The sequence below is a fragment of the Corylus avellana genome, chromosome ca6 (assembly GCF_901000735.1).
Source record: "Corylus avellana chromosome ca6, CavTom2PMs-1.0".
Taxonomy (NCBI): Eukaryota; Viridiplantae; Streptophyta; class Magnoliopsida; order Fagales; family Betulaceae; genus Corylus; species Corylus avellana.
This window is the reverse complement of record NC_081546.1, coordinates 1,971,726-2,089,898: the sequence shown is the minus strand read 5'-3', so window position 1 is coordinate 2,089,898 and position 118,173 is coordinate 1,971,726. Positions and strand designations below refer to the sequence as shown.

Sequence of the window (118,173 nt, the reverse complement as noted above, 5' to 3'; positions counted from 1 at the left end):
TGTCATATTTGAATGATTAGAGTAATCACAAACATCCAAACCTCCAATTTTTCCTCAAAACAATACATAATTACAGAGCACAATCCAATGCCAAAAAAGGTCTTCCTCAAACCAAACAAAGTAAAAAACACTCAAATTTTCTCAGTATTGACAACCCCAGAAAAAATGCAATTCCATCAAACCAGGCGCTACCAATCTACCAGAATCCCTTTTTTAGATGTGCAATTTTGATGTAATTCCCTTTCTGAGAAGGGCTATTGAAATTGGGCTCCTGAGTCTTGTGTATGAGAATCCAACATCTTAAGGGACAATATTATGCATGCCTCTGCTAATGTGTTTTAGCCGTCTTAAACAAGTTGGAATCTTTTGACGCCTGTGGAATTTTTTTAAACCTTTCTGATGCTTGCTGTAATTCTCCTTGAAGGCAAGAGGGAAACAATGATCAGATTGACTTGGGTAAACGTTAGCTTGGCTCTGAGGGAAACAACCAGATTCTCCAAACGTTGACATCTGACAAGCTGAAAAAATCCCATATACCAGAAAAAAAAAGAAAAAAAAAAAGACTAAGCAAAACCCATTCAGAAAATCCTTCTACCAACAAAACCCAGAGCAAGAAACCAAAAACTTTGAGCAATGATCAGATCGACAACAGTCTCCTTTTCTCCCTTTGGTAATTGCAGTAGAGACCCTGAAATTGTAAAGATAAAAGACCATCAAGATATAATAACAAGAACCAGCAGTCAAATTCTCTTTTTCTTGTTCTTCAACTTGAAAAATCAATTTGAAGGCAAGAAGTCACCAACTGGAAATCTAACTGAGAAATCAATTGTTCTCCAACAACGGGAGAAGGCACCACCGAAGCCAAACCACCGTTGATGTTGCCGGAGAGATTCGAGAGCTGGGGTGTGTTCGCCGGGGTTGAGGAAAGAAGTCGTGAGTTGACAAAAGATTAATTTTTTTATTTTTTTATTTTTAGATTTAAATTTTAAAATTAAATTAATAAAAAAAAATTAATATTTTAATAAGGTGAAATGGTGCGTTTTGAATTTGACTAACGGCTGTTAAAAATTTTTGACGGCATGGATTTTATTGTCATTTCCATTAACCCAGGGAGTAAATTTTCGAAAAAAAAAACCCAGGGAGTTTTTAAAAAAGGCGCGTTTACCTAAGGATTTTATATACAATTTCCCTTTCAAATAATTCGAAAATGGTCAATATTTTTAAACTAATGATGGCCTTCAAAATATTTGTTAAAAAAAAAAAAGAAAAATCAAGTTGGGGGAGGTGAAGGTGTATGAAAAACCAATTAAAGTACTAAATCAATATACCAATTAAAGTGTATATATATATATATATATATATATATTAAAAACGAACTCCTCAATATTAATGTATTTAGTTACCTACCAAGTAAACATTTACTAAGCAGGAGAAGGATAACCCTAGCCGTCTCTTTTCTCTCTAGCCACGAGAGAGAAAAGCGAAACCCTTCAGCCACATAGGGGAGGAGGGTTGGCCGTTTGGCCGCCTCCTTCCTCCCCTCGTCCTCCTCGCCCCGGTGCTAGTTATTTACCTGATGCCCTAGCCCCGGTGCCTCCTCTCTTCTCTTTCCTTGCCGCTCCTTTCCCACTCTGTTTTTCTCCGTTTTTGCCCCTTCCCAGCCACTTTTCTTCCCCCGCCTTCATTTTCTGCAACGGGTTCCTTAGCCTTGTTTTGGCTCTTTGTGGGTTCGGATTTTGTCTATGGTCGCTGCCAACTTGTGTCACCGCTTCGCTGCCCGCTATTAGGGTTTTCTTTCATGCGTCCCCACCGCGTTGAGCTCCCACGCCCCTTATGCGGCGGTTTTCGGCCTGCACGGGTCCAGCTCCCTTTCGGCTACCGTCTTCCCACTTTGTGCTCATTTTCCTTGTTTTTTTCCCTGTTTTGGGGGTTCTTTGTCTTTTTTCCTTTTCTTTTTTTTTTCTTGTTTGTGGTTGTTTTTAGGTCCTGCTTTGCCGGTCTTCTCTGCGCCTGTTCGCCACCCACCGTCCACTGTTGGGCCTTTTGACGAGTCCCCGCCGCAATAAGCTTCCAACGCCCCTTCGGTTTTCGATTCTCGGCGTGTGCGTGATCGGAGTGTAATGTTTATTTTATTGTTTTATTTCCCTGTTCTGTTGCTTCTTTAAGATGTATTTGTGTTTTGATGTGTGTTTTTTCCCTGTATTGTTTAATTTCTCTGTGTTCGGATTGTAATAAGGCTCTTTCCTCTCTCACTCGATCTATGTTGCCTTCGGGTTAATTAGTTTTGGTCCAAACCTTTGAGTTGTGGATGTAATCATTATCTTGGCCTTCGGGTCGAGGAGGAAGAGTTTCGGAATGAGAGTCTTTCCGCTCTTAAGGTCGAGGAATAATTGCTATCCATGCATTTGGTTGAGTCTGTCTGTCACAGATCTAGTATTAAATCTGATTTTATTCATGGGTTAGCAGATTGGTCTCGAATCTTGTACTAAACCTAGTAATCTTGTAGCTTTATGCTATGGTTGCTTCAGAGCTTTGCTCTGTGATGTAAGAGTTTTATGCTCGTGGTATTATTGAATGAAATACTATGTTTTTCTTTAAAAAAAAAAAAAAAAAGAGAGAGTAAACATTTACTATATATGAGCGTTTTGGTTTTTAATGTCATTGGAAATTGGTGAGGATTCAAATAGAATGTGAAGAGTTATATGGAACTGAATCCATCACATAATGAGTCCAATAATTTGTTTTTACCCAACCGACATGTGAATTGTGGAGTTCAAAGAACTCACATCCCGCTAAATAAAATAGCATTTTTGCTATTTTGTTGAGCCAAATACCAAAAAGTATATTTTATTGAGCTCAACAAAGGGGCCATCAAAAGTGACATCATCCCTCACGTCATCGTAAGATGACGTGAGGGTGATGTCACTTTTGAAACTTGTTAAGCATGTAAACCTCATTTTCGGCCTATCAACCAACCAACCCGAAAACTAAAAATAATTGTATAACACCACATTGAATTCCTTCTTAAGCCATGTAAAAAAACACTTGGCATGAGGCAATACCCATTATAGGATTAGGCGTTTTTTGGGGTGTAGGGAATATTTGCAATAGGAAAATCTCTAATAAATGCATAATACGTGATAAACGGTTATGATAAAATCTATTTTAAAGACCAACATACATCGGGAAAAAGTGAATTTTCGTCCCATTCCTTCGTGTGCAACATTTGTTTTTCCTAAGATTATAGTCTTTAATATCATAATTATCTTCGGTTAGCTCACTTTGACACACTATTTTACTAAGTTTCTGTCTTCTTACCAATCGTTACTTCAACACGTACACAATCAGCTGTTCTACCATAACTCATTAGAAGCTTGGCAAAGCATATGAGGGGTAAGGACCGAGGACGAGGCAAACATGCAGCACAAATCAAAAGACATTGGCCTAATAACGTTATAAGCGGTGACCAGTAAAAATGTTATATATTGTCTAATTACAATGTTCTTAGCCCCCATAAATATTATTGTGTAATTAAATATTGCACAAGAGAGCCACTGGAGAGTGGAGAGCCACTGTATTTTTTTTTTTTTTTTTGTTAAAATCTTTATTTTTATCTTCTATTTTTTTTTTTCAAAATAAAAACATTAACAAACTACTTCAAATTGAAAACACAAAAATAATTTTCACATTTATATAACATCAGAACAATTTTTTTTTTAAAAAAAAAACACACAGATTTTTTAAATTATTAATAAAAAGAAATAGATTTCATTTTCCTAGCTAGGCACACCGCTATTTTTTTTTTATTATATAAATGTTAATATTAATTGCATTAGATACAAGCCTAACATCTAAAATAAATTTTATATTATTGTAGTGTATGTGTTAGTACCTATTAAGTTTGTCCTTTCTAAAAACAAAAATTAGCCAATAAAAACAAAATAGCCTAAATAGCGTTAGATCTTAGATTGTAAAAGTAAATCTAACACCAAATTTTTGATTTAAAACTGATGATTTTTTTTTTTATAAATAAACTTAACAATATTGTTGATAACTTCCTTGGATCATATGTTGTTCTATTGCAAATAAATACTTTAAAACAAATTTTTGATTGCTTTTGTTGTCACTTTCCTCGTATATATATATATATATATATATATATATATATACAAGTATACTATTACGAATTGAGTATGGGCGATTAGTATATATCCTTATTAATTTTTATAGTATATACATTGTCAATATATATATGTAACAATCTTCCGATATATTATATTATAATTTTTTTTCAAAATATTTACGAAGTAATTGGTACTGGCAGTAGAGAGTGCACTGTAAAATAGTATATATTAATATTTAGAACATGAGTCCCCAAAGGAAATTCAATCAACTGTGGACTACGCTTCATGAAATGAAGGTCACTAGTTCAAATCCCCTTTATTGTGTGGATGTACATGTCAGAAAAAATAGAACATGAAATACTGGACAACATATTATACTTTTATCTAAGATCCTTTTATTTTTTTCCCTCACTCTTTACCAAATAATTTTATTTAAAAAAAAAAAAAAAAAAAAAAACTGATAATTAACAATTCCCTTCCCAAAGTTCTAATTAAGAGCATTTACATTGAGCTCAACAAATTTTATGTGTTCAAAGAAATAAATGTTAAACTTGCAACACCAAATTATTTTTTATGGGTAGAAGCTGAATTTCATACTAATAAAAAATAAAAAACCGTAAAAAGTAAAGAGTAGTCGTGCCATCTTTAGCAGAGGAAAGGGATGGCCACGCAGCCGCCTCCTCCTTTGTTTGAGGTGGCCACATATGACACAACCACCTATTTCTATTTTATTAAGTAATAAATTAGACCTTGAATCTTTAAAAAAAAAAAAAATGATAATAAGTACATGTTTTATTAAAACATTGTTACAAAAAGGTAAGGAAAGTTCTCTAAAAAGTGTGTTGTATTTTATTTTTTGAAATCTATTTTATGGTTTTGGTTTCAAAAAATGAATCGTTTGTTAATTAAATTGATAATTCATATTTTTGTTTAATCATTTCATCAACTTCGAACTATCATATCAATTTTTATAAAAACTTGTAGTAAAAACTATAATAATTTAACAAACAATCTTATTTATGTCAAATAGGACATCACTAATCAAATTTGAGATAGAACCTGACAAAAAACTGAAATATCTTAAGCTCAAATAATTTCATTGTAAATTATTAAAGTTTAAAGGAACATTGAAAAATAATTAGTAGTTTCCTCAATTATTTGGGGTATGGTTAAGAGAATCTGCTTGAATTTTCGTGTTTTTTTGTTAATTTTGGTAAAGAGAATCTCCTCTGAATTTTCCTTTTCAGTAAGAGAATCTCTCCTCGTGTCCTTACCAAAGGTAAAGCCAATTATTTACCTTCCACCCTGTTGTCCTAAGAGAATCTCGTTTGATACTTTAACGGCGTCAACCTATTTCCTAAAATTACCCGAGTGTGACAACCATCACCCAATCAGGCGTATCAGAACCGTCCATATTACCATTTCACTCTCTATCTACGTTTCAAAAGTCTCTCACGCTTTGATTCCTATTTTGCAAAGAAAATTAATTAAATAAAAAATAAAATAAAAAAGAGATTCTTCTCCATCTTCCTCTTACGTTGGACGCTTATATATACGAATAACGCAACCCCCCAAAGCGCTCATACTTACTTTGAGCCCTCCAGTATTGGAACCCCCATTTTTCTTTCTCTCTCTCTCGACGAAGCTCTCTTCCTTCAATGGCGCTTCGGAAAACGCTTGCGAAGCGTCTATTTGACGGTGGCAGAGTTACATCACCGTCGGTGACTCTAGAGCACTCGCCGATCTCCTCCCCTTCGCTCCAACCACTGGTTCCTCCAAACGCATCAAAAACGAACTTCCACCGCGAGTACATCACCTCGCCGGACTCGGCCGAGAAGGGATTTTTCCGGCGGTTCCTTCACCGGAGAGCCCTCAACCATTCGGCTCCGAGGCTCCCGGAGTTCCTGTCCCTGCCGGTCGGGGACAAGCTCCGGGAGAAGCTCAGGTCCATCAACATTACCGGCGATCATCTCAGGCTCGACGGGCTGAGCCCTCCGGGGAAAAAGCCGGACCCCTCCGCCAATTCGGTTTACGGAATGACGGTCAACGACGCGAGGAAGATCCTGAGGCTCGCTCAGATGGAGAAGCTAAGAGCGAAGCTGAGGGAGATCCCGAAGACCTCGATTTCGTACTCCGAGTTCGTACGGATCTGTGCCGAGGGTTCTGAAAATGAGGATCAGGGTGTCGAGTTCGCCAAAATGTTAGACGAGTCCGGAAACGTCATCGTTTTGGGGAACGTGGTGTTTCTTCGGCCTGAGCAGGTACTGAAGTTTTCTCGTTTTCCGGCCATTTCGCTCCAAATTTTATAACATATAATATATTAATAATATATTAAAGGTCTAAACTACCCTTGACCTTTTCCGAAACGACAATTTTGTCCGGAAAACCCATGGAACAGTGGAGAGATACGTATCCGCAGAATCCAATCCCAGTATCTCTCCTCATCCTCCGTTACGAGAAAGGTAATTTCACGCGCCTTCTGAGGCTCTCGTAATACCCGCTTTATGCTTGGATGTGGTTGAAGGGCTCGAGTCGCTTGACAGGGCCACCTTCATTCTTGCGTTTGATCGGTGTTCCACGCTCCATAGGGCGCGTGATAGTCTGTCCAGGCCTACACACATGCAACGTATAAAAGGCTTTTCCTCGTCTTTTTAAACCTTATACACCAAAATTTCAAAATTAGTAAAAAGCTTTGGCTTGTTTCTTTTCTGTCCCTCAAAGATCATATGTCCAATTGGATTTTGATTAGGGCCTTTTCAATACCGGGGTCCGCGATTAGGACAAAGTTTTTTACTAAATTAGGTTGATTTTGGACAATTAATATAACAATATCAATTTTAAAAGGTTGAATCGGAATAATTTTTTAAGATATGCATAATCCATTGTTATTGTTAGTGACATCTGATTAAGCCCATTAAGCATCTTTATACATGAATATGTGCAGGCAATTAGGGACTGATTTTAAGATGTTTGATGATTATAGGTGGCGAAGTCAATGGAGACACTAATTTCTCAATCGATAGCGAATCCGAACGACCCGAGAATAAAAGAGCTGGAGCAAATGGAGATCCGAAAGGCCGAAATCGACCAAAAAGCCCGGGCCTTGGTCCGTGGCGAGCTGTACTGTGGGCTGGGATTTGTGATGGTCCAAATGCTGGGCTTCATGAGGCTCACCTTCTGGGAGCTGAGCTGGGACGTGATGGAGCCCATATGCTTCTTCGTCACCTCGGTCCACTTCGCTCTCGGCTACGGCTTCTTCCTCAGGACCTCCACGGAGCCATCTTTTGAAGGCTACTTCCAGCGCCGATTCAGGGTCAAACAAAAAAAGCTCATGGATTTCCATAACTTCGACATCGATAGGTACAACGAGCTCCGGAAAGCCTGCTATCCAAGCTCCTCTCCCTTTCCAAACCCACAACATTTCTCGTCCTTCAACCACGAAGCAGGGGCGTTTGCTGGTGCGGTCATGCATCGTTGAAAAGAAACAGGAAATTTTCAAGCAATAATAAAAATACCCAAAAGGAAATGATTTCTCTTAAAGGGTCGGTTTAATTAAGTAGTAGAATTAGAGTTTCGCCTGAGTGAAGGTTTTTGAGCAACATCGATATCTTATATATTGTAAATATTTTAGGAGTTTCATAGGCTGCACGAGTGGCCAGGAAGTTTCTTGTCAGTCTTGTCTTGTGCCGTGTGGTGGTCTCAGACCCAAAAACATCGCCTCGAATTAGGCTTTGTCTGCCCCCTGTCCTTGTAAAGAAATATACATCATCAAAGAAAACAACAGCTTTTATTATGTTATTTTCACAGAGTAAAACTCCCTCTCATCAACCTTATTAGGGCCGGGCAAATTCACTGTTTACCAACTTTTAACCGCCTATCAGCCGATAGCCGACTGACTTTTACCAACACCGTTTAACCAATGGGCAGTAGGTGAAGCAAATTTTTTTATTTTAACAAATTCGGTTCGATAGACGAAATAAAATTTGTTAACCAAATAGACTTTGCCGACTGCCTACCGATCAACTTCATCGATAATTTCTAATTTTTTCACATACCGACATTACTGACCAACTTTACTGAATTGACTTTATCGACCGCGGTTTGGTGTTGGAAACAAAATTTGGCAAAATAAGTCGGTGAAATTTCCGACTTTACCAACATTTGAGCGAAACAATTTTTCTACCAACACCGACCGACACCCAGCCCTAAATCGTATGAATTGACTGCAATTTGAAATCCCGATTCCTTTGAAGTTTCACTCAAAAGGAATCACTTGATGGGCTTAAAAGCCTTATTGTAAATGAGACAAAATTGAGGTGAAAAAGTTGATAATGTGGTGAATGGTTATTAAACAAAATGAAGATAATTTATGGGAGAAAAAGATCGTGGCAGACACATTATAGCTGGACTTTTGACTGTAATAGCAATGTATCCTCACAAATGTCATCCAACCATTTACTCTTTCTTTTCTTTGATTCGGCCTGCATTTGCATTTTCTTATGGCTTGCTTCCGTACAATCCACATCAACTGGCATGTAAAGTTCTTCTAAGAAAAGAAAAGACTCAAATCAAAGGAGATTTTAAACTGCGCTGCATCTTTGGGAGCAAGAATTTGTAACGACTTAAAAAAAATATTTATTATATCACTATTACTCTACACTGATTAGTTAAGTTATTATTGGCATGGAGTTCCATATAAATTCACGGAGCTAGAGTTTGGGATGGGTAGGGCCCAAGGGCCACAAAATTTAGTGGGAAGGGGCCAATAGCCCAAAAAAAAAAAAAAAAAAAAACCTTATAAGAGTTTTTGTTTTTACCTTATAAATGTTTTTTTCCTTGTGTTAGGGGCATGGCCTACACTGGCCACCCTCCAGTTCCGTCCCTACCTATAATTATTTATAAAGCTCAATCTCACGTAGCAATGAATGAATGTATGACATAATACTCATGAGCATTTTTATAATCCATCCGCTCAATATGAATAATTAATCTTATTAATACGAGACTACCTTTTAAAATGTCACAAATTTAGCATGAAAACACCGATCTCTATTGTAAATTATGTACCATAAGAGGAAAGTAGCACAAAATTGCCGTCTAAAAAAAAAAAAAACCTTCTTCTGAGGGGAGCCAACGTCTCTTTATAGTATTGAAAAGACAAAAAGTGTTCCTCTTTTTTTCTTATCGGTATTCACTTCCGAAAAATTAATGAATTACATAATTAAGATCCACTTGCTAGCTAGACACATGTAATTGTATTTGTTCCCTTCATTTTCCAATTTCTTCTTGGTGGGACCGACGTCAAAAGAGAAGAATTAACTTAAACATCAAAAAACATCACCACATGTTAAACCAATAAGATAAATTCAAACATATTACAAATTTCCGGTTGTCCGCTGATTATATAAAAACTTCTACCAGTAATATTGCCAATGGCTTTTTGGCCTCAAGAACATCATCAATTTTATTCTAGAAAGTCAAAAACAACGAATATAACGTTAGGTAAACTGCATTGCATGATGAACCTAAGTGGTTTTTCTCGTAAGACCCCTCTACGGGTGAGGTTAGGGCTGCGCTTCTCGCTATTAAACATGTGGTCATCAAAGGGCTCAACAATATTATAGTAGATGGTGATTCTCTTCTTATTTTCACTCCCTTCCTTAATAAGAACCTTCAAGCCGAATGGAAGTTGACATCATTCATATTCAAAGTCTGACTCCTTTTAAAGCATATTCTTGTTTGAACGTTTCAAAAATGAAAGTATGCTCATAGATTCTGTGTCTCTCATTATTGTAGTGTTAGCCTCAAGAATAGCATCAATTTGACTCCAAGAAGTTAAAAATAGTGGTAAATAAGGCGGCCGTGGATGCATAAAAATTTCTAGCAACAATGTCAATGACGTTTGCATTAATTAATAATTGCACCATTTTTGTTCATATTTTACCAAAAGGGTCAGCAAATTAACTTAGCCTTCTTATTTTCCGGCACATAATTAACCATTGGATGTGAAAGTTTAGATGATTGGTTTTTTGCTCAAATGCTTCATTATTTTATTTTATTTTTTGGTTAGTTTTTTTTTTTTTTTTTAATAATAATTAAAAAAAAAAAGTAATTGTGGCCCTTTTGTTAGACCATGACGGTGGCCCTTTTGCAGGCACCACTGTCATATTTGCTGGTGAGATCCGAGAAAGGCACAAGTGTGAGGCGATATATTCTTAGTAATTTTATTATTGGATTACTAGCAATTTGAGTAGTAAATATGAAGAAAGTTTATATGAAAACTATCTACTCGAGTAGGTCTTGATCAGCCTACCCTGATGCTCCGAAAGATGAGCTCCACAAGTGTGAGGCGATATATCCCATAAAGTGGGCTAATAATTACTAGAATGATGAATCTCAATATCTAAATACATGTCAATTTAATAAATTAAATTAAAAATAAAATTTCTTTCAAAAACTAGTTGGAAAGAAAATTTTAATTTATTATTCCTCTCCTCAAAAGGCCTCATATATGGCCCCATTATATTATTAAAATCCCCTCACCTCTCATATATGAGTTATTTGTGGAAGATTACTATCGGCATCATTTGATTTTCCCACTTCATATATGTGTTATTTCATTGGCTTTCCCCTGTATATTCAATTTGTGAAAAACTACTTTTTACAAGAATTGAAAAAGCAATACCAAATTTAAAAACCCTACAATATTCAACACCAAAATCACTCTTAAAAGGTACCGTGAGAAATGAAATTATTATAGTTCGATTTTTTAAATTATGCCTTTTTTTTTTTATTGGGTCGAGTGTCTTGTCCTTTTTAACAAGTTAGATGGATTATTATAGATTTGACTTGGTCCGATTTTAATTGAAATTGAAACGGTTAAAATTGACAGACTTATGTCCTATTGTAGGACACATGTCCCAATTGAACCCAAAGCAACCCATTATTTAGGCATGAACCAAATTGAGAAGGTTGGGTCCAGGGCCTTCGGACCCGGTCCTTGACCAATAAACCTGGAGCCCGGAGGCCCATCAAACCGGTTAGTTATCAGGCAATAACAATTGCCTCTAGATGGCCCAAAATAAATTAGGCCCAAGTAAGCAATCAATGGGTCATTTTATCTACTTGGCCTGTCCTGCTAATCCAAAGGCCCATAGTGGTTAGCCAATCATAAATTGGGTCTGAGTAACTGAGTAAGCAACCAATGGGTCGTTTGATCTACTTGGCCTGTCCTGCTAATCCATAGGCCCATAGTGGTTAGCCAATCATAAATTGGGTCTGAGTAACTGAGTAAGCAACCAATGGCTCATTTCATCTACATGCTCTAAAGACAATTCTCAGTTTAGTAAACTAGATTAAAATATTTTTATTTTTATTTTTTAAATCAAGTTTGAAGAAAAACTTGCTCAAATTCAGATTGATGAGTTAACAAATTGAAGCCCAAAGCTATGCTAATTTAAGGTCTAGCGGCTAGGACACCTTGTGATATCGATTAACCTAAGAGGAATAGTGACAGGACAAAGTTTTCTCAAATACAATATATTAGACTGTCATCTATTTTTAGAATATATGATTCTCACGTTTATTTTTAATACAATTTACAAAGCATATGAGAATCACTTGCTCAAAGGATAAATGTCAGTTCAATAAACTGAATTTGAAGAAATTCCTTCAACTCAATTTAATACGGATCAAGCCTAATTTTTAAGACTAAAAATACATATTTATTTTACTTAATAAAAGAAATTAAAAACCAAGGCCTCCCTTAGTCTATACATGGTTCCGTCCGCTCCCGTCTTCATGTAAGAAGTAAGCCCAAGGGCATTTGTTAATGGGCCTAGAAATAGCCCAGTTGAAGACTCTTATCCGGACTTGATTTGAGTGATTTCTTTTTGGTTTTGTTCCATTAACTACAAACAATGTTTTTTTTTTTTTTTTTTTTAAGAGGAACCAACACAAACAGCAAGAACAAACAGAAACAAAACTAACAGGGGGATGGATCTTTTCCACTACAAATGGGAAAAGATGGGGAATGAGGCAAGTGAATGGAAATGCAGCCGGAATGAACTCTAGTCGCGGCCCAATAAGCCACATGGTGGGCGCAGAAATTTGCACTTCTGGGAACTTTAAGCCAATCCCCCTTAATATCATTTAATTCAAAACTTTTCATCCCCAGAAAGAAGAGAAATATCATTTAATTACAAAATATCCGCAAATTGCTTCAAGCAGGAAATCTATTTGTAATTTCTCAACAACAACAGCTTTCATAAAGTAATTTTTTTTTTTTTACCGCTTATGCTAGTTTTGAAAGTATAAAGTTCGAATTTTGAATTTTGAATTGAAATTAATCACTTGCACAAATGATTTGTGAAGCTCTGAATCACTTTTCCACTTTGCTTATTTTGGAAGGAAAAATATAATACTTCTCTCTCTCTCTCTCCCCCAGAGAAAAAGATGTTTCATCTCTATTGCCCAAATAATTTATTTATTTTTGGTTTTTATGATAGTAGGCCATATCACTTGAGTGAAAGAAAATCATGAAGGTTTGGCACCCACTTCACCTTACATGCCCAAATTTATATCCGCAACAAATTGTGACCCACCCAAGTCTTTATACTTGCTGTTGAGCAACATCGGAGCTAATATTCTCTCCAAAAAAAAAGCAGCCACCGGGGGCCCATAGGCATGGTTCAAGGATAGACTTTTCCTAAGACCACGATGGAAGAAATTTTAATTCATATTTATTATTTAATTTGTAATTTTTATATACATATTTAATAAGTATCAATTTAATGAATCGAAAGAAAACTTATTCTCCATTAAAATAGAAATATGTGTGTTTTTTTTTTTTTTTTTTTTAAGGGAATCCATATCAGTCTTATGACTCTTATTCATAGAAATCATGAGCATAAAACTCTTACAAGTAACCATAGCCAAAGCTACGAGGTTACAATCGTCACATATGACGTATTACATTCCAGACCCAAAACCAATTCACTAATCCATGACTAATTCACATATGACATATTACGAGGTTACAATCGTCACATATGACGTATTACATTCCAGACCCAAAACCAATTCACTAACCCATGACTAATTTACATATTAAAAAACAGATCTGTGCCAAACAAACTCAAACTAATGTATAGGTAGTGTTTATTCCTCAGAACTAAGAGTAGACAAACCTCCAACTAAAACTCTTTCTCCTCAACCCGAAAGTCGGGATAATGTTCACATCCATAATCCAAAGATCTAGATCACAGCAAATAAGGCAGAGAGCATCACGCATGCAGATCGAGAGGGGACAGAGCCTTATTACGAGCAGAAAAATTGAAATAAAAGCGTACAGGAAAATAAAGAGACTAAAACAGAAATACAAACAGAATAGGAAAAATCGGACAAACAACAAATGAAAACCAACATAACAGAGGAAAAACCGGAGAATCACACTAAGCGAGAAACGGTAGCCGGAAGGAAGCCGATCGCATGCTAGCCGGAAACCGACGCGGAAGGTGGGGTTGGAGCTCATTGCGGGGGGACACGAGGAAAGACCTGACAGTGGACGGTGGGCGGCAGAGAGAGTGCAAAGGAGATCGGCGTCACACACAAAACAAACTGGGGGGGAGTTTGAGTGAATCCCCCAAGAGCATCACCCATAAAGTGTGACAAACAGGCATATCCACAAATATGTGTTTTATTTATGGGTAGTCTTTGTCCAAAAAGAATCACTAAGTTTACCTCAAAACTGAGTTTAAGAAATTTTCTTTAATACAGTCTATAAAATTGTCATGTGTCCATAATTATATGAAAAACATGTGTTTCTTTTAATAAAAATTTTCTCTAACTGTGTTAATGCTATATATAGAAAAAAAAAAAAAAATTATGTTTCAATAAACACACACGCGACAGTTTTATAGACTGAATTAGTGGACAATATGTTAAAGGCTTCTTTTTTTTTTTTTTTTCTTCGCAATATTAGATTTTACACCCAATTAAATAGAGATATTTAGCAAATTAGACAACAAATGTGAGAAAGTCTTTGTGGAGCCCCACTTATTTAAACAGGTTTCAAACAACCTGCTCACTGGTCAAGAAAAACTCACATTGATTATTTGAATTGCTAACGATTCAAACGTCAAATTGTTGACAATCGAGATCCCACCCAACCACTTCTCAACAACCAACACATTGATAGTCCAACCGGCTGTCCAACAAATTTGCCATTTGTTTATGAGAATGTATTGATTCGCAACTTTTGGTGGGAGTTATCAAACTAATCACTAAATAATCTTCGCATCTGCTTCATTATGAGGTGTGATGATTAAGTGGGATCCATCCATAATCCAAAATCATTTTCTTCTCCAACGTGTGAGTTAGAAGACCATTTGATTATCCTTTTCTTCGTGAATTTGATCACCAAACAAAACTTCTAAGTTATGAATTTGGTTGACGTTTATAATTATATGCTTAGATTGGTTTATTAGGTGGGGGATCCCTCATGAGTAGTTAATAACAGTCTTAATCCTTGACTTTTGCCTTCCAAAGCTACCGGTTTTTAAAACATATCATTATTGCAGAATCTCACTAGCTCGGCTCCAACAGGATAAAGATTTCAATCACTATCTTCTTCTTTTTTTTTTTTTTTTTTTTTTTTTTTTTTAATAACCCTTGGTATAAAATGAACACTAATACAAGGATTATTATTTTTTTAAAATTAAATTTATAAAATTAAGGGAAAAATGTAAAATTAGTCATTGTGGTTTACTTGATTTACAATTAACTCCATGTGGTATCAAAATGAACTCAAACGTCCCTGAGGTATGCCAAAAATATAATTTAGTCTCTACAATAAAATTCCGTCCACTAATTTAACAAATTCATTTAGTATGACATTGACTTAAATATGACAAATATCAATATTGGCTCTATGTTTTACGCTATTAAAATATGTTAAGTGAACGAAATTTGACTGTAGGGACTAAATTATTTTTTTGGCATACCTCAGGGACTATTGAGTTCATTTTGATACCACAAAGAGTTGATTGCAAATCAGGTAAACCACAAAAACTGAATTTACATTTTTTCCTAAAATTAATATATGTTCTTAGAGTCGGAAAAATGTATTTGAGAATCACTTGCTATAAGAACAAATGTCGCATGTTATGTAATTTTATTAAAATAAGTGTGCTTTAAAGACATATTTCAGTTTAATATATTACGTTGGAAAAAATTTCTATCAACCTAAATTGGGAAAAAAAAAATTGTAACTTTTTCTTAGTTTACGCATTATGCGTTGTATGTATGTAGCTGATTTGAATCTCCTTTATTTTTTGGGGGGAAAATACATTTTACCCCCTGAACTATCCACCCATTTGCACTTTAACCTCTAATGTTTAAAAAGTGATACTTGACCCCCCCCCAAACTTCCAAATTGTTGCAATTCAACCATTCTGACTTTTTTTTTTCCTCAAAATGCCCCCATCTCGTCTCCAAGAGGTAGCTCAATCGATTAAGACCACGCTTAATGAAGTAGAAATCACTAGTTCAACTCACCCTTTCCCTCTAGTGCGGATGTCAAAAAAAAAAAAAAAAAAGCCCCCATCCCATGTTAAAAAAAAAAAATTAAAAAATTAAGGGGTGGCTAGCCACCCCAGACCGGCCACCCCTTAATTTTTTTTTATTTTTTTATAACTTGGGATTGGGCCATTTTTTGGGAGGGGGGGGGAGGTCAAAATGGTCGAATTGCAACAATTTGAAAGTTTTGGGGGTCAAGTGTCACTTTTTAAACATTTGAGGTCAAAGTGCAAATGGGTAGATAGTTCAGGGGGATAAAATGTATTTTTCCGGTTTTTTTTTTTCTTATGATTCTTTCAAATTTTGAAGTAGGAGTATTTAATATTGTATTTTTTGTCAAAATAAAAATATTTACAAAATATTGTTTTTTTTTTTTTCTCAAAAAAAGAAAAGAAAGAAATATATAACCTTAACTAATCCGCACCATCCAAACAATGCATCTCAAAATAGTTGGAGATATAAGCAAAATAACATTATTTGAGCCATCAAAATCATGTGATTCGACTCAAATGAAAAGTGGTATACGGAAGCAATAATTAACAAAAGAATGCTATGTCAACAGTCAAAAATATTGCTTCTATATCCCCCCTCCCTGATGTGATGGGATCCGCATCAAAAAGAGGGAGATATGAAAATATACAAATTTACTTCTTCTTTTAACATTTGTCTAATAAATAATAATCAAGCAATGACACCATCACACGTTTAATAATAATTGCAGTATAAGAGGGATACAATGTAATAGTTATAAACATTTATACTAAGATAATGTTTTGATACGAGGGAATATAGTTATTTTATAATTTGGTCGCGCCATGCCACCATTACTATGGAATATTTATTTCCTTAAAATGAGAAATAGTTATCTTTATTCAGTAGTTCTAGAAATTATTTTCTTAAAATATTATTTGTATTGAGATCTTTGTTTTTTTTTATTATATTTTCTTTTATTAATGCAATCTCAATTAAAAAATAAAAGAGATTGCTTCAATTCGACTTATTAAACTGGGTCGAAAGCGAACTTGAGTTGGTTCTTATACTCAAAAGTTAAGAGTAGAGGCCAGCATAAGAAAACAAATCCAAAATCCTAAGAAATTTCTTGATAATGACCTTAAAGCATATTAATGTAAGCATGAGTGACTTCCCCTAAACATTTGATTGTGGCCATTCTCTCCTGTGGCCAAACAAGCCCTACCAAAATAAAGCTTCATGTACATTCAGAATAGACCAAACCCAAAGAGGCAATACTTTGTAAAATTTCATTCCAATAATATCTCTAACTTTTCTCATCAATCACCCCACCATTTGCTTCCAAGTTTACATTAGCTTGGCGTGCTGGTGCATCACATAGCTTCATCTTCATGCAATATTCATCACTTCACGGCAGCATCTATGCATAGTTCACAGCAAGAACATTCAATTATTCCCCCTTCATTTGGTCTCTAGCCCTATAAAATGATATATTTAATTATTTACTTAATAATATATAATGGTGATTTATCCAGTGAGGGTGTCTCTCATATATTCTTTTATAGATTTGTAGCTTTTTAAGGAATTTTGTATGTTCGAATCTGAACAAACATCTCCATGAAAACTATCACCATTTCTAATATTGCTTCCGGGAATAATTCAACTCCTTTTACTTTTAGATGGCAATTTAAAACTGCCAACGATGACATATGAGATTTAGAATTGGACAAGCCACGATGTGGACATGTGGTCCACCATACCCCTTGCTGCTGGAATCGGGTTTGGATCCCTAAAATTAGGATCTTTCATTTTTTTTTTTTTTTTTTTTAAAAAGAAGGAAATTGGTTGGACTAAGAGAGAGTGTGTACTGACTCAAGAAAAAAAGTGTTAAAACGACTAATCGAGTTGTTTTAAAATCATTTGTAAAGCCCAGTCTCCTGTAATAAGGAATAATATGGAACTTAATACTTATAAATATCTTTATAATTCATCTTCTCAATATAGAATCAGAAGGGTTACACCGTGACTATAGGGTCTATCTATCTCTCTTTAGAGAGTATGTGTTAGAATATACGGAAAATATATTATATATTTTTCATATATTCTAATATAAATAAAAGCTAGCTCAAGAGGTGATGCATTCCCTCACACTTATAAACTGACCACCAGCCCCTTCCACAACCGATGTGGGAGACACCTATGTCCACTACGCAGAATACCCCTAAGAGCTACATTGTGCTCATTATTATTTTTATTTTTTTTTTATTTTTTTGTCTACAATACAAAGATCTCTATTTATAGGGTAATGTCTAAATACAAGTATAGTAATTAAATCCGCTTGATTTAATTACAATCCCAATATTTGATTACAATTAGCCCATAAATAGGGAATATTTGATATCAACATAATTATACAATATACGAAAAATAATATATTTTTCGTATATTCTAACACTATGAATCTTAAAAAAGTAACGTTAAAAATTACATTTTTATCTCATAAGCTTCTTATTATTTTAATAATACTAATGTGACAGTTCTGACCAACATTTAAATCTCTACTTTAAAAAAAAAAAAAAAAAAATTGAAATTATCCCATCTATAATTATAAAATAAAAATATAATTTATAATATTACTCAGTTTTAAAAAAGTTGGACCAACCTAATTATTCCTGGTTAGCTTGTATTAGGCAAACAAATGGTTAAAATTACCAAAAATGATGTCAAGCAAGTAGAAGAAGAAGTAAGAAAGCAGTATACGTGATGAGTACAATTTCTAATTATGGTGTTGAAGGGTCCAACTTCTGACGCTTTTTTCGCATGGCATGCAACTTTTCCCCTCCACCATCTTTCAATTATAATTAAGAATGCATTGAAATATTTCTTTCACCGAACTTTCCATTCTATGACCCTCACCTTTTTCTACTCCACAATAAACAAAGTGGAGCCAGCGTGCGCAGGTGCATGGTCAAATTGATGTCCGAGCCACTGATTTGATCAACGGCTCACCTAATTTCTCCAACCAAAAAATATATATAATAAGTAGTACATAAGCTTTGCCATATAATGTCATTCCTCGTCACTCTTCTAACGTTTGGTGCCTGCTTGAATTTCTTATTAGCCACTTAATTAGAAAAATGAAATCTAACGCGAGAAAAAGTTCTAGTTTGAGTTTGAGCTCGTGTTTGTACTCAGCTCGTTTAATTCTTATTTGCATTATTTTCCATGACATTCTATCCCCCATGCAATTTTATTATTTTCTTTAGGGATATTAGGAGAATGAGGACATTGAGGAGTGACCCCAATCCCATGTCCTTTTCTTGAATGCAACCATGCCTAGAAAAAAGTTCAAACATGCCATGATTTGCTGACCACGCTGTGACTGCTTAACTAACATGTCTTATTCAGTGACCCTTGCTAAATTCTTCTTTTTTTTTTCTAAAAAAAAAAAAAGCTTCAAATTGACTCCATGCAGGGGAAAATATCAAACATGTAAGGGATGTTATGTTCTTTCTTTCCTGTTCTTAACTTCACTTGATCGGACTACACATGAAATCCAATCAATTCATGCCATGTTATAAATATCTTTTGCTTTTTGTACATAATGGGAGTCAAGTCAAGCTCTCCTTTGCCTTAAACCCTCCTTTTATGTTAGATTAAAGTTTTGAGACTTTATGAGGTGAGGTGACTCATTTGACACCGGCAATGACTTAATATTGATTGTACAACAAAGATTACGAGTACCCCATGTATGTATTTTTTTAATGCAAAACATAGTAAGGTTATGAGGAAATTTTGTTTAACAAAATAGTTGGAACATTATAGTTTTTACAGCAATCTATTTACAAGCTCACGTGCCAATTCACATTTTATAGAAATGAGTATCACATAGCCAATTCACATTTTAGTGGTTGATGCGGTACTACCTTATTAGTCTGTAAACGTTTTAAGTTTAATGTGAATTGCCACTTGGTAATCTACATTTTAGTAAGTGCCATGTGAATTGTCACATCAATTTATAAATGACTTATAACAACTACAACACTATTGAACTACACCACCATTGTTAGTACAATTACTTACAATAGAATTGTTGGTTGATTGTGTTGGCTATCTTGTCCATTTGTGAGTCCATCAGTGTCTCGGTAGCTGTTGATCTACTAAGTTGGTGTGAGTATTAGGCGACTCTCCGCACTTATAATGAAACCTGGACCCAAATCCAAAATGGCCCCCAACCATTTTTTTTTTATGGTAAAACATCCATATTGTTATGTTAATCACTATTATAAAATAATGCATGAAGCTTTTATTTAATAAAGTAGATGAGCTGTATTCTTATCGGCATCGGTAACGACGGTAAGCAAGCACATTTGGAGACAGTGTTAAGCCTTAAACAATGGGAAAGAACATATACTGAAGATTACTTACAAAAAAAAAAAAAAAAAAAAAAAAAAAAAAGAGGATTTAGGTTAAGTAGGATACCCAACCTAACCACCCATCTCAATTTTTATTGTCCAAAAAATACATATTTCGTTCATATTATTTTCCTAAATTTCAATTTTATTTGAAAACAATAAATAATAATTCTTTTGAAAACAAGTCCATTTTTGAGTTTCACGACTTTCTTTTGAAAAAAAGAAAGTCGTGGAACTCAAATATTTCGTACACCTAAATCTTGCGTCTTAAGTTGCCTAAAGCAAGTAAACCCTAGGACTTTTTCCTTAAACGAATGATTAATGTTAATTTTTATACCTATTTTATATTTGTAATTTTAAATAGATGACATAAAAAATAACTTAAAATATAATACATCGATCAATACAAAGTAAAAATAATTGGTCCGTATGTCACAACTTATTCCGATTTTGAAAGTTCGTATTGTACGGAACCGCATGGGGGCAATGGGTATTTAACTATTTATTATTCATTTTGGTCAATAATTTTTTTTTAAAAAAGTTTGAGGATAAGGATTTTCTTTTATAATTTATTACATTTTAAAATAATTTTATTGGGGTCAAAATATTTTAGTTGAGCAAACCAATAATGTCAAGATCAGCTAACGCCGTTCACGAGGATGGTGGGCCAGCAGCTTTAAAAGTTGATCAGAACACCCAAGTTGATAATGTTCGAATTCATCTCCGTCCAGACCGAACATCTCTGGCAATTTCAGGCCTTAAAAAAAAAAGCCCTACGAAGTTACTAACTGCTAATTACTGTTTTGACCGCCCGCTTCAAAAATGAGAGCGTGATAAAGGCATTATACTCTTTTGGGAGTTATAATGATCTAATTATTTATTGAGCTATTGTCAGGGTATTATGGTGACTAAAATTTAATCTTATAAACTATTAAAAAAATATTATATTTTTTTTTCTTGTTACCCAAAACATATATATTTTTTTTGTTAATTGTTGATAAATTGCTGAATAGATTTTAATCAGATTATTTATAATGTTGTAGTGTAAATCATCTAAGTTATTTAACCAATTTATATCACTAAAAAAAAAAAAACAAAAACCAATTTTTTAAAAATACCCACTAGTTGGCTGTAATTAATGATTTTGTTTTATGTATTTACTATTCTCACATGGCATGGATTACAATAACTTCAAATTATTTTTTTGCTGTAAAATACATTTATAGCTTGATATTTAGACCTACAATATCCAATATACTGAGAATCTTACTGTTATTATGTTATAATGATTGAGGCGTGCCACCTCAATTAAATGGGTAACAAAGTTTTGAAGAAAAATTATTCTAATCTAATTTTTTAAATTGATATTTATTATTAGAGCATTTAATTTTTACATTATTTTTAATAAAAGCATGCGAAATACATGCTCTAAAAATACAATTCAATTTAAAGATTATGATTTTTTTTTTAAAAAAACACGTTTTGAAATGGCTAAACAAAAGACAAAACCAAATAAACTGAGACAAGATTAGTAAACAACGTTCAGGGTTTGTTCCGTAATTCCAAGCAACATGGAGGCCATTTACGTCACCGTCCTGATATTTTATCATTTTATGTTCACCAATAACTTTTTTAGTAATTTTTAATTGGAAACCAAATAAAAGATTAAAAAAATTACAGTCGCTACCCACCCCCACCCAATCTAGTTGATTTGTATCACCTCCTCTCTTTCCTAATTTCTTCTTGTGTATATTCACTCTCTCTTTCTCTCAGAATTCACTCAAAGATTTTTCATTTTCCGAGACACTCCCGAGGCGCAGAGAGCTCCCGATTTGGAGCAGCTTCGCCGATATCGGCACTTAACGGCTCGCTCTCTCTCACTCACTTTACTCCCTCACTCACTGTGGGTATCATTTCGGTTTGGTGCTTGCAAATCGGCATCTCGCCGATTCGGACACAGCACAAAGGTGGGTATATTTGTTTGGTCTATTCGCAAAGAGCATTTGAAATGCAGGCGCGCCAGCGATTTTTCGGGGTTTTAAGGCCGATCGGAAAATCGCCGGCGATTTGATGGAAAAATCGGCACTGTTTGAGTTGGAGTTTTCGGTGGTGTTAGTTCATGGAGGTAATGGTTCGGTGTACTCCATGTCCAGTGCTCAGATTTCGTGGTAAGCGTCGCCTTGCCGTCGTTTTGTTCGAGGTAAAGCTCTGCTGTTTTTTTTTTCCCCCCCACCCCGTCTTAAGTAGTGCCGTGAGAAATGGGGGATGTAAGGTATAGTTTTTTTTGCAAATTTGTCTACGCTGTTTTTGGTAGCTGAGAAAGTGTTGGAAAAGAGGAGAAAAAGTTGGGGGGTTCGGAAGTGACACTATTACCTTCAGCTGGCTGTGAGTTATCTGAGCTTTGTTTTTTGTTTTCTCGAGTACCAAACGGGGGCTTAGGTTGTATAGGCAAGTGCTTTTATTTTGGAAAGGAACTGTGTTCGTAATTTTATAGTTTAATTACTTCTTAAGTCTAGATGGTTTAATACTTTCCTTTTCTGGATTTTTTTTTCTTGTTGGATTTGAATGGAAACTTCCATTGGTGCTTGAGGAGGCAAATTTGTGAGAGATTTCGCTCCGTTTGATCTCGTTTGCGTTTTAGTTTAACTTCATATTGAAGATTTAGCTGACGTAGTGTTTGTCTTCGCCAATGTTAGTACTCAGATTTGCGAGGGTTGAAGGTGTTTTTCTGTATTATCCCACTAGAAAAGGAAAAAATTGGCTTATTGGGTTCAGGAATTTCTTTCCTTTTGTTTGGTAGTTGCTACTGTGTGTTTGGTTTTCTTAGATCTGTTTCTCTTTCTTATTAAAAAGAAAGTCAATTTATATTTGCAATGTTTATTTTTTTTATTCTTCATATTTAAGCGTCAAATTCGGGCCTCTTGATTGTGTTTATGTGTATGAATTGTATTTGTGTCCAATACTCAGATGAAAATTTTGCTCAATTTTATTTTCTGTGGTTACTTGCTTTCTGCTCAGATTATATTGATATTGTCATGGTTGGAAGCTATTAGTGGAAAATCCCAAGAGCATCAACTGCAATGGCAAGGCCCAGAGCGGGACAGTGAGAACAACATTGTTTCCCACTCTTGCATCCATGACCAGATAATTGAACAAAGGAGGCGACCTGGTCGCAAGGTGTACTCTGTTACTCCACAATTTTATAAGGAGTCTGATATCTCTAAACCCCTTCATCGAAAAGGAAGGGCATTGCTTGGAGTTTCCAAATTGTCAGAGCTGCAAAAGGATGCGAAGCAACCTATTAGGATATATCTAAATTATGATGCTGTTGGTCATTCGCCTGACAGAGATTGTCGACGTGTTGGAGACATTGTGAAGGTGAGTGTTGACCTTAGATTAGTATGCTGTATGCGTGGTTCATGCCTGTAAGCCTTATGTTGATTTCCTTTCTCTGTTTATGCTTCATCCTCTGCATCTTTAAACAGCTTGGTGAACCTCCTGTGAGCTCTCTTCCTGGCTCTCTGTCTTGCAATCCTCATGGCAATCCTCCAATTTTGGGTGACTGCTGGTATAACTGCACCGTGGATGATATCTCTGGGGAGGACAAAAGGTCTCGCCTTCACAAGGTTTGAGTTTGTTCTTTGTATATTCTCGTCTTATATTGTCTTTTATAAATTCTTATGAAGATTGGATCATTCTTCTGTTTTGCTTTTTTGTAATGCTTCATGTCCCTTATCTACTCCTGTATAACCATGAGCATTGTTATTTAAATTTCCCTTTCAGAGAGTTCTCATTAAGCAACTAATCCTTTGAAACCAATTTAATGTAGGCTTTGGGTCAGACAGCAGACTGGTTCAGGAGAGCCCTGTCTGTTGAGCCTGTGAAAGGGAACTTGCGCTTAAGTGGATATTCTGCATGTGGACAAGATGGAGGGGTACAGCTTCCACGTGAATATGTCGAAGGTATCTTCACTGTAAAAGAGTGCCTTTTTTGGAGCTTATTGCATTCTGGTTCTTCTGGTACCTCTTGTTTAGTGGAAATAATCAACACTGACCATTCAACTATTTTCCCCAGATGGTGTTGCTGATGCTGACTTGGTTCTTTTGGTGACAACAAGGCCTACCACCGGCAACACTCTTGCATGGGCAGTGGCATGTGAACGTGATCAATGGGGCCGTGCAATTGCTGGTAAATTATTCATGGAGCATCTTTTGGTCTCTAGAATTATCTTACCCTTGCAAGCGATAGAAATCTGAAATCAAAACGAATGGTACTTTTCTTTTGTAGGACACGTGAATGTTGCTCCTCGCCATTTGACTGCTGAAGCAGAGACTTTACTTTCAGCTACTCTGATACATGAGGTCAGTTGGTTGTTATATATATATATATATATATTGAAATCAGAGAAGTGCTGGAAGTAGTTTTTTGTACTAATCAGCAAGTTTTTATCTTTTCCAGGTTATGCATGTTCTTGGTTTTGATCCCCATGCCTTTGCTCATTTTAGGGATGAGAGGAAAAGACGGCGTAGTCAGGTAAACAATACTCCATATTTTTTAGAGTCTACTTGAAGACAATGACCAAAATATTATGGGGCATATGGATGGGGATAATCTTTTATGATTCCTAGAAATCTTAAAAGAGTATCTTGTTTGGTTGCACTTAAGTGGAGATAATCCATATACCCAAGGGAATGTGGGTTACCTCTTAACCCCTTTTTGTCAGTTATGTGGATTCCCTTCTATAAAGGTGGTAATCCACATTCCCTTGGCCCACATTTCATACGTGTCTATAAGACAAGAATGGCCATATCCCATATGTTTTTATTAAAAAGGAGCTAAGCTTTTCCCGTGCGCGCGCTAAGCCACAACCCTCAATCCTTTAAAAACTCTCACCATCTCCATTGTATAAATGGTTAAGCAAGAAGAGTTAGACTATGTGGTAGTTTTTGGTGTGTTTGGGAAAGAGTTTTGAGAGGCGAAATGAGGAAGGAATTGATTGATGTGATATAGAGGTAAAGAAGTTTTGAATTTTTTTTAAGAGAAAAGTGAAGAAAGTTGTTTGGTAATGTGAAGAAAGGGGTTTGACTTTTTTTTAGAAGGGAGGGGAAATGGTTACCAAACATAGGCTTTATTATGTTTTTATTTTATTTTTAAAATGATACTTTTTGGGTGTGATTGTGACCATTTGTAAATTTTGTATACAAAAGTGATGAACTATTTTATTCCACAAAAAACGAAAATGAATGTAAAATATGTATATAATAGTGAGGAACTATTTTATTCGACGAAAAATGGAAATGAACAGGTTTTAATTGGTTATAGATGAAAACTAAAGAAAGTAAATAAAATAGTATAGATAGTTTTTATATTAGAAAATGAAAGAAGAATCGCAGTTTATATATTGTTTTTCTTCCTTATTATTTTTTGTTTAATTTTTAAATAATCTTGTATTAAACAACCTTATGCACTCGAAGAGAGAAACATAAGGATATTTTGGGAAGAATTAATAATTCCTATAGGATGCCTAGGTGTAAACCAAACATGAGAATCTTATATTCTAGCGAATCCTATTAGATTCTTAATCATTCCTAAATGTGAGAATAGTTCCATTCCTGGGAATGTAGATTTCGGGGGGAATGTTAGATTTTGCGAACCTAACACCATGTTAATTTATGTTGGTTTTGATCTACATATTTCAAATGGTAAATTGCAGCTTTAAACTCAGCTTTAAAGATATATACGATGAAGTTCAACAGAAAATTCTGGATTAGTTTTTCATAATGACAAAAACGCTTATGGCCTGCTTTCTTATCAAATATAAGTTTCTGGAACTCTACATAAATGTACATTTAGAAACAACAAGGTGCTTGGAATTTGGAAGCCTCAAGCTTTGTTTATATGCTTGCCTGAAATTGAGTGCAATGAAACCTCTTTTAGTTTGTACTTCCATTTGCTTATAAAATGTTCCTTGTTTATATCTCTTGCTCTCAATGTGAGAAAAAATAGTTAATATTTTATTGCTCTATATGTATGGGAGGTTAGTAGGCACTCCTTTTGGAATGTAATGGTTATCTGTCATCTCTATTCACAGGTTACAGACCAAGTTATGGATGAAAAGCTTGGGCGGATAGTGACACATGTGGTGCTTCCGCGTGTTGTCATGCACTCGCGATACCATTATGGGGTGATTGCCAATTTTTTTCTTGACGGAATAAATTGATTTGTTGCTTATAAGTCTGTATAATTTATAAATGTTTCTCCGGCAGGCATTCTCTGAGAATTTTACTGGATTAGAGCTAGAAGATGGAGGAGGGCGTGGCACATCAGGTTTCTAGTTTAAATTCTCTTCTTATGAGTTTTGTGCCAGAATCTTGCAAAAGTGAATCTCTTGTTACATGTTGGTATAGAAGTTTTCTAAAGCCTCTTTGCCATAAAAAATAATGATATTTATGGAGGCCGACATTTCGTTGGATGATTTATGGTTAATGTTTGAAACTATAAAAATTTAGTGAAATAATTAGAATGCTAGCATCTCTTCCTTTCCGAGACATACTGCATTTGATGCCGTTAAATTTGCCTTAGCCTTAGCATCTCTTCCTTGCTTGCAGGATCGCATTGGGAAAAAAGGCTCCTGATGAATGAGATCATGACGGGGTCAGTGGATACAAGATCAGTAGTTTCAAAAATGACACTTGCTTTACTAGAAGATAGTGGATGGTACCAGGCTAATTATAGTATGGCAGACCGTCTTGACTGGGGTCGCAACCAAGGAACTGAATTTGTGACCTCCCCGTGCAATCTCTGGAAGGGGGCATACCATTGCAACACAACCCAGTTGTCAGGCTGTACGTATAACAGGGAAGCAGAGGGTTACTGCCCAATTGTAAATTATAGTGGGGACCTCCCTCCGTGGGCTCGCTATTTTCCACAGGCTAACAAAGGTTTGTTCATATTTGTCATTTACCTTCATCTCTAATGATAGTTGATGCTCATTAACCACTCACTGGGCTTTGATTTAAACATGCAGTAAGCAACTAGACCAGCCTGAGAGAGAAAAAGAGAAAGAAAAAGGCATTTTGCATGATAATTTGATGATATAACCTTTAAAGACTGAAAATGACTAGCACTATAAAATGAATGTCAAATAAAAGTAACTAGGTTGCTCTGGAAGTGGAAAAAAAAATCCTTCTCAATCTAGTATACTTGCAACAAAAATTATTGTTGTTTTAGTGGAAGCTGTTTCTAAATAAAACCATTATAATTCTCTCTGTTGATTTGTTCCATGTCAATCTACCCTTTCCCTGTACTAACCAGTAAAGTTGTAATAGCCACTAAAAGATTGACTTGGTTGGATGGACGTCATTTTTGATTGCCTCTTGCCTGCATTGAAATCCTTTTTTGGTATCATTGAAAATATTTCTTTTCGAAATATGTGCTGATTAATGAGGATGTTACCATTTTATATGGAGTTTGGTGTTCAAATTATTTCATTTGGTTCATATGGAGTTCCATCAATTTATTTTATTGCTGATTGCAGGTGGGCAGTCATCATTGGCTGATTATTGCACGTACTTTGTAGCTTATTCTGATGGATCATGTACAGACACCAACAGTGCACGGGCACCAGACAGAATGTTGGGTGAAGTGCGAGGGAGTAGCTCTAGGTCAGATTTGTGATTGGAACTTTCTCAAGTAGTTGTATGGCATGGCTGATGTACTATGGGATGTAGTTAAAAGCCTTAAGTTTCAATATCTCATAATATTTCTCTTTCTGCAATGTAGGTGTATGGCCTCATCACTAGTACGGACAGGGTTTGTACGTGGTTCTATGACCCAGGGAAATGGTTGTTATCAGCACAGGTGCATTAATAACTCTCTAGAGGTATGATTTGGAGCTTCAATATCTGTATTTCCATTCATGAAATACTCTTAGTTGATTAGGTCTAAATGACTAGAAAGTGGAGCAGGAGAAAGTGCACCTAATTCTGGAAAACCTTGAGAGAGAATTTCTATCATGCACTGTTTTGTTTTACTATGAAAGAAACAGTAAGCCCTATGGTCCATTCTGTATGTCAAATGAAATATAAAAAGAACTTTCGTTTGACACTAACTAGATCTTACAATGTTTAACATTAAAAAAAAATGTTAAAAGTAACAAACAAGAACAAGTAGCCTGATGGTGGTTGCCTTGCTAAAAAAGCTCAGATTGCATGCTGTATAGCATCCTTATGTAAAGGTTTGGCGCATGTTACCCATTCCGAGAATATGTTTAATCAAGTTATCAACCCAAGTAACCTTGAACAGGTCCATGCTGGTGCACTGTGTATCCAAGTCTAAGCAGGTGGATTTGTCATTGATCTACTCTCTTGCTTGCAGCAATATGCTGAATGGTGGCAGATTGCTCTGAAATCACCTACCTACTGTTTGAGAGCACAGGCTTCCCCTCCCCACAACTTTGCTTGTTATTTACAACAATAACTTGGGCAAAGGATCTTATTTTTTTTTTGTTTTTTAATTATTATTTTAAGTTTATCCCCTCTTTTTGCTGTAATATTAGTCCCAAAGTAACTCTTATTAATTTGCTTTTCAGGTTGCTGTTGATGGGATGTGGAAAGCATGTCCTGAAAGTGGTGGACCAATTCAGTTCCCTGGCTTCAATGGTAATTATGCTGTTCTATCTACTGATTGTTTATGTTATAAAATTTATTTTTTTACCACATTTTTTTGAATAAATTATGATGTTTGTCTGTAGGTGAATTGATGTGCCCAGCATACTATGAGCTCTGTAGCACAGGCCCACTTCTTGGATCTGGGCACTGTCCCAATTCTTGTAATTTCAATGGAGACTGTGTTGATGGAAGGTGCCATTGCTTTCTAGGGTTTCATGGTCACGACTGTAGTAAACGTGAGCTTTTTTCCCCTCTTTTCCTACTTTGTAGTCAGTGTACAGAATATAAGTTTGCTTCTGAAATTTAACACTTTTGACTCATCTTTGATTTGGCATAAGTTCTAAATTGATATTTTTTGTAGGCTCATGCCCCACCGATTGTAATGGACATGGAAAATGCCTCTCTAACGGCATTTGTGAATGTGAAAATGGGTTCGCTGGTGTTGACTGCTCCACTGGTAAAGGAATATCCTTTATTTACTTCATCTTTTCATTTGTTCTATGTTTTTTTTGACTGATTATTTGTTTAATTATGGTGAAACTACATACTACCTACTTTTTGGTGGCTTTCTTGTTCTTAATGTTTAAGTTACTCTTTCTCAAACAGATGTTGTGTGTTAATGGGGGAAGGAAATACAGAGGGCAATGCTGTACATATTAAGGACTTGTCTAGAAAAAGCATATTTGGATAATTTTGCAGATAAAAATTAGACCCACTATATCCCACTGATTTTGAAACTGCTCTTGTGCCACATTAGCCAGTATGTGTAATGCACAGATCTTTTGAGAGGATGACTTTTAAAGAATGTTTAGCTTATTAGTGATGGGTCCCTTCTCGAAGTTCAATTCAATCTAAAGCTTTTAGATTTGCGTCTAAACTTTATCCTGACAGCTATACTATAGGTATAGGCATAGACACATAGTCAACTCACGTGCAATTGGTGCAATTTTCATTTGGATAAACACATGCCAGGTGAAGGGTTTAGATCAGCCTTCCAGGAACATTTTTCACAATATACATGAGGGAGTCCTTGTTTGATCCTTGCATGCACGTGATGATTTTATTGCAGTTCATTTTGTAATATGTTAAAATTGTTCTTTTGCATAATATGCAGCCATTTGCGACGAACAGTGCAGCCTTCATGGAGGGGTCTGTGATAATGGAGTGTGTGAATTCCGTTGTTCAGACTATGCAGGCTACACATGCCAGAACAGCTCCATGCTCTCCTCTAGTCTTTTAGTTTGCAAAAATGTGCTGGAAAGTGATATATCTGGGCAACACTGTGCACCCAGTGAACCAAGCATACTGCAGCAACTGGAAGAAGTAGTTGTCTTGCCCAACTACCACCGTTTGTTCCCAGGTGGTGCAAGGAAGTTATTTAATTTCTTCGGCAGCAGCTACTGTGATGCAGCAGCTAAGCGCCTGGCATGCTGGGTAAGTTGCCTGTCCCTTCATACAATTGTTTCCACGAAGCATGGTATATCGGGGCCTCCTCCCATTTCCCCCTCTCACCAGCAACTTTACTATTTATTATTGGATTTTTGTTATAATGGAGATTTTGCATGGTATGGAAGATCTTTATAGCAATATAAAAAGAGCTTTCACTCAACAAAACAACCCATAAAATAAACCAGAGAAGAGCCTATTCTTACAAATATATGAATTTAGTTGTCAGGAGTAGGCTCAAGATCCTCTGTAGTTGGTGTCTTGCAGATCCTCCCACTCACACCTTCAACGTGGTCCCCATAAAAAATTTAAAAAACCCCTGAATTATATTTCTTTTTATGAAATAGACTCTAAAATTTATTTATTACCCACAAAAAATGTGCTTTTTAGTTTTGCCTCCTAACCTAAAATTTTAGTTTCGCCCCTGCCTATATGCTTATTTAGCCCACTGATCACAATCCATATGCTCTGTAGATGCTACTGTAATGCAGGATGCATAGCATATATTCAGAATTACTTCTTGAAAAAATTATTGGCTTGTTTTGGACATTTCATTAGTTTGTAGCTTGATAAATGATTTGATGGTTTCATATGATATATTTCTATTCCCCATATGACGGTATTACTTGCCTATTGAAACTTGATATGGCGTCCGATATATTAGTTTTTTACGCTGTTTGAATGCAATAATTGGTCTCTGTATCTACCTGACTAAAACATATTGGCACCAGATCTCGATCCAGAAGTGCGATAAGGACTGGGACAACAGGCTTCGGGTATGCCATTCAGCATGCCAGTCATATAATTTAGCATGTGGAGCTTCACTTGACTGCTCAGATCAAACCCTCTTCAGTGGTGAGGAGGAAGGTGAGGGGCCGTGTACGGGCTCTGGTGAAATGAAACTGTCTTTGCTTGATCGTATGCTGAGTATTTTCTATTTAAGTAATAGTTCCTGGAAAGGAATGTCTGTAAAAAGTAGGCAGCTTTAGGGTTTTTTTTTTTTCCTGAGGGGGGTGGGGGTTGTTTAATCTTTTTATTTTGTTTTTTTGTTTTTCCAATATGGGCTTGTAATTTTCTAGGGTTTATTGTAGGAAAAATGGCATGTAATGCGCTGGCTTTAGATGTAGGTTTCATTCTGCTTGGCCCAAAAATATTTAGAAAAAGTTGGGTGGGTAGGTTACTGAGTTTGGGCTTTCGAAGCTGAAAGCCACTTGTAGAGAAATTGGGGGGGAAAAAAATGCAAAAAGAAAAAGACGGCTTTGTTGAATGAACAGAGCTTTGGCCGAAGGCCTTGAAAGTAAAGAAAAAGCTTCATTTATCTTTTTTTCTGATTCATATACTCTGCTTTAGCTTCAACTTTTTTCAGCATTTCTCCATTGATAACGATTGAATGGTGGGCATTTGTGAACACAATGGGATAGAATCAAGGCTTAGAAACTGGAGCCAGAAGAATAAGATTCAATGTTCATATTTTGAGTATTCTTTGGCATATCTAAAATCGTACAATATGCGAAATCCTGGCCCGTGTAAGATCCGAAGCAACTACTGACCAAAAAAAAAAAGATCCGAAGCAACTTGTCTTGATTAGATTTCTGTGCAAAAGGGAAGGAAAAGCTGGATTAAAGATGATTCCAAAATTATTTAAATCGCAAAGCAACGTCAATCGGCAAATGTGGGAAACAAAATAAAAATAATTCAGGGATAACAATTTCCACCATCAATATTTATTTATTTATTTGACCAAAATAAATGTGATGGGCATTATATGTATGGCCATGCATGATGCAGTTTAAAGCAGCATTGTTGGGAAAGCAATTGGACCAAAATTGATAGCATGAGGGTGAATGGAAGAATTTATGGTAATGCATCCATATTATCCATATTATGTTTGTACTCACTACCTGCAATTTGTGTTGCTTCTTGAGTCTATGGGTGCATTATGTTTTGTGAAGGTTAAGCATTACAGTGAGATCTTCAGATGTTTAGAGATGGATTAGAGATGTTTAATCTGATGTAACCAAATGAGCAGGGGCATAATGAGACACTTATAGGGGTTTTGCTATGCTAATCCTTACAAGTTACAATATTTGGTATAGTGCTCCCAATTTTTGTATAGGTGTGCTTAGTGGTCAGAGTATATTTGTTAGAATAAACATAATTGAAAATAGATAAAGAGATGCATTGATAGGTCATGCCCACTGTGTGCGAGTGAGAGATGTAAAAATATATGATGTCTGTCAATGGGTAGCCTAGGAGGCGTACAACCTCCCAAATGAGTAATGTTCATAACATTAAAAACAAACTAGAAGGCATTTTAATGTTTGGATGTTTAAAAGGCTGGGGCACTACAAAAAATGTAAGATACGAGACTTCTTTATTATTTATATATATATATATATCATTTTCTTGAGTGTGGTGAAGCATTTAGACTGTGTGTATTGTCGATATCACTCAAGTAGCGTGCTCCACCACTCAGAGAATAACAAGTTGAAGGCTTAAGAGCTCAAGCATGTAGAACAACTTCATCAAATCTTGTTTTTGGTGCATGAGAAGTATTGTATTATTTTCCTATGTGTATTATTCTTCTAGCAATATTTTTTAATGATTGCTACCCGTTGGGCAAAATGTGATCACGTAATTGGACCCGGAACAAGTATGTATGCTCGAAGCATCATCATAGGCATAACTATACGCATTCGGACACGCATTCTTGAACACCCTCGAGTAATGCGTGGGGGTGCAAGTTTCCGGCATCGAATGATTTCCAGTGCAGCAAAACTCAGGTGTGTTGAATGCCGTGCATGCACTTTTACACGCGACCACCGAGCCCGAGTTCGAGTCTGTGACCTGTAACTCCTTTGGGCAATCACCATTCAGGTCTGCCGTGCAGCCTGCATACTGGCAGTCACCGGTTCCGCCAATAGGTACTATGAGCATTCCAACGTTGTATCCATCCACCAGGCTCACATCATAGAAGTCTATGCCGTCCCTGGGGTCGGTGGAAAGTGTAAACTCGGCTAGCGTGGCTGGTGGCTCACCGCTAAGGGCACACCTGAGCGAGCCCCTACAGTCACCAGTGATGCACCTGCCATTGCCTGAGGAGCTGAAGTTGCACCTAGTTCTTGCCCATAACCGCCCTGACCATCCGGGTTGAACTGTGAGCTGGACCGACTGCCCCGATGCCAAGGAGAACCCGCCGCCCCCAAGGTTCAGCCCATTTTGAGAGAAAATACCAGGCCAAACAGTATAGATGCATTGATTGTTAATGGTAAACACGGCTGCTGAAGCTATGGAGCCTGCAATTTGAACTAAAAGTCAAATTATTTATAAAATAAAAAAATAAATAAAAAATACCCAAGTGATTAGCTAAAATTAAGAGTGTTTTGTAGACATTGGAATGGATTTTACCTAACGAAAGCAAGAGAAGAAGGGGAAAAAGCTTCGAGCTTATCGCCATTGGTGCTTATGAGGAAGAAGAAAAGAAGTTCAGAGTGGTTGGTGTACGTTATTATGGGAAGAGCTTCGTATTTATAGTTGGGTGAATGCTGCATTTTCTTCCATTACCAAATTTGGGCCTTTCTTTTGGTGAGCATTCTTTTTGCTGGGAGTATTTCTTGTTCCAATGTGGGAACCGTCCAGGACTGTTTGTGACGTAAACCAACAGCAGCCCGCCACGTACTGGTGCAAACCAAATTAATTTTTAGAAAAAAAAAAAAATACAAAATCAATTATTGTAGTTTACCTAATTTATAATTAACTCTTCGTGGTATCAAAATAAACTCAAAGGTCCCTAAGGTATGCTAAAAAAATAATTTAGTCACTCCAGTCAAATTATGTCTACTAATTTAACCGATTCCGTTAGTGGAACACTTACTTAAATAGGATATGTGTCACAATTTTATTGGCTCTAACGTTTCACGCTATCAGAATCTTTTAAACCAGTAGACGGAATTTGGTTGTAGGGACTAAATTATTCAAGGATTTCTAAGTTCATTTTGATACTCCAAAGGGCTAATTGCAAACCAAGTAAACTATATGGACTAATTTTACATTTTTTCCTAATTTTATGATCAAGGTACCTAACACTAATAGAATAGGACAAAATTTTATTTTAAACTCGATTAGAAGAATTTTCTCCAATCGGGTTTAACATATGTTCAAAACACATGTGATTTTCCCTTATATTTTCAGTTCTCACTTGCATTTTTAAAATAACATGTGATTCACATATACATGTAAAAATGTGACATGCATACATCAGATAACGTTAGATCCAATAAAATAATTCCGTACATCTATTGTTAATAATTTTCAATAGAAAGTGTAACAAATAGAAATAAGATAACATTAGACTAGGCGGATCAATCCTTTAGGTTGGGGGCCAGAAGAATAAGATTCAATGTTCATATTTTGAAAGTATGTTTTGGAATAATATCTGAAGCAACTCATCTTAATCTTCAATCTGATCGAGTAGGGTTTGGGTTCGAATTCAAAGCCCTTCTAAAGCAATTTATCTGAAGCAACTCTTCTTCACATGCGTACTCAAATTCCTCATCAAACAAGTGAAGTTTAGTTTAACATGAAAAATATTTAATTCAAATAAGAGTTAAATTGTAGAGTTATGGTTCGAATTCAACACCTTTGCTATAATATTATTTTAAATCTCCATTTAAATTAATTTTTTACCATGAATTCTTCCAATAATTTTGTTCGAGATGATTGATTTTGGTGGCAATTCAAGACACAAAATTGCTTAAAAACATTGGATATCATCGATTATGGGTGATATTTTGGCAGTCAATTGTAAATGGCAAAAATGAACATGCATGATGCAACCCATCCAAATCTTGGTTAACTTTTTTGTTGTTAGGTAAATGTGGTTTAACCCAACTACCACATTAGGTTATGGCACACGCCAAGCAGCTCAAAGTTTTGCGTTTCATATATATATATATATTCACCTAATCAACCAACCTCATACCATATAAGAATCTTTACAATCAGGGACAGAATTATTATAAATCGTGCGATTAAAAATAATAATTTTAAAATTTGAAAACATGATATTTAAAAATGTAATTAAGTATTTAATAAATTTGATATTTAAAATTACAGTTTAACCTTTAAAATCGTACACACATTTAGTCTATAAAATCATGGTGCCAAATATTCTCTAAACTTTGAATCAAAGCAAGAGCAATAACCATACTAAGGCAAAGAATAGCATCATTTTGTTTTATATAACTACCTAAAATCAACAATAACCTAAAACCCACACATACTTGTCCCCATCATTAAATCATAAACGAAGAAACACTTGGAAAGTCATCTCCCCCAATTAATATTTTTTAATGATCACGATCCGTCGGGCAAAAAGTGATCAAGTAATTTGACCCAGAACAAGTACATGTGCTCGAAGCATCATCGTAGGCATAACTATACGCTGTCGGACACGCATTCTTGAATAACGTTGAATACTGCGTGGGGGAGCAAGTTTGCGGCGTCGAATGATCTCCGGTGCAGCAAAACTCGGCTGTGTTGAACGCCGCGCACGCACTCTTGCACGCGACCACAGAGTGCGAGTTTGAGTCCGTGACACTCAACTCCTTCGGGCAGTCATCGTTTAGGTCCGCCACGCAGCCAGCATACTGGCAGTCACCTATTCCGCCGATAGCTTTTACACCCATTCCGACGTTGTACCCGTCCACCAGGCTCACGTCATAGAAGTCCTTGTCGGTGGAGCCGGAAGCAAGTGTGAACTCTGCTAGCGTTACTGGCGTCTCGCCACCGCCAACGCAATTGAGCGAGCCACCGCAGTTGCCGGTGAGGCACGTGCCATTGCCAGAAGGGTCAAAGTTGCACCCAGTTCTGGCCCATAACCGCCCTGACCATCCGGGTTGGGCTTGGAGCCGGATTGACTGCCCCGATTGCAAAGAGAACCCACCACCCCCTAGGTTCGGTCCGTTTCCCGAGAGAATACCAGGCCAAACTGTGTAGGTGCATTGATTGTTGATGGTAAACACGGTTGTTGAAGCTATAGAGCCTGCAATATGAAATAAACGTTTCATAAATATAAAAAATATTTAAAAAAAAAAAAAAAACGAATTGATTAGCTAAAAGTTAAAGCTTTTGCAGAATTTTACCTAATGAGAACAAGAGAAGAAGGGGAAAGAGCTTGAAGCTTATCGCCATTGGTGTTTATGAGGAAGAAGATAAGGAGTTGAGACTGCTCAGGTCGTGTACGTTTTTATGGGAAGAGCTTTCGTATTCATAGTTGGGCGACTTGGGTCTCCCTTGCATTTTCTTCCATTACCAAGTTTGGGCATTTCTTTTGCGTGACCATTCTTTTGAATTTTGATGGAAATGTTCCAATGTGGGAACCGACAGGGACTATTTTGACGTAAACCAACAGCAGCTCGACACGTATTGGCATAAACCAAATCTCAAGGTATTACTAGCCGGACAAACTTTTATTCCAAATCTCACATGAATTTTCCAACTCAATAAAAAAGAAAACTAGAGTTTTTAATCTTATATTAGAATTTTCGAACTTTTTTTTCCTCCTAAATGCACCCGAATACTTCTCACAAATCCAAATAAGGTATAAAAAAATATCCTAGCCAGATTAATCTTTGTAGCATATCATTGGTTTAGAACTCAAAAGCAATTCTTAAAATATCCTAGGCAGACATGAGATCGATAACTTAAAGACTTAACCAAATAACCCAACGTGTATGCGTGCGTCTTGTTAAAATCATACGAAGTTTACCGGAACGTGCGTCAAGTCACATGACAAACGGCTATTTCCATGGAGGACAACATCAGAAGAAGAGTCGTCAAAACCACAACATGGCAAACATCAGCTCAACCTCCCACTTGTCACAGGTAGTAGGGGTAGTTAAAGCCCACATGCTTCTTCCCCCTACTCTCTAAAAACTTGGGCATGCTACTTTACTTTACTATTTTTTCTTTCTAAAGAAAATAATCCAATTCATCACTTATTTGTGTTTATCTAATAAATTTTATTGCTTAATTTTTTATTATTAAGATACCATCACATAAATAATAAATTTATAAAAAAATTTAGAGTAAAAATTACATTACAATGTCCCCACTACATAATGCCAATTTTCTTCGTTTGTTTTGTCATCATATTGGTGTGTGTGGTGTATGATGTTGTCGGCTATAAGATCAATAGGCTTACTGCAACCAACCCAACAATAATTGGTGTAGACATATGTATTTATATTACCTTCCTTGTCACGAGAAAAGAAAGAATGGGAAATAGCCAAAATCTTCTTTCATTGTCGTGAAGTAAAAAATTGAAGGAAAAAGTAAAAACAGTCATGATATCGCAGCTTATTACCTAACCAGTTGAAAATGAATTTTGTCAAGTAAGAAGAAAAAGAAACCATTTTATGTAGCACACGCAAAGAAACATGGCTGGGTTCTCATAATCCCAACCAAATGGTTTTTTATCTAACCATGCCCCATGGCCATGGTCGACTAATTCACCCAGGTGATTTTCATGACAACCAACCTACATCCTCTCTGTTTCTTCTTCTTTCTATTTTTTTTTGACATGATCAAGTGGGGTCTATACATATACCAGAAAACCTTAGCCACACCTTCGACTAAGGTCGATGAGATTAGACGTATTAGAAAAAAAAAAAAAAAAAAAAAAAAAGTTGATGAGATTGAGATTCTATGCAAGTCTTAAGAATTGTATGGACCTGCAATTCTTTCAATAGAGGTGGCAGATCACCTGCTCAAGGTGAAAGGCGGCTAAGGGTTGTCCACCACCCCTAAATGCTTGTTTTGGCAGCGGTTCAGCCACCTCTAGCACATTAAGCCTCAACATCTCTTGCTTTTTTCCCCTCTCCTTCATGCATTATCTCTAATACTACCACTATGCAATATCTCTTTCCTCGAAATACAAATTTAAGGAAGGTTGAGATTTGTTTCTGTCCGGAGATCTGTACCTGAGAGTAGATTATGTTAAGCAGCAGTAAAGTAAAACACAAACAGAGCTGTCCTCCTATGGAGTGGGGATTGCAATGTAAATTCAATGGGCTCCGTTTATCCTAAACGTTACACATTTGTTGCCAAAAATTGCACTACATTGTAACCTGCTTCAGATACTTTACTTTTTTTCAATTATGTCCCGAGATACCCTTCTACCTACTACACACAGTTTTTTTTTTGGGTACAAAATAAACTTGTTAAACATATTATATGATCAACTAGAATCCACATTCTCCAACTCTGTAACTCAGCACCTGCTTGTCAGGTTGCAAGTTCACACAACAATTTGCCAAATCTTAGAAGGATATATGATGCAAATACTAGTTGGCCCAATATCATTTCAAGTTTTCAAACAACATTTACTACTCAACAACATGTGGTGGTGGGATTCAGGCCTACACTAGTTGACATAGTGCACTCTTTTGGAAGTTGTCTGGCATAAACAAACCCAAGCTTAAACTCTATCTAAAAGGCAGCTGTAACTGCTTGAATTTATAAATTTATGCCACAAACTTTGACCATAAGCACTAGTAAATACATAGCAGAACCCGAGAGTAACAGAAAACTTACCTGAATTTCCAGATAAAGCCCTAAGCACCGTTTCATGCCCTCAGCTACTTGGCATAACATGATGGCATTCTTGATAGAAGGAATTGGCATTTTTATTGAATAATAATAATTTTGGTGGCAAATTGCATTTTAGAAAAGTCGAGGCAGCAAATGCTTTCTTTCAACGTGCTTTTTACCCAAACCAATGTAGATTCTAAAACAAATGTCAGCAGGAGAATTGAACACTCATCAATCAGGACAAATAAGAGCTGAAGCTTTAGATTTATCTTTCAGAAAGTACTATTCACTTTTGTGATTCTTGCAATAAAAAATTGCTTTAACAAAGCCTAAAACTGGCCAAGGTTGAAATTTAAAATGAGTAGCAGAAGCAAGATATACACATGCTAAACCTACATATATTTTGAACCAAATGGATGAAAAAAAGGTAAGATAAGCTAATATGGCAGTCAAACACATTACAACCATAAAATTTACCGAGCATTTCAATGTAGAAAGTTCTCCTTCTGTTCCTTGGTTAGGGAAATGGCCCTGGGCCACAAAACATGAGAGCAACCGGTCCTTAAGCTGGAAGGCATCCATTAACCAAGCAGCAGCCTCGCTCTCAGATGTTGGAATCTCATCAACAGGGATACGCCGTACATGAATATGAACTTCTGAAGGATCCACACCAAACACATTGTCGAAAAAGGAAGGGCATTGATGCTTGTATGCGATGCTCACATCATAAACTGCAGTTTATAAACAATATGAAGGTTTCAAAAACGCTATATGAGAAGACACTGCTAAACAAGAACTGCTCCTGTCATGAGAATTATGTCATAAACAAAGAGCTATTGGAAGACATGTTTTGACCAGTCAGGAAAAAATTTTCAAATGAAGTTAACCACCCGCAGTTTCAATTATCAAGATGTTTTCCACAGATTCAACTGCGAGCATTCCTTTGTGAGTTACAAAACACTGTTTCCAATGGTAATGCGAAAGGAATCAGGAACCACAATTATTACATAAAACAGACGAGGACTGGATAGCACCACCACTAGGCAAAGAGTTGGCATCACCAAAGGTGCATCTTACTCTGTAAGTACACACCAATTTTCATATCTACCATAGAAATGCAATTAATCTACAAGAAGTGCCAATGCAAATGCCTTGAAAGCAAAGAAATTACACAGAATGGAAGACAGGAGTATAATTTTGTGAAAAAAACCTGCATCCAAGGATCCCCGTAGAGCTTCCAAGCAAAAAGAAAAGCCCTTAGTTTTTGGGAGTAGGACGTTAGCCAGTATAGGAAGTCCAGCTTCAGCTGCAAATTTCTGACTTTTCTTGCATTTCTCTTCACTTTATAAGAAAGCAAACAAAAGGTTAATGTCTAAATGGAGTAAACATAAGTGTTGCAAGTATAATTTCACACAACAAGATTTAGACAGTAATTAAAGAAAGACAGATAGGCCGTACAAAAGGACCCCATGCATTACTTAACATACATATAAGATCTGTAATTGCCAGTCAATATAAGAAACTTAAGATCCATAAGATAAAAAATTATCTATATTGAAATCAAAATTATATTGTTCTTTTTCTATAAGATAAGATGCATGCAAATGGGATTTAATAGAATATTAAAGGTGATAAAGAAGTAGTACGTAAAATCAGTTCCTTCAGGAAAAACAGCGAGCCATAATGGATCCTGAGGATTTGTAAATGTTGAAAGCATATGGTGCAAAATAGGTTCATCGATTTCCCACTTCCTTTCCACGGCAATGAACTCCAAAATGTGAAATCCCCAACCTAAGAGAGGCAGTTTCATCAAGCTGCTCTTAAGTATATATTTGATGTAGCCCAGACAACCCTTCCGCAATGCAAGATTCCACAAGTACATCCAGTCAACCTCAGTTCTGTGATTGGAAATAAGCAAAACACGCTCCTTTGCTGGAACCATATCTCCAGCAAAAACCACTTTGGTCCCATTTATTTTTTCAAATAGAAATGGCCACAGAGCCAGCCATAGGCCAAAGAGGAAGCATGACACTTTCCTACTGTAATGTGTGCTGACAAGCCGTAACAAGCCAGCAGCCGTGGGTGCAAAATACACTACAAACATGAAGGCGGTGGAAAGAAACACCACTAGACATATGAGACCCCTTAAAACCCTAAGAGGAGTCAAAGGGCGATGCTTTAATTTATTCTTATGAGATCTGAGCGGCCTGCAAACCTCCATATTGTCAGTAACTGTTCAAAAACCTCCCTCCTAAAGACAGCTGCAATAATGGCCCCAAGGTTACTTGAGATGCTCCTAAAATTTGAGGCAAAAGAAATAAAAGAGCATATTAGGGAGAAAAAAGAAGAAGGAGAAGAAACATGTCCATCTCCAAACAAAAACAGTTCATATCATTGCTTGAAAAAGAGAGGGTGGGGAGGAAGCAGCATGTTATAGCATTTATGACTAAATGGCAAAAAATTGAATGCATAAACCATTTCTGAGAGAACGTCTCAAGTCATTAGCAGAACTAATAAACAAACTTATTATTACGGGCCAAGTGGTGGTATAATCTTCACAAGAAACCATGTAGCTCATCCCCACCAAACTTTGAATTGACGATAGTTTGATGTTTGTAATAAATGTCTACAACTGCTAAAGGAATATTCAGTTGGTCTAGATGGTCAACTAAACTAAGCAGGTCCGGTCAAATACTAATTAAATTATCAAAGCTTAAAGACAAAATCACTTTTCTTACGTTAATGCTTTGACAGAAATGCAGACAACAAGTATCAGTTCCCTTGGCAGCAAACAGATCCACTATGTGGTAACCTAAAAATCTGGGCAATGAAAAAATCTGGGCAATGAACCCATCTGTGCAATTGAATAAAACCATATCAGAAATCTTCAGTCATTGCCATTACAACATCGAATTTTAGTTTCAACCAAAGGCAACACCCAGAAGTAGGGAGGAAATTACTTAGAAAATTTGAATTTCCATCTTGAGAAGCTGCAATATCTTCGTCTTTTCAACAACTCCAACCCCCCTAAGAGCTAAAATAAAGGTGTTCCACTCACAACTCATCCATTATAATTCACTTATATTACCAATTCGCAAGTCAAAAAAATAAAAATTGAGCACAAAAGCTGTTCATGAGATAACATCAGTTCGTTGAGCACTTCATACTACACTTTTTCACAGCCTCATTGGCTATGGTTTAAACTTTATCAATATCAAGCCCACAAACATCAGAAAGCTTCCCAATATAAGACAAAAAAACAAAAACAAAAGGTATTGGAATCTAATAGAGCTTAAAAAGATCTGCTAAACCATAAAATGATATGAACCCTAATTCCCAAATTAACGACCCTTAAAAGGAACTCCAATTGAGAGTCAGTGATGATAGGAAGTCAGAGAACAATTTTATACACAAACCATCTGAATATTCATACTTGTTTTCAAAAGAATTTTGATAAATTCAAATTGAGCTCTCGTACCTGGACTCTGATCTGAGTGAGACACAGAGAGAGCTTTTCTTTCTTTCTTTTTTTTTTTTTTTTTGGCTTCCAGAATAAGTTTCTAGAAGACCAAACCTTCCATACATATATGAGACATTTATATGCCAATAGAACAGGGAAATGCGAATCTCCTAAGATTAGGATTCTAGGGGAGGTCGGTACCGCACAGGGTCACCCGCACTGAGGTGACGTACGTGATTGGCTGTGACAGGATAACAACGTCAAACTGAAAACGACATTTCGGTTTACTTGGTTTGCTTGGAACTTGGGAGAAGTAAAAAGTGGACGTTCTCCCTCCGACAAGCGACAAAGCCCTGTCTAGGCTGACGAAGCAATACTTTATTTGCCATCTCATGCTTCTAGAGAGGCCATCAATCATCAATGGACCTAATTGGCCCAAAACCTAACCAAATGTACCCAATACAAAGAACCAATTTTATAAGTCTTTGGCCCACTATTATTGTTTTTTTATCAATATTTTTAAGTGCAGATTACGGATTATAATAACGACCAAATAACAAATTAAGCCCTTTTTTTTTTTGTTTTTGGTGACCACTAATCCTTCGTTTGTTTGAAAATAGAGGCCGTGCAAGTTTGACAATTCAACATAAATTGAAATTATAGGAGCCTATAATTTTCCTTCCCGACACGAAATTGGCGGAAAACCATAGCCGCCGAAATTCATGTGGACGAATGCGTGTCGGTCCAATGTTTTACCTTGAAGGTATTGCAATAGGTGGAGGGCGGGCTCATATTGAATTCCATTGATGGACTTTTCCTGTCAATTGGAAGCTGCGTGGAAATAGGGCACGGACCATTTTTGTAGACCAAATAAAGTTCCTTTACAACATAGAAATGTTACGCAAAGTTCAAAATTATAATATATGATCCTTTTACAATTTCTTTTTTTAAAAAAAAAAAATTGAAAAGAGGGGGTTGTTAAAAAACAAATCAATAAAACCAAGCAACAAACTAGTCGTATCAGGTGTCCTTTTCTTTAGTGTTCACAGTGCCCGAATGCGTTGAAGAAGCGTCGTCGTCAGCAGCCATGCTCTTTCTCGAATGCATTTTCGTGACGTAGAACTTCAAGACTAACAACAAAATCGCTCCATTCAGCACGGAATTGAAGCCCCAGGCCCCAATGCCGTTGCACCCACCTTTGAACAAGTGCAACAAAAGCACCATAAAATGGCAAACCAAGTTGCAGACAAGCAACACAACCTGGCAGTTCACCACAAAAGGAAAGCGCGCTCTGGGCAACCCCATTTCCGTCCAGAAGCGGTACCCATAAACCACGGAGTAGAGGACAGTGGTGAGAAGTATTGCCAGGACCTGGAAAGACTGGGAGAACTCGAGCCAGAGAAATGACATGATGATGAGAATGGACTGGTTGAAGAGCGTGAAAATCGTGAGCTTTCTGCGGCGGAGGACGGTGAAGAACGTGCGGAGAAGGGGGAGGAAGCGCGAGAGGTAGAAGGCGTAGGACCAGAAGAAGACGCGCCCGGAGGGGCGCGTGCCGAGGGGGAAGCAGAGGAGCCACTGGAGGGGCGTGGTGATCTTGGTGCGGCCCCAAAGCCAGCGCGTGTCGCGGATCTCGGCGGCGGCGGAGAGGAGTGTACCGACGAAGATTACCGCGGAGATCAACGCCACGGAGAGGCTGTGCGCGGCCGGGATGGGGCCGAGCGGGACAGGGCGGCGGCGCCGGAAGAGCGTAAGGAGGAGGTGGAGCGTGGTGGCGGCAGCGATGTAGGCCGGGATGGCTGTGAAGAGGAAGGACCACGTGGAGCCCCATAACTGGGTGGGGTTCCAGCGGAAGTTAACGATTGATGGGTGCTCTGACAGCCAGAATGTGAGGATCTTTAACAAGCGTTGTCCCATTTTCGGTGGCGAGAAAAATGATAGTCTCTTTGGATTTTCTTCCGATGGGATCTTAAACGAATGGGGTTTAGCAATGGAGATATATAGTCAGATAAATATTGGAAGGTTTGACAGGTTGAATGGGTTCTAGAAATGGAGGTGGCGACGAAAATGAGACCTGGGAGCTCGACTGATACGAAGGGCACGTTGGGGGTCAGCGGGTTATGAAGGGGAGAACAATCTTCGAAAATGATTTGTGGATCAACGCAATCCATAAATACCATGGAGAGATTCAGGTAACCAAGTTCCCTTCTAGAAACGGGGGTGCACTACGTTCTCTTCTAGAATGATTTACTCTATGGTTTAAAGTAAGTTTATAAATTTAATGGTTCACATTTTATATATATATATATATATAGTACCATATTATTTAAAAATTAAATGATATAAATAACTCGTTTGGTAGCACTTTTAAGAGTTAAAAAAATAAAAATAAAAACCTTTTAATTATAATATGACATAAAAGTAAAAGCTGTTTTAACTGTAACTGTATTTAAAAGTATACTTTTGTGGATTGAGTTATTTGGTATTTATTTTTTTTAAAAAAAAAACAAAAAAAATTGCCTTAAAAAGTGTTATCAAATAAGCCTAAAATCTAAATAGTAAAAATTGTAAAATAATCTTCTCAATTTCACTTTGAAACCGGAAAAATGGGATTTGGTTAAGGTAAAAAGACAGGCGACTACATACCCACTTCAGCATGTATGTACACAATATAATCGATCAAACGAGTTTAAAGGAAAAAAGGAAAAAAGAAAAAAAGAAAAGAAAATGGCTTAGCAAAACATATCCGTGATAAAAATAAGGTATGTTTGTTTTTATATTTTTACTAAACGATAATTTAAAATGTATTTAATTTGTCAATGTTTTATTAAATTATTATCCGCCATTTGTCAACTTCTTGATGGCCAACACCAAAACTAGTAGTCTAGTATAGGTAGATAGGTGTAAAGTGATCTCTAAGAAACAGTTCAATCGGCCAGTAATTATGTCTCATAAAGCAAAAGTTAGTAGTTCGAATATTATTTTTCTTTTTCCTTCCCTTACGCGGCCATGGAAAAAAAAAATGATAGGTGTAATATGAGACATTGCAATACCTGTATAGGCTCCTGAAAGGCTGCTGGCCTGTGCTGCTTCACTCCATTGCAAACAGTCAGCCCTAACCCTTTGCTTAGAAATGATATGCCCCAAGTAGTCTACCTCATAGCACCCAAATTTACACTTGGAAGCCTTGGCATAGAATTGGTGTTGGCTTAGGATTTCCAATGAAATTACTAGAAATAATTTTTACAATTTATAAAACTATAAGATTTGAGAGGAGGGGCATAGTTTCTTGGAGGATAAGGATTTAATTGATGTTTTTAAGTTTGAAAACTCAAGAAAAAAAAAATTAGGCACATGAGTCATAATCAGAATAATACTAAGGTATTAAGAAAGTAATAAACTTGAACATTTGGTGTTATACAATTGTTTAAATCAGTTTTAATTGTTGGGGTTACGTGGAAGATTAAATAATAACCCTTTAGAGCATTAAATGAGTGTGTAAATGATCAAATCTTTTGAAGACTCTAGGGAATTAAGTTAGGATCACAAGTGTAATAAAATGTTTTAGGAATAAAGGAAAGTGAGGCTAAGTGCAGAGGGTTGGGTCTAAACTTGGGCTTGTTTGAGAATGGACTTAGTAGGTGAGTTTTGTTTTGAAAATGATTGATATAATTGAAAAAAAATTTGTTTTATAGTTAATTTTTTATTTAAATAATAATAAAAATTATTAATTTGATATAAAAAGTCATATGTTGGAAAGTTGAAATAAAGGGAGACTTTGGAAAGTCTTTGCCAAACCTACAGAAAATTGCTACATAAGAATGAAAGGGAGAATAACATATTAATGGGATTGGTTGATCCAGTCAAGATATTGATGCCGGATAGGGCCCTCCTAATTAAGAAAATGGTGTCACACAATTGTAGGTTTTTAGAATCGAGAAGAGGATTTAGAACGAAATGAATGAGTCGAATGACACAATCCGGCAAAGTATAAAAACGATTTAAGCAACTGCGGTAAGCAAGTTATCATTGTGTTAGTATTTTTATAGATGTTGACCTTGAGCAATTTTATTTACAATGTTATAAAAAGTTTTCAAAGAAAAGCTAGGGTCACCATTTAGGCATTATGATGTGCGTGAAAATATTTTATGCATGAAATGTGTGACGTGAACTGCTTTATGAATGTTGTTTTCAAACAATACATTATATGTTTTGATGATAATATTATGTTATGTACGGATTTCATCTTACGTATAAAAGAAAGAAAATAAAAGGGCATAAGCATTATTTTATTTATTTATTAATTTATTTATAAATATATGTATAGAGGCTAATAGGAAATTTTGATACCAAAGAAAGTAAGCTAAATGAATCACCGGTATATGTGTGTAAACTAAATATTTATGAAATTATCAAAAGATATATGATAGGAGATCAACTGAGCCACATTTAAGACTCAATTTTTGTGGATATATGTTTTAATTTTTGTCTCTTTTTTGAAATTTTAATTTTGAATTTAACACAACTCTTATGTGATTTTGTGCCACGTAAATAAAAGCTTGGTCTTAAATAGAGCTCAGTTAAATTTCTATCATATCTCTTTATCAAAATGGACACGTTTATGTGAAAATGTAGCCCCATAGTGGATTTATTGCCCATCGAAGCCTTAAGCAAAGAGGACAACTATAGAGAAGTGTTGAGTAGGTTAATCTTGTTGAAAGGGACTGATCACAATAAGCATAACCTTGACAATAGGGGTTAATTAGAGCGATAAGATGGAAAAAAAGAAAGGAAAAATGGAAAGAAATAAGATGGGTGATAAAAATTTTTAAAATAAAACCATATAAGCCACTCAATTTTTATGTTTATAGTAAAGGGTATTATTTTATAGAAAATGATTGCTATGTGAAGATATAAGTTTATGGACTATTTTTTATTTTTTTTGTGATTATTTATGGACTAATTTGAGTTATAAAATAAGTTTACTAAAAAGCACTATTATTTTCCTAAGCATGATATAAAATCTAGTTGGTTCCTAGTCCCTCCCTAGGGCGGTGATGCGCGTGGGTGCACGTGGGAAACCGCGCGCGGTGATATATCATATAGTCAAATGAGAGGGAATTAGGTAAGGTCAAATGTTGTGCGCGAGTGTGAATGCAAACAAACACTTTAACACCACACACCGTTAATCTAGAACCTGGACCCGAATCGTTCCTCGACGCACCGTTTCAAAGGCCTAAAAGGCTCTAATCGTTTCAACACTTCAACGATTTTATATTACATACAAAAATTCATGTTTAAAGATTAAACTATAATTTTTAAATCTAAACCATAATTTTATTTAGGGGTGTGTTATAACTGTCTAATAATTGTCAACTGCTTAAAAAATATTTGTTAGTGGTTTTAAGGGTAGGAGTAGACAGTTAATAACCGTTAACCACCTATCCTTATATATAATAATATATATTTAATATACTATTTTGGTGTTTTTTGGATTGATTTTAGATTTGTAATGTTTTGAATTTGTATTTACTAATGTTGGTGTTTATTTGGATTTAGCTTTCTACAAATTGGATTTGAAATATTGGTATTTTAAGCCAATCACCCCTCACATATATTGTGCATACTGCTATTTAATTTCATACTGCAATTTTCTTTCAGACTTTTATCATCTTCTTATATTTCTCAGCTAGAACACATCACATATTCCGAGTTGATCATTTCACCAAAGTAAAGAAAAACATGATAAAACAAATGAAAGAAGGCCAGGCCATAGTGCATGTTGTATATATATTTATATATTATACACAACCTCCAAATCTTAGCAAGCGTGTATGCTTTTATATATATATTATGCACAACGGTGTTATTTAAATAAAAATTTAAAATTATTTAAAATAACTCCCAAAAAAATGCATAAAGATAGTCCAAAATCCTATCAAAAGTTCATATATAAATAGCGGTTATCAATTGGCAGTTATTAGTTTTAATAACCGCTAATCGCCGATTATAAAATAATTAATGTAATTCTAGGATGCTTACTTGTGTCATATTAAGAATGATGTGGCAATTAAAATTATCATTGAGTTTTTAATTGATTATTATTAAATTTTAATTTAAGAATAATTTTAATACCCATATCATTTTTAGTAAGACACAAATATGCCACAATTGCTCATATAGCTTTAATTTTAGCAAATGTTTATATGCGTTTTAAAAAAAAAAGTTACCGTACATTTCAAAACTGTTACACCAAACCTAAACGCAAGCCAGTAATTCGCCGAGGCACAATCGACCAGTGAACGATCGCCAGGTAAGCAATGCCAAAAAACTTCACAGACTCGCCCGTGGAGATTCCAAAGCAATCAGTACGCGCTAAACATGGGACAACCCACGTCACGTAAATGCCATTCCAAACTGAGATTAAACGCATTTCCTAGCAATTTCCAGAGGCTCTCTCTCTCTCTCTCTCTCTCTCTCTCTCGTCTCGGCCCCCTTTTGACTTGGGATCGATCGGTTCGTTGATCGGTCGGGCTGTCTTCTCAAGGTAAGTAATCTCTCGACCTTGTTAATCCGTGAGATTCTTTGAGGTTCTTTATTTGCAATGGTTCAATTTGACTGATTGTTGAACGACGTGTTTATTGATATATACGATTGTGGTATTACCAGATCTGTGTGGTGTTGGAATTTGAATGAGTTGAGGATTTGGATCACGAATTTTTTTGCTAAATCTGCATTAGAAATAAAGAAATTTCCTCATTATTAAGCATCTTCAACGAGATGTTTCGGTTTTGGGCACTTTTCAGGAACCCTTATGGAAAATTTCCTTAATCTTGACAATTTCAAATCATATTCCATGTTTTTTTTTTTTTTTCATTAATCTGAATTATTATTTTTCCCATGTTGTTGTTGTAGATTTAATTATAGGTCCGAAATCAAATATTCTGATGCTAAAAGATTGTTATGGTGGTTTTAATTAGGGTATAATGTGGTTCATATAGGGATTTTAGATATTGGAGATAGACATGGCTAGTGGGTTTGGGGAATCAACAAGCAGGCCAGCCCAAAACCCTTCTTTCTCAAGCAATAATAGTGGTAATACTAATAACAATGATGCCGGTAACTTCGAATGCAATATTTGCTTTGACTTAGCTCAAGATCCTATTGTGACCTTATGCGGCCATCTTTACTGCTGGCCTTGCCTGTACAAATGGCTGAACATGCACTCGCAGTCCCGGGAATGCCCGGTTTGCAAGGCCCTTGTTGAGGAGGAGAAGTTGGTCCCCTTATATGGCAGGGGAAAGACATCGACTGACCCAAGATCAAAGTCTATTCCAGGCGTTAACATTCCGAATCGTCCGTCAGGGCAGAGACCGGAGACAGCTCCTCCACCGGACCCCAATCATTTTCCCCATCATGGGTTCGGATTCATGGGAGGGTTGGGTGGATTGGGAGGGTTTGCACCGACTGCGAGTGCAAGGTTTGGGAATTTCACATTCTCTGCAGCTTTTGGTGGTCTCATCCCATCTCTATTTAACCTTCAATTACATGGGTTCCCTGATGCTTCGATTTATGGTTCGACTGGTTTCCCCTATGGGTATTCTAATTCATTTCATGGTGCCCATGTGCGTGGATACCCTCACCGCCATCATCCAGGTCGAGGGCAACAGGATAATCATCTGAAGAGGCTGCTTTTGTTTATTGTGTTTTGTGTTCTTCTTGCCCTTCTTTGGGGCTAGTTCAGATCTGTTATCAGAAGTTAAACTGCTTACAGATGTTGAGGGGTCAAACTCATGCATTTGTAATCTGTTAGTGCCTTTTGGGTTTACTTTTTTATGGCGAAGGAAATTGTCCATATTATGCTTTGTCTGTACTTTTCTTAGTTCCTTTATCAGAATGTAGAGTTTGACTTAAATGTTTGTACTGTCCTCTCTATTTCACACATACACACACAAAAACACGCCCACGAATGGAGTATGGTGGTGTAGCATTTTTTCGTTTAGTCGCTCTTTGGGTAATTTTGCTTTTGTCCCCAAAACAGCGTGTTGACAATGATGATTATATTGTTTTTATTTTGTTATTATGACGTTCCCTTTGTCAATGACTTGTCTTTTTTCGAGTGGTTGGGTGGAGGTTGCTTAGTTGTATACAATATGCATGTGACAATTTTATTATGCAAGTGCTAATTTATTCTCATGAAAACATTAGTGAACGTAAAACTCAAGTGCTTTCTAGGAGTGTAGAGCCATTGCAAGACAGAGTTATGGTTTTCTGCGCTTGCAAGCTCGCATCTGCTTTAATAATATCTTTGCTTTGAAATGGGAATTCTTCTTTTCAGAATTCTATGAGAGGACTTGCTGTCCCGTGGATATTATAGATCTACTATTGATGTTTTTTGTAATTTTATTTTCTCCTGCTTGGAACTTTGAATATTCATATAAAGATTCTAGTTGTACAATTTGTATAAAATCGTCGCTAGCATATTTTCAAGGGAAATCAACACTAGATTCATGAGGTTGGCTCAAGTGGTTGACTTAAAAATTTATATTTTCCGTTTTGAAAATATGGTCCTTAACATGTGTTAATTGAATCAAATAGATCTTTTATGCATTTTTCTTTCTGATTTGAGTTATGTTACCATGCCTTGATTTGATTACTTCGAGCTTTTTGATTTTTTTTTTTTTGTCATAAGTAATACTTGAGCTTTATTTGATGATCAGCAGTGAATCTAGTAACTGTTGAATGCATACTGTCTTCAATATGTCTGCATAATTAATCGAGTATTGAATTGATGACCCTCTGAGTGTTTGAAGGTAATCAATTCAATGCTCCAATGAGAAATTATTGGCAATCACTGGAGCTTGAAGGTAACAGAAAAGAGAACAATGGTTTACCTAGTCTAATACTCCAGCCAAACCAGTGGGGAAGCCATTTGTAGTTGTCGGAGAGCACTGGTGTTTTGAGGGGATGTCCTCGAGAAGCTTGTTGGGTTGGTAGGTATCCTTATCGTTTGTGTATGTTTTTGAGTGCGTTTGAACAAAATTGCGAAAATTGTTCCACAAATTGGAGGTTGAAATGAAATAATTTTATTAAATGTTTAATTGCGTTTTTTAAAGATTGAATTTTCATTAACTATGTTTTGAAATCGTTAAACCGATGTAATACAAATTTCTCTTCAGCTAGATCTGTTTTTGGGTGTAAAGGAAAAAGATTCTTACTGCAGATATCTATAAACACAGCACGCTCTCTTTCCAAGGTGAGAGAAAGTGTGAAACATTTTTGTGGGAGGACTTGAATTTTTCAAATGTGATGAAATTGCTGGACTTGTTTGTTAAACTCCACGTCACTGTTCATTATCTCACTATACTATTCACTTCATTTTTTCTAAAAAAAAAATTCTTACTTTTATATCAAATCATTTGTTTTTTATATCACATCATTTACTTTTTATTATTATTCAAATAAAAAAAATCACTAAAAAATAAAATTTTTTACTTTTCAATACCACTTTTTTATTTTCTCATACCAATTATTATTATTATTATTATTATTATTTTATTCTTTTTATCTATAAACAGTGTCATGGGGTTTAACAAATACCCCGTTTTGTTATGGTTTTTTACAAGAAAAATCACAAAAGCAGGAAAAAAAAAATACCAAACATATTCTTAAGAATTATATTCTAAAAACTATTATTTATTTGAAGTAGCTTTTATATTTAGTATAAGAAAATAAGACTATTAAAAGAATCATGTTTGTTCTCTTTAAATAAAGGACATAGCAAAGTGAGTTGTAGATTTGTAGGGTACATAGCAAAAATTAAAATATTGGGAGAAAAATAGCAAATTAGGTGGTATATTGAGAAGATAAGTGTAATTTTTTCGCAAAATATATTTTCAAAATTATTGATCATAAAAGATGGGGATCCGCAACTAGTAGCAATTTGAACAATTATTGTGAGAGACCCATGTAAGACCCAGCTACCTGTTCTATATTAACTCTCTCACAATAGCTAAGATATTTATCTGAAAACACAACCAAGTAGACTCTTTTTTTTCTCTTTTCTTTTTGCTTTTTTTTTTTTTCTGAATTAATAGTAAAGAAGAATCTTGAATGAAGCCATGGATATTTATGGAATCTGGAATTAACATGGAATTCCGAAACAAAGGGTTTCATAGTGCAGGCCCCAGTTGGTATACATATATGGTCCTAAACTAAGATTCTAAGTTGAGTTGGGCCTTTGGATTGAGACTCCTGAATCATGTGATCCACCACTCTTTCGGTTCTATTCCCAAAAACTCTGCTTTCCAGCACATGGATTGCTTCTCCCTCTGCATCAATGCGAATGTGATTCATGCAGACTCACCTCACCTCTCTGCATCTTGAATTTATATTTTTGTTCTCCTTGTGCAATAGTGCCAAAATTATTTTTGGCTAGTTTCTTAAACTTTTTGCCTTTTGCTTTCTGTTAACCAACTACTTAAAATACCAGAATAATTTTATCTTTATGTCACATCATAAACAAAAATAAATAAATAAATAAATAATAGACATCCTTCAAAGCACATTAACAAGCACCATTCAAGATTTTTCGTCGTAGAAAATCTTTTGACCATAAATTACCTTTAAGAAAAAGTGAGATTTCAATCGTGTATAATATGGCAGTTTATGCGAGAGCCTGTCACGGCTCTACCTGCTTAATTTGTCTATCATATGTTGTAAAATTTCCGTTCTACAAAATAAGAGGTTCTAGGCCTCAAAGTCCCAAGATTGGCAAGGTATCATAAGCATATAAAGTTTTTTTGTTTTTTTTTGTTTTTTTAGAGTAATGCTAGACATTCTTCTATGTTTTTCTTGTATTCTCTTAAAATTAAAGTAACTTCTAAAATTATCATTGAATTAAAATCTAATAATAATTTATAACAAATTTATTTTTGTTAACATGGGCAAACATTTCGCATTTCTCATTAATAAGAGAAATTTTGCAACTGGTTAAGTATAACTAAACCATGGAACCGGATCCTCTCCAGTCCAAAATGGATTGGAGAGCATCCAGTTCACGGTTAGAATTTATTCTTAAAAATTGTAGAGCCACAAATAAAGTACGTGTCACATCAAGGACAAATAATAATAAAATATTATTTAACATTTAAAAAAATAAATGATGGCTAACCATCCGTCTTTACTATAAGGAATGGTCGGACCACCCCGTTAGACTCCAGACCGGCGGCCGATCTCTTTAATTAAGGATTCCAGTGTCTAACATCTTTTCAAACAGTAATGTAGCATTTTTCATTTAATTCGATTATTTATATTCTTAAATTTAATTTAGTGTCAGTGTCACAAATATATTAAAGATTCGCAAAATACAAAAAACAAAAATAATTAATGCATTGAAGATTCATAATCTGGACTTTCCGCTTTTGGCGGGGCATGATTTGATGTTCATTTAATGGTTTAGTTTTAGATTTTGCGCTTATTGCATTGCTTCTTGGATTTACCAAGTTTTTCGTTGTTCCCGGCTTCAAACTTTTGTTTTTTTATAAAAAAACAATTATTGAAAAAAAGAGATATACATATAACCAATCAGTCTCTTTGCATTTGGAATGGTCAATGACTAGCCTATTGTAGAGTTACAATTACACCTTTAAAGTAATAAGATTAAATAAACAAAAGTAGTAAAACAAAAAAAGAACAGTCTCCCCTAAAGGAGTGGTTAACCACCTCTATGCCGTAAATAAATCAGTCTTTGACAATTCGCTCAGTTTAACTCGACTCGATATTGTATAAACTAGCTCGTTACTATAGAAACTTGCTCGATTAGTAAATGATACATACTTGACTTATTTGAGAAAATTCAATAGGAAATCACAAGCTCAACTCATTTAGAGCTCAACAAATTCATTTGCTTGTTCATATATATTTCTATATATATATATATATATATATATAGAAATTAGTTATATAAATTTAAATATGTATATTAGTAATTAAGTAATATATGTAATATAAATTACTTAATATTTATATTTATACTATATATAAACATCTGGAGGATGTTTTAAAATTAGGGCTTGAACTCTGTCTGGATTATACATTAAAGAATTTAATAGCTTAGTTTGAGCTCAAGTTGAGCCTGGCTCGACTCAAATAGCATTCTCAACAAACTTGAACTTTAGCTCAAGCTCACCCGAACTTTAAACAAACCGAGCTTGAACACATATTTCATAACTCGGCTCGAACTTAAGCTTGACTTAAATAAGCATCTTCGTAAATGAGCTAGTCTTAAAATTTTAAAGCTCGACTAAGTTCGACCCGATTACAGCTCTAACCACCCTTTATTGGTGGGAGGCGGCCGACTGCTCTTAATATGGTGATGTGAGTCTCCCTACACCACACCATTTAAATTTTTAAATTTGTAGGCAAAATTGTAAGTTTGCAAGGGGTCAATTTATTAGCTAACACAATGTGTCAATCGATAATTGATTGTCCGGCGGATTTAAGTACGCGTTAACTATTTTTGTCCAATAATAGAAAGAAAAAGCCATTTTAGATGGATAGCTTCTTGTAAAGATTGTTATGATATTTTTGATATTTAAGGATTAGTTTGATACAACTGCAAGTTATAGGGACTAAATAAGTAATTTTTTAATATATATAAATATATATCAAGAAGTCAAATTGTCATTTGTGGACATGAATGTTGTCGACATGAATGAACCCTAGGGTCCAGTTCGCTGAAATTAATTTCACCTTTGAGACATTAAATGCAATTCACTCCAAAAGCATCGATATCTTGATCGAGTTAAGCAAACCTATCACGTAAAGCATTAAAGATCACAAATAATCTACAATTTACATTAAAGTCATAAATATTTATCATATCGCAGATAAAAGACTTGAGGTTTTTTTTTTTTTTTGAAAACAGGCGAGCGTAACTTTTATCAATTAATCATCTTAACCACAGCGCTCAACAGCCTTCCATTTTTGCATGCAGCTGTTTTTAGCATTACTTTTTTCGAATTAAAAAAAAAAAAAAAAACCCCAAACGAAGTAAACAAACATATATACATACTATTTTTGTTGTGGGTTTGAGTCCAGCTAGATGATCGGAAACTTGATGGAAAGTGTAAGAAGGTGGCTAGCTGATGACTCGCAGTCCAAGGGTCTTGTCATATATTGTGATTGACTGATTGTATTCTATATTGTTAGGCTCCATGGACTTTGAAGATCGATGACCAACTATACAAACCAGGAGGACTGGTGTTATAAAAGTCTTGAATGTGAAACACAATTTAAAAAATTCCCAATTGAATAAAGAGGTTTTGACCCCATGTATGTCCTTTTATTGTACTGATGAGTGATGAGCACCGACGTATATTGTACGCACGCTGAAATTGCATCTATCATGAGCTATATATACCCAAACACTCCCCATGTGCAGCTCACATAGGCTGACTTCCATGGCCCTCATGTCTTGTGTCTTTACCCGCCTGATCATGACCCACGCACGTTTTTGATGGGGATCAGATGTCGTCGGTGACCATGGAAGCTGTCAAGTACACCTTATTAACATCATGATGGTGATTGTATATATATGACGGGCCAATACCCTTTTATCTTAAATCACTAGTTTCTATTTTAACTCTTCAATTTATTATTAAAAAACAATATAATATTGTATTAATAAATAATTAAATTTATACTTCATCTCCTACATTTCTTAGCCAGCTACTCCTTTTACTTCTCCTGCGGGAATATGGTATGCTTGCCATGAAAGCACTGCTATGGTAAAGCTAGAGCAGGTTCTTCCTCGAGGGAGTTTTCAGTCTTAAATGGCACGTTACATTGATGGGGAGGGAATGAGATCACGTGGAATATCATGTGCAATACTTTTAATTTTTGCTGCATGGTTATTTTAAAATAACCCCATTAATTTTGTCACGTCATTATCTTTTTAGCAGCCATCGTCTCTCTCTCACCAGTCTGGTCACCGCCGCTGCTGATCTCCTGACTCCTATTACCACGGTTAGGGGTGGCCGGTCACTTTTTTAATTGTTTTGATTATTAAAAAGAAATAATTATATATTTGTCCAAGTGACATGATATAATTAATATAGACCATAATATAATATAAACTGTCCAGATTAAAAGTATTGCGTATCGCAATGTTCTAATATTGCACGCGATTTCAATCAATCCTTATGAGACTCAGTTCATTATGACATCAGTAATGGTTAATCTTTCTTCCAATAATTGCAAGTCGTTTACGCAACGATGACGTTTCAAGATTGACTTCCATACAGAAATTGTGAGCCCCTTGATAGTGAGGCTTCATTATGTATAAATCAGTGGCCAATTATAATCAAAACCGGGCTGTATAGTATATAGGGCGTAATTTATAGCGCTATAAGCAGTGATCCAAGAAAAAAAAAATGGTTATAATTGCTTTTCACCCTTTAACTTTGTTTTAAAAAATATTTTATTTAATTTTATTTTATTATTTATTTATTTTTATTTTTTTAACTTTGGCCCCTAAAGAAAAATTCAATACAATCCATCCCTCTCAAGTTAAATTTCTAGTTCTGTCTGTAACTATACTACTATAGGCCTCTTAGTTCTTTTTCTTTTCTATCCTTTTGTTTTTAATATATACATTGTGAGTTAAAACCCAAATACGTGAAATATTAAATCTAACTATACAAATTAAGGACCATTTCTGGTGATAAATGATCATTTATTATAAAAATTTAAGTTGATAAAAAATAAATTTAATTGTTCAATTAATATTTTAACATCTTAATTTGGTAAGCATGAGAAGATGCATATTGTATTATGCCAAAAAAAAAAAAAAAAAAGTAGAAGAAGAAGAGAAAGGGTCGTTTCTATGATTACAATGTAATCGATCACATTATATTAACAATTTTAAAGAATTCTATTACGATCCTAAGTGTTTCACATGCTTAAGTGCAATTTTAACCATATGTACGTATATAAGCTCTTGAATATGTTCTCATTGTAAGTCAATTTTCAGGTGTACATGAATTATACTTGAAGTTTGTATCATTTGGCATCAAAGTCAGCTACCACGTTGACTATGAGATCAAACGCAACTAGTCAAGTACGAGATTGAATGAGTTGTGACCTTGTGGTCGTGTCACAAAAAGAGTGACCCATAGCATGAATTAAAGTGTTTTGGTATCATGTATGAACATACTGTTTTAAGTTATTGAATACTGAGAGGTGAATGGAACAACCAATTTAATAGAGTTTGATCCCACATATGATGAAAAATGTTAATTAACATATTAATGAAATGATTAAATTCATAATTTTCTATTAATTTAAGCTTGTATATAGCGCTTATAACATGCTTTCTCGTTAATAATTTTACCGATTTAGTTAACTTCATTTATCAATAATTGTAATTTTTAATGTGGATGGGATTGACATCATCCATAGAATGAGGTTATTCTTAAAGGAATATCATGATAGATAGTTATAATTAGAAGAGCCAGTCAATCTAATTAGTTTAATGATGTAAATTTAATTACTATTGAGGGACTAGAGGTAAGGAGAACGAGAATCAATATTAATGTAATTAAATTTTATGAGTCACATCAGTAATTCGTCTGCTTGTTGATCAGTTATCGACTACCTAGTTCAACATGTGTGCACATGCCCAAAAGAATTTGGAGAAAGAATATATGAACATGGCTACTTTGCAACACAACCATATGTCAATGACCCCCTTTTGGACCCATTAAAAAGGAGTGTTTTAATCGTGTTCAAACACCAATTATGAGTATGCTGCGACAAAAGTTATATGTGTCTAAAATATATTTACGTAAAAATCACTAGCATTTTGGACAAAATCAATTCAATAGACTGAATTGAAAATAAATCTTTGTGAATACTTTCGCATTTATTTAATTTCTTTTGTTTCTATCTTTATATTATATATAAACCAAAGCATAATCAATACTCAATAGAAAATTGGACACTTTCATAACTGAATGTGACAATGGATTTTTCACCTCCATGGAAGGTGGCATATACCTGTAGATAGGCAAACTTGATTATAAAGCATGATTTTTTTTTAATTTTTTAATAGATGAAAGACTTGTTGGTTGTTGAAAAATAATATATATTTCCCGGAGTGCGATAGTTCAACATACGAGTGATTTATGATTATCGACGGCCGGGAAAATACAAAACATGTGTATGATCAGGAGAGAGATTGTTGCGAGGGTTAAGCATCAACAACCATGCCTTTCTTTCTATTGAAAACCAGCGGTGGCAGGGGTTAGGTAAATTATTCGGAACTAAAAGAATATAAGAATTTAATTAATATTTTAATATTTTTTATTTTATTTTATGAATTCAAACTTTCTTATTAAATAGGACTCATGAGTTGATCAAAATTAAAATAAAATAAAAGGTGAACTACAAGAAGTGAGTTGGATAAACTACATATGTAGCGATTCCTTTTATATCATGTTAAATTACTAAGTATATTTAATGAATGTTTTTTAACATAAAGTTTTAGGAGTAATAATTCGTGTTCACATGTCGAATTCAGGTCGTATCGAGGTATAAATATAAGACTATATAAGTCAATTATAACTCGACTTATTTAATTAAATTGGTTAAATTCCCCAACCTCAACCCTCTAATTTTGTATTGGATCCGTGTAGGTTATGTAAAAAATTTCTTACCATTAATTATGTCGCTTGTCGGGTTAATTTGAGTCGTATTGAAGCATGGGTATAAGACTATATAGGTCCATCCTAGCCTAACGTATTTAATTAAACGGGTTAAACTTTTCAACCTTAATCATTTAATTTCGTGTTGAATTCAAAAGTTGTGTAAAAAATTGATAACAAATAGTTGATTTAATTTGACGAGAAAAATTAACGAAGAAAAATAAATGGTCTAGTCAACAAAAAAATAAAAAAAAATTGTTAATAGCCAGAATTAACAAAAAAAAAAAAAAAAACAATGTTAGAGCTTTGTCAATTGTCATGGTCCATGAAAGGCAAGGCCTAGCGAAACTTGTAATGACCCAACAGTAACGTTTGTGAATAGAAGCATCAGAAATTCAATTACACACACAAAATGTTTTTCTGTTTCCATTATTTTTTTTATTTTTTATTTTTTATTTTTTAATTCTGGAGCTTAAAGCAACCCCCTTTCTTTTCCTGCTTGTGTCAAATCCTACGTTTTATATATTTTTTCTTCTTCTTCCTGTAAACGAAAAAGAAAGTACGTGAGAAAGAGATGTAGGACCTGAGGAAAGGTACAAAATAAAACCCATATACAACAAGCAAAGCAACCAGTGTGAACACAACAACTTCCCCCATTGAAAAATCCTTGACTCACTCCCCCTCTCCCGCTCTGCAGCCTAGCCTGCTGCCCATATATCCACCTATAACCTATTCCTCTCTCATTTTTAAACCCAAAGCGTGTTCAAACTTTACAACCTACGCAAAGATTCAAAATTAACCTTATTAATTAGCTTTATCTCTCCCAGGCCTCTCTCTCTCTCTCTCTCTCTCTCTCTCTCCCTCTATCTATCACAACTCACACAGAGATCGAGAGGGAAAAATATGCCTAAATCACCACTACTACTAGTCTTTGCATTTCTCTTCCTTTCTTGCCTATACCACATATCCACGGCCACCAATGTCACCGCCACTAATCTCTCCCAACAATTCAAAGAAGCCCCACAATTCTACAACTCACCAGACTGCCCGTCGACAACCAATGACCTCGAAGAAGGCGAAGACGACGGCGACGACGACAGCAACAACAACAACAACAACGTCGTATGCTCCGAAAGTGCAGTCCACGTTGCAATGACCCTAGACACCCAATACCTCCGAGGCTCTATGGCAGCCATTCTGTCCGTCCTCCAACACACCTCGTGCCCGGAGAACGTATTCTTCCACTTCGTTGCCTCAGCATCCTCCGCCAACGCGTCCCTCCTACGCGCCACCCTCTCCAGCTCCTTCCCTTATCTCAAGTTCCAAGTGTATCGCTTCGACGACTCCCACGTGTCAGGTCTGATCTCCACCTCTATCCGCTCCGCCTTAGACTGTCCGCTCAACTACGCCCGCAGCTACTTGGCTAACCTCTTGCCCTTGTGCGTCCGACAAGTCGTTTACCTCGATTCCGATCTTATCCTCGTCGACGACATTGCCAAGCTCTCCGCCACCCCGCTCGGCGACTCCTCCGTCCTCGCAGCCCCGGAGTACTGCAATGCCAACTTCACCTCGTATTTCACCCCAACCTTTTGGTCCAACCCGTCTTTGTCACTGACCTTCGCGAACCGGAAAGCCTGCTACTTCAACACCGGCGTGATGGTGATCGATCTTGATCGGTGGAGAGCCGGAGATTATACGAAGCAGATTGAGGATTGGATGGAGCTCCAGAAGAGGATGAGGATATACGAGCTGGGTTCTCTTCCGCCTTTTATGCTTGTCTTTGCCGGGAAAATTGCTTCGGTTAATCACAGATGGAACCAGCACGGTCTTGGCGGCGACAACTTCCGGGGACTTTGCCGGGATCTGCACCCGGGTCCGGTGAGTCTCTTGCACTGGAGCGGGAAGGGTAAGCCGTGGGCTCGCCTGGACGCGAACCGGCCGTGCCCGTTGGACGCTCTTTGGGCTCCTTATGATCTTTTGCAGACTCCATTTGCTTTGGATTCTTAAGCTCTTTCTGGCGCTTAATTACTAGTCGGAGGGACGATGAAGGAGCCGGAGTTTGTTCATGTAGATTATGCAGAATATTCTGTCAAACTTTTACTCTTCTAATTGTATGATAATAATGGGGATTCGTATATTTTGCATCACCAATGCATGATAATAGTCTGTACAGCAAAAGAGCTATTTTGCTTTCTTGTTTCAATATTGATGAATTATATGATCATATATTTGAATTAATTAATACTTTCATTTAATTTCCTTTTCTAAACCTTCTACCTCTCCATTTCATTAATTTTCTTCTTCTTTTTTCAGCTATTTATTTATTTGGTAAATAAAATTTGAATTAATTAATTAATAGGCTTTCACATATTGAAAAGATGAGTTTAATTTCTGGTTATATACTGAATCAATCTTTATCAGCAAGATATTGGTTGTCTTGAAGGAATCAAGTGGATTGTGGATGGCTGGAAAGACACTTAGCCAGCTGGTTTGCCTCTTTGATCACTTATTCGAATAAAGTATATGGATGCCATTAGACAGTAGTTGTTAGAAAATAACAAAGTGATAAAAAGTACAGGAATAATTTCAATTCTCTATTTCAATGGATTTAATACTTTAAATATAAGTTTAAACAAATGTTCTCCAAACCATCTTAAGTAATTTTTATTTTTTTTCACTATATATTGACATAGTTCTGCTAAAGAAAATATGAAATTATGAGTACTTTATGCAATCAATCTAGGAGAATGGTGTTAATTGTTGATGCATATTTTGGACGATTAGACTGAACGACGGGCACCTGCAAAAATAAGAAAACCATTGGAATGACATCGGTGCAATGACCGGTGAGAGAGTTAATTAAGTTAGATAATTTGATTTTTTTTTTTTTTTTTTAATAACCTCTATAGAATTTTTGAGCTTTTCTATGGACTATGGCATACCTCTTTTTAGAGTTTTGTGACTTTTCTTATGAGAGAATTTGGAGGATGCCCTTTAATAGAGTGGACCTTCGGCCATTTTATTTTCATTTCAGACGATAAGAGTTGATTCCTTAAAAATGAAGGGCATCATAATTCATTTGAATCGGAGAAAATCTAGTTTTATTTTAAACACAATTGTGCATCCAATGTGAGCTTACATTTAATTGCACTTCAAAATATGTTCAATTATCTTAATTTGCAAAGAAAATAATAGCCCAAAAAACAGAAGTTGATAGATTAACAAATGGCTTAAGAAGAAGACCTTTTTTCTGTTTCTTCTTCTTATTATTATTATTATTATTATTTTGCTCTCCTATTTGTTGCCAATTGCCTCCCTCTATCGTTCCCATATAATTTAATAATGTGATTATCAACCGGATATTTCCGGCTTGAGTCGTATTTGACCTATTACCCAATTGAGTATGCTTTCTTGAGAGTATAATAAATTGACTTTTTTATAATAAAAAAAGGAGTTATTTTCATTTTATTGGTCAATTAGAATATCATTGAAATACCAACCTGTATGATCCCATTTTTAAATCCTTTACTATAAAATAAACACAAAGTTTAATAAAAAAAAAAAAAAAAGTGTCGGTAGGGTAGGGAGATGAGAAGGAAGAAGGTACCCGAAACAATGAGAGCTCGAGCTTGCTAGGGCTTGGATGTATGACGCGTGGCTTTGCATTTAATAGGTAAGAGTGATGTACGGCACAGGATCAGAATCAAGCTGGAATACTCTTACGCACGTGGGCCCTACTTCCCCGTAAGTCTCAGCTTCCTAAATCTCCGCGTTTGGCACGCGTTATGTCAGATATGTCCGTCGACTTATCATATGCCCCATTATTCCAGAAAAATTAGTCTTATTAATTATTATTATTACCCCAGATCAAAAATTAATAAATAAATAATAATAAATAAACCCTCCTCCCAGTTGTCCATTCATAATTTTGGGTATTTAATTTTGTACTAAATTTTTTTAATGGGATTGTTCCCCAATCCATTGAAGATCATTATTATTATTATTATTATTATTTATTTTTTTTTTCTGGTTTACAGATTCTTGAACTGGGAGGCATGTTTAATTGTTCCTAGTCAATTTCATCTGAATTTTCAAATGTATGGAGTATCAATCAGAATGATAAGTATGGACGGCTTTGAATTTTATAACTTCTGTGTGTTATGCGGTCAAGATTTATTGCATTTTCCAAAACTTGCTCGAACAATTTAAGATGGGATTTGGCTTATTTTCAGTGGTTAAATAATTAGTCTATTTTAAATAAAGAGTGAAAATTAAAAATAGTAATCTTAACCTTTAGGAGTACAAGTTCTTCCTCAATTTTACCATTTTCACCGTTTATTTGAATTATTGATGGAAAATTTTAATTAATTAATCGTGGAAGGTAAGCCAAATCAACTTGTTACCTAAAGTTTAGAACAAAATAATGGAGGATAGTTGACTAAAAAATAAAAATTAAGATTAAAGAGAAAGCCATAGAGTACTTGCGTGTAATTACTGGACTTCTTAGAGGAATATTCTTAATCAATTAACTAAAGTGACATCATGAATCATGTCTTCAATTTGTTAAAAAGAGAGAAAAAAGAAAAAGCTTTATAAGAAAAAGTAAAAGTACTTGTCCCAAGAGAGCTTTTTTTTTTTTTTTTTTTTTGAGCTTGATGCATGATTGACTCGTGAGACATGCAGCTGTTGTCACATTATTCCATGGATGAATTTGAGGTGAATAAGCTAAACTAATTTCAGAAAATTATTTATTTTAAACTAAACTAAGTTGCCACTTCATAGTGTATGTCTCCTTCTAAACTGATCACATTGTTGTTATTAAGAATCAAAATGTATTGTAATTATCAGTATAATTGAAAGAGACTTCTGATAAGACTCATGTGTTCCTTAATAAGTTTCGAATTATCTAAACATATAAATTTTATCAAGAGCCTCTTATAATTGCAAACAGACAGACTACGATGGAGACAAAGGAGTGAAAGCCGATTGCAATCGCGTTGGTTAGTAGTGCTTTTTAAATTTTCTTAAAAATGTTAATGCGAAGAAGATAATATACCAAACAAATTTTTGTTCTGTGGGCACACGAGCATTTTATTTGTAACATCACTTGAAACTTTGCTTTGCCTTGGGTTGGATAAATTTTTTTCATAGTTTTTTCTTTAAGAGGACCACCTCTTTTCATCCTTTCGAAAACACAAAGAATATTTGTGAGATAAACATGTGAAGGACCACTTTCTAAATGGCCGTATACTAAAGATTGCTTTCATGGATGTATAGTACAACTAATGTAGCGTTTGGTCGGAGTAGTCTTTTAAGATTTCTGAAAATTATAAAAGATTATTTGGTTTGGTTGCATTGAAGTAAAGAGCATTCAAATGTTAGTAATTTTCTAAATTCCCCACTAACTATTTTGTGCTCGGAACATAGACTCATGTAGCCTACTCATGAAAAAGGTTGATGGGAGGGTAAGTAATTTTAAGTAGAACACCGTTATCTACCATACTTTTATCTTATTTTATTAATGCGGCACCATCAATTAGTTATTATATATATATTTTTAATAAGAGCCGATCGTCAGTGCCACATCAACAAAATAAAATAAAAGTGAAATAAAACTATAATTACTATTATTTCTCTTTCAAGTAATAAAAACAAGTAAAGGGAAGTGTGTTGTTGCAGTTAGAGTGATATAGAATCAGCTTAGATGGGTATTGAGGGCAAGCATGTGGTCACTCTATGAGTTTTTTCTTTTGGTTGAGGTACCGGGGTCAAATCATTATGGGTTAGTACTTGGGAGAATTAGATGCGAAGAGTTGTCATTGTTGGAAAACAAGAACAAAAACAAAACAAAAAACAAAGAAAAGAAACATGATAATCCATTTTTCAAATGGTACTAAAGTTTTTCCTACAAGTCTTTTACAAACTAATGTGTCTATGTGACACTTATCATGTTAGCTACTAAACAATTAAATTTTCTTGACTTAATTTTTTTTTACTTTTAAAATACTGATACATGAATTTGTATGGAATTGTCAAAGCATTTTCCTTTTTCTTTTCTCAATTCATTGGCAAGCATTGAAGTGTTGGTCAGGGAAGGGGAAAAGTAAAGGCATGTATCATTCGAAGTGATTGTCTGTACATGAGGAGTTGCTTCTTGACCAAAGCAAAGCAGTACGCGGTTGAAGCGCTGATTGCTTTGCTTCTTTCTCTTTTTATTTCTGTCTCATGGAGTTGCCTGAATCTTGAAGTAGCTCACCTCTTGTTAGATGAGGCTTCCTTTTCGGCCCATCAATTTTGGAGGTGCCTCAAACTCTAAGCTGTCCTGGTTGTAGATCAGCAACAGCTTTCAATCACTTGTTTCCTTTGAGAGATCAAAGCCTATGTCAAATGGTTCTCTATTTTTGGATTTTATGTCATTGTTGGATTGCATCCCCTACCCACAACCGGGGGGAAAAAAATAATAAAAAATTATTTGGTCCTTAATTTAATCATGAGTTCTACTTTCAAAAAGTTAGTCTAAAGAAATTGAATGATGTCTCTAATCAGTAAAACCAAGAAAACTAAAAGAAATTTATTGTACGATTCATATTAGATTTTAGAGATCTAATGGTATATATATAAAATGAATTATATTTCCAATGCAGTTGACTCGGTTGGGACGGATCTGCAAGTATGGGAAGAGAATTAATTATAAGTTAATGAAGAACTAATGATGTTTTCTAGAAATTTGGGGGAAAAAAAATCAAGGAGAATGAATACAAATTAAATTGGATGAAAAAGGCAGCGACTTCCAGCATGATCATTTATTAGCATGTGCAAAGCTAGCAAGCCGAGAATACGAATGATTTAATCATGGTTTGAGCCGTTTGACTCTATTGGTTTGTAATCTTTTCAACCATCACATGAAAAATTACAATTGAACCGACTTTGACAACACCTAAACAGACCAGATATGTGAAGGAAGCCTTCTACCAACCAAATACAGACAAATTAAGCAACCAGAGCTGCCCCAAAATATATATATATATATATTTCACGTTGTTACTATGCACAATAATAATAATGATAAATAATGTGAAATCGAAAATAGAGAAATCAAGAGAGAATAGAGACATAAATTTATATGATTCAGCAAGATGACTATGTCCACAGGAGAGTTCGACTATATTTTACTATAAATGATTTAGGATTACAACATAACATATATATAAGAAAACTCTAATTGTACGCTCTATTCACTCTGCTTCGTTTACTTGATTAACCACTAGTATTCCAATATTACTCTCTATGCCTGAAAGAATATAAACTACTAATTTCAACACACGTGATAGTCTATGTAATTCTGCCACATCGGCCACAATTACATTCAATTGTTTAGTGGCTAGCGTGTTAAATGTCACCTAGGCTTATAAACTAACGTGACAATCTATGTAGTACTACTATCAAGTCAATCACAATCAAATTTATATGTTTGATAATTGACGTAGTAAGTCTGAATTACTATGTAAAACTTAAATAAAAGTAATAGTAACCTAGCAGCACCCTTATATGTATACACGGTTTTCATTGATTCAGCTCTCTTAACTAGGGTTTTGTTGTGTTCGGTTGGGCTAAAACAAGCCATCGAGATTCGAGGACATGTAGTGTAGGAAGTGAAGTGAAGTGAAGCAATAGTCTTTTCCCTTATTCATGCCAGAATACTTCGAAGTTTGAATCAACAGCTGTCAATGAATAGAATAAAATAAAATAGAATGAATAAACAAATATTCATATTTTTTGGGTCCAAACAGGGTAGCCATCTGCCATCCCCTTCACCATCTACCCCATAACTTCCCACGAAACAAGCACTTCATCAAATACTTAAAAAGCACAACATATCTTCCCTTTCTTTTTTAACACGCCATATTCTGATTTAGTCACTATCTATTGTAACCAATTCCATAAGATCATTATTAAAAGTTAAACCAATGAATTACCTCAGACATTAGCAATTAAAATAAAAGAACGAATTACCCACAAAAAAGTAAATAGCAACAGTAGCAAGAAAACAACCCCACTTGGTATTAAACTAGGAAGAACAGCCATACCGCCTAGATGAGTCATCTGTTCATCAGAGATACTGTTGTTAGATACAGGACTTGCCTTTTGGGGGCATACGGTGTGCCATTACTTGGATAAGGGCATTGTCATTCTGTGACCTATAATAATAGAATTTATCAGTTAGAGAGACTTAACTAACAGGTACATGGAAGTTCCACATGAACAGCAGAGCTGCTGATCTTGAAAGAAAGGGTGCCATCCATGCATAAAACATTCTTGTGTTCAGACAAAAAAGTTCAGTTGATAAACAGGGCCTAAAGTCTTAGAAAATGCAACAAATATGAATTATATTGAAAACACATCTCCAGTCTCCCTTGGAGGATCTCCCCCTACTTGGGGCTCTCCCTTTCCTCTTTTACCAATTATGAAACAAGAAATAAAGAATCGCATCTCAATACTACATCTCTTGTTATATCCCATAGTTTCTCCTAATTTTTGAATTAAGATCCTCTTAGAACAGACTTCAGTATATTTTTCATTGGCTGGCGTGTACAGACTACAAACAACCCTATATGATTTCCAAAAACCGTACTTCATAATACAGCTTAAGAAAGATAACCTAGTGTGGTTGCCAGGTGGACGACCATTGAGCAACATTTCTATTGCAAGCTTGGCAAGCTGGTGAACACACGAAAAGGTAAGTGGCCAGACCCAAATCCCAGCCCACTAGATGAACCAGTAAATTATGATGCATTGGATGGGCTTCTCGAAGCACAAAACAAGACCCTGGAATTGATGTAACAGAGACAAGAGGAAGATTTGTAAAACAAAAAAATATTAGGATATCCATTAGATTTTCATTACCCAAGAGTATTAAAGAAAAAACACGCAATTAGGTGGATAGATTTTAAACTTGTTCATATCTAACCCAGTGCCAAAATATGAATATTGAATTGAGTACTTAAGATTGATGAATGCAAACCCATATCTCTCTATATATCCCCACGACAAGTTTTTAAGTACACTTCCATTAGAATTTGGGATGTATGACAAAAAAAATTTAGCCTTCAATATGAAACAGAACATTTACATAGGTTACATGCTCGTACAACAATGCAAGGTTCATATAACAACGCAGAGTTTGCAATGAAACTAAGATACCATATATACATCAATGTACTGAGGTGTATCATGCAGGAGAAAAATGCAGCTCCAGCTTCATATTGGGCAATCTCTTGTGCTTATAAGACATTCCATTTTCGGTAGATTCCCTGGTTTTCAAATACCGCCGCCAGCATATCTACTCCTCTTTTCACTGCAGGAAACCCCGTTTGCTGACTTAGAGCTGTTGAGTAGAATAATTGCTAAACAATCTAAACAACATAAAGGACCAACAGGTTAGCTTGCAAATACCTTTGAACAACAGACAATGTAAGCATTGAGAATGGGAATTTCTGCTGGAAATGATTTGTTATGATTTAGATCCAGCAGCAACTTGTCCGCAATACCAATAAACATCTTGGTTCCAAACACATAAAATTGCAGACAGGCACCCAAAGAAACTACTTTCTGAAACGATCCAAGTAGTCAACTGAAGTTTTAACTGGTCAACTTTTGGAATTATGAAGCAACATACAGTTTGATGGTGGAGAAATGGAGAGGAACCTTCATATGCTTTTGCATGGCACTGACAAATTGTGTCCTGCACGAATGAAACCACCTTTACTTGCACAATCTTGCAACATAGAAGCCAACATGTCAGTGTTGCAATGCACATTACCTGGACCTCTAAGAGACTATAGCCCTCCTTAATATAGAGGTCACAACTCCAGAATTTGAATATTATTGTGTGAGGACGCACATTCAAGAACACAAGGCCATGGTAAACTCAAAACCATTTACATGATAGAATTAGTTCACTGAGTTCATCAACTCACAGCTTCAGACGTGTAATACTCAACAGGTATTCCTTTACTATCTGAGCACTTGGTTAAAACCATTGGTTCATGAGAAATAATACCCGAAGAGGGACACCTCATCTGCATCATATCATGAAGCTTGGAAACCTTCTCTATGTCTCCACATTTGACGTAACTTCGAACCAAATTAGAGTATGTGAAAAGGTCTGTGCCCATGCCAGCCTCGACCATATGATCCAAAAGCTTCATGGATTTTTCCATATCTCCCTGCTTGCAAAGGCCACTGATCAACGTGGAGTAGGTAACAACAGATGGAACAATCCCTTCTTCTATCATTTTGTCTTTCAATTTAAAGGCTTCAATAGTATTACCAGTTGTAATGTATTGACCAATCAATATATTATAGGTAACGACATTAGGAGTTAACCCCTTAAGGTGAAGTTTATGGAAAAGCCTCTGTGCTCTATCCAAATTTCCCGACTTACACAAGCCAGTTATAAGAGCATTGTATGTAGTAATGTTCGGAACAATACCCTTTTTCAGCATCTCATCCCGTAAGTTGAAAGCTTCATTCACATTGCCAGTAGCTGAACAGCCATGAATTAGGGTACAATATGTAAAATTATCTGGACTAAAGCCTCTAAGTAATAAAGCTGATAATACTCTTCTTGCGTCTTCAAACTTCCCAGACTTGCATAGCCCTGCAATAGCTATATTGTAGACAACATTGTTTGGTAGAGAAAAACTTTTAGCACTGTCATCAAATGAATCAGCAATTTTCAAAATGTCTAAATGTCTAACATCATCCTTGAGAAACTTATTAAGACATCTTTCATCTGAAACAATACTAAAATCCATCATTTTCTGCAACAGCATACTTGCTTCATCAATCTTACCAAGCCTATACAGGCTGCTCACAATTTTGCTGCAAATAATTACATTGGGGGCAAAACCCTTTTCAATCATCTCAAAATATGTACTAAAAGCTCTATCCAGCCTCCCTTCATTGCACCAACCAGCAATAAGGATGCCATAGGTAACAACATCTGGGCATAATCCCCTTGTCTGCATCTCAGCAAGAAGATCCATCACTTTACTTAATTTCCTAGACTTAAAAAATCCACAAATAAGAGAATTGTACATTTCAATGGAAGAAAAAATAACTTCTGTTTCCATCATTTCTTTAAGTTTCACAGCTTCGTCAATGTTTCCAAACTTGCAGTACGCGTCACACAGGGTTCTGTATGTTATTCCATCAGGCGAACATCCTAGTTCTTTCATCTTGTCAAAAATCTCCTTAGCTTCAAATAACTTCCCCATTTTACATAATCCATTAATCATTGAATTGAAAGCAATCCTGTTTTTAGTAAAGCCCTGTGCTAAAATATCTTTCCACAGCATAATAGCATTGTTGAAATCCCCCATCTTGAACAGCCCATCAAGCAGAGTACAATAGCCAACCTCATCTGGACCCACACTCCTATTCAGCATCAAACGCCAAAGGCACAAAGCATCATCAATGGCACCCGCATGACATAACCCCTTGAGAAGTGTATTGTATGTTACAACAGTTGGTTCAATTCCACCCTGAAGCATTTTGTCACAAAGCTTGAAAGCCTTGCTCATATGACCTTCCCTACGGTAACCATCCACGAGAGTATTATAACTATAAGAATCTGGCCTTAAGTTCCACTCAGCCATACGCATAAAAATTCTCTCTGCTTCACAAACTTGACCAAGCTTACAGTACCCATTGATCAAGGAGTTACAAATGAATATATTCATCTTCAAGCCTTTCTCCAACATCTCATTCCAAACCCTAATTGCATTGTCCATTTTGCCAGCTTGACAATGCCCATCTAACAACACCCCATAAGCATGCTCATCCACTACAACAGACTCCTCTTTCTTCATCTCCTGAAGCACCTTCTCCGCTTCCTCCATCTTACCTAGCTTGCAATAACCCTTAATCAACAGCGTGTAAGTCACCACATTCCTCAAAATACCTCGTTCAGACATCAACCTCAACACCCTGCCCGCTCCTTCCACGTCTCCCAAATTAACATACCCGTCAATCAAACAATTATAAGTCACAACATTTGTTTCAAAGCCCGAATTCTCCATTTCTCTCAAAAACTCCACAGCTCTATCAACCCTCCCCTCCTTACAATATGCATTCACCATTATGGCACACGTAAAAACATCGGGCACAATCCCAATCTTAATCACCTGATCATAAACTAGCACTGCCGCGTTACTCTTGCCCTTTCTAACCAGACTGCTCAACAAACAATTACAAGTCCGCAAACTCGGCACACGACCGTGCTTCCCCATATTGTCAAACGCATGTAGTGCATTCTTTATCAGACCCTTCTCAGCATAGGCCTTCAAAATCATATCGAAAACAGTGGGCGAAAACGTGAATTCCGTATAAACTCTAACGAGCTCATCCCAAACAACAAACGCCGAGTAATTGTTTCTACATAGACCGACCAATTCGTTCAAATACGACCTCGTTTCGTCGTACATTCGAGCTCTAGACAGTATGTGAACAAGTTTACAATAAGATTTGACGTTAGGTCTAAAATTTTGTTGCTTTGAGGCCAATTTGAAAAACCCTAGACACGCGCCAGGGCTTAAACGGAGTCGCCGAAGAACGGAGTCCAATAGCCCGTCAGAGAACTCGAAGGAGAGGTCGCCGAGGGCATCGAACCGTCGGAGGACGACGAGGCGAGATATCCGGTCGACCAGTTCGGGTCGGGTCAGCTTGTATTCGTCCCGACGTTTCCATTGGAGGGGACGAGACACGTGCAGTGATCTGTCTGAGTGGAGATGACAGAGCAGGAAAGGAGTGGAGGTCGGAAAGTACCTGAGCATCGGAGGCAACGAGGGTCGAATGATTTCGCAAAGAGAGTTGCTGTTGTTGTCGAATCCGTACCATCGTAGCTTCAAAATTCTCCGACAACCATTAGGAGTGTGTGAGCAAGTGAAACACCGGTTTCTGAGTTCGGAGACTACACACTTTCACTTTCACCTGAACAGTTTGGCTAGGTTATCGTCATTTGCCAGGACTCGGAATATGCCCAGCAATATTTTCATTTTACCTAATAATAAGCATTATTTTTTACTTTATCTACTATGTTTTTTAAATACAAATTTCAACAACTTTGCTATTCTATTTTCTATTTTCTTTAAATATTGTTTCTCAATAATCTTTTATTGTTTTCTTAAACCACCAAGAGATAAGAGAGAAATGAATGTAGCAAAAAAAAAGGAGAGAAAAATGATTTTAAAAAATACTTAGAGCCCATTTAGGATTGCGTTTGAGAAACAGAGCTTTTAAGTTAAAAAAAACTTTTGAGCAAAAGTTTTATTTTTAAGTTTTTATCAAACGTGTTTTTTGGCCATTTTTAGGATTTTTAAATTCTTAAAAGCGCTTTTAATTTTTTTTGCCAAACGAGTATTTTTTTCTTTAAACGGATTTTTTAAGTGTTAAAAGCACTTTTAAACCTCTCAAACGTAATCTCAAACAAATCCTTAAGCTATAGTACTTGTCTAAAATTAGCTAATCAAAAAGTTAAATATGTGTTTTACATAACCAGAAAACAAATTGCTAAATGTAATTTTTGTCTCGTATTTTATATATATATATATATATATATATATATAATATGGAGGTTTTAGACAAATTATATGCTCTTAATTGTTTTGTAAACAAGTAATGCAACTTTTCACGCCCATTTCACATTGATTGATGTGATGTATTTTAAATTTTTTTAAAAAAAGTGGCGAACACAAAAAGCTACTTAAAATCATCATAATTAGATCATAATTCAATAATAATCTATTACAAATTCAATAAGAAAATCACATTAATTAATAAAATACAAGGATAATGTCTGTCATTACTCATTTTAGATACATGTCAATCAATAAATTAAATTGAAGAAAATTCTTGGCCTTAGTAAAAAAAAAATTGTTGGTAATCTTGCATCTTTTGTAATTGTTCAAGAAACTTCATTAATTGACTAACCCTACAATAATTCCTATTTTGACTTGTCAGGCTTGTTGGTGGATTAGGGTGAGATGGGCCTAGGGTTTTATATCGTTCCCACAATTGCTTTTTGACTTTTGGGCTATAAGGCATTTTTGGGGGAGTAGAGGGTTGATCAAACGTTGGGCTTGTAATTTGGTCCCCTACCCATCACACTGGCACACGGATGGGCCGCAACTTGTGAGGACGACAACCTCGCCTTTACAACTTCCATTGTCGCCGCGGCGCATCTTATGACTTAACTTAATATTAATATTAATATAAAAATGACAAAATTTTCTTGCAAACTGGATTAAAAGATTTTTTTTTTTTTAATTCAGTCAATTAGATTGACCTGTTCAAAATACTTGTGATTCTCATATATATATATATATATATATATATATATATATATACTCTTATTTGAGTTTTGGTCCCCCTTATACAGAAAATTCGGTGCATGATTTTTTCTTTTGTTTTTTGAGAGGGAAACGTATGGAGTAAAGTAGGTGTCTGGTTTGAAACAATGTAGTTGGGTATGTCAAATGTTTGATCAACTTATTTATTTTCAAAGACAAAGTAAACGAAAAAAAAGATAAGGGTTTGATCAGCCGGATTGAGAGGGCCTGTCTAGGACTAAAATATGCATTAGATCATTTTAAATTAGACAATTTGCAGGTAAACTTGCATCACAGGCAGGGCTGGCTCAACATATTTTGGGGCCTTAGGCAAAACTTTGAAATTGGGCCTAATTTTTTTTTTAATTCATTTTTTTTAAAGTAACATATATATATATATATATATATATATATAATATTTGTAGCAATAGATTTAGAGACATCAATAACATTTTCAGTATCTTCTATTTGATGAGTTTCTTGTTCATTTATGAGTTTTTCACCTAAATTATCCACAATATTTTGTTTATTACTAATAACAAATTTATTTATAGCTCCTCTTTGAGATTCAATCAATTTGTCTACTTTTCTTTTTCTTTTTCTTTTTTTAAGTTTTTCATATCCAGATGCATATTTTCTAGTAGACATATTTAATTAAAAATACTAACAAATTAAACAAACACGATTTATCAAAAAAAAATTATGACTATAATAAAATAAATGACAAAAATAGAACAATAAAACCTGATTTGGCAAAGGAATTATGAAGCAGTTCTTGGAGATAGGACAAGAGACTTAGTCACTCGGAGTCGGAGATGAAGAGAAAAATGATAAGATAGGCAGAGAATAAAAACTCAAAAAAGAGCAAGCAAAGATGAGAGGTAAAGTAGCAAATATAGAGACTGATATTTAAAATGTCCATGGTTGACAGCAGTTTATATTTTTGGCTCTTGGCTTTCCCTAGATGGCTAAATAATAAATAGAAAATAAATGGTAATATTTTATTTCTAACGTTTATATTTTCTCATCAAAAACAAAAAATTTATAGAAAGAGGCCAAGAGGATGACTGAATGATGTAGGCGTGTACTGTAGCGTCAGGAGCTCTAGGGAATTGGCGTAATGATATATAAGGCTTTAATGCTTTGTCCTTTTTTAATTTATTTTTAAAATTTATAGTGGGTTTATTAATTGGGGTCTTATTAAATTGAGGCCTTAAATTTTGATAAAAAAAAAATTTAGGTCCTATTAAAACAAATTTGGGCCTTCAATTTTTTTTGTTGGTCCAATTTTTTTTTTTTTTTTTAATTTTTTTTAACTTAATTTTTTTTTTTTTTTTAGGCCTTATTAAATTGGGGGCCCTAGGCGAGGGCCTAACTCGCCTAGGGCCTGAGCCGGCCCTGAGATTCACAGGCCGGCACAGCTTGGATTATCTTAATCTTTTCGAGTCTCAGAATTATTATATTTTATTACATAATCTTTTCTCATCATTACTTGATGGAGCAGCTCCATAAAAAGGGTTGCTAAAACCCAATTTGATTATCAAATTAAACTTTTTATAATCTTCTATAGTTATTCTCAAATTCTCATAGTTTTGGAAACCCATTTCTGCATAGTAACATTCAACATGTATCATATTCTCTTCAATGTTTTTATGCTCAGTTTTCTCACTTCACATATGAATGCTCAACAGAACTATTCAGCAGCAATTTGCCTCAACTCTCGAGCCTTCCTTTACACCTGCACTGCCCAAAACCAATCCAGCCAAGCCTTCCTCATCTTCCGATCTCAATCTCCCTATAACTCAGTTACCAACATTTCAGACCTCATATCTTCAATCCCAGAAGAGGTTGCTAGAATCAACAACGTCTCAAGGCAAACAGTGTTCCCAACAAACAAGGAGGTAATTGTTCCTGTGAATTGTTCTTGTGCAGGTCAGTACTACAGTTCCAGCACCACATATATCGTTACCCCCGGTGCCGGTGGCACATATTTTTCTATAGCAACTAACATATACCAGGGATTATCAACTTGTAATGCTCTTAGGCATGTGAATACAGATAATGAATTAAAATTACCTCCTGGTGTGGAATTGCATGTGCCACTTAGATGTGCTTGTCCTACAAGGAATCAAACTGCAGACGGCACAAGGTATTTGCTAACTTACTTGGTCAACAGGGGTGATCATGTTCCTGATATTGCTGAGAGATTTAATGTAAGTGTGAGAAGTATACTTTATGCAAATGGGTTTTTTCCAGAAGAAAATCCAGTTCTTATTCCTTCTACAACAATTCTAATTCCTCTGTTAACTGAACCTTCAAGCTCAGAAACCATAACTCACCATCAAAAACCTGCTTCCAATCCCAAAAAATCAAAGAGAAAACTCTATGTAGGTCTTGCAACAGGTTGCTTTTTGCTAGTCCTTGGTGTCATTCTATCAGCCCTCTGTCTGTTTTATAAGAAAAGACAAGTGGGTTTCCGGCGAGGGGTTGCGAAGGCAAAACAAAGAAGGAATCAAGTGAAGATTTCCGTGTAGAAATTGCCAACTTTGAGCAAGTTTTGGAAGTGTTCCGATTTGAGGAGATAAGGAAAGCCACAGAAAATTTCAGTACCGAGAATAGACTAAAGAGCTCCGTGTATCGTGGGGTGTTTCGTGGGAAGACCTTGGCTGTTAAGAGAATGATTAGAGATGCACCCAAGGAAGTGAACAGGCTGCAGAAGATCAAACACTTTAATTTGATAAAGCTTGAGGGTGTCTGTGAAAAGTACGGCTGTTTCTATCTTCTTTTTGAGTATATGGAAAATGGATATCTAAGAGAATGGCTAAGGGGAGACATCTCCAAGGACAGAAAAAGCTGGAATAAGAGAATTCAGATTGCTGTGGATGTTGCAAATGGACTTCACTATCTTCACAACTTTACTGAACCTCCCTACATTCACATGGACATCAACAGCAGCAATATTCTATTAAACAGCTAGCAATCTGAGGGCCAAGATTGGGAATTTCAGACTTGCAAGAACAGCAGAGAGGGAAGGAACCAATGCCGTGACAGTACACGTCGTCGGGACTAGGGGTTATATGGCGCCGAAGTATCAAAGGGCAGGGTTGGTGACTCCCAAGGTGGATGTCTATGCTTTTGGAGTGATAATGCTGGAGCTGATCACAGGGAAAGAGGCTATTATTGTACAGGACCAAAGAGAAGTAGATCTTTCAGCTGCAATAGCATCCATCATAAAAGGAAAGAATCCAAAAGCTGAGATTAGTTCGTTTGTTGATCCGACTCTGAAAGGAAATGAAGGGGATGAATTTGCTCTCCAAATGGCTGAACTAGGTGTAACCTGCTTGACACAAGAACCAGAAAGAAGACCAAGCATGTGGGAGGTAGTATCCACTCTACTGCAAATTCAGGCGGATTTTGAGGCAACAGAAGCTTTTCATGTTGGCTCCATTACATCTCAGAACGGGTGAAACTCGTTAGAGAGTGGAAGCTATCGAGGTAAGAGTTCATTGTACATATGTCAAGTCAATATTTTGATAAAAGAATTAACAAACATATCATCATCTTTAGTATATGAATCCTTGTACAAATTTATGTTTAAGTCATGTTCAAATCTTTACCTCTTGATCCACCAGCCAGTGCCCTGTCAAACTTGTGCACAAGATTTGCTTGAACAAGCTCACTAAAGTCATGGAAAATAGAAATCCCGGGACATTTAAGAAACTCTTTCATTGATATCAGCATTTTCAAAAGGTTTCTTTGAAATGGACGAAAGGCTGTTGTGAGGGGATGGCGACCTGTTAAGACAAGATCTTTCGTCTTGCAAACTTATGTTGTCTCCGCAGATTGTTTTGGTAATGAAATCTAGAAATTCTTTAGGGAAACAATGGCAACAAATGTTGCCTTGTTGGATCAATAAAACCCATCAACAATCTGAATCCGTTATTGGCAAGAATGTGTAAAATTCACACAATGTTGCCCTTAAGTGTAACTCGACTAGTTATTTTAAAGTGATAGTCACTAGTAATAGCTAGACAATACATACACAAGGCCATTGTGTGTATGTCTATTGTCAGTATATCTAAGAGATAGAAGAAGAATTATAGTGGAAGATAATAATTAAATTATCAATTGATTAATTTGTTAAAGAAAAAGTAAAGTAGTGGCATTACACATGGCAGAAAATTAGCACTTCTCAAAACTATTCTATAGAGAGTTGTTCCTATGCGCTTTGGCCTAAGGATCTAATATGAAAAGGCCAAGCTCTAAACTCAGCGATAAAGAAAAGAGGCACCATCTACATCCAGGGACCTCAATAAGGAAAGGTCCCCGTCATCCGTATGTGCTCAAGGGTACTTTGAAGACCATATTTATTCACCGCCTGTTGGCCAGCTCTGAATCCGTCTCCATACACCGGGGAAATGTCTGATTTAATTTGATGTTTAAAGAACTCCCCAAGTTTCCTTTCAAATTGTGATCCTGTACCCCTTTTCAATGCGGTGGAAGCAGATGATGAGGTTGATGCAACATTGCTTCCTGATCCAGACTTGAGCTTGGTATCCAACCACAGGTGAGCCAGAACCTGACAGATACCTTCCTCAACATCTTGACTGAGATTTGGGTAACCTTTCAAAAAAAGAGTATATAAGTCAGCATCTTGAAGAAGCACAAACATGCTGTGGGTTGAATCAAAGTCAGAACCCACAAACCAGGAAGAAATATTGAATGTTTTAATATGCAAACGCACTGTTATAAATGAGGTCATTCCTTGAAACCTTGACGTGATCTTAGAGGAAGAGATTGATATGTTTTAGATGCTTTAAGCATGGGAGATTCATTTTAAAACGCTAAGGAAAGAATTCATTTCTAAATGTTTCATGATGCCCCCAACTTAACACCACAGATGCCATGGAATATAAAAGCACCTTTAAGACGCAGCCACGCATGCATCATCTCATGAGCTAGGATTGATCCGGTAAGCAACCTGCACACAAAGATTTGTCCAGTCATGTAACAAAAGTTTCCATCAATAATTTCACTAACAAAACTAAGAGCTTGTTTGAAATTGTGTTAATGAGCTTAAAAATACTTTTAATACATAGAAAGCTGTGCAAAGCAAAATAGGTCAGTTTGGCAAAAAACCCAAAAAAGTACTTATTTAACTTCTTTGTTCTAAAAAAAAAGGCTAAAACACATTTTTTGGAAAAAGCTTCAAAACTTTCTAAATATAAAAGCTCTATTTCCCAACACAATTCCAAACAAGTTCTAAGACAGATTGGTCAAAGTCAGCTTGCATCAACAATTACACAGCACTACTAACAACTTTCTTTCTTTATTATTTATTTATTTTTAATCTTCTTTTAGAAAGGCATAAGGGAGAATATGTGAGACCTAAGAGACTTTGGACTTCATCCCATATCACCAGGAGAGAACCTTAACTCTCTTTGTCAATTCTCATGATAAGTTTATTCTGATCCGCATGTGAGCATGCCTAGGAGTAATTGAACTTCATTTCCTCTCAATATCTAACTTATATATTGAAGAAAAAATAAAGATAGAGAAATAAAATGTTGAGTCTCTATGATACACTTGCCCATGAATCAACTGGTTTGCGGCAAGAGATTATTATTTTATATATAAGTAATCACAAATTCATAAAAAGCATAAAGGCGCAACCCAAGTACACATGGAGCATACAAGAGAGAAGAAAGCTTTTCTTCCAGTGTGCTCCTCTCATGGTCCTTAAAGCTACAATCGTTTCTTTCCCTCCATGGGCACTGCATAAGGCAAGGCGGGATCATCTTCCTAACTACATCAAGCTAAAACCTACCCCCCGGCACATTCCAACAGGCAAAGAAATCTACTAGCCATCTAGGCATTACCCAAGCCAGCCCTATACTGCTGAAGATAGTATTCCAAAGTGCACCTACAATCTCACAGTGGAATAGAAGATAGTCCATTGACTCTCCATTCTTCTTACATATGCAACACCACTCAACCACAATGATATGTCATTTCCTTAGATTATCCGTACTGAGGATCTTCCTTGAGGTGGCCAACCAAGCAACCAATGCCACTCTCAAGAAAGCCTTATTCTGCCAAATACTCCTCCAAGGGAAGAAAATGTTATCATGGGGGACAAGAACATTACAGTAATATCTTGTATCTAACATGAACACCCTCTTTTGAAAAGAATCCAACAAAGTCTGTCCTCATCACCCCGTCTCACTCTAATGGAATACAACAAAGTGAAAAGAAAGGAAAAGAAATCCCTCTTCCAATCATGAGCCACTTTGAGAAAGTTAATATTCCACTGATGGGAGGCACTAGAAAGTTCCAAAAGGTCTCCCCAATCAATTGGCCTCGTCCGCCCAATGGAATCAATCCAACCTAGGACACCAACCTGCCATTTCTCAGCTTGGGTGGTAAAAGGGTAGGGTGATGTTTGCTAGCCTTAGGTTCAAATACTGCAGTATTTTCACTGATTGTTTAGAACAAAATTTTCTTTTCTGTCAATGACTTTTCTTTGATTATAGAAAGATGGTATTGTTTTTTTTGATAAGTAGAAAGATGGTATTATTTTCAATAAAGTAGATTTAAAAAAACTAAAGAAGCTTCTCAGAAGTTGGAAATAAAGACGGAATTCAGTGAAGCTAGTAGGGCCACAGTATCTTTGGTAAGAATGGCTCATTTCTTCCTCCCCCCCCCCCCAAAAAAAAATTTATAATGTAAGCACTTGTTAAAATGTAATCCTCATTCTAGTATAAGCCAAGCAGCATTGAAGTAATTTTACAGGAAAAAAAAAAAAAAGGTTCATACTTTGTTTTGTAATTGAAGTAATTTTTTTCTTCACCACTATTTTGTACTCTATCTTTGGTTAGTGAACTTTTTCGTGATTGCTTCCGCTTGTAATGTATCTCACATCGAGGGAACCACGTAAATTTTTGTGTTTTCTTGTATGATTGTTTTGTGTTATTTACTGTAATAGTAATCTATTGTACAACAGTAATAATCCATTGATCTGGAATTATTTTTGCACTTTGTCTTAGAGCATAAAAATGTTTTAAATGTGCTACACAGGTCTTGTGTGTGTGCATGTGTGCGCGCACACTCGCATATATATTGATTATATCTTTACAAATAAATACACGCGCACACACATATGATCAAGGTTTCTATATATTGTTCTTTTTTAAGCATCTTTAACTACATATTACTGCTTATAAGAATTGTGAATAGATGTACTTTCAAATCCATTTGTCTGTTGCATGAGTTTCCTTTTAGAACAAGTGGCAAAAGCGAACAGAAAGAAGGATTCAATACCTTGGAAGACCATACAAGATGAGAATTGCAGTAACCTCACAACGACGCGTTAGTTTGTAGGGTTCTGTTATCGTCTTCATGGCTCGCTTTCCTGCCCCAGTCCTTGGCCGCCGCCTTAAAATCTAGTGATGTTCAGGTCAAAATAAGACAAATTGCTTACCATAAATAAATGATCAGATAGGGTTCCATATATCCCAGTGTATAAAATCGATGAAGTTTTTGAACAAATTCTTACAGTGCTGATAGTTTGCTCCTCAGAAAGGCAGAGTCCTCTAGTCTCGGGCATGTGATAATGGCCCTGGCCAAGAAAAATAAAAAATAAACTCAATTTTATAACTAAACAAGGTGAACAATGGAATTGTCACATTCGGAGACATAATAGGAATAGGTAGGCATGAAATTCTTTGGGATCTAGATGTAAGGACATGTATTGAAATGCTCTTATGAATCTACCACACCAAAAAAAAAACATACATTTAGTGATGTTGACTTTGTTGTATGTACATGTCGATAACCACAAGGGACAATTTAGCAAACAAGTATTCTGTAACGACTTCAATTAGAAAAGGCATTATTCACTTTGCATTATTTTCTATGTTAATAAGGGACTCTTGGAATTTGCTCAAGCAGGTATCAGACATGAGTGAAGGCAGATTTCACAAATGCTAGTGGTCATTATGGCAAAATATCCTACATATTGTAGTTGATATAATATGGTTTGAATGCATTTTCCCTTACATTCCTTTCTCCTTCTCTTGCTTCATTTAGTGCCTCTCTTTTGACCAAGAGTAACGGAACTTGCTGCTCCACTTTCATATTTAAACTTTCATAAAATTCTTGTATGTCAAGATATAGGGGTTGGCATACAGTGGTATCCATGATTGCAGACTCCAGACACTCCAGACAAAGCTTTCGACCATCATCAAGGGGAACATATCTTGTGTCTCGTGGCTGCACATAATTAATGAATATATTATGCCAATAATTTTTTTTCCCAGAATACGAGGTTGGTTTATATGCCTTTTGTGGAAGATAAAGTGCTTCAATCACTGACCTCCATTCGCTCACAACTGCAGCATCGAGGAGTACCATCATGTTCATGAAAAGGGCAGTATTTCTGGACCCAAAACGGATGTGCCCTATATTCAATTAGACCAGCACTGTTTGTTGGAATCTGTCGAAAAGATATATATATTTTGAAAAAAAACCAACACCAACTGACAATGAATAATATATCTAAGGAAGAAAAATATTCAATCGTCATGACTAACTTTTTCTCCTTTTTGAAACATTTTGATTTTGATCTTTAAAACATGGCACATCACAGATGTTGGGAGCAACTTGTGTATAAGATCCCCTTTATCACCATATAAGGTTACTAATGTTGGTCAGTGGTCTCTTAAGTAGAAGTATTTTAGATGATAAGACTTCTAAAATGAGTCATGTGACCTTTTTAGGATATATTCAGGCCAATGGATTAGAATTAAATTTAAGGGCAGAGAAACTTATTGGAAAAATAGATAAACTTAAGGGCTGAGCATCTTTCATAGGGAACCCTCTTTATAACATGTAAGGGATTTGACGTTGTATGTCACAAATTTTAAGAGAATTATATAAAATTTCAACCTGTATTTGCAGGTTTTCATCTCCTTCTCAAGGGATTGAAATATATAAAATTTCAATCTGTATTTGCAGGTATTCATCTCCTTCTCAAGGGATTGAAATATTGGTGTTTGCTATTTTATTAGCCAGGGGTGGGTTCTTTGATTTCCCTTCTTAAAGAAATAAAATTTCAACCTGTATTTGCAGGTTTTCATCTCCTTCTCAAGGGATTGAAATATTGGTGTTTGCTATTTTATTTGCCAGGGGTGGGTTCTCTGATTTCCCTTCTTAAAGAATTGTATCTTAATCATATCTAAATTGCATCACATTTAAAATGAGATGCAACTTATCTACGAGCTGCTCTCTGCTTAGATGCATCCCATCTCAAAGATGCATTATTATCTGTTAAACCTAAACTTTGCAATCGGTATCTACTCTCAAGAACAGAAAAAGAAAATGAAAATTCATTTTTTGGTATAATACTATTGTTTGTTGACATTTCAAACTGTTTAGCTACTATGAGGTCTGGTTGACAATTATAGGACACCCTTATTTTCTCCTTGGCCATCAACAGAAAAAAATCAAGCAGAATTAGCTTATGCAAAATTGGAATAAAGGACTATATTCTGTAATGAGGAGGTACTTACAAAGTGCTTGCAAACGTCACATTTTGGGTAGTAACTCTCCTTGTAGCAAGATTTATGATATGGATGATTTCCAGATGTAGAGAACTACAAGCAAAAAAAGAAAAATGGTAATTCAAACAACATATATGGTGAAAGAACCACTGATGCCAAGAATAAAATCAACTACAAACTATGTGTTCTTTGGCAGCTAACTGAGAGTAATTTTTGCACCTCACAATCAGAAATCGGTAGGTTGCAAGCATAGCACCGGAAGCATTCAGGATGCCAAAATGCATTCAGGCAATTCAGATATCGTCCATAACCAATCTCAGTGCAGCAACCAGCACAGATCCTACAGGAAACCCCATCCCCCCCCACAAAAAAAAAAAAAAAAAAAAAAAGATTAAGAGAAGAAAAAATGCATTCTTTTATTGTGGCTCTTGCATAGTTATAGAGCCAAAAAAAGGAAGGTACATGAATAAATGTAAAAAATTTTAAAACCTTAAAATAGATTGGAAATGATAATTTCATCCACTATCTCCAGTTCATGGTTATCAAAGAATATTCTATACATGCATGGCTAAATAGAGCACTCAAGTAGAAAGAATGATCGAATAAACAACCTAGAACAAGAAAAATTGAGATGATTCATTGAATTAACACAAAAGTAATATACCTTAACCCCCCCATAGGGAAGTAGAATGGGGCAGGTTGATACATATTTCCATATCCATATCGGGGAGGAGACTCCACATTTAGGCTTTCTTGAATAGCTTGGGCAAGTTGTGCATCATCCTCCAATTGAGAATCATGATCTATCCAAAAATTTGAGAAACAAATTAATTCAAATTGTAGAATTTTTAGATTATATATATTTACTATAGAAAACATAACTAGAGATAAATATGCTCCATCACTTATTAATATAACAACTAGTTAATTTCATGTCATTTACCTAAAAAGCAATTGCATGACATAGGACAGGAGGTCAGAGACCAAATTTGATGTAAGATCTCAATGTTAGCACCAATTTTATAGAAACATTAAGATGTTTCATAGCCGGTCCAAGAAGCAATGCAGGAAACTGAAGAAATAAGTAATCATTACACTTTTGATTGCATTTAGAGGTTCATACAGATTCGAGGCCAGGTTATAACTTGACACCAAAGAGAAAATGCACCACACCTCATGAAATAGCAATTGGCTTTCTGTTACTTCATGAACTTCAAGATATGTCAATGTATCACTTATATGGGCTGCATATGCTTGTCAGAGAAACCATACTTGGGGAGCATTACTCTAACTGACAAAGTATGACTTGGACCTAATACTGACACTAAAAGACCTTAGAACCAGAACAGATGCAGGTCCAAAATTTAAAACCAACATACACACATCCAAAAACTTACAGGTTCTACCTTATTTTCATCAGCAATGTAAGATTTTTAATTAGTTAACATATCATGAAGTGAACTTCAAAATACATCTGGCCTAATCCTGCCTTCACTTGCAATAAGAGGTTTCACGATTGACAGTAGTAGCCATACATCATGTGTTCACTATGGCAGCTACAGTTTTTGCAGCATAGCAGAGGTATGGATATAAGAAAAGTGCTTCAAAATAGATGGCACAGTCATCATTTAAAGAAGCCATGGTGCAAAATTTTGCAATGAAATGTGCCATAAAATGCATACCAACAAAACAAAACAACAGAGCAAAATTTTCTTTTGAACAGTAATACCAAAAATATAATCTTACAACAAAAATTCCTTTGCCATGCATCACAGTTTAAGTTCAACATTTTTTTACTTTTTTCTGTTTACATTAACACACAATGATTGGCTCAACAAAGGTAGGACCACATTCATTAAACCCATCCAATCACAGAAAACCGCAAAAGTTTTCCTAGTAAAACCTATGAGCAATTATGTTGAGGTGCATCAGTGAGTCATATATCATTTCTATGAAACCAAGCAAAAAACAGTGATATCTAGGAACGATTGACACATGAATACTGGGATGCATGAACAATTCAATGCCTTTGAGCTCATAGACAGTATACAATGGCAGAAGCATTTATGTTAGCATATAAAATACATCACTCACCAATCACGTTTCTTCCCCTTTGACTTTCTTCGAAAAGAGATAGTGCAATTGCACGATCCATATCTTCATTCTCGCTCTCTGGCGCCATATCCTACATTCAAGTTCCCCACTGAAACATGTTAAAGGAGGACCATATTAAGAAAAGATTTAGGAAGTGTAAATTATGTAATTTTTAACAAAGTCCATTGCAAGTAATAATTGCTAGCACGCCCATTCCAATCATACACGTTTGCAGAGACATCAATAAAAAGAATGGTAAGGAGCAGTAGATGTAATTACCTCTGAACTAGTAGGTGCATAACGATTTGGATCTCCTCCATAATTTGCATGGCCATGCTCTTCTGAATCTTTAAGGCCGGAGGCCTTCAAAATTTTGCTAAACCAACCCATAATGCGTAATGTTATCTGTTCATGGTCAATGAAGGTTTTACCTGCTCAAAAAGCATCCATTTGAGCAAAAGGGTCGAAATTAAATAAGAGATGCAACAGAAACCTAAGATAATTCTGATGAGCCTGTGTGATTCCAATAACTTCAAAATATTCACAGAAAACATTTGGCAAGTGCATGCCTTTTAAAACCAATCACAAGTCCATGCTTCTCAAATATGGAAGTATTATGAGCAACATTATAAGCAATTCTTTTTGTGCCTGTGTTTATGTGTGCATGAAGAAATACCAGTAATTCACGATAAGGAAAATAGCATAGATATGCACGTAGTTCCCAATTTGATGATAAGCAAAAACAATGGGAAAGAAATCTTCCAAGAACCAATCAAGTCAAACATATGCGCAAAAGTAAAAGGTCAAATGAGTCGAAAGCAATCCATATGAAAATAGAATTAATATAATTCCATGCCCTCTACTCCGATTATATTTCCAATCAATTCAACACATGGCATTTTCTCCTATATTTTCTATAATTGCATGGACATCTCAATTCCACCAACAGGTATCAGAATTTTTGCTTTTCACTTCAATAAGGTATTCCGGGAAAGAAAAAGACCACAAAAATAAAATAAACCCACCAGGCATTTTGGTACCCCCTATGTTTCAGCTACCAAAAAACAATGACAAAACATCAAAGTTCTCGCCACCTCAAGTCGATATAACATACACTCGCAGATGAGGAAGAGAGATAAAGATATATTCTTCCAGCTCAACATGCCCGTTAAATTCATGACATACAACGTCTGATTTCATGTTAAAGAGAAAAGGGAAGAGAATCAAATAGTGGAGGAGTGACTCACCTCAAACAAATCAATAGCCTGCAGTACTGGTTGAAGCAGATGAGACCCAGATCAGCTAAGATCCCAAGTCGCTCAAAAGCAGCTATTACAATTACAGAGTTCAGGAAGAAAAAAATAAACAAAGATTATGCACACCCTTCCTTTCTTTCTTTCTCTCTTTTCGGGTAAAAGCTCATAATCTATTCACAAAAAAGCAACAACAAAGAAAACACAAAGACACCCTTTATCTCTCGCAACCCGAAGCAGAATCTAGCAGAGCAAAAAAAATAAAGATGTTCCGGGAAAAAAATTGGGAACAAGAAAAAAATTTTAAGATCTTTCACATGTATAAGGAATTCCCAAGTATGTAAAGAATGAAAGGGTACTTGGATTGTACGCAATTTCAAAAGTCAAATTTGGAGAAAATATACACTTTGATATGGTTTTGGACACAACCCAAAAAGGATTTGACGAAGGTTCATCAAACCCAGTTGGGCATTGAATATTTGCTAACGTTTGGAATGCATATATTAGTGCATGTGAGGTTCTTAAACTCTTCCCCAAGAAGACCCGGTTGCTGAGAAAAAAGCGTGCAAGGAAATTCGTCTTTTCCTTTTTTTTGTTTTTCTAATTTTTCTTTTGCTCTTCCCGACCGTGACAATCAACCAAGGTAAAATAAATAAATAAATAATGATTTTCTGAATACAATGTCAAAGAGAAAAAAGTAGGGAGCCGATAAAATGACAGATTCCAAGACCACCAACAAACAAAAGCAAAGGAAAAATATTCTTTAATCAATATAAAGATAAGGGAAAATAAAAAAAGTGAGTCTTATTTTTTTATTTTTTTAATGTTTTAAAAAAAATAACTTCTTTAGTCTTTAAAAAATCACTCTCTATGTTTTAATATATTTATAAATTACTTTTTCCATTAACTTTTTCATATAAATTATTGACGGGAATTTCTGTCCACATTAATTAGTTCTCAAGTCACCTGCAATCACATGAGAAATTCTTTTATGTACATAATGATAATGTGTGTGTGTCTCTCTCTCTATATAAGAATTACGTCACATTAAATTATTAGTCTAATATAATATACCATTAATTAATTAATTAAACGTAAACCAACGCGTTTTGGTTGCTCAAGCTGTCTATAAACTTCTCACGGCTCTACTGAAAGCCACTCGCTTTAATTTGTTATTAGAACAGTATTACAGCCAACACATTTTTTGATTATTTTTCTGAAAAAAAAAAAAAAACTTATTTTCTTTTTCTTTTTTTCTATGGCATTGTAAATTTACGTAACTGGCCTCGAAATAGACAAGGTGAAAGGTCAATAAAGGTGGCTTTAGTTGAAGTGTGAACCTAATCGACCAAAAACGAAAAACCCACCAGTCAACCGCCGTGAAAGTCCGACTCAAAAAAGGAACAAAAACACGCTTGAGCTTTTTCTTTTCTTTTCTTTTCTTTTTTTTTTTTTGCCAACAAATTTACCAAATATTTTAAGGATATTTCCAAATCGGTACGAATAAAATATCTCCTAATTTATATAAAATAGTATAAATATTTAAATTTAGACTAAATTTAATGTGTCTTTTAAATGTTTATAGACACTTAGCACTATTTCTTCATACCGGTTTAAAAAAAATTTATGTCTATATTTTAAATACTAAAAGTGTAATTCAGATTTAAAAAAGAAGCAAATAAAGTATTAGGATCCTATAAATATTCTCCTTAATTTAATGAATACGAACACACAAATAAATACACGAATTCTTAACGATTTTATTTACATTTATTGCACAAGATTGAATAGTTGAAGAGAAATTGTTAGAATATTCCTCTCTTGATTTGGGGAAATAAATCTTTGATGGTTGGTAATTATTTTATGTAATTATTACTCTCTTTATTTTCTTGTTAGTAGTTGTTTTCACGTTAAGAACTAAATTAGTAGTATAAGTCAAATCTAGTCATAAGAGTATGTATTTACATAAGAGTATTTCCATGACATACCTTGATGTATCTATCTTTTATTAGAGGGCATAAAAAACCTGATTTTTTTCCAGTCCCTGTAAAAGTTATTATCTTATATGTATAATATGTTTTAATGTCATTTTCAAGTTCAGGGTCAAATACTTGCCTAGTTATGCCAAATTAGGTAGCAAAGTTGACTTTAATTGAATTTTTATGAATTTAGTATTGAACAATAATAGACATTAATGTGAAAGTCTTAAGCAATGTTGATATGGTAATCGCACGCCAAATAGGCAAATAGCCGAAGGAGGCTGAAAAGAGGACAAAAGGGTAGAGTAGTCTACCGAAAGTTTAGTATAACTATCTCTAATGCTTAAGTTAGTAAATATAGGAGAGAAAACATTGAAGTAAAGGTTATGAATGTGTATATGATGAATGGTCTCTCCTCCTTATATAAGTTTGTCGTTTCAACCTTTGGTAGAGCTTTTGAGTCTCTTGCTCAAATGTTGTTAAAGGCATGGATGATTCTCCCCACAAATATTGGGAGAGGTTGATTAGCATAGCAAAGCCATTATTTGACCTGGTGAGAGGGGAATTGATTGTGGTGCGTCCTATCGGGAGATAAGTGTACCCCGGTCCTAAAAACAGGGTAGGTCTTACACCAATCAGATGGGCTTCTCCTTGGCCCATTGACAGGCCAACGGGCTCTTTGACAAACAAGCCTCATGGGCTCTTTGACTATGAAGAGTTTGGTTGTGCTTGGGCATGAGAGACCCTAGAGTATATTGGCCTTAATTATGGGCTATTTGGCGATGGAGGGTTTGGCTGCAGTTGGGCCTGAAGGATTATGGAGTAGATGGGCCTTACGGGTCAAGCGAGGGCTAGATACTTCCAAAAAAAACAACAAAAAAACTAGAAAGAGTTAAAGTCAAATTTAAAAATCCTAAGAATAAATTGAAATATCGATATTACTTAGGAAGTAAATATATACATATGTGTATATATACATACCCTTAAGTTAATTTATATGTTCAAAAAAAAGAAGAAGTTAATTTATATGAACTATTGGACCTAATTTTACAAACTCATGCATCCAATACGGCTAGGAGAAAATAAAAAACAAAAAAACAAAGAGATTGGTGTACAACATTTTTTACGCCGACAACAATTTGTTAAGTTTTAAACAGAGATGAGCTTTCACTGGTTTATGATCCGAACTGTATATATCATCCATTGATTCATAAAAACGTAAAGTCGCATTTATTTTTTTGGCGTCTTCTATCTTGAACAATATTCGATCTGTCCAAGCTGGAACTCTTACCTGCCAATAAAAAATAAATATCGATTTAATAGATTGAATTAGAGGAAAACTGAATTACCAATTTAATGATTTCTTCTGTCACAATTTGTAACTTATTATCCCATCCAAAGTTGGTGGAATATATATATATATATATATATATATATATATATATATTAAAAAAATTCCTTGCAATTTGTACAAGTTACCCAGCTTATTTTATTTTATTTTCGGAATTATTCCAAGGAGTAAGACACAAGAAAGGTGATACCTTGTAACTAGTATCGTACTTGCTACTTCCAACATTATATTTGTATGTCGGTTTGAATGTCAATGTCCCTTCGCAGTACCCATTGAAGATGTGTCCTCTTTCAGCCTCTTGTAAGAGTTGATCGTTGCTGGTTAGCGTCTGCATAAATCTATTAATATCAGTACAAAGTCTTTAATTATCCTAAATTTGCAAATAAACCCCTTCTAACTACTACGAAATTTGTAATGGCCCTTGGTTCTGTTCTTGTATATAAATAATAGTGTAGAATGTGTGGGAAACTTACTCCGTGAAGATCTTTTTGAATTAAATTTCGTGCCGGGTGTGTATCGATGCCCTGTATCCTATAATTAAGATCTCCTAACCACACAGTGATGTGAGCTGGCTTGGCATAAGGGTTCCAATTCTTGGAAAAGAGAGAGTGTGATATGTGTTTGCACTGACAATTTCGCTCTTCTACTTTGCTTGCATGAGCTGCATATATGGCAAAACAATAATAATATATACATATGGTTGAATTTAATAAAAATATATTTAATTAAAACAGCGATAAACAAAAAAAAAAAACTATTTTATCGGATATCGAGATTACTATGACTAATATATAAAGTAAAATGAAATGTGTATTTGAGTTTATGAGCGTTTACATCCGGTTAGCTAAAGATTATTTTGGTTAGTCGAATAGTCGGGATGTAAATTTGGGTGAAAAATCATGCACATCTAACTAGTTACTTTAACAAAAAAATTTAGTGAATTGCTGATTCTATTATTTTCTCTCAGCTCAATAAAGAAAGAATAAAGAAATTATTGAAAGAAAAAAAAGTATTTAAATTAAATAGTAAAATTGGATTTTTAAAATAGAAAGTGAGATTTATGAAAGTTAAGTTAGGCCTAATTGGTTAGTAATAGTTTTGAAAACATTTTACATTTTTTCTTAAAACCATTGACGTACAATTCAAAACTAAAACATGTTTCAAATCTCGTGTTTATATCGCATCAAAATACTTTTTTAAACCAAAACCAAAACCTTGTTTTTATTATTTTTTATAATACAATTATCAAACATATCCTAATTAGACTTTCCTACCCGAGAATTAAGGCCTTGGGCTAAAATAATCCAAAGAAAATTATATAAAACAAATTAGCTTACCGGAGAGATGGCATGTTATGAACACCATTCGGAAGCCTTTGTAATTGATGCGGATTGCCACGGCCCCTTTCTTCCTCCTAATTAATCCCCCAAATCCCCCAACGGAATGCTTATCCACCTGCAATTCTACTATACAAAGCGGTATTTCAAAATATATAAGAAGAAATAAATAAATAAAATCGAAGCAATATTAATTAATTAGGAGGAAGAAAGAGAAAAAATAATCCCAATATTTAAGCACAAATATATTATTGACCTCGAGGAGAAAATGGACTCGATGGATTCATGTCGAAACCATTAAACCAAAGCTAATTACCTTTGACTAACAAGTCTGAGTTCTTTGGTCCAAAAACATACAGCTGCAGAGATTGCATTATGGCCTTCCCTAACACACTTAATTACACAATAATTAAAATCAATATCAGTAATCAGTTAATTTATGGTCCCCTAGCTTGAATATATATAAAAAACATGTAATCACAACTAAAAATAACACATAACTTTCTGGGGGCCAAAATAAACGCCGCTATAAACCGTCTTGGCCGGCCGCCGATAAAGCATGTCAATTATTGCTAAATCAAAATTATCGAAAATGTGAAATATCCATCCGCGCTTTTATTAAACGTGAAGTATAAAAGAAAACCTGATAAGTTGAAAATGAAAGTGTGAAAAGTACATAGATTGAGATTCAATGTACATTGAAGGTGACATAGAATTGTGTTGTCATTATCGATATTGACATATAACAACCTCTTGTTGTCCAAGACATAATTTTCAAGAAAGATTATGACCCTACACTTTGTCTTTACAACAAATTGAGTCCCACCATGGCCAGGCTTTTCTTAACGTAGCTACCAAAAGATTCTATTATACGATTGTTCTTCATATATCATCAAGAGTAGAGATAATAATTAATAAAGGAAAAGATGGTCTCTTACATATGTGTTTCTTCTAGAGCCGCCTGCAATAGCCGTAGAATGTTGTCTCGTGGAACCTCCTGCAACCCAACAACGAGAAGATCAAACTTTCGGCTGCTCCCTACAAGTTCTGCTAGATCTTCGTAAGAGACCTTCACATATATTTATATATATATCAAATGAATGTCAATCACAAAATAGATCACGACAGAAATTTGTAACGTTAAATCTCTCTCACCTTTCCATTCATGTTCCAAGTGACAATGCAAATGCAGAGATCCGAGTTGCTTGAAAAGTCGCATAGATTATGATTATCCACCCCAACGGTCTTTATTCCTTCTTGGCCGCTGCTAATTGCTGTCTGATGATGATGGTTCATAAAACCCATTGCCGCCGCCCTTCTCTTCAACTTGGCTCGTCCTCTGCAAAACCTGAAAAAGCTAGTGATCCTCTGCATGGTGATCTTCGGAGGCGGCAGTTTATGGTTGAAGAAAGGCAAGCCAAAATGATAGTGATCAGAGATAGCGAGAAAGGTTTTGAAGCCATTGACTTGGATCAAATACAGCACCGGCGTGGAAAATTTGGCCTTTTGGCGGTGAAGACATTGAAGAAATAATTAAAAGTCAAACATCGAAAATGTTTTGATATCTCTCTCTTATTTGATCACAGCTTAATTTCTACACGAGTTAGCTGGGCACTTTGACAAATATTAAGAAGTTGGATAAAAGTTGAAAAGGACCACTGGTCACGTAATACAATTTTTTTACAACTTCTTATATATGTGATTAGAACCAAAAGTTACAAGCATTTCACTTCCTCTAATATCTTTTAATTATATATTAATTCGTGTTAAAAATTGTAAAAGAGCTATATATTTAATGGACAGAGTTTTCCTCCAAATTGAGTTGGAGGGACTTCCTCCAACTCAATTTATAAAAATGACATGTGTCATTTGAACATGTGCAATGCACATAGCTTCTTAAGAGCAGAAACAAAGTTGGAATAAATAATATTAAAAACTCATGTGCATTTCACATGTTATTAAAAAAACTACACATATTATTTTTATAAATTGGGTTAAAAAAAGTTTCTCCAACGTACCCAGTTTAGAGAAAAACTATGTCCATATTTAATTATTATTTTTATACTCTAGTGAATTAAAAATTTATGTCAAAAGTTGTAAAAGAGCTATATGTTTATCATTTTTCTAAATTTATATCCTCGTGAATTATTATTTATTTAAGTGTTATTATGTTAGAGACATCTCTCCCATAAAGAACTCTACACAAGACAATCTCAGACTGACAACATATAACAATATCATCGAGAAATCTACAAACTAACCAAGGATAAGGATTGCAGCAGATAAATAAATAGATAACAAATATTAATTGGGCCCCAAAGGCATTGGATAGAAAAAAACAATTGGGGGCCCAAAGGTATAGGTCACTATATCCAAGCCCAAACCTTCCGCAATCTCATTGAAAAACCCATAAAATACACGTATTTTGGCATAAATCCATTATCCATTGTCGCCTAGTCGGGTTAATTAGGTTACCACTTACCCAGGCGACCCGGGTTCAATACTTACAATGGAAGTTAGTCGCACCTTTTCAAATCAATCATATATTTTTTGCACAATTATTACTTTTTAGCCCAGAACGAGCGTGTGCGCACCGCCCACGAACGGCACCGACCTACTGGGGCATCTCTTTCTGCTTTCAGTTTCACTTCCTCTCAGAGCTTCGACTGGAATCCATTTCCTCACTTTTTTCAGGTAAGACCAATCAATCGAATACTGTTTATTACGTAATCGATCGAACACTACGATGGTCCCCATTAGCATTAGTGCCAATTCGCTCCTGAAACACAAACACAAGGATTTTTCACGTTAAGTTGTACAAATAGTCATTGGTTTTTTTCATTGAATGGCTAATACCTCATGTTTAGGGCATTTATTGTACTAGTAAGAGTTTGCAATTGTACAGAAATTCTTGTGAGGTTTTGATACAACACGGGCTTTTTAATTCATTATCCGAAATGGGTTTTGTTTGCGATTGAAAATAATTCTTCTTGAGGAGTTTTCTGTAATGATGGCATTTGAATTGATTTGCTTACTGTGAATAACTGAAGACCCGCATATCATTGCTAAATAAACGAAAAGAGATTTTTTACATGGAATGTGGGTGGGGATTATTTGCATGATATGGAAAATAGCTCCTCAGTTCAGTCATGGGTTTTTGTGATGGTCCTGTTCGAAAATGGCGGGTCTAGCTTGCATCTTGCAGCTTATGAGTCTGGGATATCAAGAATTTGCTCATTTGTTTGTTTTAGTATGTGCCCTAAATACTTGTTGTAACACCCTGGTCCTATATTAAGAATATGAGAAATAGCTCACATAAAGTGTGTATTTTATAAAGATAATCATAAATGCTAAGTCTCACATTGCCTAGTTACTAAGTGAAATTGGACTTTATAGGAATTATAGGGAAGCTCCAAATTGACTAATCTTTTTGAGGTGATAGCGCATATGTGACTAGTGTTTTTCTATGGGTCGTTACACTAGTTAAAGTTGAACTGTCCGTGATGGTCCCGTTCGAGCGTCATGTTACAATCCTTGTGTGCTGAGAAGTCCTTGAAGACCATATCTCTGCCTTTTTTTTGGAGTCATTCATTGTGTGTAAGTCGTAAACACTTATTTTCGAAATTGCGTGTTTGAAGAAGGTCTAGATTCCCTCTAATCCCTCTAAGAACCTGCCCTAAAGTATTCTATTATGGACTTGATATTCAAGTTCGTAACAACTTGGTATCACAGCCAACAATGGCATTTCTATCTTCCATTTTTGAAGAGAGGTGTGAACTTTTGGAGGCAAAACTAGATTCAGAGATGCATGGGATGCGGGAGTTATTTGCTACCATGTACTCCTGATTTGATCCTCCAATCATCTGTAGCCACAACGTCATCAAATTGCAAGACCAACTCAACCATGAAGCACAAACCATGGAGAGCCACCGCATAGAACCCCCAGTTCACATCCCACACAAAATGACAACCACACCATCGCATCCCACTGCCCTGAGAACCAGAAGAGCTGCCGCCCAAAACCCCCATAGCAACCACAAGTTTGTGTCTTTATTCTTTATTATGTTCTGAACTTTGTGATTAAACTTAAAATGGGAATAGTTTGGTTAATTGTAATTATTTTCCTTGGGTAAATATATTTTGCCTCTGATTCTTGCAAAGGATTTCGGCTCCCCAATCAAAATGCTCACTAAGTAAATGTCCTAGGTACCCCTGGTCTTTGAATCTGATTTCTGATTCCTCTTTTCCTGAAATATTTCAGAAACAAACAGAAGCACCAAAGTGCCTGTGCTGAATGCAGATGGATCTAGACAAGATCAGCAACTTACCAGGGCATATTATAGATCAGATTTTGTCAAATTTGTCAATTACGGAGGCAGTTAGGACAAGTGTTTTGTCAAGCAAGTGGAGGTACAAATGGGCTACACTTCCACATCTTGCGTTTGATAATCAATGTTTCCCTGTTTCTTCTCAAGATCATGCAATTCTCAAGAATAAACTTGTGAACATTGTTGATCATGTTCTCTTACTTCATAATGGCCCAATATACAAGTTCAAACTATCTCACCGAGATCTTCTAGGCATTACTGACATTGATCGGTGGATTCTTCATCTATCAAGGAGCCCTATCAAGGAGTTTGTTCTTGAAATTTGGAAAGGGCAACGCTACAAGATGCCGTCTTCTTTATTTTCTTGCCACAATTTGATTCATTTAGAGTTATTTAATTGTTTGCTAAAACCTCCGTTGACATTTAAAGGCTTCAGGAGCTTGAAGAGCCTTGATCTGCAGCATGTGACCTTGGCCCAAGATGTGTTTGGAAGTCTGATTTCTAGCTGCCCTCTGCTAGAGAGATTGACATTGATGAACTTTGATGGTTTCACCCATCTCAACATTGATGCACCAAATCTCCAATTTTTTGACATTGGAGGTGCTTTCGAGGACATTAGTTTTGAAAACACCTTCTGTTTAACTGTTATTTCCATTGGATTATATGTAAATGTTGGCAATGAAAAAAGGCGAGCTTATGCCAATTCTAGCAATTTGGTCAATTTTTTTGCTCATCTGCCCTATATTCGAAGGCTAGAGGTTCAGAGCTACTTTTTGAAGGTAATAATTAATTGTGTTGGTATATTTTAAGGGGCCCTCATATCCCACAGGAAAGTCCGAAAGTGAATGAGTTCATTGGGCTTTGCAAATTGCCGATGATTTGAAACTGAGGTTCTTTCTTTCTGCGCTTGAGGATTTTTTCAGGTTTCAGTTATTGATCTCATTTCTATCTTGGCATTTTCACCATTGACCAGCTTGTCTGCTTAAAATGTTTTGTAAATTCCAATGAACTTGATTCAGTTTTCACGGGGAGGTCCAAGTGCTAGGTTACTGCATTTATTGGAGTTTGATTTATATTTGTTCTCTCTATCTTCTTTTTGCTCCAGTATTTGGCTATTGGAATTGTGCCACGAAAGTTGCCTACTCCGTGCGTTCATCTGAATTATCTTTCCATACGCATAAACTTTAATGATGTGGAGGAGGTTATAGCTGCTCTGTGCCTCTTAAGAAGTTCCCCAAATCTACAAGAGCTAGAAGTTTTGGTGAGTTTCTTTCTACTGATTATTACCTTAGCCTCATCCAAATTGATATCACGAGCATGCACATGCTAGTCAAATATTTGATTTTCATGTCATTCTGATACTTCACATGTTTCGTCAGCTAAACTATAAACTGATAATACATTACCATCATTTGCTTGGGAAGTAATTTTGGGAACTTCCAAAGATTTTAATGCCATTGAACTTGTGTAGGCTCGCCCGGAGGAACACGCTACGATGGCGACATTCACTAACTGTTGGGAAGACAACCACTGCAGTCTTCCATTCAACCAACTGAGACAAGTGAAAATAGTTGGCATCCTTGGTATAAAACCGGAATTGAATTTCATCAATTTCCTGCTATTAGCTTCCCCAGTTCTTGAAACAATGAGTGTTAAGCCTGCTTCCATCAATGGAGGATGGGAGTTGCTAAAAGAATTGCTGCGATTCCGGCGAGCCTCCATGCAAGCAGAAATCATTTACTTGGACCCTTAAACTCATCAGTGAGTTTGGCAGCCCCAAGAGGGCTTATGTGAAAAAATGAAAACAAAAAAGCTCTGGATTTCATGTCAGTCTGAACAATGCGTTTTTCTTCTGAACGATGTCATTATTTCCAAAGCCCTTGTACTGGCATCTATGCTCCTTTCATTTATTTTCTGCATCAGTGTCGTTTAAGTGTTTAGGACGACTATTGACTACTTGTAACCATGAAATATGAAAAGGAAATGATTCTTGCAAACCAACTGTGGCCTAAAATGTCATCATATGGGATTCTAAGTTTAATTATGGTTTAGAATAGAATCTCATTGAAATATTAGGAGATATCATAAATTAGTCAACTAATCAAAGTACATTCTGAATGCATGTGAAAGATTTTATAAGAAAAGACAAATCTTACAGAATTTGTTATAACAAAAAAAAAAAAAAAAGGTGGTCCTTTTTTTTTTTTTTTTTTTTTGGCCAAAAAAGAAAAGAAAAGAAAGGTAGTTGTCAACCAAATCTCGTAGTCTCCATATTAAAAAATTTGTTGATCCTTAAGATAAGGCTGGACTATGTGATTGGTTTTCTCGTTACTTATACAATTGGCTTAAAGAAAGTTGATGGGCTGTCCTGTAATATATTGGGAATGTAGCCAATATTGAAGCAGATTAAAAATAAATAAAAATAGTTTTTAAATATATTGAAACAACGTGTGTAATTAATCAAGTTTTATTATTTTGGATACAATATTTAGGAACCTACCTTTCAAGTCAAAGCCCAATTAGCTAAAATTTTTTTAAGTTGGCTGGGTCGCAGCAAGCACTTTTACCCAATATTGTTTGGGACATTTGCCCACTTTGAATAATCTCCCTTTGCCATCACTTTGCTTTCACCCATCTTTCAAAACTAGTGTAACTAAATTTTCAGCTTTCACCCATCTTTCATCCACTAAAAGGAAGAAAAGAAGGGCATAGAATATAGATAGACAACATGAATCATTGCATTAAATAGTATCCTCCAAATGGAAAAATATTTTGAAATTTCAGGTTCTGTGTAAATTTTTTGAATATATATATATATATATACTTTTAGGTGTTTAGTGCGACCAAAAATAATAGCCAGAAAATTTTTTTAATTTCTCTACAGTGGTTTTCTTTTTTATTTTTTTTAAACCGTAAACAACTTTTCAAATTTAAGCTTCTCTTTCTCAAATCATCAGACTACAACTTGAAGCTGTTAGAAGTCGTCGATCGTTTTCTCATTTTTCATACAAGCCAAAAAGAAGCTTAGTTTTGTACCATATTTATGTCGTTGCATTTTTCAAAAAAATAAAAAAATTATGTCGTTGCAATTTCAGCTCCCCAAGTGGAACGGGGAACCTACATGCTTCTAGTATTTTATGATTAATTTGATTCAAAAAGGAAACTTATGAAATTTAATAGCTAAGAAATCTCAGTTTGGCACGACCTTCAAAGGCTTGAGCGTTGTGTTTTTTCTCTTATCCAATCAAAAGCTCAATTCAGCCCCACACAGCTTGGATCTATCATTCAAAGCGACTGAACGGTCCTATCTTTTTCTTCTTTTGGACAAAATTTTTAATTAAACTAAAATATGTTTTTAGAAAGATTAATATTAGAAAACTCACTTTTTATCCATCACTATTTCACTTAAATGATGTGGATTCTGGTAGTGTCAATAAACTTTTATTTATTTTTCTTTTAACAATGATTGATCTAATTGATCTAATTGCTAATTAATATTGCATGTCAGCATAGTAAAATAGTTATAGAATAAATGTGTAATTTTAAAATTACTCTTTTAGAAAATGCAATTCTAATCACATATTTTTAAAATAAATGTCAATTTATTTATTTTACATGCTACTAAAAATTTTATTATCAATTTTTAATAGTTCGAGAAGAATATTAATGGAACCTTGAGAATTGAGTAGTAATTTGAACACATTTGCCTAGTTTTCCCAATTTATTTTCCTTGTTCTAATCGAAATAGCACAACATTTTGGGACAAGAATTTTAGCTACCTAACATTTTGGTCATGTGCAACGACCGTTTGGACCGTCTGCCCCCAAAATGAAAGGAGCTAAACCCTTTGCAAAACAAGACAAGCTGCGGTTGTGGGTCCCCCCGCCTTAACACGAAACTTTCGTGTGGGCCGTCACTATCTATGTGGCACCCACACGTGGCTTAAAAAAAATCCCCATTGGGTCTCCATCGGCTCAGATCCCCTGTTCAAAGGTGTAAAACAACTAAACAAGTAACAACCTTTCAAACTCGACCAGTGGAGTGCCCGTACCTACCTGGTTAGACAAGGAACCACAGATCGCTAACCAAACCAAAACCCTAATACTGGGATTTTTTTACTTATAAGATAGATAGAGAGCCATGGCTGTGGTGGTAGCACTAGTGGGTGAGTTTTTGTGGAAGAAAAGCCATGGGTGTAGAAACTCCACTTCTGACGAATAACCATAGCAACCATGAGGACGAGAAGCCGGTGAGCTATGTTAAGGAGTTCGGACGTGAGTCCAAGTCGCTTTGGAAGCTTGCCGGTCCGGCAATCTTCACGTCCATATGTCAGTACTCGCTGGGTGCGCTCACTCAGACTTTTGCGGGTCTCGTCGGGGAGCTCGAGCTCGCCGCCGTGTCTGTTGAGAACTCTGTCATCGCCGGGCTCGCCTTCGGAGTCATGGTAATTAATTAATTATGTTTTCTCTTTTGGTTTTTCTTAGCTATCAAGTTAGCATCAATTCAATCTTCTTTCAGTTCCTTTTGCATGGATGAATATGCCTTTGAAAAAGTGTACAAAGAATTGGGTGGATGAAAAAAATAAAACAGAAAGTGAAGCTGAGGTGGAATTTCTACTGTTTCCTTCCCAAAATACTTAAATTAATAATGATTTCATATACTCTTTTTAACCAAAAAAAAAAAAAAAACTTTTTTATTTTGTGAAATACGAATTTAAATCTACTCGGTCTAGTCCATCTTATCATTTACTACTAGAGTTCAATATATGTTTTAATTTTTTAATCTAATAAATAACTTAAAACATAAAATATTCAAAATTATTTTATCATTTACTTCATGTCATAATATTTTTTTCAAACAGTCTTAAAAGCTGTCTGGTTGGCCGGACAAAAGTCCAAAGCCCTGACAAACACAAAGCAGAGGAAGTGTAGTAAATTTCATTTTACTGGTGCAGTTAAAGCCGACAAAGTCAGTCTTACAATTTTACTATAATTTTTTTTTTTTTTTTTTTATCAAACTCATGTAATATTAGTCTATGAAAATTTGGCATGTTATTTATTAAAATATAAATTATGTATTAATCCATATGATACTTATTATACCAAGCATTTACCCTGAAATAGACCAAATTTGTACAATCTCACAATTAATGTCATAACTCATAGGCAATAGCAGCAGTAGAATCAATGTTGATACAAATTAAGCCTGATAATATTCTCTCTTTGAAATTTTGGGTGAAATCAGTTGGGAATGGGAAGTGCATTGGAGACGCTTTGTGGGCAAGCATATGGTGCGGGTAGTATCAGGATGTTGGGGGTGTACATGCAGAGATCGTGGGTCATTTTGTTGACTACAGCTTGTATTTTGGTCCCTATCTATGTTTGGTCCCCTCCCATCCTTGAGGTCATTGGGGAGACCACTGAGATATCTGAGGCTGCTGGTTAGTGCTTATGGCTATTCTCTTTGTATCTTTTATACTCAACACATTGACAAAGAATTTTCTTCGATTCATGTGTCCAAAATCCTTTAACTGGACTTTATGGTGCAGGCAAATTTGCCCTTTGGATGCTTCCACAATTGTTCGCGTACGCGCTCAATTTTCCAATCCAAAAGTTCCTGCAAGCACAGAGGAAAGTGTTGGTCATGGCATGGATATCGGCAGTGGTGCTGGTGCTACACACATTCTTTAGCTGGCTGCTGATATTGAAGCTTGGGTGGGGCTTAACTGGAGCGGCAATCACCTTGAACACCTCATGGTGGCTCATTGTTATTGCTCAATTGCTCTACATTTTCATTACCAAGTCCGATGGTGCGTGGGCTGGCTTCTCGTGGCTCGCATTTGCAGACTTGTGGGGCTTTGTGAAGCTTTCATTGGCTTCTGCTGTGATGTTATGGTGTGTTTCTGTCCTTGTTTTTACTTGGGTTAATCATATTATATCAGGTGATGCTGAGTTTTTTTCTGTGTAAATTGAATTGCAGCTTGGAGTTTTGGTACTTGATGATACTGGTGGTGATAACAGGCCGTCTGCAGGATCCTCTGATTCCAGTTGACGCCATCTCTATTTGGTACGGTGTTTCTTCATCACCTCCCTATTGCTTTTGCACGCTTAATGAACTCTGCATCTGCTTTGGATGGATTACAGAATATTTCATTTTCATAAACTGTCCTCATTTGTCATTTCCATACTTTTGCAGCATGAACATACAAGGATGGGATGCGATGATTGCGCTTGGGTTCAATGCTGCAATTAGGTAATTAATCTTCCCTGCAAGCTCTGCTCTTTACTTGTTGCCTACAAGATATTTTCAAACCCCATATAGTTGGAGGATTCCTCTTTTGCCTTCTCACTTCTCAGTAAGCAAAAAGGGAGATAGTTGTATGAAACTTACCATTAATTGCTGTTCCAACAGTGTGAGGGTATCAAATGAACTTGGAGCCGGCAATTTCCGTGCTGCAAAATTTGCAGTGATAGTCGTTTCAATCACATCCATTTCCATAGGAGTTGTTTGCATGAGCGTAGTATTTGCAACAAGGGATTACTTCCCTTACCTTTTCACCACCAGTGAAGCCGTCGCCGTGGAAACTACCAAACTTGCTGTCTTGCTAGGAATCACAGTGCTTCTAAACAGCCTTCAACCAGTCTTATCTGGTAAGTACAAAGAACAAACAATATTGCAGCCTGACAAACACAAACGCAAACACAAACACAAACATAAACATAAACATAATTTTATTCCCTGTTGGTTTAGGTGTGGCTGTTGGAGCCGGATGGCAAGCCATTGTCGCATATATCAACATCGGGTGCTACTACATTGTTGGATTGCCTGCTGGCATACTCCTCGGATTCACATTTGGATTTGGAGCTGAGGTGAGATATCAGAACTATTCTCTTGGACTTTCTTGATACATCAACCACCTTTTTCTTTCTTTATTGATACATTTTTACTACTTTCAACTTGCAGGGTATTTGGTCAGGAATGATTGGAGGCATTTGTTTGCAAACCATAATCTTGATAGTGGTCACTTCAATAACTAACTGGAGGAAAGAGGTGAGTATCTTTACTCTTCTGCATTCTCTATTTCATTTTTGAAGCCTGAAGTTATTGATTGATGAAACTGCATGCAAGAAATAATTGGTCACTCTATGAATCAAATGTGCAGGCTGAAGAAGCAGGGAGCCGTGTGAAGAAATGGGGAGGGGGTTCAACTGCAGAGGATTGATCTTTTTACTCAGAAGGGTGACATGACATCATTGTAGAGAGAGCATTGGCAGATTTACACACGATTGTGTTTTGACCAATTTTCTGTCAATTTTATGCTCAAGTTTAAAGAGTGAAATATTATGTCACCTCATCAAGCTGAATACCTCTTCATTGAGCTATATTTTGGAATGCTTTTGATCATTCAATTTTGTTTTGCTTAGGAGTGCTTTGCACATTTAAGATATTTTTTAAGGCAGTTGATAATTAATTAACGCATCTCTGACCAAGTAATGCGATCAGATCCTTTCAAAATATTGGGTGTTTGAATATCTCATTCTAATGATACGATGTTTACTCTTTCGTCTTTTCTCCTGTATCTCTTAGAAAGAGACAAAAGTTCTCTTTGTGTCATTTCAAATGTGATGTGCCTTTTAAAATCACCATTAAATTTGAAATAATCATTATTGAATTTTGATCTATTAGTGATTTTAAAGCCACATCGATGACACAAAGAATACTCTAATCTTCCTTTTTAGCATTTCTCTATAACTTTGAGTTTAAACAACCTCTTATCTTTGGGCTTATTATTGGCCCAACTTAGTTTTTCATTTTTCATCACTTTGGGCTTAGTGGCTGATTTTTAGGCCCAAAACGTCTCCACAAGGAAAGCAAATATAGCTCCCAATCTTCTCCTACCACTGGGGAGAGCAATCAATCTCGGCATGTTGGTTGGTGTTATCCACTTGCAAAGTCGGTTCATTAAGCCCTTGTTTTAGTCCAACCAATACTTGACTAGCTTTTTGTTTTTCATTTTGCAATTTCTTTTTGAATCAAACAAGATAAAGATGTTGTTGATAAATATCAATCTGTGCTAACTGTGAAGATCAAGATAAAAAACTAAAGGCTTATCACTTATCCTTTTGATGATACGTGTTTATACATTTATGTTCTTAGGTTAAATACTTTATTGATACATGTGGCAAGGGTCGTTATCAAACAACTACCTCGGTTTCAAAAAGTATTGCATGTAGACTGTACCTGTCGTAAGCCGAAATACTAATTTGACCACTTCGTCATATTTCATCCATTTTTTTAAACGAAAATTCACATCAATGACCTTTAAAAAACAACACTTATCCTAGATGCCACATATTTATGTTCTTAGGTTAAATACTTTATTGATACATGTGGCAAGGGTCGTTATCAAACAACTACCTCGGTTTCAAAAAGTATTGCATGTAGATTGTACCTGTCGTAAGCCGAAATACTAATTTGACCATTTCGTCATATTTCATCCATTTTTTTAAACGAAAATTCACATCAATGACCTTTAAAAAACAACACTTATCCTAGATGCCACATATTTAATCCAAATCAGCATATCCTATTACGTATCACTATATCACACATGTTACTTGTGATATTTGAGTCATGTTAGATGCCAAGAATGCTAAACATTTACTTAAACAAGATTTTACCCAAATTGAAACAAAAACAATATTAAGCCCAAATCGATTGAAACCCAAAGTTATCATTTCTCCCCAAACCGATTGAAGCCTAGATTTCTTGTTCTCCTCAAATCACACGAATGCCCTAGAATATGACTTCGACTTTATATCCTATTGACACCCAAAAACTCAAGAACTATAGATACCAAATCAAGTATTCTGTGCAATTTGAGAAGAAAATAAAAACTAGGATTCGTGCGATTTGGAAAGAAAAGGAGAAAATCAGAGCTTCTTGGCTAGATTCATGCGGCATGGGAAGAAAAGGAAAAAAAAACGAAGCTGCTTAGAGGGATTCATGCGATTTGGGAAGATAACATAAAAACACAAGCTACTGAGTTGATCAACTGGGGAAGATAATGGGAAAAACAAAGCTCCAATCCACAACCAACAAAACACACCATTTTAGTACAAAATATGTCACACAAACAAGATGGTTTTATAACCCATGGTCCCATACATATTGACTTCGCAGTTCATAGCACAAAAATCATATACAATTAACCAAACACCTCATTCTAGCACAAAAGATGTCAAACAACAGAGACAGTCAACAAAGATGGTTACTGCCTACTCAATTAGTGTTGCTCTTCATAGATATGCAATTTATGTCCCCAACATTCACCAATTGATTCACCATGTCAGTCGTAGTGATGTCAGTAAAATATTATCAAGAGATGAGATATTTGGCCAAGATGCATTCTGCAGCCTTATCGTTGAACTTAAATAGAAAAGAGTTACACTTGTATTTGATCACATCAAGCTAACAAGATAAGCTTTGATGTGATAAGAAGATTTAAACAAAGAATAAAAGATAAAGAGATAATATAAAAGATTACAAACAATCAAAAGAGAAGTGATACAAATAAATAACTCTTACAAGAGATAAGTAAGAGTCCTAGCGCACTTCTCCTGAGTAGCAGCAGACTCCTTAACAATGTCATGATTTGTGGTCACTCCATGAACACCTTCGTCTTCATCTACCTTGTAGTGCATTGTGCACTATCTTGGAAATGTCATTGAAACAAATGAAATCTACATCTTCATCATGTATATTCTTCAATACATCACATCCTACATATTTTAAATTTTTGCCGGACATAAACCCACTATAATAAATTAATACTTCTGCCACTGTTAATGCCATTTTATATACCATGCATAAATTGACTAAATTAATATCTCTACCACCAACAAACATATTAAATCTAACAACGTTTATCTGTGTAAGACCCATAAAAATATATCTATGAGAAATTGGTACGAGTAGATACAGTTCGGTTTGAATAGATGCGTGAAAAATAGGCTCTAGCAAGTTAGCGACCACAAGTATAAGTTATAACGACCTAAAAAAAAGCTTCGACCATCGCAAGCTGCTTGTTTCCACTTTAAGATCATTAGAATAGGTCGAATGTCTGATTCTTGTTGAGAAAATTCACTTCAACTTTAAAATGATAAAAGAAAGATAATTTTAAAATCACTTCAACTTTAAAAATAAGAAAATTATTAGAAAAAAAAAATGATATGCAACATTATTATGCTTAAAGACCAATATCCAATAAAAACGAACAGGCCCGTATCCGGTGAGCAAAACACAAAATGAATGGTCAAGATCTGACCACGTCACCATCAACGGCACTGACGAGGTCGACTCCTTGCTCAACCTCGCCAAAGGCTGAGTTGGCCCCCCTCCGAGCGAAAATGGTGGATTAGCTCTTGTTGAATCACGGCGCACTATTAACCGTAGATCTAGTTTCTTATATGACGTGTCGCATTCTCGGAGAAGAAAAAGGGGGACGGCGACGGGTTAGAATCCAATAGTACGGACTGTTGACGTGTGTTGGTTACGTAGTACAACACAAAATTATTTGACTTCAGAAGCTAAACCTATAAAACTGGATTATCCTCTGCGGTGTCCGCAAGACGAGCCAGTAGCGTTGGTCAAATCATTCACCCACCCGTTACTTTACTTTCTAAAGTGCCCTCAGTCCTCACCATTTATATGGGAAATCTTTGATCAAACTGTGTGCGCAATATTCGTGGGTATCGGCGATGGAGGACTATTTTAGCAGCGGCGATGAATACTGTTACCACGACTACTACGACGACGACGATGATCGAGACGCTTCGTATGGGTTACAAGAGATTGAGACCGAGGTGCCCTTGTCCTGTACCAAGGGTCCGTCCAGCGAGGTAATTGAATGCGAGCACTTCTTTTAGTACTTGTTTGGCTGCGGAAGGGGAAAGTGAGAATTTTTATCAAACCCATTATTTTTTCTCAGTATCAACTAGCAAGTTCTGGTTTTTGTTAAGAGAACAGCGAAGAAATCATCATCATATAATCTCCTGGGGTTAGTTTTGTGTTTATTGTGCGCGTAGTTCTTGAGTGATTTTCACTCTTTCTGCAGCAATTTATGGTTTCTAATACCCGTTTGGCTCTTTTTTATGCACGCTTGTCCATGTTATAGTTAAGTGGAATATGATGGGTCTCTTATCCCCATTGCAGGTAATCACAAAAGAATCTCTTTTGGCTGCACAGGTATGGTTAATTTCTACTGTGATTGTAGGCGTATCGTGTGTTGCTGAGATTGTTTTTCTCTAATGCTTTTTGTTATGAATTATAACAAAAAAAATGTTGGTATTGATTTGTGCAGAGGGAGGACTTGCGCAGGATAATGGATTTGCTTTCATTGAAGGAACACCTTGCGCGAACCCTACTCATTCATTATCGCTGGGATGTTGACAAGGTGATTGTGGTGCTTGTAGAGAAGGGGAAAGATAAATTATATGCTGAAGCGGGTGTGACAGTTTCGGAGCATGACAATCTTTCCTCGGAGCTTTCATCGATGGTCATGTGCATTATTTGCATAGAGGAAGTATCTGCAAGCGAGGTGACAACGATGGACTGTGGTCACTGCTTTTGCAACAATTGTGAGTATTGTTCTATGCATTTTCTTCTTTTTCCAAATCGGGCATTATTTTCTCAGTTTTAAATTCACCTCAACAAAGACTAAATTATTCGTTTCTTGGGGTTGGCCAAAACGATATCAGATAATCTGTTTATATACAGGTAAATATATTTATGTTTGTCATTTCTTTTCTCCATATTTTCGAAATAGAAGAGCAATTGAACCATAATTTTGTGTTAAATTATCTAAACTGAACCAAATTGGTTCAAGATGATGCTTCTAAAAGTGCTGTTGGGATCCACATTTTACATTCATTGATCTTTTGTTTGCCAAAGCAAAGATTTGTTGCTACTAAACTAAATGATGGATTCTGAATAAAGAGAGAGTGGGTCTTAATGACCACAACAGGAACACTTCATTTTTTTTTTTGACCTGACATTTCATTATATATATATATATTGATTGATGGATTTAGCATGGATAAGTAAACTGAGTTTTCTTATTCAGCTGCACGATCACTTGTCCTCTTGCCTTGCAAAAGGGCAAAAAAAGGTGGAACTCACAAAACTGCATTAATCCCTACTTACAGGAGAAAACTTGGAACTTTAAAGCCCTGCTTATAACTGATATTGTGTACAATGATTTTATTGAAAGCCAAAATGAGGTTCTTACAGTTATCCGTTTGGATATTTTGATTATTACTTGGTAGCGACTATGACGAAGCAATGGACTTACCATTGACAGGTTGATTAAGAATGTGAAAGACAGAGAAGATGGATTTTGTTGACTGCAAAAGGGGGTCTACCATGGTTTCATAATAAATTTATTGCTTACCCAAAAAAAGAACACTTCATTTCATTATTGTTTTGCTTTATTGCCATGATATTTCTTTATGTGAAAAGAAAAGGGATAATTGACTGATCTAGCAGGTCTTAGCAAGATATATATAATTTAACTGTATTAGTCCTTCGTCTTCCTCTTACAGGAACGTGAAACTTCGAGAGACAATTTACAACTACCACTGTTTTCAATGATTTCACCAAACTTCATGGGAAACCTAAATGAGATCCCTTTTTCTGATTATTTATTTTGCTGGTAGTGACCATGATGGCACCAATGGACTTGATATTTTTGTTCAGCATAAGCATGTAGTAATGGAATAGAAAGGTAGTGAAAGAGTAGTAATTTATGTTGACTTCTCTAATGGATGGTTAATTTTAGTCCAGCTCCCATGGTCAGAAGCTTTGTTGTTATACAGGATGTTCCCTCTTGTTATATTTGTCTATATCGTGTGGCTCAATATAACTTTGCTCTCCAATGGTTGGAAATATTGTAACTGATCAGTTTGTTTGTGCCTAGGTTGGACAGAGCATTTTATTGTGAAGATAAATGAGGGTCAGAGTAGGCGTATTAGGTGCATGGAATACAACTGCTATGCTATTTGTGATGAAGCGAAAATCAGAAGTCTAGTCAGTGCAAGGGATCCTAACCTGTCAGAGAAATTTGATCGCTTTCTTTTAGAATCATATATTGAAGATAATAAAAGGGTTAAGTGGTGCCCCAGTGTTCCCCACTGTGGAAATGCTATTCGTATTAAGGATGATGAGTTTTGTGAGGTTGAATGTGCCTGTGGTCTGCAATTCTGTTTTAATTGCTTAAGTGAAGCACACTCGCCTTGTTCATGTCTAATGTGGGAACTCTGGACCAAGAAGTGCCAAGATGAGTCAGAGACGGTTAATTGGATTACAGTCCACACGAAACCATGCCCCAATTGTCACAAGCTGGTTCACAAAGATGGAGGATGCAACTTAGTATGCTGCGTTTGTGGACAAGCATTTTGGTGAGATATTCTTACATGTTTTCACTGCTCTTTTTTTGGAGGCAATGGTTTCACTGTTTTTGGGCTTTATTCTTGGATTTTTATTTCTTGTGGGAGGTGGAAAGCATAACATACATTTATTTGGTTGTTGATTTCACAAGATTGTTGTTTCTTTAGGAATATCTTGGATCGATTATTAGTTTCTGACCTTGTCATGGATATGCATTTGTACTACTGCTTGTCTTATTATTTAGCTTCTTGTTTTCTGAAGTCTGGTTGGAATCCTTGTTATTTTTGTTGAGTGTCTGGTAAGCAATTAAATTTTAATTCGCCATTTGCCATTTTCTTCTTTTTCTGATTACATTTGGAATCAGTTAGCTACTTAATTCCTGTAAATGACTTCCAGAAGAATCTACTCTCTAGAAGCAATGGGGTTTTCTTTCAGATTGTCATTTTTGTGCTGACAAAACTGTCTGTTATGAATGGATCATGGTACTTTTATTTCTGTTTGCATTGAAGTCCATTTGGACTTTTGGATGTTAAGATGGTCAAAAAGCATCCAGAGCAAGTCCTTGTTTATGATGGGTTAGAAAATGCTATGGTCAGTTGCACTTAACAATTTCACTGACTGATTGAGCCACACATCACAAGCAGGCTCTCCATGTGCACATGGCGCAGCCCACACGTGTCTTGACCAATCAGCATGCCATGGCAATAGCCCCAAGGTCTCTTTACAAATGTAAAGTTATTTGCCTGTTAAATGCTGAAGTGATTTGGTGGCTGGTTGCATGTTTTCATAATACCCATGGTTATTTTGTTGAAGGGAATGTAAGATACCCTGAACTGGATATTGATCCATGTTGTTTAAATAGATTGTGGTCTTGTATATTTTTTTACTCAAACTTAGGATTTCTTGTATTTGTTTTAATTCTTTATTCAACTCAAAATGTCGTAATTGATTTTAATGGGCAGAGATACACAAATTAGTGTTGTTTTCAAGGCGCTTAATGGAGCGGGTGTCTATGAATAGAAACAGTAGAAAGAGATTTTAAATTTTATGCTTTGATTGAACTTGTATGTAGCTTTTGACGAGATAGAATAGCAATGTAAGATCTCTGCACTTGACCCCTAGTATTATTGCAATGAGTCATAACAGAACTACCATGCAACTCACCTTTGTGTCAAAGGTGAGGATCTCATTTAAAGCTAAGCTTGTTATCAAAGCCAATACCATAATTTTGTCAATACAACAGGTCATCTATTTTCCTAATCTCATTCCTGTGAGAAATTTCGGGTGTTCTTTTTACTCTTATTCAGTCTTCTCTGCATAAATGGATTGTCAAATGTGGGAGCAGATGATATTTAATCATGTCTACAATCTAGGTAGTTAATTGTAAAAATTTATAGCCTATTGCAAACTAGCGAATTTTCTTCATATGATATTTGTCCAAAAATAAGCAACAATCTTTTTGTGTTTGTTAATTTTAAGTTAATGCGCAAGAGTCCAGAGCAAATCTTAGTAGTGGTATAACCCTGGGAGAGTCACATTGTACATGTTCTCGCTAAATGGATGAACAAATTGTTAATTTCGGGTTGTTTTGAATGCCTCCTTTAAATGATTTCATTTAACTATATCATACTTTTGTACTACTGCAAAATTAATGTAGGTTTCATCTTTGTCTTGTATGTAGTCCTTCGAGATTGTATCTGCAATATCATAACAAAAACTAATGGACCAACTTCATTTCCAATTATTTATAAATCCTTTTTGTTCTTTGTTTCATGCTTCAATTTTAATTGGCCATGCTCAAAAAGTTTTTTCTTCCGCCCTCCCCTCCCCCTTTTTCTCTTTCTTTTGCACACTCTTCAATGGAATATATATATATATATTAACATCAATAAGAGTAGTCTTTCTAAAAAATTTCCCTTCTTATTTAGTTGGCTCTGTGGTGGCCCAACTGGTAAAGAACATACGTGGACAAGCATCAGTGGTCACAGTTGTGGGCAATACAAGGAAGACCAGGGGAAGAAAACTGAGCGTGCAAAGATGGACCTACTCCGCTACATTCACTACCACAACCTATTCAAAGCTCATACGGATTCTTTTAAGCGTGAAGCTGAGTTGAAGGAAACCATACAAGAAAAGATATCACATCTGGAAGAAAGACAATCATCTAAAGATTTCAGTTGGGTTACAAATGGACTCGACAGACTCTTCAGGTCAAGGCGGGTTCTTTCCTATTCTTACCCATTTGCATATTACATGTTCGGCGATGACTCGGTCAAACTTGAAATGACAAAAGAGGAAAAAGAAATAAAACAGAACTTGTTTGAGGAACAACAGCAGCAGCTTCATGCGAATGTTGAGAAGCTTTCATTATTTATTGGGGAGCCTTTTGATCAATATCCAGAGGATGAAGTTGAGGAACTAAGAATGAAGATCATAAATCTTTCTGTGATTACCGACAGACTTTGCAGAAAATTGTGAGTTGAATTGCGATCTTGAGTTCTTCTTTTGGGTGGCGTGGATGATGTAAGTTGTTTATATAACTCTTTTTGTATATGTTCTCTATTTGCAGGTACGAATGCATTGAGAATGATTTGTTGGATTCAATCCAGCTGGTACGTCACAGAATTGCTCCTTACATGTCAAGGGGCCTGGAGAAAGCATCAGAACTTTCAATTTGTTGGAAGACCGAGGCCTGAATGCCACAGCTGCAATTCTCTTACAAGGTAACAATTCTTTTTGTGTAATATTTTTCACACCCTTTGTCATGACTTTTTCTATCTTATTTTCTATTTTTCACCACCATTTTTCTTTCAATTGTAGTTTTATTGGAGGAGGATTAATGGAAGATATAAATAAGAGGAACACGTCTTCAGAAGCTATAGATAGACACATAGGTATGAAGGAGGAACAATGGAACCTCATCATTGACCTTCACATGGTTGTGAGAGTTCAAATATGGATCATCTTCTGAGAAACATCTAGAAAATTAACCTTTGGTAACTACCCCCATTGATCTAAGCTTGCCTGCAGGTGTGACTTATAGGAGGTGATTTGTTATGGGGCCTATATCTGCATCTTTAACTTCATACGGGTCCCTTGTTATTACCTGGTTGATGTGTTGCTATGAGAATCAGCATTTCACTCCACCCATGTTGAGTTTTCTGATCTATTAAGTATTTCTCCTATAATTTTTAGAGTAATTTTACACCTACAACGTTTTTACAGTTCTCTTACAACTTGTTAATGCGTGTCACTATCTCACGTCGGCCGCAAAAAAATAATTAACAAATTCCAATCATATATTGACATGTCTCAACAAGTTCTAAAAGAGCTGCAGGTTTAACATTTTTCTAATTCTTAACCTCATTCTATATCTTTTACAGTTCTTTGAAGTATCTTTATCAATGTACAAACCCTATAAAGTGGGTTATATGCAGAGAAATATGTACTTTTAATTAAACCGCTCACCCTCTCTCTCTCTTGGTAACAAGCAGACTCTTGTGCAGTGTCTGCTTGTTTGTGTAATGCTTTGATGTCCACTGTTCTTGTAGTGAAATTTTTCTTTGGTCTAATGTCTATGCCGTGTCACGTGTGAGATGCTAATGGGTTTTATTTGGTGGGATGACAAAATTTTTCTTCCACTGATGGTTGAGGAAAGATACTAAGATATTTAGACTTGTGAAGTAGTCCTACCTAACAAGCTAAAAGGGACCCCAAATTTATAAAATATTTGTTATTTCTTGACCTAATCATAAATTGCAATAATCATGAACTCGTGGTTGCACTTGAAGGACTAGGCACAATTCCCTATCCTTAAATTCTTCCAAGCAAATCACAAGCCCATATTTACATGCTATTTCAAACACCAACGACGACGCTGGGAAAGAAGATGAAATGTTGAGCGAAGAACTTTCGGGTGGGAGTCGCATCTGAAATGTGGGGTGAAGAACTAAGAACTCTAACTTGCTTGAAGATCGGCGAGGTCGGCGTACACGTCGTAATAACTAAAGTCGTGGCACTCACAAATTATGTCATGTTTTTTTTTGACGAGATTTGATAATAGGAAATAATTTGTTATTTTAACTTATTCTAAGGGGCTTTGATATTATATGAAGCTTATTACAAATCAGGTAAATCACGTAGACTAATATTCAATTTTCATTAAATAAAAAAAAATCACTTAATGGGTTTAAAAGAACAAAATTATAAATATTCGGAGAATTAAAAGCGGACGAAAAATTGAGCAACACATTCTATAACGTCTGATAGTTTGTCGGTCACATAGAATTCGTAATTTGGCGCTGACATTGAAACGTGATATAGTTCATTATAGTTAAAAGAAGAAAGTGAAGTTCAAAAAAAAAAAAAGAAAAAAAAAGAAGCTGATTCCTGTCGTTACAATTACTCTCTTTCCTTACGATCCCCCTGGAATTCCTGCAACCACTGATCCCCGATCGATGTTCGGCAACAACAGCATATCAATCTCGGTCTCCGACTCCGACTCCGACGAGCTCGGTCGGATGCGAGTCCGGGTCCGACGGAAGCGTAAGAAACCCGGTCACCGGGTCAAGAATGAGTTGGTTCGGCGAGTGATTCGGGCGATCTTAAAGTACTGGACGCTTCTGATCTTCCTCCCAGCCGCTGGATTGCTTGTGTTTGAGGCCTCAAGGATCGGCCGGAAACCGAGCCTGGTGGTGAACTCGGAACTCGGTGCGGCGAAGAAACCGAAATCGGAGGGAAATTTGAATCGGCTTGATCCAACGACTCGAGTTGTTGGCGGCGTTAGAGAACGTAAGTCGGTTTTGAAATTTGATGTTGAGATAGCTGAGTTGGTTTAGGCTTTGAATTTCCTTTCGTCAAACAGCTTGAAGAAAAATTGTTCATCTATTTATTTGATATGAAAGGTCCGTGACTGTAAATATTGTTGTAACTTGTTTGTCTATACGTATCAGATGCAGTCATTATGATAGTTGCAACTTAAAATCAATGGAGCTCGACTGAGGTTTTGTGTTATTGTGTGACATTGATGTTTGGGTTGGGCTTTGTTGATATTATGGTGGCTGATTATGTAGAAATGGAGATAGGACACAAGGCTTGCTTCGAATATATCAATTGAAAGGAAAGTCATTGGTAGTTTTTCATTGAAACATGAAGAGGAGTTTCATTCACAAAAGGGTCTGAGAAGAGGATAGTATATAGCTAATTTCTACTGTCATTCTTTTGAGTTTCTTTTCTGGGTCAAAATACTTTGTGGGTTTCTCGTTCCTGAATTCCTTAATCATATTGATTAGGAATAACCTAGACGATAATACAGTGGATAGAAGTTGTGGAAACCAGTAGCAGAGGCTTTTTTTTTTTGTTATCAGGGATTTAATTACTTTTTTTTTCATTAATTTTGAATGTGTGGAGCATCTAGACTGCTAGAGTACGATTGGACTTGAGATCTAGAGCACAATTAATATAGTGCTGTTGGATACTATTTTTGGAAAGTAAATATGAATTCTTGCTCTCTTTGGTGGTTTTGATTTTATTCATCATCTTATACGCAAAGGACTTCAAAAGCAATTCTACATATAACACGCATTTATGGATCGTATCAGGTTGCTTGAAGCTCCTGCCCCTTGAAGAACTTGAGCATCTTGATATTCCTGAGGGTGGAGAATCCACTAGTCCTGTGAAAAAAGTATTATACATGTCAGAGAATGATATACCATTTTTAGAAGAAAACACTAACCTGCAGCGCACAGGAGCAACAAGATTTAATGTATTTACTGGAAACCAAACTCGTGATCAGAGAGAGAAAAGTTTCAAGGTTATAAGCTGCATTTTGATATATTTGATGGGGGCTAGGACAATAGATGCTCGTTGTCTTGTAAAAGCTGAATTGAAATTTAGGTGTCTTTTGAATTTTCTATAGAAACTGCTTTAACCATAAAGTCTGATGAATTGTTGAACCTTACTCTCAACTTATTTCTTCTTTATATGCTAGGCATGCTCATTTCCATTAGAAATATGTTACTTACAGGTGAATGAAACTCCTATGGTACATTGTGGTTTTTACAGTGAATATGGAGGGTTTAAAATTTCTAATGAAGACAAAAATTACATGCAAAGTTGCAAAGTAGTGGTGTCTACTTGTGCATTTGGTGGTGGAGATGATCTTTATCAACCTATTGGAATGTCAGAGTCATCACTTAGAAAGGTTACATTTATAGTCTAGAAGTCATATTTGTTAGGTATAGCTTACAATTTCACTTTGCTTAGATGCAAAATGTTTTGGATGGATGCAGGTTTGCTATGTTGCATTCTGGGATGAAATCACTTTGAGTGCACAAGAATCAGTGGGACATAGAATTGGTGAGGATGGATTTATTGGGAAATGGCGTATTGTGGTTGTTCAGGAACTTCCTTTCACAGACCAAAGATTGAATGGTAAAATCCCAAAGGTAGGAAGAGTGAACGTTGGCTCTGTATTTCTTATGATATTTTGTTTCTTGAAAAAAATTATGTGCAAATAGGTCATTCTGTGTTGATGCCTATCATCGGTGCTCCTCTGTCATATTTGTCTCATTCCATCTAGGGCATTTCTGTTTCTTTTCCCTGTTCTTCCTGTCACTTAGCAAATCTTATATATGTTCAATTGACTCAGAAATTACTATAGGAGTCACAAAGTAGAAGTCAAAACTGTAGCCATACATATTTCTTGCGATATGAATGTTTATCAAAAAAACATCATTGCAACAAACATTTCTGCTTTCTTAGCCATGCAATTGTCAATTTTGTTAAGTCATTGAGTGATTGGTTAATTCCATTTGCTGATCTTGATAACCCTTTCATTGGTTGGTTGTGTAATCTTTCAAATCAGTTGCAAGATACTTGGATTTTTTTGGTGGAAAATGGTCTAGGAAATCAATTTATATCGAACAGTTGACACAGCAAAAAATGAATGCCAAAAAGAAAAGGGAAATCGATATATAAAAATTGCACTATTCTTTTTGGGCCAATGATTGCTTAACTTCTCTCAACTTATCTTTTCAATTTCTGTTGAGCTTATTCCCTTAAATGCTTTATGAGAATGAAATAGGTCGATTTGTGGTGTGTCTGAAATCCATAGGTAGATTTGAGTGGCAATGCTGAAGTGTTGCCTGGAGCGTCTCTTTTTTTGGTGCATAGAATCATTTGAGCATCATGATCACATGCAAAGTGTATAATTTGGTTTTGCCTGAAGGTATATATGCCTGTCTCTTCTTTTTGATCTGTTTCCGTTTCCTCTCTCTATTTTTGGTGTGTAGAATTCTTTGAGCATCATGATCACATGCTAAGTATATAAATTTGGTTTGGCCTGAAGGTATATGCCTGTCTCTTCTTTCTTTTTTTTTATCTGTTTCCGTTTCCTCTTTTTTTTTTTTTGGTGCGTGAATCCTTTGAGCATCATGATCACATGCTAAGTGTATAAATTTGGTTTTGCCTGAAGGTGTATGCCTGCCTTTTCTTTTTGATCTGTTTTGGTTTCCTTTGATCCGTGTCATATTTCTTCTTATAAATTAGAAAGTACAAGTTTCCACCCTTTCTCTTTGTGTAGTTTGCTACACAAATGCGTAGCTTTGCTATTTGTGTGATTGTCTACGTCCTAGTCTTGCATCGTTACTGGTATATGTTTTTTAGAAAACTCCTTCCATTTGCATGCCTTTCTGCGTCTTTTTGAATATCTTAGAATTTCTTATATTTCTGTTTGTCTTCAGATGCTGGGTCATCGTCTTTTCCCTCATGCAAAGTACTCCATATGGGTAGACTCGAAGTCCCAGTTTAGGAGGGACCCTTTAGGTGTGTTGGAAGCCCTTCTCTGGCGTTCAAATTCAGTACTTGCGATTTCAGAACATGGAGCTCGCAGCAGTGTCTACGATGAGGCCAAGGCTGTTGTCAAGAAAAACAAAGCCACCCCAGAAGAAGTTGAGGTGCAATTGACTCAATACCACCACGATGACTTCCCTGAGGACAAGAGATTTAATGGAAAGAAAGGTATGTATCTATTTGTTGTTTCTTGTTCTGTCACGATCATATCAAAGCCAACAATAACAAGAAGAACAACTATAATTTAAAAGGTCACAGGAATTTAGAACTGCCCTTGGATGTTGTAGATCTAGTTGGATTCTATAAATAAAAAAAATTCAAACTCTACCTATGAATTCCTACTTTTTTAATTTTTGCTCCTGCCCTTTTTGCTTTTACATTCTTGAGCATATGGCCCTTGTCAGTCTTCTTGCCTCCTACCTCCCTTTTTCCTTTTTTTCCTTTCCTATAATCTGAGGTATAATGGGACCTATACTAAGACCTGAACATTGACTGAGAGCCAAAAACAATGTTCTGAATGATTAGAACTAACCTGTAAGAGCAAAGGTGTCTTGCATTAACCAAATTTGGACTCCAGAAATTTGATAGGTGATTGACTTTTTTTCTTTCCCTTCTGGTGCAGCACTAGCTGAAGCTTCTGTCATCGTGAGGGAGCATACGCCATTGACTAATCTGTTTATGTGCCTGTGGTTTAATGAGGTTGTCCGTTTCACTTCACGGGATCAGTTAAGTTTCCCATATGTACTGTGGCGGCTGAAAGTGCTCAAGAACATCAACATGTTCCCTGTCTGCACCCGCAAAGATCTTGTCAATAGTATGGGCCACATACGCAAGGCCAAGCCCTTAATAACTTGACTCTTTAAGTGCCATACAACATGTTCCTAGAGCATCCGGGCTTAAGAGGAAATTACCTGTGTCACCAGTCCTTTTTGTTCATCTTATTAAATGCTTTATTGGCGGCATTCTTTTTTCTTTTTTCTTTTTTTTTTCCCTTTCTTTTTTGGGCTTTTTCTGTTTATAACTTCTGGGTACGAACATGGCTAGATTTGTATTAACCGCACATTTCGGACATTAGAAAAAAGAGATCCAGCCTAGTTACTACTTCTGTTGGAGTTGCTGTTGGGTTCCCTTAATGCCTTTTTTTATTTTTACCTATAATTCTTTTACAGCATGTGATTAAAGCCAAACCAAATGCACTAAAAAAAAATTAAAAAATCAACACCTTGTAACCATGCTGACATGTTAACAATAGTTATAGGCTTAGTATTTTCCTAGTCATCTTGTTGGTGAAGAAATTAATAATGAAATGAGAAAATAAATAAATAGTGGAATGAAATGAATAAAAGCCAAAAAAAAAAAAAAAAAAAAACGTGGTTGGTATAAGGCTACATTTGTTCTTATTTCACTTTATTGTTTTACAATACAAGAGGTCCTAGTTTGAATTTCAAATGGTAGCTCAATTGGCACCTCATGAAGTGCATTCATGTAAATATATATATGAAATCGAATATTTTTTTTTATCATAATTAATGGTAAGAGATGTGAATTAATGGTAAGAGATATAAAATCAAATCAAATTTGAATGTATTTAAGTTGATATATGCATTGAATAAGAGAATAATGAC

At 35.7% G+C, this 118,173-nt stretch overlaps 15 protein-coding genes and 1 pseudogene across 26 annotated transcripts; 9 read left to right on the top strand and 7 right to left on the bottom strand.

Annotated features, from left to right (window-relative positions):
• The first annotated feature begins 5,735 nt into the window (after positions 1-5,735).
• LOC132184567 (calcium uniporter protein 4, mitochondrial) lies at positions 5,736-7,817 on the top strand. The gene is made up of 2 exons (XM_059598246.1): positions 5,736-6,385; positions 7,108-7,817. The coding sequence occupies exons 1-2, from the start codon at positions 5,783-5,785 to the stop codon at positions 7,600-7,602; spliced, it is 1,098 nt and encodes a 365-aa protein (XP_059454229.1). The 5' UTR covers positions 5,736-5,782; the 3' UTR covers positions 7,603-7,817.
• Positions 7,818-21,810: 13,993 nt separating this feature from the next.
• Positions 21,811-31,536, top strand: LOC132183855 (uncharacterized). Its single transcript, XM_059597312.1, has 17 exons — positions 21,811-22,286; positions 23,105-23,464; positions 23,572-23,712; positions 23,916-24,048; positions 24,161-24,274; positions 24,374-24,447; positions 24,545-24,619; positions 26,178-26,270; positions 26,353-26,413; positions 26,695-27,027; positions 27,624-27,750; positions 27,869-27,968; positions 28,677-28,746; positions 28,839-28,991; positions 29,117-29,212; positions 29,870-30,189; positions 30,933-31,536. The coding sequence occupies exons 1-17, from the start codon at positions 22,206-22,208 to the stop codon at positions 31,188-31,190; spliced, it is 2,589 nt and encodes an 862-aa protein (XP_059453295.1). The 5' UTR covers positions 21,811-22,205; the 3' UTR covers positions 31,191-31,536.
• Positions 31,537-32,799: 1,263 nt separating this feature from the next.
• On the bottom strand, positions 32,800-33,658 carry LOC132183856 (pathogenesis-related thaumatin-like protein 3.5). Its single transcript, XM_059597313.1, has 2 exons — positions 33,610-33,658; positions 32,800-33,497 (listed from the first exon to the last, which is right to left on the bottom strand). Exons 1-2 carry the CDS (start codon positions 33,656-33,658, stop codon positions 32,800-32,802), a joined length of 747 nt encoding a protein of 248 aa, XP_059453296.1.
• A 1,728-nt stretch (positions 33,659-35,386) lies between these two features.
• LOC132184785 (pathogenesis-related thaumatin-like protein 3.5) lies at positions 35,387-36,776 on the bottom strand. The gene is made up of 2 exons (XM_059598544.1): positions 36,345-36,776; positions 35,387-36,244 (listed from the first exon to the last, which is right to left on the bottom strand). Exons 1-2 carry the CDS (start codon positions 36,391-36,393, stop codon positions 35,550-35,552), a joined length of 744 nt encoding a protein of 247 aa, XP_059454527.1. The 5' UTR covers positions 36,394-36,776; the 3' UTR covers positions 35,387-35,549.
• A 2,252-nt stretch (positions 36,777-39,028) lies between these two features.
• Positions 39,029-42,365, bottom strand: LOC132185860 (probable 1-acyl-sn-glycerol-3-phosphate acyltransferase 4). 2 transcript variants are annotated; one of them, XM_059599663.1, is made up of 5 exons: positions 41,754-41,815; positions 41,532-41,647; positions 40,440-41,089; positions 40,004-40,134; positions 39,029-39,524 (listed from the first exon to the last, which is right to left on the bottom strand). In XM_059599663.1, the coding sequence occupies exons 3-5, from the start codon at positions 41,012-41,014 to the stop codon at positions 39,076-39,078; spliced, it is 1,155 nt and encodes a 384-aa protein (XP_059455646.1). In that variant the 5' UTR covers positions 41,015-41,089; positions 41,532-41,647; positions 41,754-41,815; the 3' UTR covers positions 39,029-39,075. The 2 variants fall into 2 exon arrangements, with proteins under 2 accessions (XP_059455646.1, XP_059455645.1); XM_059599662.1 differs by lacking the exons at positions 41,532-41,647; positions 41,754-41,815 and adding an exon at positions 42,272-42,365.
• Positions 42,366-43,273: 908 nt separating this feature from the next.
• On the bottom strand, positions 43,274-44,293 carry LOC132185771 (elongation of fatty acids protein 3-like). The gene has a single exon (XM_059599556.1). It carries the CDS (start codon positions 44,168-44,170, stop codon positions 43,274-43,276), a length of 897 nt encoding a protein of 298 aa, XP_059455539.1. The 5' UTR covers positions 44,171-44,293.
• Positions 44,294-48,665: 4,372 nt separating this feature from the next.
• LOC132185843 (uncharacterized) lies at positions 48,666-50,172 on the top strand. 2 transcript variants are annotated; one of them, XM_059599639.1, is made up of 2 exons: positions 48,666-48,800; positions 49,234-50,172. In XM_059599639.1, exon 2 carries the CDS (start codon positions 49,279-49,281, stop codon positions 49,990-49,992), a length of 714 nt encoding a protein of 237 aa, XP_059455622.1. In that variant the 5' UTR covers positions 48,666-48,800; positions 49,234-49,278; the 3' UTR covers positions 49,993-50,172. The 2 variants fall into 2 exon arrangements, with proteins under 2 accessions (XP_059455622.1, XP_059455621.1); XM_059599638.1 differs by having other exon boundaries at positions 48,667-48,800; positions 49,255-50,172.
• A 9,453-nt stretch (positions 50,173-59,625) lies between these two features.
• Positions 59,626-61,197, top strand: LOC132184398 (probable galacturonosyltransferase-like 1). Its single transcript, XM_059598025.1, has one exon. The coding sequence runs from the start codon at positions 59,863-59,865 to the stop codon at positions 60,964-60,966; it is 1,104 nt and encodes a 367-aa protein (XP_059454008.1). The 5' UTR covers positions 59,626-59,862; the 3' UTR covers positions 60,967-61,197.
• Positions 61,198-64,995: 3,798 nt separating this feature from the next.
• LOC132184689 (putative pentatricopeptide repeat-containing protein At1g19290) lies at positions 64,996-71,989 on the bottom strand. 6 transcript variants are annotated; one of them, XM_059598412.1, is made up of 4 exons: positions 68,413-71,989; positions 68,161-68,314; positions 67,047-67,157; positions 64,996-65,623 (listed from the first exon to the last, which is right to left on the bottom strand). In XM_059598412.1, exon 1 carries the CDS (start codon positions 71,793-71,795, stop codon positions 68,928-68,930), a length of 2,868 nt encoding a protein of 955 aa, XP_059454395.1. In that variant the 5' UTR covers positions 71,796-71,989; the 3' UTR covers positions 64,996-65,623; positions 67,047-67,157; positions 68,161-68,314; positions 68,413-68,927. The 6 variants fall into 6 exon arrangements, with proteins under 6 accessions (XP_059454395.1, XP_059454394.1, XP_059454393.1 ...); XM_059598411.1 differs by lacking the exon at positions 64,996-65,623 and adding an exon at positions 66,107-66,680; XM_059598410.1 differs by lacking the exon at positions 64,996-65,623 and having other exon boundaries at positions 66,684-67,157.
• Positions 71,990-74,974: 2,985 nt separating this feature from the next.
• LOC132183938 (protein LYK5-like) lies at positions 74,975-76,834 on the top strand (annotated as a pseudogene).
• A 618-nt stretch (positions 76,835-77,452) lies between these two features.
• Positions 77,453-86,772, bottom strand: LOC132184622 (protein DA1). Of its 3 annotated transcripts, none has more exons than XM_059598318.1 (12): positions 86,251-86,772; positions 85,283-85,408; positions 85,004-85,094; positions 83,574-83,712; positions 83,129-83,249; positions 82,919-83,002; positions 81,724-81,843; positions 81,408-81,620; positions 80,905-80,967; positions 80,670-80,791; positions 78,272-78,330; positions 77,453-77,972 (listed from the first exon to the last, which is right to left on the bottom strand). In XM_059598318.1, exons 2-12 carry the CDS (start codon positions 85,391-85,393, stop codon positions 77,659-77,661), a joined length of 1,437 nt encoding a protein of 478 aa, XP_059454301.1. In that variant the 5' UTR covers positions 85,394-85,408; positions 86,251-86,772; the 3' UTR covers positions 77,453-77,658. The 3 variants fall into 3 exon arrangements, with proteins under 3 accessions (XP_059454301.1, XP_059454300.1, XP_059454302.1); XM_059598317.1 differs by having other exon boundaries at positions 85,283-85,434; positions 86,251-86,771; XM_059598319.1 differs by lacking the exon at positions 86,251-86,772 and having other exon boundaries at positions 85,004-85,112; positions 85,283-85,375.
• Positions 86,773-89,319: 2,547 nt separating this feature from the next.
• Positions 89,320-92,620, bottom strand: LOC132185601 (type IV inositol polyphosphate 5-phosphatase 11). 2 transcript variants are annotated; one of them, XM_059599356.1, is made up of 7 exons: positions 92,079-92,620; positions 91,862-91,992; positions 91,240-91,316; positions 90,924-91,052; positions 90,060-90,247; positions 89,777-89,914; positions 89,320-89,526 (listed from the first exon to the last, which is right to left on the bottom strand). In XM_059599356.1, the coding sequence occupies exons 1-7, from the start codon at positions 92,295-92,297 to the stop codon at positions 89,359-89,361; spliced, it is 1,050 nt and encodes a 349-aa protein (XP_059455339.1). In that variant the 5' UTR covers positions 92,298-92,620; the 3' UTR covers positions 89,320-89,358. The 2 variants fall into 2 exon arrangements, with proteins under 2 accessions (XP_059455339.1, XP_059455340.1); XM_059599357.1 differs by having other exon boundaries at positions 90,924-91,049.
• An 854-nt stretch (positions 92,621-93,474) lies between these two features.
• LOC132184423 (F-box/FBD/LRR-repeat protein At1g13570-like) lies at positions 93,475-97,252 on the top strand. The gene is made up of 4 exons (XM_059598051.1): positions 93,475-93,617; positions 95,185-96,030; positions 96,357-96,512; positions 96,723-97,252. The coding sequence occupies exons 2-4, from the start codon at positions 95,218-95,220 to the stop codon at positions 97,002-97,004; spliced, it is 1,251 nt and encodes a 416-aa protein (XP_059454034.1). The 5' UTR covers positions 93,475-93,617; positions 95,185-95,217; the 3' UTR covers positions 97,005-97,252.
• A 2,021-nt stretch (positions 97,253-99,273) lies between these two features.
• LOC132185697 (protein DETOXIFICATION 33) lies at positions 99,274-102,756 on the top strand. Its single transcript, XM_059599471.1, has 9 exons — positions 99,274-99,695; positions 100,496-100,691; positions 100,800-101,145; positions 101,231-101,317; positions 101,447-101,503; positions 101,663-101,901; positions 102,002-102,120; positions 102,215-102,301; positions 102,414-102,756. Exons 1-9 carry the CDS (start codon positions 99,441-99,443, stop codon positions 102,471-102,473), a joined length of 1,446 nt encoding a protein of 481 aa, XP_059455454.1. The 5' UTR covers positions 99,274-99,440; the 3' UTR covers positions 102,474-102,756.
• A 3,034-nt stretch (positions 102,757-105,790) lies between these two features.
• On the top strand, positions 105,791-111,904 carry LOC132185695 (probable E3 ubiquitin-protein ligase ARI1). The gene is made up of 7 exons (XM_059599470.1): positions 105,791-106,152; positions 106,466-106,498; positions 106,614-106,890; positions 108,228-108,708; positions 110,626-111,171; positions 111,267-111,420; positions 111,518-111,904. Exons 1-6 carry the CDS (start codon positions 106,012-106,014, stop codon positions 111,391-111,393), a joined length of 1,605 nt encoding a protein of 534 aa, XP_059455453.1. The 5' UTR covers positions 105,791-106,011; the 3' UTR covers positions 111,394-111,420; positions 111,518-111,904.
• A 1,054-nt stretch (positions 111,905-112,958) lies between these two features.
• On the top strand, positions 112,959-117,649 carry LOC132185698 (probable hexosyltransferase MUCI70). Of its 2 annotated transcripts, XM_059599472.1 has the most exons (6): positions 112,959-113,488; positions 114,298-114,509; positions 114,723-114,899; positions 114,988-115,143; positions 116,440-116,716; positions 117,171-117,649. In XM_059599472.1, the coding sequence occupies exons 1-6, from the start codon at positions 113,155-113,157 to the stop codon at positions 117,401-117,403; spliced, it is 1,389 nt and encodes a 462-aa protein (XP_059455455.1). In that variant the 5' UTR covers positions 112,959-113,154; the 3' UTR covers positions 117,404-117,649. The 2 variants fall into 2 exon arrangements, with proteins under 2 accessions (XP_059455455.1, XP_059455456.1); XM_059599473.1 differs by lacking the exon at positions 114,723-114,899.
• Positions 117,650-118,173: the final 524 nt, after the last annotated feature.

Bases quoted from the DNA above. Each gene is read 5' to 3' on its own strand.
- LOC132184622 (XM_059598318.1), bottom strand. From the start codon at position 85,393: ATGGGTTGGTTTAGCAAAATTTTGAAGGCCTCCGGCCTTAAAGATTCA. The intron at 83,713-85,003 runs GTGAGTGATGTA...ATTTTTGGATAG, and splicing joins AAGGGGAAGAAACGTGATTG to ATCATGATTCTCAATTGGAG. The intron at 81,844-82,918 runs GTAAGTACCTCC...TCTTTTCGACAG, and splicing joins GTGACGTTTGCAAGCACTTT to ATTCCAACAAACAGTGCTGG.
- LOC132185698 (XM_059599472.1), top strand. From the start codon at position 113,155: ATGTTCGGCAACAACAGCATATCAATCTCGGTCTCCGACTCCGACTCC. The intron at 114,510-114,722 runs GTTATAAGCTGC...TGTTACTTACAG, and splicing joins AGAGAGAGAAAAGTTTCAAG to GTGAATGAAACTCCTATGGT. The intron at 115,144-116,439 runs GTAGGAAGAGTG...GTTTGTCTTCAG, and splicing joins TGAATGGTAAAATCCCAAAG to ATGCTGGGTCATCGTCTTTT.
- LOC132183855 (XM_059597312.1), top strand. From the start codon at position 22,206: ATGGAGGTAATGGTTCGGTGTACTCCATGTCCAGTGCTCAGATTTCGT. The intron at 24,448-24,544 runs GTCAGTTGGTTG...TATCTTTTCCAG, and splicing joins CAGCTACTCTGATACATGAG to GTTATGCATGTTCTTGGTTT. The intron at 29,213-29,869 runs GTAAAGGAATAT...CATAATATGCAG, and splicing joins TGGTGTTGACTGCTCCACTG to CCATTTGCGACGAACAGTGC.
- LOC132185771 (XM_059599556.1), bottom strand. From the start codon at position 44,170: ATGGGACAACGCTTGTTAAAGATCCTCACATTCTGGCTGTCAGAGCAC.
- LOC132185860 (XM_059599662.1), bottom strand. From the start codon at position 41,014: ATGGAGGTTTGCAGGCCGCTCAGATCTCATAAGAATAAATTAAAGCAT. The intron at 40,135-40,439 runs GTACTACTTCTT...TTTCTTATAAAG, and splicing joins CCTGAAGGAACTGATTTTAC to TGAAGAGAAATGCAAGAAAA. The intron at 39,525-40,003 runs GTTTTTTTCACA...TATAAACTGCAG, and splicing joins ACGGGGATCCTTGGATGCAG to TTTATGATGTGAGCATCGCA.
- LOC132185697 (XM_059599471.1), top strand. From the start codon at position 99,441: ATGGGTGTAGAAACTCCACTTCTGACGAATAACCATAGCAACCATGAG. The intron at 101,318-101,446 runs GTACGGTGTTTC...ATACTTTTGCAG, and splicing joins GTTGACGCCATCTCTATTTG to CATGAACATACAAGGATGGG. The intron at 101,902-102,001 runs GTAAGTACAAAG...CTGTTGGTTTAG, and splicing joins CCTTCAACCAGTCTTATCTG to GTGTGGCTGTTGGAGCCGGA.
- LOC132185843 (XM_059599639.1), top strand. From the start codon at position 49,279: ATGGCTAGTGGGTTTGGGGAATCAACAAGCAGGCCAGCCCAAAACCCT.
- LOC132184689 (XM_059598412.1), bottom strand. From the start codon at position 71,795: ATGCTCAGGTACTTTCCGACCTCCACTCCTTTCCTGCTCTGTCATCTC.
- LOC132184398 (XM_059598025.1), top strand. From the start codon at position 59,863: ATGCCTAAATCACCACTACTACTAGTCTTTGCATTTCTCTTCCTTTCT.
- LOC132184785 (XM_059598544.1), bottom strand. From the start codon at position 36,393: ATGGCGATAAGCTTCAAGCTCTTTCCCCTTCTTCTCTTGTTCTCATTA. The intron at 36,245-36,344 runs GTAAAATTCTGC...TTCATATTGCAG, and splicing joins TCTTCTCTTGTTCTCATTAG to GCTCTATAGCTTCAACAACC.
- LOC132184567 (XM_059598246.1), top strand. From the start codon at position 5,783: ATGGCGCTTCGGAAAACGCTTGCGAAGCGTCTATTTGACGGTGGCAGA. The intron at 6,386-7,107 runs GTACTGAAGTTT...TGATGATTATAG, and splicing joins TGTTTCTTCGGCCTGAGCAG to GTGGCGAAGTCAATGGAGAC.
- LOC132185601 (XM_059599356.1), bottom strand. From the start codon at position 92,297: ATGCAGAGGATCACTAGCTTTTTCAGGTTTTGCAGAGGACGAGCCAAG. The intron at 91,993-92,078 runs GTGAGAGAGATT...ATATATGTGAAG, and splicing joins CTTGGAACATGAATGGAAAG to GTCTCTTACGAAGATCTAGC. The intron at 89,915-90,059 runs GTAAGTTTCCCA...AGATTTATGCAG, and splicing joins TTCAAAAAGATCTTCACGGA to ACGCTAACCAGCAACGATCA.
- LOC132185695 (XM_059599470.1), top strand. From the start codon at position 106,012: ATGGAGGACTATTTTAGCAGCGGCGATGAATACTGTTACCACGACTAC. The intron at 106,153-106,465 runs GTAATTGAATGC...TCCCCATTGCAG, and splicing joins CCAAGGGTCCGTCCAGCGAG to GTAATCACAAAAGAATCTCT. The intron at 111,172-111,266 runs GTGAGTTGAATT...CTCTATTTGCAG, and splicing joins GACAGACTTTGCAGAAAATT to GTACGAATGCATTGAGAATG.
- LOC132184423 (XM_059598051.1), top strand. From the start codon at position 95,218: ATGCAGATGGATCTAGACAAGATCAGCAACTTACCAGGGCATATTATA. The intron at 96,031-96,356 runs GTAATAATTAAT...TTTTTGCTCCAG, and splicing joins TTCAGAGCTACTTTTTGAAG to TATTTGGCTATTGGAATTGT. The intron at 96,513-96,722 runs GTGAGTTTCTTT...GAACTTGTGTAG, and splicing joins TACAAGAGCTAGAAGTTTTG to GCTCGCCCGGAGGAACACGC.
- LOC132183856 (XM_059597313.1), bottom strand. From the start codon at position 33,658: ATGGCGATAAGCTCGAAGCTTTTTCCCCTTCTTCTCTTGCTTTCGTTA. The intron at 33,498-33,609 runs GTAAAATCCATT...TTCAAATTGCAG, and splicing joins TCTTCTCTTGCTTTCGTTAG to GCTCCATAGCTTCAGCAGCC.